The following is a 144,179-nucleotide window of genomic DNA, read 5'->3' as shown; positions in this document are numbered from 1 at the left end:
GAATCATGTATAAGTGCCCCCATTAGGGGGGTCGAAAAAACTGTGCAAGGAAATCTAAGAGATTTCCTTGCACCATTTATTTTTGGCACCTTTAACGCCTGCTCAGAGCAGATGTGAAAAGGGGGCATGCCTTGAATACAATGGCCCCCTATGTACTCTGCAGGAGTAGTGTCAACATTTTGGTGCTACTCCTGCAGAGTACATCAATAGTGTCAGGAATTCTGATGCTATTGTCCCCAACCCTGCACAATGGTGAGCCATATTTTAAATACGGTGCTCACATGGTGGCGGTAGGGGTGTGCTGCACTGGGTGCCGCTCCACTTTTCTTAAATCAGCCCCTTAGTTCTTGGTGAGACCTGAAGGCATTTGACCATAGGTCCCAAATCATTAGGGTAGAAACATAGTGCTACAGCTATAGACACATGTGGTTCTGAAGAGGGCACTTGAAATAACCTTTCGTCCTGTGATCCTAGATCAACGCTCACTGCACACCCTTCCTTGCCCACATACAAGGTGTCCTCTAGTAACTCCATTGTCTGATACAAATGATTGTGGGCCATGTAAGCATACCATTCAGACAGTGGCACTGTGAAACATGCTGCAGTACACTGTACTGGACCTGGTACTAATGTCAATTACACTAAATGAGTGACCAATTCACTACCAGTGTCAGGGCTGTACATAGACAGTTCTTCAAACATGCTGTTATCGAAATCTCCCTGGCATGAAGTCCATTGATCCAGTGTACACTGATGTACTGTTGGAGAGAGAGAGAGACAAGACAGAGGAGCACATAACACAGAATCCTCACTTAATTTACAAGTTGTCAGAGCTGTATTTGCCAATCCTAACCTGTCTTCAGGCACTTGTAAATAAATCCGACTTTGTGAAAAATATGATGTTGCATGCAATTTGCAGAAGAGGTCTCTCCCCAGCAAATTGGTGATACTGATGGAGCTGATGAGTTATCTATAGTCATCAACTGATATTGGTAGGGGTTCTGTTAATTCTTAATGGATCAGCATTCCATTCACAGCTACAGTGGTCATGGTTTCATCACTGCTAGGGCCTACCTTGCTTCTTACTACTCATAGGGTCCTGCTACTGTCAATCAATTAATCAGTCTCTTTTCCTCATATCTTAACTGAAACCTTGGGATTCTCCTCAGATGTGCCTGATACCTTCATCATAAAGCACTTCGGTAGTATTTCTGCAATTTGGGGCAACCTCTCTCTCTCTCCACGTTGTTCTATGCTGCTCCATGTGGTCCACAGAGAGGGTTCCTCATGGAGTGCTGTGCTGTTAGCTGGACCTCATTCCTGTCAACTCTGTCATTCCTGTTGTTTCTGTAATTTCTGTAAGCCCTGTCATTCCTCTAATTTTTGTTATTTCCCCATATTTCTTTCCTGTTATCTCTTCTTCTATCATTTTGACAATTCCGCCCCCAGTGTCTGTAGTTCCAGCAAACACAGCACTGATCCCCAATCTTGTCTTCTCTCTGGTACCCATATCTTTCGTCCTATTTACGCTGTGCCCTGAGATAGTACATTTTCTCTGGGCTCTCCTCTCTCTGTACTTTCTGCAGCATCATCCCTTTGTCAGTTTTATCTGTGTCCTTCCTTCCTAGAATATACCATTCCTTTCCATATTTATCAGAAGGGTGCACAACTTGTGATATCTTTTAATAGACCAAGCAGGGTGGCACAGTTTACAACTATGGGCCACATATGCGAACAAGCCTTTCATAGTGGTCTGTGTGGCTAATGCCTTATAGGCCTCTGTTGTCCGCGGTACCCCTGCACTTTTGTCCCATGCTTCATTGAATCTTAAATATAATCAGCCATTGACTCAAAGGCCTTTTCTAACATGACAGTAACCTGAGAAAAGTCACCATGTTTCACTGCTAAGCCATTAATTGTGTCCTTTATAGACACTAACTAATTAATCATCCTATCATCTGTGAGATCCGTATCATTAGTCAGTGTGGTCCAATCTCTTTCCAGTGGAATTTGGAACACACTTTTGACCAAAGACCACCTACTATTGCATCCTATTTTTAGTAGCATTTCTACATCTCTAGGAAGTGGGGTATAGGCAATGCATATTTTATGAAACCATTCATAATATTTCAAACTGGCTGTGAATGGGTCAGGCGGGTCTTTAGTCATCTGAGCCACCTCTAAGGGGGTCCATGACTTTGACATTGCTGTCACACCCAAAACTATTTTGGTGCATTTATTCTGGTGTTCAGTAGTATTTCATTCAAAAATGTGGTTTCACCCTTTCCTTTTAGGCCCCGTGGATATGGCTGTGTAAGTATCAGTTGTTCCCTCTTATCTATCTTATCATGAAGGTTATTAACTGAGCAATGTATTTCTTCCCTGTCAATGTTTACATCCTCCTGGAACTTATCTGCCTCCTTCCTCAGCTGAGCTAGCCTCACATGTTGCTTCTCATTTTCCTTCTCTTCATCACTCAACCGTATATATTCTCCCTCTAGCGAAAAGTTGAAGTGTGAACTGGTGTTTCAAAAGCACGAGTATTTCCCCTCCAAATGACAAGTGTCCATTCATGCCCAGAGTTCTGAAACCACTGCCAGATACCCTAGTTAAATTCTCTTCCAGGGATATATGCAAATAAGGGACATATCCGGCTGATGAATCGTAGGTCTGTGGAGGTGTGTTGTTCCTCTCACATTGTAAGTAGGGGACTGAAAAAGATGAATAAATAGAAGTTTTTTGAGGAGGGGCTGAAAAATGGGGTGCAGGAAAAGCACTCCCTGCAGAATGGATGCTCTGTCCTGGTGTCAGATGACTGTTCTCAGGTATTGATCCAGGTATTGAATTCACCATTCACTTTCAATCTCTGTCTTTTCCTTTCTTCCTCAGCTAACAACATCTCCTCTGATCAATGCCTTCCTAGCTACTTCCTCTCCATCTGTTCCTTCTCCTAGTTTGTCATAAAGGCCTTGTGGATCAGAGGCGATGAACAGTTTATTCAATTTATTTATGTCAATGTGAACTTGTCTGTGTGTCCAAACGCACAGAAAAGCAACAGCCCTTCTAGAAGTAGCATTTGGTATTGCCTAAACTCTGTCTTCCTTATCTGTTGTAAAGCCACAGTGTTTACACAGTGTTAGAAAATGTTGCTTAGTTTGTACACAGTTGCTTCATTCTAATAAACATTGGCTATATGGTGTGGGCCAACTCTTCCCTTGTTCTAGTTCCTTTTTGTTGGGTGTTGTGCACTCACTGTTCACAACTGATACTGCAGAACAGTCCCTGGACTCTGTGGGGCATTTCCCTGGCCTTTCTTCTTTGAAAGAAGAGTGCTCTTGTTCACAGTTGAAAGCCATTGCTGTAAACAATCACTTATATCAGGGTTCTGAAAAGTCAGTCCTGGAGAGCCGGTCCATGCCAGATTTGTAGCATATCCACATTTAGAAACAAGATGTTTCAGAATTCTAAATTTTTCAAAATGTGGATATGCTTAAAATCTGACATGGACCCGGCTCTCCAGGACTTTGTAGAACCCTGACTTATATAATGTGAGCCACATGATGGCTCACCCCGTAATTCTATCTCAAGAGAGCATAATCTAGACCATTTCTCATTCCCAGTCCATGTCCCTACCAGCATGCAAAACAGGCATATATACTCTAGATAAGTTGTCTCCTCACAACCTCAGCTGCAGGCCTATCTGATGGCTATTTAAAACCTATCTCTCCTGCCAGCTGTTTTAACATTTTTTTTAGTCATTTCTGCATACAAGGGCTAACTATTTCCCTGTTACCTTTAGAATTACCATTGCTCTTTGTGTCCTTTACTTACAAATTACACCCTGAAAGATGAACACAACAAATGTAATCCTACAAAAAAAATGTTACGAGAGAGAGAGAGAGAGAGAGAGAGAGAGACTCAGCAGCTGTTAACTCTGAGACAACACATAAAGAAGTTTATTTACCCAATGCAGTAATACATTACTTAATATATAATTTCAAAAAAAAACATTGCAAGGAAAGCACAGCTGCACATTACCATTAGTCAACATGTAATTCAAATACAGTTATTGATTAATAACCTATTTCCCTGTGCTATGGCACGAAGCACCAATCAGATGCCCCCTTCACCCTACTCAGGGTGGGTGCCCTGCTAATGTTCACAAATCTCCTCTGGCACAATGCTCTCCTACGTAGGTTATGATTTTCTGTAAAAATCAGCCACTGCCAATCAAATTATTGGTACAGAGCAACTCATAGTTTACTCCTCAGTCCCTGGTTCCCTGCCAGAGAGGAGGAAAGTAAAAAAAAAATGTTTTACTCTATGGGTTGCAGGGCCACAGCAGCAAGGTACTCATCACATACAGGTGTGACGCTCCACACATCCAAGTCACATGGCACCCATCTGTGAGGGAAAAGTTTTACAACCTCCCCGGAGCAATGAAAGAAAAGCACCAGACACCGCAGCTGCATGGGAACACACAAAATGTATTTGCAAGTATCAAGGTCTGTTGGCCTCAAGAGAGAGAAGGCAGCGGGCACAACAATGCTCTCAGTCCCCTTCTCACTGAGTTGCCAGAGTGCAACGTTTTTATACTATACAGCAAGCAGCAGCATCAGAAACCAAAAACATTGAGAACTGTAGGTGAAGCAAAATTGAGCACAAGGCACAGTGCCAAATATAACATATACAAAATGGTGCACAACCAACACATAAGAAACAGGAGTACAGTGTACCCAGCTTAAGGAAGCTATGACGTTGCTTGTGGATTGTTTGTCAGAGGCAGGAAGGCCCAGGGTCTTGGAGTGGTTTGTATGCACAGCTGTTGGAGTTGTCAGAGAGGTCAATGTTTGAACCTAAGTTTAGAGCTGGAATAGATTTGCGAAGCGGTGAGAGTGCTATTCCGAGAGTGCAGAGAAGTGGTCAGCAGCTGAGTGGGTTTGAGACAGTCTACATGACAATTGAAGTTTGTCATTTATTGCAGATATATATATATATATATATATATATATATATATATATATATATATATATATATATATGTGTGTGTGCTTTTTGTTTCTCCCAACAGTCTGGCCCCAGAGGATCAGGAGGACAGGAGAGATGTTAGGGAGCTCCCATTTGAACTAGCCAGACACAAAAGAGAGGCAGAGAAAGACAAAATTGCGATGGAGAAGAAGAAAATGATTTTAGCTAACAAGTTGAGCCAGAATTAGCTGGACTTAGAGAGCAGGTCCAGCATAGACGGTGGCAGCAGTTCTACAGTGCCCATTGAACGGAAGGTACTTATACCTAAGGACGTGGTGAAGGAGTTGAGGGGATGACATAGAGAGGTGGTTTAGGGGTTATGAAGTAACTTTGAGAATTAACAGCATCCCTGGGAGAGATTGTGGGGCAGTCCTGGGGAAGTACTTTTCAGTAGAGGGGGGGCCCCTTGTTGGCTTCAGAGCAAGGAGATCAAATGAGGTACCCCCTCATTAAATAAGCCCTAACCAGAACATATGGTCTCACCCCAGAAAGTTGCTGAGTGAAGTTCAGGGCAAGTAATAAACTTGGCTGTCAAACTTGAGTAGAGTATGTTGATTCATTTTTGCACAGCACTGGATGGTTGGTTGAAGGGCAGTGAGGTAACAGACTATCAGGGGCTGTACAATTTGACTGCATGGCAGCACTTGTCTAGTCGTTTTCCAGAGCTGCTTCAGCACTTGATTGACAGCAAGCTTACTGACCCCAGAAAACTTGCCAAGGAGGAGGACTGCTGGCTTAGTACCAGGGTCCAAAAGAAGTTGTATGTGGGAAACTCAGACAAGGGTGGGCATGGTACCCAAGAGAAGAAGGAGGGGGAAGTCAAGCAAGACACAGACAGATCCCAGGAAAGGCGGGGAGTTTCTTATGTCCCTCCTGACAAGAAGGAGGGAGGTTCTGGTGTGCAGTGGTCCAGGGCGCACCATTTTCAACTCCATTTTGTTGCGTAGGTTCTCATTAGCCTAATGAGGCTACTGGATGTGGGCAGCAGAATCTCATAGATTGTGGGCTACTAAGTACATATCCAAACATTGTGACACCTGTCGGCCTAATCAGGGTTTTCCAGCTAACTAGCGGTCTTTCACCTCTGCCCAAGAGCAGGGAAGATTGTAGCAGCCAGGCTCATGACAAGAAAGACTCATATTTGGTCCCCAGGTGCCAATAGAATCCATTCTGGGGAATGGGTTGCCCCCGGTGTCAGGGGAACTGGGAGGGGCAGCTGTCAAAGGCCCTCTAACAGTTCAGTTTTCTGGGGGTATCATTCCAAAGCGGAAGTTAGAGAACACCTGCAAGAGGGACAGGAGGAGGGAGAGCCTATCTGTGTCCTCTGCTCAACCTGAGGGTACAGACCCTAGGATGAGTGATCAGTCTCAGGATACCACCCCGAACTGGTGGGAGGTGAACTGGAAAGGGGGTGGAAGGCACCTGGGGATACTGGACCCCACTTTTCAAAACCAGAGGCTAGAGACCCTGGGATGGTCTGGGGCCTGGCTCTTGACACTGACAGCTGCTAGTGGCCTCTGTTGGTTGTTGTTATTGTGGTTAGAATTTTCCCTGGGTTGGGGGCTGAAGTCAAACACAAGGGGTGGAATGAGCCATGTCACATTGTTGGCCATAGTGGTACTGTCTGTCTACAGGGATGCATCTGTGTGCAATGTAAGGCTAAGTGCTGCACAGATGGAATCCACAGATGAGGAGAAGGGTTCCCTCCACTTGGGTTAGCTCAGTGGGCCTTGAGAGTGTAAACATAGAGATCCACCTTTGTTCAGAGAACTGTAGAATTGGCAAGAGCCCCTGCAGTAGTTGGCCATTTTCCAAGTTCTATTGCCCTAAGCAGATAAGTGCAACAAGGTATTGATTGGCCTACCCTGGCCTTAGATTGGGAGAGGGTTGTGTGGGAAATGTCCCTTTATGCAGGGATATCCCCAAACCTTTTGACTGTGTGCTGCATTTTGTTTTTGCTGGCTTTAGGACTCAGGGAATGTTACCATTGCTTATCCAGATGGCCCATCACCAGGCTGATGGGACTTCCTGAGCTAGAGTGTGGGAGGAGCTGACACTTGCACCTAAATAGGGCTGTGCCTGTCCTTACACAAAACAGTCTCTAACCCCATGGAGTGTGTCTGGGACCAGGGCACGGAGAGACAGGGTCTTGTGCACTACAAAGACTTCTCTGGGTATAAGTACTGGATCTTTGACACCACAGAATTAGAGTCCTTCTGCACTGAGGAAATTTTGCCAGGAAGAACAGATGGATGCTGTAGGACGGACTGACACTCTGCCTGTTGCTTTGCTATGCTGGCCTGCTGTTTGCTGCTTCTGTCCTGGGAGTGAAAGGACTGGACTTTACTATCTACAACCTGCTTCCAAAGATTCTCCAAGGGCTTGAACTGAGCTTGCCTCCCATTAAGAAGTCTCAGGGACATCAAAAACTTCACCTGACAGTTCCTGGGCTCTCTCACCCGACTTTGGTTCCACTGCAGCGACTGTAGCTCTGTGGTGTGATCGAGACACCACAAAGTTGACACCTTGCTTCATGACCTAACAAAGGTGAAATGAGAACCAAATTCATAGAGAGTCACGAGTGCGGAATAAGCATGTTACTTGGTGATCCACAATTTCTTGCCATGTTTTTTGAGTTACAAATACTTGGGGTACTAACCTAGGTGACTCACTATGAATTTGGTTCTTATTTATCCTTTGATGTAATCAATAGAGATAAATCTGTTTGTTCTAGAGCCGGACAGCGGTGGTAAGATGACAGTCCTGGTACCTTGGATTCCCAAGACTGGTACAGGTGCTCTGTATGATGGACCGAATTCCTTTATCACAGTGATCTTCTCACGAACCAGATCCCCAATTTAGGAATCCAGCCAGTCAAAGTTTTCGCTAAATCCCTTATTCCTAAAGTGGCAGCACTTGCAGATGATTTATCATCACGAAATTGCTGAAGCTCCTGTAAAACAGTGAGACGTTCATTTATGTCAAAAGGTGTTTCTGCTGCCACCATACCAGGGGCATCAAGATCTGGAACATACATAGGTATCCCAAAGAGAACCTTATATGGAGTGCATCTCCCCAAGGACCGTCTTGGAAGATTATTCAGTGCTCTCTGGACCCCATATAGGTGATGCAACCAACTGTGGCCTGAACCTAATACTCGAGCTGTTCAGGACTGCTTTAGATCACGATTCCGCCTCTCCACTACCGAATTTCCCTCTGGATGGTATGGTGAGGAGTAATAGAGTTCAACACCCATCGTCCCCATGGTGTCCCTTAATGCCTGAGAGGCAAATGCAGGGCCTTGGTCCGAATGGAATGCTGCAACTGCATATGTACCGATAAAGATCAGCAAGTCTTTTATAACAGTCCGAGCATCAGCCCATTGCTGTGGCCATACCCACAGGAATCTAGAACAAGAATCTACAGAGACTAGAATGTATTTGTATGCACCATCAGGCTGTAAGGGACCACAATGGTCCAGGTACACACACTGTAGTGGCCTATTGGACACTAAGAGGGATGTCTGCGGTGGGCGTTTAATATTAGAGCCCTTTATCTGCTGGCAAATGTCACAGCAAAGGACATACTATTTTGTTCGTCTGCAGAGGCCAGGCCACCAAAAGCATTTCTGTAAGAGTGTTATCGTGGCCGATATACCAGCATGTGCAGAAGCGACACCCTCATGCGCTGCTTTTACTAGATCTAATCTCTGGTCTTTGTTGGGGATCACTCGATCTGCAACCCCAGGAATTGTTGCGTAGGCAACATTCTGCGCACTGATATGGTAAGTATAGTTCGTAGGGTATCCCTTCGGAAGGGGCTTGCCTGCAGCCGAAGCTTTCACGGCAGTCAATGTTTCATTATCCAATCTCGTCTGTGAACAAGTCACTGCAGCCACAGAAGCCGTAGCTACTGCTGCCTTGGCTGCTTCATCAGCCAATGTATTACTGGTAATGTGTACTCCTACACGTTGGTGGCCCAATGTATATACTACATGGACACATGGTAGCTTATCCTTAAGATCAGCCACCCTCCCCCACAATATTTTGTGTTTAATGATGTTCCCTTTAGAATCTCTAAACCCGTTCAGCTTCCAATGATTAAGATAATCGTTGTATGACTGAACGCAGTAGTATGAGTCACAGACTATTAAAGTCAGGCTTCCTGGCTCAGTATGTTCGAGTGCTAGTGTTAGAGATTTAAGTTCAGCCAACTGGGCTGTGCAGTCCCCTAAGGTCTGCGTGTAGGTATTGTGAGGGTGGAAGACTCAATTTTCCATCACTCTGCTCACGGCTGCGCAAGCTGCTGAGTATTGATGTTTAATACCTACAGCCGGTTGTGCTGAACCATCAGTGTATATGACAGTATGGTATCTGTTTAGTGGCAAGATATTTAGAGGAGCGGGGTACTCTTGTTCATAATGGAGAAACTCTTGTGTCTGAAGTTTTGGATTAAAAATGTAATCGACATCAGTGGCGGTCAGAGACGTTGCCCATCGAAGCCAACGTGGATGTAATGCTTTAGCGTTAGGAACGCTTGCTTTGGTGACAGCCTCTAAGACCGGCACCGGGGAGACAACAATAATACGTTTCCCCTGGGCAAGTGGCCTCTCTTTTATGACGGCCATCTGAACTGCCATCAGAATCTTTTCTGTAGATGCAAAACACTTTTCTGCATTGGAGTATACATGTGATTTATATGCTATGGGTACTGTGTCACCCTCATTGAAGGTGACATAAGTAACTCCGATGGCACCAGCAATTATTCTGATGCCCCAATTTTTTTATTGTCACGTGTGTGCAAGTGTTTATCTTCTAGCATGTCCTGTGTGTGTGTTCAATTGTCCAGTGTCTGCTAGAAAAATGGGGCTGAACCAAGTCATAAAGTGGCTTGATACATTGTGCATAATCTGGAATGTATGTTCTGCCAAAGTTAAAGAAACCCAGTAAAGGCTGTCATTTCGTAAGTGTGTTAGGAGGGTGCAGTTGAGCAAATTTTTCTAGAAAGTGCGGGCCAGGCTCTTTCCCTCGTTTGATAGCTCATATCCCAGAAATAATACGCTGAGAAAAGCGATCTTGCTTTTCTTAAAGTTGAATTTGTATCCGAGGTCTGCAAATCCCAAAATGATCCGATCGACCCTTGCAAGATGAATGTCGAGGTCGCCGTCTGTGAGATATATGTCATCCACGTAGGATAACACCTCGGAATCAATATCATGTAATGTTGATGTTACACGGGCTGACAATAGCCCAGGGCTATTTTTATAGCCTTGAGGTAAACGACAAAAGCATTGCTGAGAGGCAAATGAGAATGCACTCAGGTCCAGACTTTCATGTGCTAAATTCTGGCAGAAAAAGCCTTTAGATATGTCTAATGTTGTTTTATATTTTTTACACACTATATTGCTTATTAGTGGTGTGCTGTGTGAATTTTGTATAGCATATGTGCGTGTATGACTATTTAAATGTCTATAATCAATGACTATTCTATATGAATGGTCCGGCTTTGCAACGGGGCATAACGGATTATTCATTGCAGATGTACAGGGCTCAATTACTCCCTGGTACTCAAGCTGGATGAGGATTTCCCTCACTGGAGCTTTCGCTTCATGTTTGACAGGATATTGTGGCTGCGGTTGGGGTGTAGACCTAACGGGAATAACATGGCAAGGAGAGTCCTTGTCCCAACCTACATGATTGCGATATAGCGCAGGTGTCTGCGCTAAAGCCCATTCAGCAGCATAGGCTTCTTTTTCTGCTTCCGGAACAAGATCGGAGAAAGAAGGCAAAGTGACATTTTCCCCATGCAGGAGCTTACGGACGTGTTCAGGTGGCCAATCTCTTTCGGCTAGTAGGATTTCACTAGTAAGTTCATCCCAAAATATCACACTAATGATGCGCTCCACGTCCACGTTGCTGTCGCATCCAGATGATCTTTCAGACTCTGGTGACATATCGTGACCTCGGCTGCGCTGTCTAACAGAGTCACTGCCCACGTCTTGCTCCTCAACAGTGTTCTCAAGCATACTGGCATTTTTTTCTGTCAGTGCTGCCACCATTTTCTTTTTAAACTGTGGCTTTTGCTGAGGAGTCTTTTCTTCTTTTTTAATAGTAGACTGCTGCGAGTCTTTCATTCCTTCACGTATTCAGGATGTCGATCTGGACAGCCCCCTCTCTCACTACGTTTATCCGGTGCATCCTGAAAGGAACGAGAGGGACGTGAATCAGTATATCTGTCAGGAGTTTTAATGTTCTCCCTATTTCTGAGATTGAATCTCCTTTCAGAGTTCTCTGGGTGTGGAGAATCAGCCCTCTTATTTCTTCTGTCTTTGAAATCTTTTTGTTTATCCCAGCGCTTCTTAGGGCCCTCTTGTGCCTGCTTAGTACCTTCCTTATGAGTGGTACCTTGTAACTCCAATTTCTTTGGCTTGGCTCCCAAACTATCCCACCCTATACTAGTATAGGTATCGGAAATAATTTTCGGTAACTGTCTCCCTTGTTCCTGGTGTTGAGTTTCCCGGAGGCACTGGCCTATCACCAGTGCTACCGCTTCCCCTTTAATATTTCATCCCCAAATCCAAGGCCGGTGCAGCCCCATGCTCATTTTGTATTTGCTTTGACACTTCCGGTAAATTGGCAAGTGTTTGGGTACCATGTGTGGTAGTGTATATCGCAGCGAAGACTGTACTCCATGTGGAGCAGTCATCCACTGAGGGAACCATCCCAAAGGGCAAGCACATAGTGAGGAGTCTATCCTTTTCCTGTGGTCCCGTATGGGGAAACACAGCTTCCAGCTGATTAGTTTTCTGGGCAATCCAGAACGGTATTTTTTCCCTTCCGCTGGAACTTTACCCATGATAGTGTGCACTGTTTGTGGATTAATCCCAGTAGCCAATTAATAACCACCAGGTGCTGGCGGTGCTGGACGCGCTGGTGTTGTGTTCAATGTTCGCATTACGAACTGAACTAATCGTCTATATAATGTCACTAATTCATTATATAAATTTCGCAGTTCTGCTATTGGCATATTTTGTATGCCTGGGTGAGGTGTGTATGTGGCAAACATAGGCCATGTTGGTCCATCATTACTTAAGGGACCTAGCCTCACTCTTTTTAATACATGTGGTAGGGCGCCTTCAAACCAGTTCTGATGCTTTTGGTATGTGAGCGATATTTCATGATACTGGTCTGCTTGGTACCGTAAAGGTACGTTTGCAATTTCATATGTGTGGAAGGTATGTGTTCTTTGGTCTACCTCAGAAAAAGTGACCGTACAGTAAAATGTTTCTGTTTGGTATGCCTCATTAGCTTCTATTATAAGAGTAACATCCCCGCCCGCTTCTGTAAGGCCATGCATTTTTAAATGTTGTGTTAGTGCATGTTTATCATTTTCAGGAATGTCTATGGCAGCAGCCATTTTTGTTTAGAAAAACGGGACAGCAAAATGGGGAGTATTAGTCCTTTTATAAGTTCAAGCTCAAACAACCTACAGCTTAATTAGGTGATACCTTTTCAGCTGAGAAGGATTTTCCCAAAGACCACGGACGTCTCCGTATAATGGTACTTAGGGTACCTGTTGTCTGTGAGACAGTGATAGTCGGGGTATCCATAAATTAGTGCCTAAACACCATCATTGGTGGCGCCATGTCATAGTTTGGACTCTTGCTTTAAGCAAGACTGCTGGTTAAAGGATGACAGTACTTTTGTTTGTAGGCGACTATGCCTATCCTGCAACTGTTGTCCCAACCTTACTGGCTCACTAGCAGCACCTCACCAGAAACATAATAGTAAAAGGTGATTTGTGGCAGCCTTTACGCATGGACTGGAGAATAAGACATCTCAGGGAGTGTTGTGGTTAAACGGAGATTACCCCTTTCTCACAGTTATATAATTTCTCGTACAAACACAGGCAATGACAATGATGCAGTAGAATTTCAATAGTTTTTATGTAACATAACTGCAGTTTGCGATAAGTTGCATGGCCTGCAATGATCAGGATAATGAATAATGCAAGAAACAGAATTCTGAAAACGAGAGTCATTATTACAAAGACCCCCACCATTTTGCAATGCATAGAAAAGGCATGTGCGATGTAATGTGCCCTAATACCCTAATGTGAGAGGCCTAACCTCCCACCTAAAGGAGAGCTGGGTTTGCTAAACCTAATCTGTCAATGCCATGTCCATGAGAGGAGCCCCAACCCTTGTTACCTTGGAATGAGGTCTCTATCTCAGACTCCGCAGGGACACGAAGACTGGGTCAGTGTCAAGATGACTGCAGCAACGGTATCAGCGATGGCGGCAATGCCCTCTGGTCGGAATCCCTCTGATTATCTGTCTAAAGTGCAATGTATTTATACAGATCTACCAGGACCCCTGACGTAGGTGTGTTCCCAAACAATAGATAACAGACATGCTTGGGACGGCAATTAATATAAACAATCCCTCAAAAGTATAGGGAGGGAAAATCCCGAAGTGTGAACACCTACTGTTTGTTTGTCTTTGATGCATGATCTTGACGCCTTAGTGTGGTGGCACCGATAATGCAAAGCATAACAAGTGGCCTAACTATAAACAAGGCAGCCATCTTAGAAGAATTCAATAATTCAATGGGCTAAGACAGAGCAAGCTAAGTAGGTTATAAGTCACTAGGTGACGGGGGCATGAGTCTGCAAGCCAGAGGCTAAGCTAACTCCTGTTATCCCATTAAAACGAACTAGGATTCACTACAGGGAGAGTTATTTATGTCAAAAGGATCCTCAAGTGCTGTAGGCTGTGTAATGGCTGACAAAAGTAATGACCCATGTGGCTGGGTTTCATCCTCCTCAATGTCACCTTGGGGATCAAGCCACGATAACTCCTAGCACTTTCCATTGAAAGTCTCCTTTCAGTCGGCTCTATCTCCTTGGAAATTACCCACGCCGCCATACCAGGAATGATGGGTGGGAGGTAATAGTACTTCCACCAGGAGTGCCCAGCCCCAACTTTTTTTTCTCCATTGAATTATATTATATGAAAAATGCCAAACTCTGATACCTTACAGGCCAAGAGGGGGATCCTACCCGCCATCTTCTGGCCGCTGACTTGGTTCAAATGGGTCCACCCTTGAACTAAGCTTCTAACGGGTTCACATGTCCTGCGCTACAGGACTATGGCATGCTTTTCTGCACAAGGCAACACCAATCAGGCAGCAAGAGATGGCAAGGGATGATGGGGATTGTAGCTCTCTCAGGGTGTCTCTACATGGCTCTCCTGGCTCTCCCCAGCAGCAGCAATGAGCGTTCCTATAATCCACCAAATGCTGCATAATTTGCAGATTGTAACAAAAATCTGCATTTGGATCAAAAGGACCAATAGTTACGAAAGCAGGGCCACATGTGCTGTTGCTCATTGGAAAGCCTTTGTGGAAGTTATCTGGTGAGATTTTAGTTATACTGGTACCGATAAGGTGAAACTTTCACTCGGATAGTATTAAGAGTATGTCTTCCATATTTAAATACTTTCGACGTTTCAGACTTTTGAGGAAACAGCCACCAATTTACCACCTCAGGGAACATAAGGTTGTTATCTCTTTCAAATGCACATTTCACCAAGCACAGGTCCATTCTGTTCTTCTGGAAAGGAGGATATTTAGGGCCAGATTTATACTTTTTGACGCAAACCTGCATTAGTGCAGGTTTGTGTCAAAAAGTATAGCACCGGCTAGTGCCATTCCAGGACACCAGCCAGGCGCTATGTTTAAGGAATGGCTCAAGCTGGCCCTAAGGCCCAGTTAGCATTAAATACATAACGCTAACCGGGTAGGGGAGGCATAGGGAGAACTGGAGTTTGCGCGGGAAAGAATGCCGCTAGTCAGGTTAGAGTAAAAAAAATGACCCTAACCTGACTAGCGTAATTTTTGTGACGCACAACCCCCCTGGACATGACTCCTGTCTTAGTAAAGACAGGAGTCACACCTTCCCAGCCCAATGGCTATGCCCAGGGGACTTATTGTGCCCAATGACCATTGTCATGCCCAAGTTAGCTCCCCTATGGCACTTAACATTTTTTTTTTAAATACCTACCTGGACTTACCTGGGATGGGTCCCCCATCCTTAGGTGTCCTCCAGGTGTGGGTGGGTGTGTCCCTGGGGACAGGAAAGGACACCTGTGGGCTGTTTCCATGATCTCTGACCATGGAAATGAGCCCACAGGTCCCCTAAGGCCTGCCCTGACCCAGGTGTTAAATAATGGTGCTAAGCAGGCTTAGCACCATTAATTAAGGCCCCCCTCCTCACGTGCGTGATTTTTGCACGGGAAGGTAAAAAAGGCACTAGGGCCTTTGAGTCATTTTTTGCCCGGGAGCATCTACCTTGCATCTCATTGACACAAGGTAGGTTTTCACTGTAAAAAAATAACGCTAACTCCATAACTTTGGTGCTAGACAGGTCTAGCGCCAAAGTATAAACATGGAGTTAGGTTTACGTTGAATTAGCATTTTAAAAAATGACGCTAATTCGACGCAAACAGAGTATAAGTATGGGACCTAGAATCTCACCTGTATTTTGTTTGTCAAATGTGATTTTAAAGGCTGCTTCTTTTACACTAGAAGTAAATAAGAATGCACTGAATATACAGTGATGCACATGTACTCTCTAAAATGGTGGTCTGTGTGTTTGAGCTTTACTTGTGCATTAGGTGTTGTACTCCAGATGTTATCAAGTGATTTATGAGCATGGTGTGGGATACCTGTCTGATTAGTGTTTTGTTTTATGTCCATACGGACCTTTTTACTGTGAGGTTGATGGGTGATTCTTTGTATGAATTTGGTGTGTGTATTGTTTGCTCATCCCAGTAGTTGCTCAACCCAGTAGTACGATAAAGGGTGTACAGTAGTGTTTATTATGCCCTTTAGGGTAATAAAGCACCGGGATGTTTTGGTTCAGTCCACGCGTGCGGATGTAGATAATGGGTGTACTTGATGTTTGCTGAGCACAGTAGGACAATACATGTTTCATGGTGAATTGTGGTTAGAGTTACTGCTCCGTAAATAGCATACAGTGTTAGATAGGCCCAGTGGAGCGACTTTGGACAGATAGACAGGTGTGATGTTTGACAGACCAGTGCGGAATCAAAGGGGTACAGTAATGCTGGCTATGTCCTGCGGAGAAATTAACAATGTATCTGGTAAGCAAGGACAGTCTAGTAGGGTGGTTAAGGACTTTAAATTTAAGAGGAGTTCTTCACTTAACCTTGGTTGTTTGAATCTGGCAAGTTGAAGCCGTATTTGTGCTTGACTGTGGTGAAAGAGTATAATGGTGTTTCACTAGTCCCAAATGATGCTATCAGCACTGTGTAATTATGTGTGCTTTTTGGTGGCATTTCAGGGGCTCCTGGGGGAAGTAATAATGTGTTCCCTGGGATGGAGTTAATGTGTACATAAAATCCATTGAGCGAAAGTATAGTTGTCAGTGATCTGGCATGCGTAACAAGGCAGTGTGGATTCTCTTTTATCCATTAAGAATCTTTCCCTTTGAAGTGAAAGTGCAAATCTTTTGATTTGTCTTGTGTTTGTGGTATCCTTTATATCCCCTTATTCATCAAGGAAGAGCTGGTTTCGCTGGTGACTATTGAGCCAGGCAGGCATTATCTAGGGGATGGAGAATATACACATCCTCCTGGTGGAGGCAGGCTTTTGTGCTACATGCTAGATTTGTTATAAGATAATTCTATGAATTCTCGGGTAGGTCGCTCCCCTGCTCACGCAGCGCCTCCAGTCCCTGACTGCCTTCCTCTCCTGTGAGTGTGCTCCCCCCTTCTTGCCCGTGTACCCCGAGTGCTTGTGCTTGTGCTGGTGCTGACTAAAAATCCCTTTTTTCTCCTTGTATCCCGTGCGTGTGCCCCCGAGTGACTGAAATTCCCTTTTCTCTCCTTGTATCCCGTGCGTGTGCCCCCGAGTGCCGTGCGCCGTCCTCCCCTCTCAGCCCCTCCTTTTTAGTAGATTTTAGTAGGCTCTTGTTCCCTTTTCGCCGTCTTGCCGCTTTTTCCCGCCGCTCCTACCGCGCTTTTCCCGCCGTTTTTCCCCGCTTCCAGCTCCCCTGCCCGCCCACCTCCCGCCTCCCAGCTGACCCCGCCTCCCCACCTACCCCTTAAATGGTGGCCGCGCGCAGCGGGCACGCCGCTGGCGCGCCGAAGGCGCGCCTAAGGCAAGCCCGTCTGCGCCCGTCCGCGCCTGGACCGCACCCAGCGCCCGAACCCCTGGCCCCTGCGCCCCCCGCTTGACCTATGACTCCGCCAACCTCAACCCCGGCCGCGCGCCGGGCTGCTACCGCGCCACCCCGAAACGAACCCACGGACCCTTCACCTGCAGCAACTGCCGCTTCACCTGCCTACGGACCCACACCGCCACCACCAAGAACGACGCCCCCGGAAGCAACCTCGAATGCATCCTGGTCAACACCCGCTCCGTCCACAGGCACGCCATCGAACTGTGGAACCTCATCAACTCAACGAACCCAGACATCGCCTTCCTCACCGAGACCTGGATGAACCCCTCCTCGGCACCCGACATCGCCATAGCCATCCCCGACGGCTACAAAATCATCCGGAGAGACCGCTTCAACCGCACCGGAGGAGGCATCGCCATCGCACACAAAAGCTCCATCAGTATCTCGACCCACACCGACAACTCACTTCCCGACGCCGAACACCTCCACTTCGCGATCCACATCGACCCCAAGACAACCCTAAGAGGCACCCTCATGTACAGACCACCAGGACCCCGCACCAAGTTCAGCGAAGACATCGCAGACTTCGTCAACCCCCACGCACTCTCATCCACCGACTACATCCTCCTAGGAGACCTCAACTTTCACCTGGAGAACCACACCGACAACAACACCACCGCCGTTCTAGACAACCTCGCCAACCTGGGACTGAAACAACTGGTCAACACCCCCACCCACTACGCAGGACACACGCTCGACCCCATCTTCTCCTCAAGCAAACACATCACCTTCAGCCACACCACCGAACTCACATGGTCGGACCACAGCTGCGTCCACTTCAGCTTCAAGAAAACCACCGTGCATCACCACACCCGGCAACCACCAAAAAGACACTGGAACCGAATCACCACAGAACAACGCGCAGCAACGCTCTCCCTGAACCAACCCACCAGCACCAGCAACCCCAACGAGGCCGCCAACAACCTCACCAACTGGATCTCCGACTGCGCCAACCTCGTGGCCCCTCTGAAGACCCAAACCAACACCAACAACCACAAGAAAAACTCCTGGTTCACCACCGAACTCAAAAACTCCAAGAAAGAATGCCGCCTCCGCGAGAAGACATGGCGCCTCAACCCGACAGAGGAAAACCTGACAGCTCTCAAGGACACCACCCGCCAACACCACCAACGCCTCCGCACCGCACGAAAAACAGCCTACCAGAACAGACTTGACAACAACGCCCACAACAGCAAGGAACTATTTGGCATCGTCAAAGAGCTCTCCAACCCGGACGCAGAAACCAACCCCATCCCTCCCTCACAGGACCTCTGCGACTCCCTCGCGACCTTCTTCCACCGTAAGATCGCCAACATCTACAACAGCTTCACGACCACCAACATGAACCCGCCCCCGGAAGCCGCAAACGACATCTGCACCATCCTCGCCTGGAACCCTACCACCACCGAGGAAACCACCCGCGTCATGAACTCGATCCACTCGGGATCACCCTCCGACCCCTGTCCTCACCACATTTACAACAAGGCCGACAACATCATCGCACCCCACCTCCGAGACGTCATCAACGCCTCCCTCACCACCGCTACCTTCCCTGAAAGCTGGAAACACGCAGAACTCAACGCCCTCTTAAAGAAACCTACAGCAGACCCCACCGAACTCAAAAACTTCCGGCATATCTCCCTCCTACCGTTCCCCGCCAAAGTGATTGAGAAAATCGTCAACGCTCAACTCACCGCCGCCCTGGAAACCTCCGACTCCCTCGACTCCACTCAGTTCGGATTCAGGGCCAACCACAGCACCGAAACCGCCCTCATCGCAGCCACGGACGACATCCGAGCCCTGACCGACAAGGGTGAAACCGTGGCCCTCATTCTCCTGGATCTCTCTGCAGCCTTCGACACGGTCTGCCACCGCACCCTGATAGACCGCCTCTGCAGCGCCGGCATCAGAGGCAAGGCCCTGGAATGGGTCATCTCCTTCCTCTCCGGAAGAACCCAGAGAGTCCGCCTCCCCCCCTTCAGATCCGCAGCCACGGAGATCATCTGCGGCGTACCCCAAGGATCCTCCCTCAGCCCCACCCTATTCAACGTCTACATGACCCCCCTGGCAAACATCGCACGCAAACACGGACTCGACATCATATCCTACGCCGACGACACCCAGCTCATCTTATCCCTCACCAACAACCCCACATCAGCAAGGACCAGACTGCACGACGGCATGAAGGAAGTAGCGACCTGGATGACAGACAGCCGACTGAAACTGAACACAGATAAAACGGAGGTCCTCATCCTCGGCCCTACCCCCTCCGCATGGGACGACTCCTGGTGGCCCCCCGCCCTAGGCAGCACTCCCCAACTGACCAACCACGCACGCAACCTCGGCTTCATCCTGGACTCCTCCCTCTCGATGACCAGACAGGTCAACTCGGTGACCTCAGCGTGCTTCAACACCCTCCGCATGCTCCGCAAGATCTTCCGCTGGATCCCCATCGACACCAGGAAGACCGTCACCCACGCCCTCGTCACCAGCCGCCTGGACTACGGGAACACTCTGTACGCCGGCATCACCACCAAGCTGCAGAGGAAACTTCAACGGATCCAGAACGCCGCAGCACGACTCATCCTGGACATACCTCGCCACCACCACATCTCCGGACACCTGAGAAAACTCCATTGGCTCCCGGTCAACAAGAGGATCACCTTCAGACTCCTCACCCACGCACACAAAGCCCTCTACAACCTCGGACCCAAACTCATCAACTCCCGCGTCTCCTTCTACACTCCTCCGCGCACTCTGCACTCCACCGGTCAGGCCTTGGCAGCCGTTCCCCGCATCCGCAAAACCACCGCCGGAGGAAAATCCTTCTCTTTTCTGGCAGCGAAGACCTGGAACTCCCTGCCCAGTCACCTTCGCGCCATACCCGAACACCTCCCCTTCAGAAGGCAGCTCAAGACCTGGCTCTTCGAGCACTGTCCCCCTCCCCCCCAGCGCCTTGAGACCCTTATGGGTGAGTAGCGCGCTTTATAAATGTGATTGATTGATTGATTGATTGATTATGAAGAACCTGTGGATTTCCTCACCCCCATAAAATCACCAGTTGTGGTACTTTGGATAGAGGAGTAACAATATAGTGAATACTATGTTATTGTGGTAGCTCACTACACATGTTGAAGATGGGGTGATTCCCAGTCCTAGAAGATGGCTTAAATTGATAGGATCTACTAAAAAAAGAACAAAGTGTCAAATAGAGAGAAATGGGGCAATTTTTTAAATTACATTGGCTGCCAACATGTCTGTGAACCTCCCATTCTAACTCCTGGGTTTTTGAGAATGGGAGAGGATTGTTTTGCTGCAATATAAGTGGGATCTTGATCTAAAATTCGCAGTATGAACCAGTGTCTCTTGCTTAATAATATGCTTCCCTCCAAAATTCAATTTTCATTTAATAAAACATCAACCTCAAGACCACCTTTGATTCTTTTGCCATGCCTACATTATGGGATTAACTTAATGCGCATAATGATTACATTATTTTGTGCTATTGAAATTTCAAAAAGTTTAGTTTCACTTAACAATATGGACTGCTCTGACTTCTTTGTAAAGACAAATATTAGGGAGAGATGTTTCACGTATAATACTGTGATCATAAACAAGCAGCAGTCTGCCCTTCTTGTTGGTGTCCAAGCATTTCTGCAACACTCACTCCTATTGATATTTGCCCACAATGCTGCACTGCTAACTCACAAACCACCATCCGGGAATTGAAGTCTTTGCAAGTTGTGCAAGCGTTTGGTTATTTTGTGATTAACATCTCGAATATTGTTTTGCCCTATCCACAGTTAGCTAGCAGCAAACAAAATGTGTCCTTTACACCCCAGCTAGAGCTAGATTATCAAGAAAAAATAAAGTTGAATGGGAGTTTAAGGAGGGTGGCTAATTTATTGATAGTAGCTTACTCATAAAAATAAAAAGCAGCACCAGTGTCACTTCATATCTCATCACCACCATTCTAAGTCAGTATAAGCTCCGACCTATTGCATACACTCTTTACAATGCCTCACACCTTTTAAAAATTAAGTTACATACTGCATAGCATATACCGCACCATCATGGAAAACAGACACACAATCAAAGCCATATGTCAAGAAACACATCTTAATACACAAACACACCCACCTCCAGATGTGCGTCCACCCATAATCAAAGAGCCATCTACCTACCATCAGATAGCAATGCACAACCACCTTTATAATTACATACCACCAGCACTGTACAAACACCTTTACATTTAAACACAATCACACAACCAACCATACAGCCATGTTAATCTACCCACATACATTAACATATGCCTTTACATTCACCATCATCCCCTCCTCCCTCCCCAACCCCCCCACACACACAAAATCTTACATCCAACACAGGCACAATCGTATGGCAACTCACCAACCTTCGTACACCCAAGCACAAACAATAGTAGATGCTCAAAATGACGATAATACAAACTTGCATCCAATATTATGTCACGCAAAAAGCATAAAAAAAACGTCCCGATCATAATTTAAAATGCTAAACTCTGCCCATACACAAACATTTTTTTTAAACACAGCACAGTTCCTCCTTTGTCAGAAATATCGGGGTGACACAGCCATTTTATACACACATATGACACATCATAAGAAACAACTCACAGCTAAATAGTGTGTCCTGCATTCCGATAGGCCCTGCCCACGTCGCGGCATATGAACATTATTTATTTTTTGCATTTGATCTTACTGATCGACCAAATTGTTTCTTTTTTTTAAGCACATGCTTAATGTAAAATGTGAATTGATTTTTACTCTAAATTGAAACTGTCTAAAAATAATAAATCTCTTTTATTGTTTCATACCCTGAAGATAAAACCCCGATGCCCGATCAGGTGCTGTTTCTTTGCAGTGAGTCGTGAGCATTTCATAATCATTAATTCTTTTTGTCTACAAACCATTCGTGAGAAGTGCTAATATGTAACATTGTCTCAAACTGTCCTAACACTTTATACTTCTGATGTATGTCTAAATTCCACCACCCAATTTGCAACCTCATATATCACCTAACTCGAAGCGAAAATTACTTTATGACACCATTTTTAATTACCTCCAATGAGGACAGAACAACCCAACCTTCACCGAGGTCACACTTCCATTGCCTACATCACCCCTAAACTTCCCTCAGCTTTTACCAGCCACTATTCTCTCTGTACCTTCACCCCTGTTACCCTTTTCTCCATCCTTGGATTCCATCAGCCATCGTCACCCTAAAAAACCCAAACAAACTGTGGCCCACATAGTCAGATGAAATCCTGCAACCCAAGAAGTGCTTGATTCTTATGAAGAGGCTCGCAATACACTGACCAGTGCTGTTGATTACCCCACGATAATGTACTCCAAAAAACAAATCTCCTTGCCCTAAATCCCCCAGAGATATTCCTGCACCGTTTGGCTTCTCATTTCTCCTCATACCATAACTGCCAAGGATTTTGTTTCCTCTGCAATGTGTTCAATGCATCTGATCTAGATCTTATCTTTCTCCAATCTTCTGAGTCTTCTCAATCTTTTTAGGAGTCCTGAGGGCCAAGAAGAGAACACATTCACTCACTTCAATAATTAATAGTGTAACCCACATGGTCACACATTAAATCTCAGGGACAAACTTAAAATTTAAATTAAAATTTATTACAGACTCAGGCCCTCATTCTGACCTTGGCGGGCGGCGGAGGCCGCCCGCCAAAGTCCCGCCGTCAGATTACCGTTCCGCGGTCGAAAGACCGCGGCGGTAATTCTGACTTTCCCGCTGGGCTGGCGGGCGGTCGCCTTCAGACCGCCCGCCAGCCCAGCGGGAAAGAGGCTTCCACGATGAAGCCGGCTCGGAATCGAGCCGGCGGAGTGGAAGCTGTGCGACGGGTGCAGTTGCACCCGTCGCGTATTTCACTGTCTGCGCAGCAGACAGTGAAATACATGTAGGGGCCCTCTTACGGGGGCCCCTGCAATGCCCATGCCAGTGGCATGGGCACTGCAGGGGCCCCCAGGGGCCCCGCGACCCCCCCTACCGCCATCCGGATCCCGGCGGTCCGACCGCCGGGATCTGGATGGCGGTAGGGGGGGTCGGAATCCCCGCGGCGGTGCAGCAAGCTGCGCCGCCGCGGAGGATTCAATGGGGCGGCGGTACACTGGCGGGACCCCGCCAGTGGTGCCGGTCCGACCGCGGCTTTACCGCCGCGGTCGGAATCCCCATTGGAGCACCGCCGGCCTGTCGGCGGTGCTCCCGCGGTCCTCCGCCCTGGCGGTCAAAGACCGCCAGGGTCAGAATGACCACCTCAGTGTTAAAGATACATAAATGAGTCTCAAAGCCATACTACATATGTAGAGAATCACCTAAAGAGAATCTAAAAGTCGAACAACATCAAATTTCACTAGCATGTAGAAGACTAATATCTCAATGGCAACAATGCAGTAAATAAGAAAAAGTGTATGGTGCTTTGAATTCAAGCTCAGATTTTCCTACCTAATCATTGGATCTAAATTCCTGACCATTCTAAAAACTAAGTATAAGTTCAGAGAAAAATGTAAGCATTTCAGAAACTTCGGTAGAAGTTCAGTCAAGAGAGAGATGTGAGTAGCGTAAAGCCACTCAATCTAACAAAAAAGGAGAGGTTTGCTCTAGTCAATGGGCAAATGGAGTCTGAATCTCAGTCTAACTAAACAACACTTTAATCAACTTCAAAACCTTCCAGTAGCTGACATCACAGCCATGGAAATTTCCACTAACAGGGCACTTTTGTGAATTATATTCAATTAGCCTTCCATCTCTCTCCGGTACACATATGCGTAATCTTGGATTACTGTCATATTCACAAATCCAAAAGGGGAGTTTGCTCTTACAGCTTCCTGCTACTAGTTCTCCTCCTTGGCAGCCCTTCATACTTAACAATGTGCTTCTCATTGCGATGGCCAGTACTGTCACACATGCAGAGGGAAGAAAAATAATATAATACACAAAGAAATCAAGCTTCTTGTCAAAATTAAACACAGAAATAGTGTAGGCCTTAACTCCAGCCTGGACAACAGAATTAAAGGTGCATTTTTGAGGTAGAAATTTGCGCATGAAATTCTCTAAAACACAAGAACTGAAGAGTAATTATAATATATGTCACTAATTAAGGTACTAAAGCATTAATACGTTTGGTTAACGTTGCATAAATGCAGTTTACATATAACATTTATATGTCATTCATAAATGCACTGTAATGTTGTGGTTTTTAATGTGCCACATTTACATGGACATAGTTTTGACACGATGTAGATATATATATAGAGAATTTGAGTGCTTCATTACCGTTCTACCGGTAACGAATAATGCCACAGCCAAGTTATGCTCTTTCACATCTCTTCTTCATCCTGCTTAACACTTTCTCTCATCTCTCTCTCTCGCTTCCCAGATGCAAACTACCCAGCATGACATCTTCAGCAAAGCCTCACAGAGTGGAAATGTCCCCATCTTCTATTCTGATGACTCTTTATGTGACCCTCTCTGACCCGTTCTTTTGTAACCTAGTTCAACCACTTGTTTTGTTAACTAGAGTTTGAGCTGGGGTCTTCTTACTTCACTCTTTGATATGTCTGTCATGGCTGAAACATACCTTGACTGCTTCCAATAGGGTCTATGCTGTTCCCTGCCAAAAACAACCATAGATCGCTCGCCACATCCATCTACTAACCAGTAGTCCAGTGCCTGTTAAACAGGCCCACTATACCTCTCTTGTCAGTCAACTGCAATCTTGTGTATGTAATTTCACTTTAGAGAAAGATCATTCTCACACTTCTCCAGTTGTCTTACCTCCATGCACTAAAAAATATCTCTTGTAAATGTATTCCATTGGACTACTCAACTGCCTCCAGCACAGAAGATCACACTACTGTGCTTTTGATCCCCACCTCCAAGAGCTTCTCATGCATAGGTTTTGGATATGCCTCTTCTTATATTTCTTATCACACTTTGTGTGTCTTTTGCTGCTACTCATTCTCTTTGTCTACCCCAAGGCTATGTTGTGGGACCCTTTTATAATCTTTCTTTGAGATATTATATCCTGCTTCTAATCATCTTGTGGTTTACATGCTGTTGACTCTCAAATGTTCATCTCTTTCCTTTCTTTCATGACGAAATGCCAATCTAAAGTCTCCAACTATCCACAGCCATCACAGTCTGGTTATTCCTCTATCCTCCATTGCTAAAACATAGCAATTGAGAACTTCTAGAACTGCTAAACCTCTAGAAAACATTTGTATATCATTTCCCTGCCTCAACTGCACCGCCATGCTGCGCTGAGGGGAAACTAAGGGGAAACCTCTTGAGGAGAGTTCACCACGTGATCACAGAGCACAGAGCAGAGCTGAACAGCCGCTGAGGCCCAAGCTTTTACAAATGCATGGAGAGGAGTGGAGAAGGTAAGGCCTTAGGGCTACGGAGTGCTGCTGGCAGGTGTAGAGGCAGCCAGCATTAGGTTGGTGCAGCGCATATCTGCAAACATAAGGATGCTCACCTGCTCTGTTTCCCCTACTCCATCACAGCCCCAACCCAACGAACTGCAGCATACACAAGGCAGCTATTTAAAACTGTTAAAACTGTTACACCTTTACAGCACCATTTAAAACCACAAGGGGTCACTCTGCTCAGCCCTTGCATAACGTCCACAGATAACTGCATACTGCTGCATACTGCTGCTGCACACTCCTGCTGCCATGTCCCTGCAAGCTGCAGTTAGAGATTTGTGTGGGAAAACACACAAGCCACATAACAGCGAAGCCACCAGTAATTGTAGCACTGCAAACATTAGTATCTTGAGGAGCCACCTACAAGGCCAACCAGGCAAATCAAGTTTATAATGCCAGTCTTGGACCCCACTAAGAGCACTCAGTGAGCCAAAGCATTTGCACCTACTCACCCCAAACAGGCTGAACAACTGTACCATAAAGAATTCAAGATGGACAAGGTGTAGTGGCGAGAGCTCCAAGATATAACTACTGTACTCATAGAAGTCCTTTGTTATTGGAAGTCTTAAGTACACTCTTAAGAACACACCCTCAAAGCATCTACAGCAAAAATGAGATCAGGTAAAACAAGAGGTCCTTTGTTAGCACATTGACAAAAAATGAAACACACTCCTCACAATGGTTTGACAAACACCAACAACTCTAACAAATAACTTTTGGCAGCCCCAGGAGTTGTCCGAACATATTCAACACCTTCAGCACAAGGGTTGAGATGCTGCACCTCAGTGAGGCTGGAGTTCTCTCCGTAACAAAGCTCAATAACTGTCCAAAACAGCAGTCTAAAACCCAAACTATCTCTCTCTCCGACCAAGCTTACCTACTCACTTCATTGCACAACACAGGCAGCAACCCTGGGGCTACTATAAACAAAGCAATGACCTCAACTAACTCTCTGAATTCACGAGGGTCCCAGGCCCATTAAATCCCTTACTTTACTCCAGCTGAGTGGGAAGTAATAGTTGTCTCGTATGTGGAGACTTCTCAGTGCCTCCAGAGGTCATGAAGCCCGGGCAACAGGGACTAGGTCAGCCTAACTCAGGTCATAAAGTGAACAAGGCCACAGACACTTGGCCCTCACTATTAGGAACCTTTCACGGTCAAGGCCCTCAATTACCAGTCTAGGAAAATGGACACCCAGATCAAGCCACTAAACACCCTGGCTATGTTTACCATGGGCAATGACACAAATTGCCTAATTTGCTCTTTAGATTGTCGATGAATTTATGAGTTTACCGAAAACAAAAAAATCAGCAGAATGTTCTACCAAAGACAGAATTAATATCCCTTGGTCACAAATCCAAGGACATAAAGTGTGCACTCAAGAGTGGCTCAGCCCCCCCCCCTTCATCACGAATATCTCTAAGCACTAATAACCAGGCCACAAGCCATGTGGTTACTGTCCCAGGCCTGGCATCAATGAAGGAAGGTGTGAGCTCGGAATGAGCAGCCTCCAAAGCAGCTGATCAATCTCTAGACAGAGCCACAGACAGACTTTGAAGGAAAAACCGCTACAAGGCACAGAATAAGTAGAGCCTTCCAAATGTGAGCAACAGCATTTACTCTTTCTTCTAAAGCTCTAAACCTAACCTGCGTCAAAGCAGTGGCACATAGTTCAGCACAATTCAATCTTAAAAAAGTAAGTTGATTTACTTGCCCAAATCCCACTCCAGCAGGGATCACCTACACACCAGCCCTTCAACTCTGTCAGGCAGGGCTGAAACAGACCATCAGCCCAGGTTGACCCAGCCAGGCACCCAAGCTATCACTAACACTGGAGCTCCCCCTCTCCCAATGCAAATATTATGAGCCCAAGTGAGCAAAATACTAAAGAGTTTAACTCTCTACACTGTAATCCACAATATCCGGAAGTACCAGCAGCTAATGAGAAATTAAATATGGGAAACAAATATTGCAAAACACAAAAATTAAGCATGCAAAACATTTACCACACAGTCATTACTACGCAAAAGTCTTTACCTCACTTGTCACTACGACGCCTATACCTTTACCGCGCATGTCATTACCACGCATGCCTTTAATAGACATTATTGGATAAGTATATAGGTATATTAATTTATAGAAACATATTATTTATTTAATAACTGAGTATTAATGGAAATAATTATATGTGTATAAGTAAAAGTATTATTCATATACATTATTTAAAAAAATGTAACATAAGCATTTAGGAGTGGGTTGCAAGGGACATAGGGTTTATGATATTTAAATATACAATTAATTATTTAAAATACATGTAGGTCTGTTATGCAAACATTTTCAGACAAGGTGCAAGGGAACTAGGGGTTTTGGGTGGAGAAGTGTATTAATACTCCGGTATTAATTTTCATATCTGAGTATTAATTGATAAAGATAATTTAACTACTCATTAATTTTGATAGGTAAAACATAGTGGAATTAATATTTAAAATATCTAAAATATTTTTAAAGAATACAATCATAAAAAATGTTTACAAACGAAAAACATGTTGTATAATTTTGATAACCTAATAGACAAATAATCACACTATTTTAATATTTAAAATATTTATTTGTAAATAGTTTAAAATTAGCAACAATATTTTAGTAAATAATACAAAACATATATAATTTTACAAAAATTTAACATCAATTTTAATCAACATAACATATTTTATTATAATGGTTAAGGTATTTTTCCCCACTTTCCTATTGACTTTAATTAGACAAATTGTCCTCTCTTCCTTTTTATCTCCAAATTTGATGTCTGCAGTTTTGTTTCTGTTTCTACAGTCAGTGGAGCATTGCAGTCAAGATCAAATGCAAGGAAGAGTTGCTGTCAGTTAGAATAATTTACTTCACATTTTTAAACATATAGGTGTATAAGGACCTGATTACGAGTTTGGCAGTCTATGCACTGCCATGGTGGTAACATTGGTTTGGCTGTCGGACTACTGTATGACGATGTTGGCGGGCCTATAGAGTGAAGACCACCTCTGTCCTGCCAGCATCTCCAGGCAGCACAAAACACCACAGTGGCCAAGCACGACAAAGAGGCCGGTGGAGCCATTTGACCATGGCGGTCCAAACACCACGTCCAAGGTGGGGGAACGGAGAGCATAAAGAAAAAAACTCACCTGCAGGCAGCGTTACATGACCTGTGTCTCAATGGAGCACATCACATACATCATGCTGCTCCTCATAGTAGCTGTCCAAAATCCACCACTTTGTACACAAACAACAGTAAGTACACACACACCTACCGGTGTCATTAACCTTAACATTAGATCGTTGTGCTGTCCTCCACATGATATGGGGCCCATGCCATGGGCACCAACTACACGTGTCATTGTGTCCACTGTTGGAGTCATTCACAAAGAATGACACCAATCACAGCCATTAAACACCCACTTTGGGCAGGTTCACTGACACTGCATCGACACACTCCATAATAGCACAAATCTGCCCATCTCAGGGACAGTGAAGTGTATAAAATATTGTGTCACACAACAGCAACAACACATCAAAATCACATCTACCTACACAACAGACACCCTCACATTGCACACATGCCATGCACTTTTATTAGATTGAATACACATATGTATTGATGTGTCATGAAACACAAAAACAACCCGCCCATGAAACTGCCCTGCAATGGACCCACACATCACCCACATTGCAACGCAATGGAAGGACAATGGGATGCACAATAGTTTGAGAGACAAATATCCAAAGCTCATTATGCAAAAAATACCTGCACGATAGGGATGGGGGCATCAGAAGCACTCATGGAAGGATGCTGCGCCGGGGCACATTACACTCTGCACATGTCCCCAAAACAACATTTGCACAGGAACTGGCCCTTCAGGTATTTCAGGGACAAACAATAGTAGAGCCAAGTGACATGCCTATCTGTATAATGTGGAAGTGCAAGTCAAGAAACAAATAGTACTGCAACAGCATGGGTGATACATCTGGAAGAAATAGCTGAAACATACACACATCAAAATGGACACATGCACAGTCAAATTCAAAGCATGTTAGCACAATTGAACACCCTCCATGTGTGGACAAGCAAAACTCAAGCTTCCACACATAAGACAAATGTACAGTCTATATCAGGGGGACAAGTCTAACAACATACTTGCTGACATTGGACAACACAAGATGAAATACTTACCATACCAAACATAACAAAATGCAATTACACCTATTTGGATTAGAACTCACATATCCACACTGTCAACATCTACCTTTGACTTGGGTGACACCAGCACTGCCCACAAAGTCAGATAATGCAAACAACAGCAAATGGATCAGCAATCAGGCTGAAACACACACAACTGTAGGCATACAACACAAGTTACTCAGGAACAACATAAAGGTAGAACAAGAATTGCAGGACAAATGTACCCAAAAAAACGAGAACATGGGTTTATTAACTCAAAATAAATAAGAGCAAAGGCCATTGGCCAGTCCATATAGATATGTCCATGCACATCACTGTGCCCATACTTGACTCCGATCATTGCCAGAGAACCTCCACAGGAAGGGGTACCAAGTGGGCAGGCAGACACCTCAGAAATCATTCTTGGGTGGGGTGGGGTCTGATTTTAGGGGCTCTTTTTCCTTTGGAGGGGAGGACTTCTTCTTTGGGAGAGGGGTATGGGGTTTGCGGGGGGGCAGGTGTAACAGAGAAGGACAAAGATGTGGAAGGGTTGGGTTGGGATGTGGGTGGGGGCCTCTTGGATTTGGGAGGGGGTTTGGAGGTAATAGAGGAAAGGGCAAGGTTGAAAAGGAAACTCTCTTTGGGAAAATGGGTAGGGTCATCAGAAGGGGTTGGGGATTTGGAGGTTGAGGGAGTGGTTGCCTTGTGTGTGGGTGTATATTCATTGGTTGTGTGAGGTATGCTTCTGTTTGGGTGGTGTCTGTTGAGTGTGTGAGTATGGGCATGTGCATGTCTTGGGGCTGGGAGGTGGAGGTGGTGGTGCTGGGTGAAGTGGGAGTGGTAGATGTGTGTGTGTCTGTTGGAGTGGTGTCTGCAGTTATGCTGGATGTTGTGGATGTTTGTGTGTCTCTTGGAGTGGTGTCTGCAGGTATGCAGGACGTGGTGGATGTTTGTGTGTCTGTTGGGGTGGTGCCTGTGGGCATAGTGGATGTGGTGCATGTGCTTGTGTGTGTTGTTCTGATGTCTGCAGGTATGATGGGTCTGCTAGATGTGTCACTAGCTGTTGTGGTGGTGTATTTGGGTATGCTGGATGTGGTGTGTGGGTAGGTGGGGTTGATGGGGTGGCTGGTGAAGTGGTGGAAGGTGTCATTTTTGTGAGAGTATGTTGAATGCCTGTGTGCCAGTGTATTTTGTGGTGTTTCTGTCGATGTGAGCTCCCTGGGTGTGTTGAGGAGGGTGCATGATGATTTGTCTGTGTCCTTGGGACAAGAAGGAGAATGGGGTATTTGGATTGGGAAGAGGGAGATGGAGGGGAAGGAATGTGGGTTGACTGGCTGCTGTAAGTGAGGTCAGAGCCTGAAAATATCTCTGTAGGCCAGACAAAGCACTATAAAGCCTTCAGGAAATCATTATCTCCTGAAGTTGGCTGGCCAACCCATGTATGACATTCACAATGGCAGTTTGCCCCACAGGGCTGCTCCTCAGGAGGTCAGTAGCCTCCTCACTCAGGGCAGCAGGGTTAACAGGGGTTGGGGTGGAGGTACCTGCGGCAAATAAGATGTCCACCCTCTTGGATGAGCTGGCATGCCCAACTAGGTGGGGAGCAACAAGGAGGGTGGAGTTCGAACTGAGGATGGTGGACAAAGATGGGACAGAAGTAGGTCCTGATGGGTCCACCACCACTAGGGAGTGTCCACTGGAGGTAGATCCTGATGATGATGACGTTGATCCTGTCTCCTCTGTGGCACTCCCCTCACCCTTAGGGCCACTGGGTCCCTCCATGTTGGTGGTGTCAAGACTGGAGGTATCATAGCCAGATGCTTCCCCACTTAGTTGTGCTATGTCTCCTTTGCTTGCCTGGGATGATGCTGCAAATACAAAGAGGAAAAGGGTCACTGCATGTTCCTGATCACACTTGAACAACAATTGTGATAAGCAAACATTACCATGATGTCAAATAGGTCCATGCAACAAACTACATCAAAGTGCCTACTACCTGTACCATACCATATGCATGCATGCCATCTGAATTGTCAACCGTTGCCCACAGGAAAATCAGGATCTCAGACAACTACAATTGCATGGCTGAAGTTGTGCAATCACAGTAACCATTGAACAAGTAGGAGACCATATCACCTTCAATGCTTTAGCCCATAGAGCATACCTCATTTACCTGTTGTCACACAAAAGTAGGCCAAGGCCAACTTCATTCCCATAGATCCCACACAAGGTCATTCAGACATCTATTTGCCACATACGCAATAACACAACAATAAGAAATGATGCTCCTAAAACCTGCCATGTTGATGACAACAGTACAGTAGCCTGAAGAAGGTGACATTGAAATACCCATGTCACACTGGAAACATATCAACAATGCACTCTTCACCATGTGGCATTTCTCCTAACAGAGTCATGGAGATAGCACTAATGTTGCTCAGATATGCTACACATTTGGCATGGATACGGACATTGTAGATAAAATGTCAGGAAGATATGTCTCTAAAATTACAACAAAATAAATCAGCAAGCCCCAACAAAACCACAACTAATGTCCAACACTCTTTACAATGACATACTCTGATTACATCAGTAGGCACCATCAGTGCTCTGTATGTTGGAAGGGCCCAAGGATTTATAATTACATGAAGAAAGCCCTCAACATGTTTTGCCAATGGGAAACTACATCACTGTCTCCATTGGGGTTCTGCAAACCAAATTATCTGTGAACGAATGGTTTTACCCAACCACATATGATTCAAACATAACTGCAAGGCACTCCATTATGAATACCCAGAGTCATCTAACAAACCTTCCCCATTGCACACATGCAGTGCACTTTTCCACATGATGCACATCAATGGCATGGAAAAGCACATTATGTGTAAAAAGTCTAGCCCTACCAGTCATGTCCCTCATTGCTACTGCAGTTGTATATGATAAATGACATGCTATGATAGGTGAGAGTATGTGTCAGCCAACAATCAACATGACACATTCCTGTGTGTGGCACCACATGAAATATAGCCGCATTGCAAATGCCTTATTCTAAACACAGGTCGTCATGCACATATACATGAGGAAATGCTGAAATAATCCCATGAACACAGGTAGACGATGCATGAAACATCAGTGTACACATTTTGTCAAAAGAGAAGGGGACACATGCTAACATGTAGGCACAAGGAATGTTGGCAACAGTGATGGCACATAAATCATGTTAAAGGACATTCCCCACATACCAAGGGAAAGTATTGATCTGTAGCTGACCCAAAGAACAGTGTATGCTCTGTGACAATCATGATGGCCAACTTCACATTACAGACAGTAGTGAGGCATCAGCACTTGTCACACACTGAAGACAAGTGACCTCTGGGGGGAAGATGCCAATGTAATCATTTGACCAGACATATGGCTGAGGACAGTGATCCATCATTTCTTTTCCTTTGGCCTGTAACACAGAGGGGTAGTGGTCTGTACCGTAGAATTTACACCCACAGCAACAACAAACATTACTTGATTGATCAATATACATAGCAGTGTGTTGTCCCTGGAGAGCAAATTGTTTGTGGATTGTACACAGTTGTGTCCTAGGCCCCTGGGCCAATAGGCAAGGCACACCAGTATGCATCACATTACATATCTACACAGTTACTCATCTACTGTGTCACACATGGCTCATCCTTAATCATCAGGGAGAGATGTCAGTACCTAACACATTAACTTGGCAATGTGACAGGCAGGAATATGCCCTGTACTCACCCCCTTGTTGCTGCCGTGCTTCCCTCAAACACCCATTAAGGTCTGGAAATACAACAGCCAGAATGGAGGCCAGAGGGGGGTCATGGTCCGATGTGTGCCCCACCCACATTGGTAGGACAGCCCCAGCTGGACCTCTGTGATCTTCCAGGCCCACGCCTCAGTTCCTCCCACCTCTTGCGACAGTGGGCAGCACATTCCGGGCAATGGCTCTCCATAACTCCTTCTTCCGATGGGAGTTTACCTGTAGGAATGCAAGAGACAAATCAAGCGATTACAATCACATGTTTTTGCCCAAATGGCTGTGTCACATACATGTCAGAAACACCAAGCAAAATGGTCAATTTGTCAAAACACCACAAGGATAAGGCACAGAAGCCAAAGAGTACAGGGACATGACTACACACTTTTCTGTCCATCTGCTGACTAACCCACTACCCTGCTCATGGCCTACAATGACTTAGCAAGCTTACTGACATCAGGTAGCCCATGCTCCAGCAACACGAACTGTGATGTGAGCCACAATGGAACACTGCACATCTCTGTGGCTTCCGAAGGGCAAACACCTTAGGCTTGACTGAATCAACACATCCACACTCTGCGAAATTGACTCACTGCATACAGTCCCTACAGGCAACTTCCATCGTACAGATTTCACCCTTGCCCCTGACCTACCAGCATTTTGTGAGGGCAGAAACATGTTGGTCATACGTATTTCTTTTTAGACTCCAAGAGACATTATCCTCTAATGAGCCTCTCCCCCCCTGTTCTTAGTCTTACCAGCATGCACCCCCATTAAAACTAGCAGTAGCAACTGGTGACATGTTTTGTAATTTTATTTTTCACCCTTTCTGGATCTCTGTAATTATCCAGTCAGTTTAATTTCAGCACTCCCTCTGGTTCTTTTAACCAAGAGGTTGAGTCCGCCCAAGTAGTATCATCTTACTTGGGTGGGGCTAGGTGGTGAAATGATGAAGCAAGACACTATTATGTGTGTGAGACCATCTAGTCCGTAAGGGAACTCCCCCCTCCCTCTGTAGGACAACATAGCTCCCCCTTGCTTGGACATTTTCCAACCATGATTTCCCCGCTTCAGGATCTAAAGCGACTTAACTAATACCGTTCACTGAGGGAAGACTGACCCAGTCCTACCCTCAGTTCCTACTACCCCACACCTTTAGTGATTATATAGATTTCTTTTGGGAGGTGGTGTGGGTTAGCAACACTCCCAGTGCTCTCCTTTTGTGTATTTTTTTTTCTTTTTTTCTGACATACGAAGTGGACATGGATTGTTTGAGGTAATGTAGGTCATAGAGTTTGCGTGTATGAGACCTGTGTCAAGACAGCTTGCACGGTGTTTGGGTGGAAGGTCAGAAGTGCCAATTGGACTTCTTGTGTGTGCCGTTGTTTGCCTGATGCATCATATATGCCCTCATGTGGGCATAAAATATGTAGTACGAGACCACAACCAAGTTATTGTTCCTCCACAGCGGCTAAACACTCTTTTGTATGACCTGTATATAGCTGTAGATGTGTTTCATTATTGTAGGCCACAGTACCTGTGCTACAACACTGGCATATGTTTGTGCCATACCACCAGATGCAAAATCATTGGATTTTAATGGACTTGGGATCAGGGACTGTTGTACTGCCATCTGTCTGTATCCTGATTATGTGATGTTGAATTACTTTGGTGTCGTATGTGATAAGGCCAAGCTGATGACTTTAGCCACAACACTGTTTGCCTATTCTACAGAACAATGTCTGAAAAATCCATTCCTTTTTGGTCTGGGGGTCGGTACCTGTCAATATGTTCATTTACTCAGCATGAGACAATCATTCATGATTTCCAATAGTACAAACACCTTGACAGACTATGAGCTGAACACTGTATATAAGTGTTTTATGTGTGAGGGTTGAAATCCAGAGCTGGATACTGTGTACATCCCATCTGGAAGAAGTGCCTTGGATCATTATTGTATGGTTCACATGGTCGGACATACCTACATGGCTAAATACGAAATCAAAATCAGCAGACAATGAGCCAGTGAACAGTGATTTTATTGGGCAGCTATGATTAACATAAAATATATGTGACATGATACAACAAAAATTCAAATGTGAATGGGTCAGTCATGGTGAATGAAATCATTGGAGCAGATGTCACACCAAGTTTAAAGTCCAGAGTACTTCTCCCATTGGAAGTTGTAGGTGGTTTAGGATCCGTCCAGAGTGAATGTGTAACACCCAAAGGAGGTCTTTAATGAAGAGTGTTATTACTGGCAGTGGTGGGTGTCTTGCCATCCACACCTCCTGGATTCTTTGCTGGATGTCCCCACTTGCGAGGGGGGGGGGGTTCTGCTGCTACAGAGGCAAGAGTGCCTGGGGCTTGTTGTTCCTTTGATAGAGCCTCCCTTCCAGTGGCTGACACCAATGTTGATGGGCCTGTTGTTGATGAGCCAAATGATGTCACTATGCATGTCTCTCTATAGCTGCTTGATTTCCCGGAGTTTGGTCAGCACCTGGCCCATCATGCCTTGGAACTCCTGATAGATCTCCACGATGTGACTGAAGGTCTCCTGTCCTAGAGCAGCCCCAATGGCCTCCCCTTGCTGGCCCATATCATCCCCCCAATGCACCCTACTGTCAAGGGCATGTGCCCTTGCCACAGGGTGCCCTCTACAACTTGTTCCTGGCCCCTCAGTGTCTGAAGAGTTGTGCTGCACCTCAGGATCCAAGTCTGGGAGGAATGAGATGATGGACTGTGCTAGGAACACAGGTTGGGGGACAAATGGTTGCCTGTAATGTTGAAGCAAGTGGGCTGGGAAATGACATTGTGAACACAATGAGACTCAATGTTGCCGTCGGACCAGGTTGCCCAGAGTGAGTAGACTTCAATTGAGAGTTAACAAAGAAGGGTAATTGTGTAGATGAACACTGGGTTGGTATTTGGAGTTACAGGCACAAGGCCTCCTAGGAGTTGTAGTCAGGTCCCTCCCTCTACTATACACACTATACAAATGTTATTCCTCCAGGTGAGTAAACTTTATTTTGGAGTTGACAAACAGATGTATTTTGGCAAGTGAACAATGGGCCGGTGTTTGGACTTGCAGAAACAAGGCCTCCCTGGAGTTGCAGTCATGTCACTCTCTCTACTACACACACTATACAAATGTTTTCCCCCAGGTGAGTAAACTTAATTTGGGAGTTGACAAACAAAGGTCTTTGAGCAAGTGAACCCTGGTCTGATGTTTGGAGTTAAAGACACAAGGCCTCCTGGGAGTTGCAGTCAGGTCACTCTCTCTACTAAACACACTGTACAAATCTTGGGTATTACATATCGGTATGAAGACTGCATTTAGGCTTGGGTGTACATTTAGTTGAGACATACCATGAGTCCTGGGATGTTTTTTTATATTGAAAGACTTACAGGCACCATTTGGACACATGGCATGTGATGGGACTTGGTAGCTGTGATGTTGTGTCCAGCAATACACATTGACAGTGTTAACACTCAGATACTCTGGGTATTGAATGTTGGTTGAGTATATGAACAAGACAATTTCAAAAGGTGAGCTGTGAGCATGCAGGACATTGCATTTTTGTGACATTTGTTGTGTTGTGACTTACTAAACTCCGCTTCCCTAGGTAGACTTGTCAAGCCCTGAGGATGCAGGATGGCCAAGACCTTCTCCTCCCAGGGAAAAAGTAATAGGAGACACTGAGAGGGCCATCACTAGTCTTTCTGTCCTGCAGCTGGTGCCTGGTGACCAGGGAATAGACCTTGCCCCTCAGATCTTTCCACCTCTTCCTAATGTCCTCCTTTGTGTGCAGGATGGTGCCCACAGCATTCAATCTGTCGACGATGCTGCTCCACATTCCCATTTTCCTACTGAGAGGAGTATGCTGGACTTGCGCTCCAAAACATTGTGGGGGTCATTACGACCTCAGCGGTCTTTTCGCAAGACCGCTGAGGTACCGCCGTGCTGAAGACCGCCAGTGGTGGCGGTCTTCCGCTCGGCGTATTATGACTGTTGGCAGCCCGCCGTCCTTGTTCCGACGGAGAGCCGCCAACAGCCATACTGGCGGGAGGTGGGGAAGTGGAGGTTGCTCCACCTCCACCGCCACGCCAACAGAACACCGCCCAGCGAATCACGTCCTGTGCTTCACCGTGGTGGTGTTCTGTTGGTGGTGTGGTGTCGGCTGAGCAGCCCCCATGGCTCCCGTCCCCTCCCGGAGGATCATCGGACCAGGTAAGTCGATCGTCCGTCAGGGGAGGGGGTTGGGGGGGTGTTGTGTGTTGTGTGGGTGCATGGGGGTGTGCGTGTGTGTATGTAGAGGGGGGGGTGAATGCATGTATGTCTGTGGGTATGTCTGTATGGATGTGTGCGTGTATGTTTGAATGTGGGTGTGCGTGTATGACTGTGTGTGTGGATGTAGGCATGTATGTCGACGTGTGTGCGTGTAAGTATGTAAGTATGTAGGTGGTGCCTGCGTGCGTGTTGTGTGGGTATGGGTGAAGTGATGTTGGGGGTTGGGGTGGGGAGGGAGTCCCTGCCACCTTTGGGGTGTGGCAGGGGTGGTGGGGGGGTAGGGGAGGGAGTCGGGGTGGGGGAGACCCCTATCAGTGCCAGGGAAGGGTTTTCCTGGCACTGACAGTGCTTACCGCCATGGGGAAGGACCGCCAGCCTGTTGGCGGTCTTACCGCCGGTTCTCCGCCTTCCGCCAGGGTTGTAATGACCCCCTGTGTCTTTACACAAATGATTACATCCACCATGAATCTTAACTCATATTCAGAAAAACAGGGATTTTTTTAATGTGACATAGTGGGAAAAAAACAAAACAGTGACATGGACTTACTTAACAGGGGAAGTTCAAAAGGGTGCCATTGGGCAAAAGTGTGTGCAGGGTGTTCCATGGGATGGTGAGAAAAAGGGGTGACTAATCTTTGCACTCAACAAAAAATGGCACTTGGGCTTCGTTGTCTTGCACTGGAAATGCAAAAGTTTGTGGTCTGTGAAGGGGTGTGGTTTATAGTGTTATTTGCAGGTGTGTCTACTGGACCAATGTGTGTCAACTGTGTTTTTTTAATTCAATGTGCACTTGTCTGTTACTTTACTGACCATGAACAGCCATGGTCCTGAGCGCCATTGGTTGACCGCCATGAAGGGACCGCCACAGCGACTGTGTGATTGTAATATGCTTAATGGTTGGCCACAGCACTCAAGGTTCTGGAGGTCAGACCAGCTATATCCATGCCGCTGCACCGCTGGTGGTCTGCCTTTTTTGCTAGGCAGTCGGCCGTCCTGCCTGTATAACTCATAATTGGGTGGTCTGGAAGACCGCTAGCGTGGAAGTCTTTTCAGGACCGCCAACATGGAGGTCTGGCATTCTGACCACCAAACTTGTAATGAGGCCCTAAGTTTATTGTAAGGAGGGAAGGGAAAGGAAGGCAGATGTTATACAGTATACAAATGTCTTCTTTTGCTATTATTATCACTTTAACTTCCCCATGCAAAACCACATCAGGATGATTTTTTCAAAGTAGGTTTAAAATGTTGCAAAAGAAATATTATTACTTTTTTAAACCTACACGAAATAAAATCAACATTTTAACTTTTGGGGGTTGTGTTTTTTTAAACCCTTTGGTGATTTGTGAGAAAAAGATCATGTCGTTGTTGGAGAAACTCTGGATTCATGCATGATTTACTATTGGACTTTTTCCTGGTAATTTCATTTTGGGGAATAGATTTTCTTTTTGTGATTAATTAAAACCTTTTTTTTTCAGGATTTAGATTTTTGGTACTGCTGTTTTATTTGAAAACCTTTTTTAGATTTCCAAAATTGGTGTGTTGGAGATGTTTTTGTTAATGAAAAGTTTATTCGGGAGTTGGCCTTTTCTTTGGATGTTGGTTGCCCTGCTTCGATTATTGGAGTACTGAAGACTCTTGGTGACGGGTGGTATGAGATATCACCAAGAGTTGAAGAAAGAAGACAACTGCAGGTGGGAACCCCCAAATTCCTTTAATTTGTTACAAAAAAGTAAACAAAATGTCAATTTAATTAGAAACTGTTGTCAAAACAGGTAAGTAATTTTACAGGTTGTTAGTATATATTGGAAGTGCAGGATTTATACCATATTTTCCAGGTTGTCTGAAGCTCCCATTAATGAAAATTGATGGAGTTTAGCCAATAGTCTCTCAGCCATTTCTTTTATTTTTTTTTTAACATGAGTATTCAGACTACCTGACAAAGATTGCGTTATTCTTATTTCTAGGAACTTTGTTCATTCTGCAAGTCACTGGGAAACCTTGGGTTCCTTCTGTGACCTGATCTGCTTAGATGGCCAATCAGAGTGTCTTTAAAAACAATTAGGAGTGGAGCCAATTTGTCTTCATTTTGAGTAAAATATTCAGATTCTGTAATTGATGTGTAGAACTCACCAACGCACTCCGGAGGTACAAAGCACAAAGCTGTTCGTTTTTTTAACTCATGCCACAATTTACTGCTTGACATATAATCCTCATCTAAGGATGTTTTTTTAATTTCTCGCCAATATGCCTGTGAAAGGGAAAAAGCCATCCTTGAATTTTGTTGCCAGGGTACATTTTGGTAATAGTTTTAATCATTGTTACCTCAAACTCTATTAACATTTTCCTAGTACTTTTATTCAAAGTTTTGATTTTTTATTGCTGATAAACATCCATTGTACATTGAAGATTGCTTGTCAGGGAGTAAGTTGAAAATTAATGGGACAGTAGTGTTTATGTTAGCATAAATAGTGTAAATATGGGTCAATGGCTGGGGTGTTGATTTAAAAGTCGCATCCATCATCCAGTTTTCACTACTTTCAAGGGTTACCAAGTTATGGGTTAAGCTAAAAATGTGTTTAATGTGTGTAGAAAGAAAGTTGTTAAATTTGGTTATGCATAGATTTTAACAGAATATTTATTTGAAACTGTATGTATCTTTTTATACACTGTTTTTCTGAGGTCTAGTGAACTTTTGTATTTCTATTGGATTTTCCTTTTTTTTTTATTATAGGGGCTGTTGAAAAAAAGTAAGTATTTGGTGGTGTCACATTAGTGATTTTACCTCCAAGTCATTGTCCACTACCTTCTTTTAGGTCAGTACCCAGAGGAATTAGAATAGTAATTTTACATCCCAGTCTATGTCAAGCACATCCCCTTAGGAAAGTCCCCAGGGTGTTAGAATATAAATGTTGCCCCAGTCACTATCCAGCACATTCCCTAGGGTAAGTACTCACTGGAGTTACAGTACTAATTTTGTCCCAGGACACTGTCCAGCACCTTCCCTGAGATAAGTACCTGACAGAGTTAGAAAGGTAATTTTGTCCCTCACTGTTGAGCACCTTCCCTGTGGTAAGTACGCAGCAGAGTTACAATAGTAGTTTTGTCCCCATTCACTACCCAGCACGTTCACTGAGGTAAGTACATGGTAGAGGTAGAACAGTCATTTTTTCCCCCAAGACAGTCTCCAGCACCTTCCTTGAGGTAAGTATCTGGCGAAGATAGAATAGTAATTTTGCTCTCAGTCACTGTCCTGCATCTTCCCTGAGGTAAGTACTCAGTAGAGTCAGAATAGTAATTTTGCTCCCAGACACTATCCAGCACCTTCCCTGAGGTAAGTACTTGCAGAGTTTTAATAGAAATTTCACCCCAGGCACTGTCCAGTGCGTTCCCTTAGGTAAGTATCCTGTGAAGTTAGAATTGAAATTTTGCCCCCGTCAATGTCCAGCACCTTGCCTGAAGTAAGTACCCGGCAAAGTTAAAACTGTTATTTAGCCCCCTGGCACTGTCCATCACCTTCCCTGAGGTAAGTTCCCAGACATTTAAATTGATAATTTAATACCCCCATCACTGTCCCTGAGGTAAGTTCGCAGCCAGAGTTAGATCAGCAGTTATGTATTCCAATCCCTGCCCAGCAACATTATTCATTTGGGTACATGTTTTTTAAAATTTAAAGGTTTAGTCCCATTTTTTTAATCGCAAAAAACTTTGTATGTTGACTTATATTGGTGGGACACCAGTAAATGTAGTATAATAGAAATATAGTGTGGACTATTCTGTACAATCTGTGCAATTTTTAAAAAATAAAAACAGATATTAATAATTGTATTTCGAAATGTGCTAGTTAATAATGATGGTGTTTAATGTAAGCCTTGTCTGGCTAGATGGTATTGTGAGAACAACAATCTGTCTTTCTTTCCTCCGCTCTCTGATGCATGTGGTCATGATCGAAGTCAGTGTACAACTGAGCACAAAATAGTGTATGGCGGAATTCATATTTTTCGTGGCATCCGATAAGTCCCAATAAAGTATGTGTTGCAATGTATTTTTGGTGGCTTACAATATAACTGAATGTATATTTAACTTGCTTGGTGAAAAAGATTTTTTTTTTACCTTAGTTACATTTCACAAGAGTTATCTTTGTTGGGGACAAATTACAAACATAAAGGTAAAATGTCAACGTATTTATTAAGATGTTCTCTTGCTTTTTTAATTCTTAGTTCACATAGAACATGTGTGACAAAATGTGACTACGCTTCCTTGTTTTTTGTACTGTTCCGGCATTTAATAGTAATTTTTTAACCACAAAATTATTTATTTTAATACATTACAATAACAAGTTGTAAAGGTATGAGTGGTAATGGTATGTCTGGTAATAGTATGCATGGTACTGGTATGCGGTGTTCCGTTATACAACCAGTAAAAACATTGCTGTACCCAAGCGACTGCAAAGAGCCAATCATCAAAGAACTTAAACCCATATCACGACCTTGGTGGAGAAGATTACTCTATCACAAAGGTATCACACATTTAATAGGATGTAATGGGGCTTGTAATACTGCGGGCAGGATTACCGTCATGTTCATGATGGAGTAATCCCCTCTGCCAAGGTCGTAATCATGCTCTAAATTCTTTATGTTGCCACTTACAGTACCAGAAAGTAACACCTACTAACTAAGAAATCAAAACGTTGTTCCTCTCAAACGTCCCCTCTACACTAATAGGTGTCACAAAGATCTCTTCAACCTTCATCCGAGCTCCATTCACTGGCAAAACATCGAAACCCCTCCAGGCAGAGAACGCCTTCAAACCACTGCCTGCCACGGAGGTGAGCATCGACCTGAATACCCTATTGTATCTTAAATATCAACCAAGAGGCCAATTTGACATTATACACCAAGGAAACATCTTCTGACTCCTTAGCTAAATTTCAGACACGTGTGGCCTCTCCACCAATGACATTGCATCTATGGAATTTATAGTTTCAACTCCAGGGCATCCAATTGAGATAACCAAGGTCTACTGGATGACAGCCGAAATAGCAAATAAGGTATTGTCAACAGCCAACATGCTCACAAGTTGGGGAATACAGGTGACCCTCATTGTGAGCCAACTTATGTCCTCACCAAGTATGCAACAAGACAGGTCTCCAGCAGACTACAAAACAACACATACTCAGTTTTAAGATGTGCCTCAGCAAGTCTGATAAGCAAGCTAACTTAAGTGATCACTTACACAACCAGGACCTGAAACTGTCTCCAGCTGCAGAAAATGGCTGAAGCTGAATTTCTGGCACCCTGAGCAAATCTAGAGCATGCCAGTGAATCAGGGTCACTCTCTAAATTGCCCCCGGCCTAAGAAATGAGTTCAGGATCTATTTGTGGAACAATAATGGCCTGCATAATAAACTTGACAACAACTTCCTTCCTTCCAGATCACTATGTTGCAAGAAACCTGGGCTGAGGAGGTGCCCACCATACCAGGGTCTATAAATGTTTCTATGCCCTCAACAAAAGAAGTGTCCTGTGGCTGTCAATAGTGGGGGACTAGCAACTTACATCCTGGCAGCCCTAAAAGGCGTGCACACAAGGAAAGCATCAGCATGGGGAGGTATACAAAAGGTTCAAACTATTCTTACCCAGGGCTCAAGATCACCTGCCCAGTCCTTTCTGAAGATTTGCATCCTGCCAAAAGCAAAAGCCAAGAAACAAACCATAAACTACCTAAATGATGACTTGAAACTGAATCTGCTAGGCTCACTGCAAGAAGGCGACTTCTTAACTACCCAGACAGTTTTTTGGCTAGTTCAAGCTCAATCGCAAAAACTTTCCTTTAAACAGGAAAGCAAAGGAAGAGCACTCATGAATGAGTTATAATGTCTCAACACAAGGGCAATCAATGGCCGGTTTCCAACAGACAACCCTCCTGCTGCCACCTTCTATAAATATAAAAGCAGCACCCTAATAGACTTTACTGTGCTCTCAGTTCCCTTGGTTCATCTTGTCACCAGCTTTCACATAAATTCCAAGGGAGAAAGTGACCACCTTCAACTGGAGCTGTGCCTCGCTATCATGCCTGATAATTGTCAAACAAACAAGGCTCCCAAAGGTACCACCTACAGAACAAATAATAAGAGACTAAAATGGAGGACAAGTTAATTTTCTGCTCTCTGAAACTACTAAAATATCATTCCTAGCTTTCTTGACTGAGTAGAGAGCCCCACTGTACTTAGGAGTTCCTCACCAGTCAATTTGCTGTGCAGAACTCTTCCTCCAAAAGACACCCAGAGAAATAAAGATGAATGATTAGCACAATTTAAAAGACCCGTAGTGCCTTACCAACTGAGCTCTCAGGGCCCTTCAAAAATCCCCGAATAACTACTTCCTGAAAAACACAATGTTAAAAGTCAGCCTACAGAAAGTACAGGTGGGACTGAAAAAGAAAAAGAAAGACTAAAAAGTGCACTCCTACACAATTTAAAAGCCAATAAACATGAGGGATTCTTGTGGACGGTGAATAGCCTAAACAATGTTTTGAAAACCACAAAAACAGCAAATATACAAGAAGAACACTGTTTCTAGTACCTCAGAAAGCACTTTGCCCAGTCTAACTCTTTTTCTGCTCATTCCCAAGCCACTGAAAACTTTAATGAGTCCAGAGTCATCCTAGCCCTTCCATCCATGACACTACAGGACCGTCTAAGTTTCTCTTCCATAATCAAGGCCAGCCACCCCATGAAATTTCAAGCACAACAATTGAACATCATATTTTGACAAACTGCCACGATAGGGCACCTGCCCAAACATCGTTCCATTAGCCATTTTTAGAGGGTAAACCAATCTGAAATCAGTGTTTGCTAACATTACAACTTTGAACATCACTCCAGCCCCTTGGAAAGGATCAAATATTTCTCCAATTATAGCACTACTGGACATCGAATCAAAATACTTTGCCAGCTAACCCTTTAAGGAATTAACAGTATGGGCTGCTGAAGAGCACTAAATACCCTTAAATCAAACAGGGTTCTCAAAAGGTGTGGGCACAGTATTGGACATACTAACCCCATTGCTACCATTCGACCAACACAAAATTAGTCGTCAGCCCCTTTACCACTGTTTCATTGAATACAAGGTTGCATTTGACTAAGTCGATCAGAGTAACCGTTGAGGAAAACAAGCAAGCTGGAACATACCTCACCTCTTGCTGTAAGCCCTGATGCCCCTGCACACAAACACCTGGTTAGAATTAAGCTGGGAGACAGCACCCATCTATCTAGAAAGATTAAAACCTACCAAGGCCTGAGACAAGGATACGTTTTAGCCTCCGTGCTTTTCAACTTGTATCTGGCTGACCTCCCATCTATCCTAAACTAAATTAGCATTAAAGCCCCAGATGTGGAGAGTACCCTTATGCAATGCCTAATGTATGCAGATGATCTATTCCTACTAAGCCGGACAAAAGTTGCTCTTCAGAGACTTTTGTATGCCACTGCTACATACTTCAGAAAGTCCTCCATGGAGATCGATCTGAGGAAAACAAAAATCATGATCATGGGCAAGGCTCCCCCTGACTCGCCAAGGAAGAAATCACATCTGAAGATAAATACCTTGGTCTGTTATTTGACAGAGAGGGCTGCTTCAAGCAGAACATGGAGCAAACGCAGTTGAAATCTAACTCTCTTTCAGCCGCTTTTAGAGCCAATTATTTGTGCATTCTCATGTACACCCCTATTGTAGATCATATAGGCCAAACTAGTTCCCACCATAGCCTACATCAATGAAACACCAAGAGGTAGTGATGCCCTCCATCTGGTCAAACTAAGTAGACTTTATAGGTGAGTTTTCTATCAGCCCAGCTGAGACTGGAATTCGTCCTCATCAAACAAACTCTGGCAAGGCAATGGGCATTCATACAACTTTGCTACAGACAAAAAAATTCTGCTTCTGTCACATTGAATCACAACCTCTGGAAAGGGATGGCAGGGACCCCTCTCCATTCAGGAACTACCTTTCTACATCCATAGGCTTAAATCAGCAATAGGATGAAGTAGATAGTTACTCCCAACTCAAGACCATCAGTAACAAAGCAACCAAGTGTACCTCCCTTCTGGCCGACAATGATGCCTTTTTCCAAGTGACAGCATGCCTGGTTAACCACAGCCACTTACAAAACTTTAGCACCACAGCCCATACCTAGGCAAAGGCACCAATCCCCATATCAAAGGATCTTTCCAGAAATACCATCTGGGCTGCCTACCATCGCTTCCACATCTACTACCTTGGACTTGCAACAACAGCAAGGAAACATGCCGACTATGTGGGCTAGCTCTGGAAACAATAGAGAGAGATATAAGTAGCTTTATTCTGCAAAATAATACCATCAAAGCAGATAAAAGGCATAATACATCTTATTGGAAAAGTCTTAAAATAAATGAATAAAACTGGTGACAGAAAAACAGTACATCAAGCACCTCAACCCTCATTTGGGATACATAAATTACGTTTAAACAGAGAAAAAATAATCAAATGCATAAAAATATCAATAAAATAAATACAATCCATGCCACATAAAGCTAATTTAAATCTCAGCACAAATGATTGGCATCAACTGCTATTACCAGCTCATAGCGAAGTAGGATTAAATTGGATGGCATATTCCTGGCTTCAAAGATTTATGTCTAATTGGCCATATGGGCTCCAGAAACTTCACCAATGGACATGCCACTTCGCCATGGGCATTTGATTTAAGAATCCTAAAAGCTACTGACCCTCTTGCAAAGCCCATGGATCTAAAAAATGGGATGAGACATTGTGCTCTTTGCTTTCGATACGCAGGGCAACAGAATAATACATGCGCTAAGTGCTCAACGACTCCACATCCCATTGGGCGTAAATCACTGTTAACACCTGAGATGGGCCATTTGCAAATAAACGAACAAAATGGCAGTGTTCCCAACCTGAATCTAATAAAAAGTGCTTGTGTAAAAGGAGAAACAATAATGTACATAAAATTCTCAAATTCGTAATGGCACTTCAAGGATCAAAAATTATTAGTTAAGCTGGGTGAGGGAACCTCTGCTAGTTTTTCCAGTTAGACTTTCAACCAGTATGCATCCTTCACAAGCTGGACAGCATTTTTTGGCAGTTGTGTGGGATCCAACCAAAAACTGCTCAATCCAACGGCGTAGAATGATTCTTTCACATATTTGCACCACCTAACCCTTTTCAGGGCTTGCGTGCTAACTAAAGTACTAAGCCCAGCTCTATATGGGCCAAAAATATCCGAGGACTATAGCCTGAGCCAATAAGTCAACGGCTGTAAGGCGGCAATATGTGAAATAGAATAAAGGTTTAAATCCAGCCGAATGGGCAAGGTTGGAGAGCTTGCAGGGATTTTTAATAGCATTTTCAAACAGGAGTTTTCAGCTTTCTCCAGATCGTTTAGATAGCAATAACCCCATAGCTCTGCGCCATATAGTGCTCCACCCCTGGCCTGGACTTTATATATTTCTAGTGGAGGGGTGATTGCAAAACTAGGGGATTTGGCAACATTTCTCAAAATGCATCCCGATTTCTGTTTTAAACTCATAACGGACTTAGCTAAATGTGCCTTCCATTTCTGAGAGTTCTCCAACCTAAAACCCAAATAGTCAAAATCAAGAACTCTTTCTAAGGCCTCTCTTTCCAGATATATTTTTTTTGTAGCCTTTTGTTTAGGGTCACCAAACACCATATACTTGGTTTTGGAAGAATTTATTTCCAAACCAAAGTCTTTACAAAAACATGTGAACTTATATAGCAATTTAGTTAGGCCAGAGGCAGTTTGCGATAATAACAAAGTATCATCAGCAAAGAGCAAACACGGTACCCTTTCTCGCACAACCTTGGGGCATCACTGTCGCAATCCATTAGATAGAGGATGCAAGCGTTGATAAATAGTAGAAATAGGGTAGGGGCCAACATGCATCCCTGTCTAACTCCTCTACTTTTTGGAATCTCGCCTGTTAGTTCTCCCTGCGTCCCCCATCTAATTCTAGCATAGCTCCCTGAATGCAACTCCTTGATCAGATTTAATTAGGGGCCTGGCACTCCAACTTTGTTCAAGACTCCCCACAGTTTCCTACGTGGGACCAAATCGAAGGCAGACTTAAGGTCGACAAAAGCGGCAAAGAGTTTCCTGGCCTCCACCTCCAATACCCTCCATTTGATCGTGAGGAAACGAAAAGCCTGGTCAACCGTGCTAATTTTCTGTCAAAAGCCAGCCTGTAAATGACTCAATACTTGATTGGCATCCATCCAGTCCTTTAATCTACCCAGTACCTGATGACAAAATGTTTTTTGTAGGTTGTCCAACAAACTAATGGGCCTATAATTACCCGGTAACCCCCTATTGCCTTTTTTATTAATAGGCACAATAATTGCTCCCTTCCAGGTTTAAGGGTAGTTGCCACTTTCTAAGATGACATTGGACAACCTATCTATGTAGGGACCCCAACAGACAGGATCAGATTTAAAGAGATCCACCGGAATACCATCCAGTCCGGGGGCTTTGCCTGGTTTTTGGGCCTTAAGAGCCATCTCAGTTTCCTTAAGGGAAAAGGGAATAAAGCTGGAAATAGGAGGCAATTACTCAATGAGATCATTTTCAAGGGCACAAGTGATAGTGGAATCACGGCTGTATAATTCAGTAAAATGAGCAGTCCAAACCTCAGAAAAAATATAACAATCAGGTCTTAAGTTGTCGCCGCGCATATTTCTAGCTACCAGAGACCCAAAGCGAAAAGAGTCTTTGTCCCTAGCCACCATCAATAATTTCTGCCATGATGTTTCCTCCCATAAGTGTTTACTGGACTTAATAACAGATATATATTCTCGCCTAGCATGCATTATCTCAGTTCTGTCTTTCGATTTGATAGCTCGTAAGAGTTTACTCTTAGCATCTTTACATGGCTTGCCAAACCACCTTAAGTTCAATTCTTTTCCCAGTTTTTTGTTCCCACCACCGGATTTAATGAGTAGTATGCTTACCGCCGCAAATAAGTCCCCATGCAAATCCAACACTTCGTTTGGGGAGTTCAGAGAAGAGATAGTGGGCAATTGATAACTTGAAATTAATTTGCAAAATGTCCCACATAGTTTGGATGAACCTCTAAAAGAGTCCCATTTCAGGGTACATTTGTTGGAAGATATTTCTAGGGGGAGAGAAACTACATGAGATGGTCAAACAGAATTTCCCAAAAGAAGTTGCCTATCACAAGTTATAATAAGAGGGGCATGGTCGCTATTATGTTGGTCACCCACATTGAGGTCTAAAACAGTATACCACAGCCTCACATCAATAAGTATGAGGTCAAGGATACTGCTATAGGACTCTCTGAAATACGTGGATTTGGCAGGGGTGTTGGGTGGAAAATGGCCGTTTTCTGGACGAAGACCATAAGTTAGCATAAGGTCGAAGATTTGCAAAGCCCTGGCATTGGATTTTGTATGTTTTCTCTCGGCTACATATGGGGGAATATTCCATACACTATCCTCTATCTGGGTAGCTTCTGTGAATGCAGGATTGGGTTCCAGCATTACAATAAAATCGCCAGCAATAATAATACAGTGAGTCATGCTGTAGTCTGACAAAAAAGCGTTCAGAGTCTGAATAGTTTTAGATGGTTGGTCATGGTGGTCAGGTCTATTATATACATTGACAAAAAGCAAGGGTAAATCTTGCTTTGTCTGGCTAGACAGAGCTAATATATCTGGTGAGTCCACATAAAGTTCTCTAACTTCACCCACATCCGATATTCTTAGCCGTGTGGTAAGCCCTCCTACTGCTCTTCCCGCAGAGGACCGTCTGGCTACCTTGCAAAAATAAGTAAACCCATGTCTATGTATATTTGTAATAGCCCAGGTTTCTTGAAACAGACATATACTAAATTTAGCTAGAAACAGCCCCCAGTCAGCATCAACTATTTTGTTTCTAATCCCAGCCACATTCCATGTTAACAAAATTTAAGGTCAGTAACTTATGGACCCTAGGATTTTCCTGGGGGATATCAGGTAAGCTCACCCCATCTTGGGGCTGTGAGAGTGGTGTTTTAGATATAATATCTTCAGGGGGCAACGCTGAAATCCCCCGTAAAAGGGGATCTGTAAGCCGACCATTAGCTGTGGTTACAATGGATTTAGGGAGCGATAAGCTTCTGTCTTTTAGGCTTGTCCTAGCATGTAGTCAGTCAATGTCAGATAAAACCTCTGGGGGGTCAAGAACAGCCGGGCAAGAACGATGCTCTATAAAGTCGAATTTCCTAGTTTGTGTTTCAGCAGATGAGCACCCTTCCATAGGTACACAACTTTGGATTTTAGGCTTTTCTAATAAATCAACACCCACATTGGAAGGCCTATTACTAGCACATAAAGGGCCTGGAAACAATAACTCACCAAATCTGTATATGTAAAGCGACTTTAGAGGGCCATAAAGAGATTTTTTAGTCAACATTTAACATTAAAGAGCTGTGCAGTTGATTGCAGTCATCACCTGCTTCGACTCTTCTGACATTGAGTTAAGCGGCAGACTGGTTAAATACCTGAGAAGAGTTGAACAGAAAACCCACAGATCTGTAGCAGTATTAACTCCTAATGTGAATCCTGGGCTTAGAGACTTCTTTTCATAAAAAGAACACTTTTGCTTACACTGAAGTCACGAACGCCCTTAAAATATCATTTTTATCAATTATATAATTCAGATCGCATGTTTAGTTCCTTCTATTTGGCATATATACTTTGTCTATCGATTTTTATCGCTTGGTATGCAACTGACTGTGGCAACAGTTTTAATTAACTGTGCTTTTAATAAAATATTCAGCTATTTAACCATGCCTAAACTGCTCCCACCTCGGTACCCATCTCCATCACTTCACATCCGCACATGCGAACATCTTAAAAATGCAGGGGTCCAAGTAAGCTCCAACATAAGTGATGTGTGATTCAGCACAGACTTCACAAAAGCCCTCAAGTATAAACTGCTTAAAATTTGAAAAAATTATCTACTGCTGCCAAACCCAAATTATAAAATCTGTGATTAATCCACGAGTCTTCAGCAAAATGAAAGACGACAGTAGTTTACTAAACGGTCTGCCTAATATATATTTATTCTCAATTACAAATTGTCCTCTTTGCCACATAGACCCTCTTTATCCGGCCCCAGTAATCACCAGTTTAATCTTACAAGCAGATACCAAGCAGGTTGACTATCAGTAATCCATAATGTAAGTGTACTTTTTTTAGCGTATTTGATAAAGCCACCAATAAATCAACTGCACTCTTCTGTAATTCAACTGCTCAACACCTACAATCAATCAATTTGAAACAAGACATACTTTATAGACCTTCTTGCAGTCTGTCAATTGTCCAGACCTCCCTGATGAAACCATATCAAAGGCACCAATTTACTTATTGAGATCAAACAATTATCAAAGTCCACCTCCTTGCTTTAGAAACACCAAATAATTTATAGTCATATTTATTTTCAGGTGTCATTGTACCGAGACATAAATAGGTATAATACTTGTGAATGTTAATGTCAGCTTTTATATTCAAACAGCATTATCAACATTGCATTGCAAAATCTTACTACCGTCAAACCATTGAAATCAAAACCTAACCAAATAGAGACGTCTCTATTAAGTATACTTTTTGTTAGAAGAGATACACAAAAATAAATTAATGCAAATAGACACTTTGTCTAAAAAGTGATCCCAATTTCTTTATATAAATATATATATATGTATATATATATAGAAAGAGAGAGAGAGAGAGAGAAAGAGACAGAGAGAGAGAGAAAGAACATACTTCTTTTTATTCTCTCTCTGATTGGGGCCTTTCTTTCAATGATTACTTTAAAATTAGCATGTATTCTTATTTCTTCTCTGTTTATATTTGTATGTTTTTATCTCATATCCTAAAATTCTGAGAATTTCACTTACAGTATTTGTGATTTGAATCATACAATATCTAAATAATGTTCTGCTCTCTAATTTACTTTTGTTCTTTGGAAATTGGGTGCACCAATAATGACAGCAGTATATCAGACGTTGCTGCACCATTGATGTTAGCAGTGGCAACAGTCTCCATATCTTGTTATTTACATCCTAAGCACCACCGCATATCTGCTTTTCTGCTTCTATGTGTGCCACAGTTTTTCTCCATTTTATGTAATCAGAATTGATACACCTACATTCCAAACCCTTTTTTGACTTTTAAATGAACCCTTCATCGTACTGCCAGGAGCATAGCTTAGGGGGGCATTAGGAGTTTGGCAGATGGAAACATCTGTCTGCCAAACTCCAGTTGAGGAGACCACCACGATGCTGGCGGTCTTCCCACCGACCCCACTACAGCTTTCCCACTGTGCTGACTGGTGGAAGTGGGAAAGTTGCATAGCAGATAGTGTGCATTTCAAGGGTGCTGGGGTGGGGGAATCCCTGCACTGTCCATGCCATTAGCATGGGCAGTACAGGGCACCCCCTGTGGCCCCCTTCACTTGTTCTCTGCCAGCCTTTTCATGGCGGGTGAACTTCCATGTAAAGGCCGGAGAAGAACAAGGTTGAAATCAGCACGGCAGCGCTGACTTCAGCGCCGCAGTGGCTGATTACAACCACGACCACCGTCGTTCTGTCGGTATCACTGATGCTGGTGGAGACGGCGGTCCCCTGGCGGTCGGACCACCAAGGTCATAATGTGTCAGTCAGACCACCACAGCTGTGGTGCTTCAACCGCCACCGCAAGTCTGGCAGTCTTGAGACCGCCAGACTCGTAATCAGGCCCTTAGTCTGTGAGATTCAGGTGGTGTGAATCTCACCTTTTCCAACTAAGGCCTAATTACCAAGGTCTTTGCCAGTCAGCCCAGTGGAAAAGTTGCAATGGGGTCAGTGGGGAGACCACCAGCACCATCTCCTCCTCATCAGGAGATTGGCAGATGGATGATTCTGTCCGCCAAACTCCTAATGACCCCCTAAGTAAGTGGTAAAAAACAACCTAGGTGTAGCAGACCCGATTCTGGGCCACCTGACCCAACTACCAAGCCAAGAATGCATTTATTTTGGGGTGGAGAGGTCACACCCTAAACACCCACCCTCATAGCTACGTCCCTGCCTTTTGCCTGTAGTCTTCTATATCTTACATACATATGACATTTTGCTCTTATTTGCAATGAATTTTGTTGCTACTTTCTCTTAGTCCTCTTCTACTTGTTTCATATTTTTTGCATTGTGTTGCACTCCCCTCGGGGGTTCCACGCTATAGTATTTTTGTTAGTTTCACTGTTGCTTACACCATAATCGGCTGCTTTTCACCTTAGGAACAAACAAGTACATCAATTCCTCTGCCTTGACATAATTCAGAGATAAAAATAAAACTATGAACTAGGGCCCATATTTATACTTTTTTTGGGCCGCATTTGTGTCATTTTTTGAGGCAAAAGTATCTCACACTTACAAAATGCGATTACACTGTGTAAGCTTGCACTGCTTTTCCCTTTAAAAAATTACGCGAATGCGGTGCCAAACAATTATAAATGTGTTAGACGTGGACTCCTACGACAAGTTAATTAACAAGGGGTCGCGCTGAACTTTGCCGGGAACCGAGGAGGAGGTGGGCAGCAGCTGTGTGCTGCCTTCAATCAGGGCAGGAGCCCTTTAAAACCACGTAAGCGCTCCCGCTCCGCGGGTCGCGCTGAACTTTGCCGGGAACCGAGGAGGAGGTGGGCAGCAGCTGTGTGCTGCCTTCAATCAGGGCAGGAGCCCTTTAAAACCACGTAAGCGCTCCCGCTCCGCGGGACGCGCGCGGGCGGCGCCCGGGCGAAGCCCGGGCCAAAGGCGGGCCCGTCCTTGCCCGTCATTGCCAGGAAGAGGCAGGGCAGGGCCACCCCCCTGATATTTACCTTAAACTGTGGTCCCAGATAACCACTCTCCATTTGACTGCCCGAAGGACAAACTCAAGCCTATTTACACTGCGTTGGGGTAGCTTTCCCCCAAAGCTCTAGGCCTCTACCTAGCTAGTGGTCAATTACCATTATTAATCTGCCTTTGCTCGCCCCGCTGTGATCCTACTTGAATCTCCCACTAAATTTAAGGCCCTTGGTTTTTAGTAAAATGGGCCGACGACGTGGGGGGGGTTGGACGGGAAATTGCACTCTAACAAAACCCTGGACGGCTTTTTACAAAAGGCCGTTGGGGAACTTGAAAGAGAAATAGAATTAGTGCAACGTCGCCTTGCTGCCCCTCCTTCTGCATCCATTAGTTCAGCCCATGATAGCCCAGTCTCACAGCCCCACCCGCGACTAGAGCTCCAGTCTGTCCCGATTATCCCTTCCCCTTCTTCGTCCAAAATTCCTCAAGAGATCCAAGATGATACTCCAATTGCACCTGCCATTTGTGCTGTACCAACTTTGTTGGTCCAGTGTCCCCCAATAGAAGGTTCCCTTACTTTAACTGAATCTAATACCAAAGGGAAAAGGAAGCGTAGGGAACCTGTCCTCATAAATAAACGATCTAGAACCTTGAGTCCCTCTAACTTGGTCCAACCTTCTATTAATGATATGGCATCAATCTCCTTACACAATACCAATAACTCCCATGCAAATGAGTTTATTAGGGATCTCATAAGAGATGAGCTCTCTAAACTACTTCTTCCTATCTCCAACCGTCTTCAAATAATTGAGGACAAACTTGAAAGTCTTACGAGCAGTCAGCTACCAACAATTTCTTTACCTGTAGAAATTCAACCTAATCATGACTCTATTGTTGCCAATAGTCACATTGGCCAAATACCCAAAACTTTTCCTCCTATTCTAAATCACGACTGGCCTAGTTCTGCTAAAACCCCCAGTATCCTGACGACCAAGCCCCATATGGCCTTAGCTCCCTTATCAAAAGGAATCGCCTCATGGAATAATCCAGCAACTAATTCGGGAGACGGCACCCCTATTAGGGAATTCTCACAATCAGCATACCAGAAGAAGGTTAAGAGTAGGGACTCCCAAGAACCTAAAGTGCTCCATTTACCACCTGAATCATGCCCTTATGTTCTTATTATATCAAATGTTCCTGAACTCAAACCTCATTTTTCCGAATCCTTCATCAAACTCAAAAACAAGGTTATCCACTGGTTGCATGTGAATGCGGGGTTTGCTTTTTCCATGTCATCTTCAATATTGATGGTGAGAAGGGTAGGGTGGGTGGGCCCCCCTCTAGCGAAGATCGGTTTTGGGGATTGTATCGTTATTAATTTTGATTCCCCCGATCTTGTCCAACGACTTTCTTTAAATGCTAACAGACTTTATCCTACAACTGGCAAAACTTCTCTTTGCAGGTTACAAGTGTTTTATCCACCTTCTATGTCGTCCTGGAGTACTCAATCACCATCATCATACGGGGCCGGCTCGGTTACCCACACACTGCCTACCCCCGTAATTGGTCCTAGACGTCCTCTATCCTCTCTCTCTGAGGCAGATTGACTAGGAGATGCCTTTCAGGATGTGGTATTGTCTAATTGCGAAGCTGAGTCTATTCGCCCTATTGGTCTTAACAGCTTGGCCGATTTTGTTGTCCCGGGTTCACCCAAAAGTTTATCATGTCAAGCAACTGAGGAATGCATTACCAATCTGTCAAACGCTCCCTATACCTTGGGTCACATCTGCATGGTCAACACACCAAATCCAAACACTATTGGGGTTACATCCAGCGAGGTTTTAAAGACACTGAGCGAGAAATCTTCAGGTCTTAATCCTCCCGAGGGAAGCACCATGGTCTTTAACAGTCCCCCCCCTAGTATTCTATATTCCCAGAATAAAGTTGGGTCCTCATGCTCAGAGGATCTCAATAAGGTGCTCAGCTGGAATATAGCTGGATTGGAAAGCAAATTACATAGCCCAGGTTGGGGTAACCTTATTGATGATCACTTGATTTGTCTTTTTCAAGAAACATGGGCATTAGAACCCAAATATAGACTCGGTTTCAAAAGCTTTTGGGTTCCGGCACGTAAGTCATCTTCTGGGAGACCTTCGGGAGGGTTGCTCGTGTGGCTAAATACTTCTCTCAGGTGCAAGATAGAAGAATTAGACACTGGTTGCCCGGACCTGCAAGCCCTATTGTTAATGATTTCTGAAGAAAAACCCCTCCTTTTAATTAATATCTATAATAGGAATGTGAGTCCCCACTTTGAGTCTGACGTTCTGTCGAATTTGGACTATGTTCTTAAAAGTAATCCCTCCTCTTTTGTCTTAATTGGAGGAGATTTTAATGTTACCTTTGAACCTAATCCTTTAGTCCAAGGAATTTGTAAAGAAGAGGATGCCCATTGGGGCATCCCCCAGTTAGTCTCCAACAAAAAACCAAGATTGAACAAATCTGCACGCTTTTTAGCTGACATTGCACTAGCTCATGGCCTCCGAGCCTGTAATGGCCGCTCAAACTCAGATGCTATTTTGCGACCTACTTTTAGGCGCGGAGAACATAGCAGTCGCATCGACTACATATTTCTTGATATCCGTCTTTGGCGTTACATGGTAGATATGAGGGTAGATGAGCAGCCCGTGAGCGACCACGATCCTCTGATTCTATCAACCAGAGGTCTTTTTCCTTCGTTTATAGTGCCTCACTCTAGGTCCAATAATTCCCAACTGGCCCTAACAAATAATAGATGCAATCTTAAATGGGAATCTGTTATCTCCTCCCCTAAACATTTAGCATCTATTTACAGCTTGCTTGCAAATCATATGGAGTGTATGATCTGGTTAGATGAGTCTGAGGAGGGCGATAGCCTTCTTACAGCCCACACTGATCTCTTCCAATCTTTAAAACAACTTTTCACAAAAGAGACTGTTAACAACTCCAATAAAAAATACAATGCCCCTTGGTTCAATAACTCTTGCAGAATAGCACAACTAGCTCTCCTGGATGCAATTAAAGAAGGCCATGCTGCGACGTTGAGAATAGCCAGGGGCACTTATAAGAAGGAATGCTCAAAGGCACGCAGAAGCTGGGGGGAGGCCAGATGGGCCACTATTCTGGATTCAGCCTTATCTAATAATACTTCCAGATTTTGGAAACTAATAGCTGATAATGACAGTGACTCCCCAGCCGCGCCTGGCTCTACAATTCTCTCAGCAACTTGGGTAGAGCATTTTGGGCAACTTTATGGAGGTCCACCAGAAGTTTCTCTGTGGCCCCCCAATGATTTAACAAACCAAGAGCTCATTCCAATTTCTTTTTCTCTATCCGAAACTAGAGCTGCAATAGACTCCCTGAAATGGGGGAAGGCTCCTGGCCCAGATAAAATCCCAGGTGATCTATATAAATCTAGACCTGATATATGGGCTCCCTACCTCAATTTTATCTGCAATGCTATTGCAGCAGGCGCTCCAGTTCCATCTTCTTGGAAAGGGGCTGAAATTGTACCGATCTTTAAAAAAGGAAATCCAAACATTCCGGCTAACTACCGTCCAATTAGTCTCCTCGATAACTTCCAAAAAATGTATGCGAAACATCTTCTGTCCCACCTTGAGGAATGGATTATTGAGTCTGAAGCCCTTTCTGATTTACAAGCGGGTTTCAGACCCGCAGTGAGCACAGTTGACCAAGCTCTAAGATTTATGTCAATAAAATGGAAGAATGTTGGCCTGGGGGGGGGGTAACCTTTATGTGGTCTTTATAGACCTAAGAGCCGCATTTGACCTGATCCCCAGGAATCTGCTGTGGTCAACATTATCAAACATGGGAGTGCCAATTGGCCTCCTGAAACTTATAGCTCAGTTGCACCAAAATACCTTTGCCCAAATCAGGTGTGGACAGGGGGGCGAGCTGACTGACCCTGTAGCTATCAAAAAAGGAGTTAGACAAGGTTGTGTTTTGGCACCTACTCTTTTTCTGCTCTACATTAATAATTGCATCCACTACCTAGAGAACTGCATAAATGATTCTCCGAAACTGGGTGGGAAAAAAATCCCCTGCCTGCTATATGCAGATGATACGATCCTACTATCAAAATCGCCAATGGGAATTCAACACCTGATCAACCAGTTCTGTGCTTACTGTAGTGACTATGGTTTAGATGTTAATATTAAGAAAACTAAATTTATGATATTCACTACCTCTAAAAAACGATTGCGTACTAATATCGAGATGAATTCGACCCCATTGGAGAAAGTCGAAGAGTTTGATTATTTGGGTTTCAGATTATCTACATCAGGCAAATGGAAGGCAGCTATTGACAAAGGGGCTCTGATCATAAGCCAAAGAGGTGGGGCCTTAGTCCGCAGATCTAGAAAGGCTCCGAGCCCCCCTCTGAACATTCTCGCGGAGATTTATAATGTTCAAATCAGAGCAGCAGCCCTATATGGAGCGGAACTTTGGGGGTCCCATAAAAACCTGGACATTCTGCAAACCAAGGAAAATATTTTCCTTAGGCAGGTGTCCAGGCTAGGTACGGGTACACCAATGACCCCCTTAAGGCTTGACCTTGGTTTAAATGGCATCAAAACCATAGCGGCCTTAAGACCCCTTTCCTACTGGATTCGTCTATGGAAATCTGCTGAACTAGAACCATATAGGCTGGCTATAAGAGAGTTGATAGCCGCCCCCAAGGCATTGGAGAGAATCCCTTGGCTGAAAGAGATGAAAATTGCCTGGGACAAAATGGGTCTTTCCCATTATTGGAATCACCCGGATCAAATCCCTGATAAGGCTAGGAGATTTGTTACAAGCAGATATTGGGAGAAAGTTAACGAAGATTCCCTGCACCAAAAGAGGGCGGGTAGGTTAACAATGGATTTTCTTCAAATTAAGCATGAACCCTGGGCTGAGAATTTCCTGAACCTCCCTATCCCTCCGCATGCCCACGCTCTATACCTGCAGTTAAGATATGGTACATTGCCTACCAATGGTTTCACGGCCCACTGGCCATCTAACATTGCTACAAATGATAGGTGTATCTTCTGTCAACATTGTAAAGAAACATCAGAGCATGTATTATTCTTCTGCCCTTTGTATAAGACACCAAGAAAGAGGTGGATTATTCCCCTCTGTAAAAATATGTCATTTCAGGATAGAGTGACCGCCATTAGAATCTGTACGCATGATTTCTCTCCCAGGGTAGCCATTCCAGTTACCAAATACTTATCGGAGGCCTGGTACATCCGTCGCAAGTTCATTGCACCTAAAGGCTCCTGAGTCATCTCTATACTAGTCTTTAGAAGGATTTTAATCTTCTCTTTTATCCTCTTTGTATTGTTTTTAGTAGGAAATTTCCATTACGAATTTGTTGCCTTTTTTATGACTATCAAGACTGCACAAGCTTATATAGCCTTCCCATATAGTTTTTCTGTTGTTTTTTGATTGGTACTCTGATAATGTTTCCTTTCAGTCCAATTAGACTATTTTCTGTCTTTTTTGTCTTCTGGTTGTGCACACTGGTCCTCCAGACAAAAAGTTTTATATTTTAGTTTTTAGCTCTCTCCCCTTTTTTTACTATATCTATTTATGTCCTATTTTATTGTATTTATACACATAATGAAATGCTTTGTTCTGTTGTTCTTATTGTTACAATGTTTTGATGTCTATTGGCTTTATATTGTTACCATGTTTTTATCACATTCTTTTTCTTATGTATGATTGTTATTATTATCTCAAATGGACTAGACTTCTAGACCGAATTAATTTAATAAATAAATAAATAAGTTAATTAACAACCTTTTTAGCTATAAACAAATGTTTGAACGGTGCAAAAAAGGACCAACCCCCTTTTACAATTTTTTTTAATTTACTTTCACGGTGGGCGACTGTCCAAATTTTTTGCATAAAATGGAAAATAGGACCAACAGAATTTGCTACCTCTTTTATGTGTTTCAATTATCAGAATTGGAACAAATATGTGTTTTCACTTTTAAAACAAGAAAGATAAAACTGCATGGGAAATTATTTTTGTGACTTTTGTTATTACAAATACTGCACACATAAATTCCAAAATAGCTTTGATTATTGTTCATGGGTCATGTTTTTTATAACACCTTACTGTGTTACACATTTTCAAAAACGTTTCGCGATCTGCTTGCTAAAGTTTTTGTCAGGGACTCAAGCAAGATGGTGCAGGTTAGCAGTAATGTCGTCAGTCCAAACAGTGTTGTTAATAGTGGTGACAGTAGGCACTCTTGTCTGCTACCGTGATTCACACTTCATTGACATCAGATAATAATTCAATTCTTGAATTGTGCTAATGGCTCCTTATAATAGACAGATTCCAGCTGGTCTAAACACTGCATTCTGTGGTGTACGGTACAAATAATTCCATCACAGCGGGGTGTCTAATGGAAGCGTTGCTTAGTCAGACATCTCAGAAATATTGTACAAGAGGTGCTAAAGGTTTTAACTTTATTCATTGCATTATGACATTGTCTGGTAGTGGTCGATCAATGTGGCTCATCAATAGTTGAATTTTTGTGGTTGGAATTTCTTCATAATTTTGGAGAGTAGTTTTAGCATGGAAAGTGGACGATATGACAGTCTATTGAATAGAATCTTCCCAGGGTTCAGAACCATTTCTAAAATGCCTGTTGTTGGGATGGGAATGTCCCTTACACGAGGAACAGTCACATTGCGCTGCCCAGAGTGCCTAATTGTGAGTGTCTGGTATTTTGTTTTTTGATTTTGGTCCGAGTCCTACACTAATTTAGTGTGTGTGATGAGGCCTTGACCTGTTCTTCGACATGAGTGAGCCCCTTGATTTGCCTTGGAGATGGAGGGATGCACAACGTGTGCTCTCATTTGTTGTACAATGGACTACCGTCCCTGTCATTAGTTTACCATGTAGTGCAGTGGTGACAGTGCACAGAGATTTGTGGATAAACAGTTGTTACAAGATCTTCTTATCTAATTCACTGGAGTTGAGGCCTACTGGCCCACTCTTGCAAAGTTCTGCTGACTTGCTAATCCATGTCCTTATGCTAGCATTTCAGTGTATATTTGCTTGCATGTATGTGTGTGGGATGTGTGGGGTCATATGGAATGTATAAGTGACCCAGTTTGATGGAGGCTTGTGGGTTCAGTTATGAAGCCCCTGGCCTGGTCATGCATACAATATAAACCGGAGGTTGTTTTCCCAGACCATGAAAATGTATTGCTGAGTGACATTCTTGAAGCTGGAGAGAGGAGATCTAGACAACGAAGTAGGAGCTTCGCTTGAAATTTGATTAGTCTTTATTACTTCAAGCAGCTACTGATTAGTCTTCTTAAGAGCTGCCATTTGGTAGATGGTAGGGGTAAGTGGGACTGCAGTGTCTCTGTTGCTCAGAGTTTGAATGGTTCTTTAGGTGAGGGGAGCCTTTTGTCTGGGTTCCTGGCCATTGCTAAGTGTGACTGTTGACAGTCAGGTGCAGAATACTTACGCCTATTTGTGTTTAAGTTGTGGATGCTCCAATACGAAGAGGGCCCTGCAATGAGGGACCTCGCTCTACACAACACTGAGTCAGAAAAACAGCCTGAAACGGACACATGAAAAAATACCTGATGGAAACCGGTTCTGCAAGCGCAGGCAGGCAATACTCAGGTCTGCTCAACCTGTATAGCAGTTGGAGCTGCTGATCCACCTGTCGTTTCAGTTCCACGTTGTCTAAGACCCTGGAAAGCGTTTTCCACAGAGTACCCAGAGGACTGCTGTACAGCCAGAGCTATTGGCTGTTGACAGCCAGGTTCTCAGAAATGAGGGGACATCACGTTTAGCATGACCTGGAAGGACTAACTGTCTGCTTATATTGAAGTGCCTGGAATCTGAGCAGCCTAAAAAAAATGGGAAGAATCAAGCCAACGCTGCATGAGGAGCTGACTACCAGGACAAACAGAAGCAGCTGACCCCATAGCTGAGGTCTGTTTGCCAGAAACTTATGAGAGATAGATTGGCCTACTCCAATTTGGATTGTGGCCTCTGTCAAGCAGCTAACCCTTGGCAACATCCCCATTTGCATGTAAAGAGATTGTGCTGCTGTAACCCTGAAGCAGCTAGCCTGTAACACTATCCAGAAGTGTGCCTGAATTGACTATGCAGTTGCAACTTTGAAAATAACAATCCATGGCACTGACCAAATGTGTGCTCAAATGGACTGCATCACCATGTACTGAGATTATTTATTGTGCCTTGAAGCAGTGTACTATCTACAAGCCAGAAGATTGAGCAAGAAGACTGCTTTAATATGCTCTTTTTTTCTGAGCTAGGGAGCCATCTTCTGCTCTAAGGGTAATCAATATTGAGCTGCTGATGGAGTCTTGAAGTACCCATGCCAGGAGCCTTCTGGAGTTTTCTCCCCCTTGGTGCTATTGAGCTGTGTTTACAAGGTGTCTAGGAAGTGTAACTTATTTTCTTCTTCAGTATGCTCATTCCTCGTCTCTACAGGATGCTCCTCAGTGATCCATCTATCTAGTGCTGCAATACCAGTCCTAATGGGGGCACCATACACAGCATCATAGAGCAATCTCAGTGTTAGCTTCAGGTCAGTATTTTAGCCAGTAATCACATGCATGCCGTTAAGTAGGTGGAGGGTATATGATCACAGCATTCACCTTCTGTAATGAACAACTGGAGGGTGATCTGGTAAGATGTTCAATGCATATGCTACAACCACAGAAAATGCACCTTCAAAAAGGAGGATGCCCCAAAGCATGAGGTCATGGATGCACTTGTGATGGCGTGAAGACAGGGCTGGTCCACCTAATCATCAGCATTTTCATAAAGTCCTTAAACATTGAAATAGTGTAATTATGTATGTGTATCCTCCCATCCTAATGAAATACTGTCACCTGATGAAATGCTGTCATCATGACACACTGTGCGTGGGTGCAGGCACACCAGGATTGAGATCAGAATCTTCAGGAAGGAGAAGGCAAAACAACTGGCCTACCTGTGCTAAGCACTGATGATTTTTAAACCTCAAGTAGTGTGTTGGCCTGTGACTGCTTCTATAAACAACACCTCTAAACATAACACAACTTGCTCTTTCACCTGTCCACCTCCCAACTAATGTACCCCACCACTTATTTCCCCTTTCTGTCCTACTAAATCTTCATTGTCCCAAACTACTTTCCAGCCCTTCACACCCCATAATGCCTTCCTTTCTGTTACCTCTACTGATGTATGTCAAGACATCACTCACCCGAAGCTTAGGATCTGCAGGAGCAAAGACGGTCCAACAAATCCCTCCATGGGCAACCCTAAACATGCAAATTCAATGACTGTTGGTGATTGTGTCCAATGCTAATAGGGGTTGGGAAATGAAAGGGATGGAAAGGAAGATAGACAAAACCTTCCAGTTTGTTTCATAGCTGGCAGCATAGTTGGCATCCGACCGCCTGAGTCTTGCAGATGTTGGTGTCCTAAAGAAGAACAGACTCACAATTAGTATCATCACAGCAAGGCAATATAGCTATCATAAGCACTATTATTGCACAACTTTGTCTCCTCCCCAGTGGCGGGCTCACCTGTTGCTATATAATCCTGCGACTACAATCTATTAACTTGTCAAGTTCCTGTCACATGATGACAGCAGTTCTGTTCTAACGATCTTCAGTTGTCCATCTTTGTGTACTGCAGCTCAAGCTCTTTCCTAATTCAGTCTTGCAAGCACAAATTAAAATACTTAGATTTTCTCTTAATTCAAAATAGTCTTTCTTTTGCCTGCCTTGTCACTGTTTGAACCTCAGGTTCAGTGGAGTGAGCTTTTTGTATTCATTGACTCTTTCTCTGTTCTTTTTGTTACCGGGCAGTGGGTCGAAGGCAGCAGGTCACCGGGTCACCAGGTGATGGGGTGAAGGCGACAGCTCATCATGGTGACGGGGTTGAGGCAGCAGCTCTAGAAACCAAGGTGGAGCCCGGGGTGCAGATTTGCAGCAGAGGTAATTGGGAAAATCCAAGCAGGAAGCAGAATGCAGGACTTGTTGAGGTTGGACCTTGAAGCCAAGCGTGGCTTTTAGGAAGGGTGTGGTATTTATACAATACTAAACCCAAGATGCCTGTAAGATTATGTGCGAATTGCCAGATCTCACCGGATTTGGGCAATTTGCACAAGGGATACAGAAGGATGGCCCAGGGCCTAGTAAGTGTATTGCCCAAAGTGTGAGCATGAATATAAACAGTTCCAAAAAGGGTTCTACACCATGGGATTACTAAGGAAGAAGTGGGAGGCCCAGGGGGTCATATGGCAAATTGTGTGGAAAGAAGCAGATAAGGTGTAGGGTTTTGTTATTTGGTTATACAAATTATGGTATTGTGCCAAAGGAACCCACTGCCCATTAACCATACAGTAAATGAGAATTCAGACAGTTCGGTAGATTGGCTGAAGAGTTTTTCCCAGGACAAAAAGGGTTAACTTCCCACCAAAGGGGGGGCGTGGCCAAGATGGCGACCGGAGCGGCAGCATAAACTGCAGCTCCGATCCCTGGCCCGGTAAAGCATCCTGTTGGAGGCGCTCGGGCCCCCCCCAGAGTGGGTCCGACTGCCGTTAAGGGGGCTGCCCGGGGGCGGCATCGTTGAACGCGACCGGAGACGCGATACCGTCGCACGGCTGGCATTCGGCCGGGTTGAGGCCGTGATTGTGCTGCGGACAACGCGCTTGCGGCGAGCGCTACACGGAGTCACTCGCGACCCGCTCTCAGAACACGGGTTTGCGATCTGCTGAGGCGACACAGCACCATCGTTTTTACCCGGTGGTGAGAGACGCCGGGGTGCGCCATCTGGCCACGAGCACTCTGGAGGGGCGGTGCCGTCCAGGCCACCTCCGACACGGCACCATCTTATCGAGATAAGCCTTGCCGTAGCAGGCTTGCCTGTTTTACACCAAGTGAATGGGGCTCCCCGCACTGTGGCTCTCTGGCTGATCTGCGACAACACACCGTTCCGCGGCCGACCTGGAGGTCGGACCGCACGAGACACGCCTCCTGTTGGTGTGGCCTGGGGATCGCGCCGCATGCACGGAGGGCGCCAGCGGGAACTCTACACAGAACTATGTGCTGATGTGACGCGCCGGCCCGTGAGGAACATCTTGCAAGGGCGGCGCCGGCTGGAGTCTATGCACTGCGGCGAAGCCCCTAGCGGGCCGAGACCTGTCGAGGTAGGCCCCCCCGCACCATAATTACCGAGGTGAGCAACCGGTGTGGATGACTATGTCCTGGCTTCCTCCGCTTACCCACAGCTACATGGCGCCCCGCGCTCCGGCTACTGATTAGTCCATCGCATCAACAAGCCCATCAAACGGCGGCCAATACTCAACACCTCTGCATCCTTTGTAAATAGCAGCGCCTAACTCTGTCATAAAAGGCCCACTGGCGCGTGGGTGGCGCTGCGCAACTGCGCGTCACATCAGGGCGCGCACCCCGAAAACTCACTCTGCGTTGTTGCTGTGTGGCGGCATCGACCTGTGGCATCCCTGCTCCCAGCACGGAACAGCCCACGAAAACAGGTACACAAACTAACCGGCTCCAGTGTCGCAGGCCACGTTGGATGACTAATTGTGGCCAACTAAATGCACTGATTCAATGCAGATTGCTACACCAGCACAGGGGGCCACAGCCGCAGCCCCTACTGTACGGATCCTTGTCCTGCACTGGCCCGTGCTCCACCTCTAGGAGATCGAGGTATCAGGAAGTCAGCTATCTGGGAGTGGGGAAAACACATAACGGACCTGGCTGACTATAAGGGGAGTGCCTATTGATGACAGTTATCGTGTGGTAGGGCGCACACGTATGAATCATCCCTCTTGGGACACTAGTTACCATGTGCTGCTGCAACTTCCGTCACAATGCACAGCGTATTGCTCCCTATCCCACCAGTCTTATAAAGTCATATCAGCACTGTCATTATTAAGTGTCACAAGTGATAGCAAAAGTACCAGGCCCTTATCTATCTAAAGCCTTGCTTGATCCTGGCCTTGCTCCTCCTCAATGCCTAGGTTGAACTGGCAGGTCACTTGACTAGGTCGTACATACTGCTTCGCGTTTTCTCAGCACGCTAACGCCTAAGAGCTCCTGTACTTGCCAAATGGTCAAACCAAAAACCCCACGTGCACCGCTGGGCAAGATGGAACACACCACCTCATCCTCCTCAGAGCCCTATGCCACCACACAAGTGGCACTTCAGAAGCTAGAATTGACCCTACAATCGCACACATCACAATTTGAAAAGATACTACAAGCCATTCTAGACACTAAAACTACTCTAGAAGCTAAAATAGGTTCGGTAACAGAAGATCTTAACATACTTTGCACTGACCAACACGCACTAGCTGATAGGGTATCGGAACTTGAAAGGGATACTGTGGCCCTCCCCCGCTCGGTGAAAGATCTCCAATCGCAACTAGTTCACTTATCGACAGAGGTGGACTCTTTAAAACGCAGAGCTGAGGATGCAGAAGGTAGATCCCGTCGCAACAATATCCGTATGGTGGGATTTCCCGAGCGTGCCGAGGGCCTCAGTGCTGAACTATTTATAGAGAAATGGCTTACTGATACTATTCTGAAGGATAACATCCCGAAGTTCTTTTCTGTTGAAAGAGCACACAGGATCCCCGCCAGGCCTCCCCCTCCTGGCTTACAACCACGCCCGCTTATAGTAAGACTCCTCAATTATCGTGACAGAGATCTTATCCTACAGCTATTCCGCAAATCTGGTCCGGTAAGCTTCGAAGATGGTGTGATTACAGCCTACCCAGATTTTACAGCAGAAGTACAGAAGAAACGCAACTCTTTCTACCATATTAAGGCGTGTCTCCGTAAACATAACATTAAGTATGCGCTGTTGTTCCCTGCCAGACTCCGGATACAGGATGACACTCGTACACTCTTTTTTACTTCTCCAGAGGACGCCTGGACCTGGCTACATGCCAAGGGGCTAGCCGATCCGTTAGACACAAATGATCTGGGAGCCGATAGACCCTCCTCCACGTCGGGTCGTAGACAGCGCAAAAAACAGGGCGCGAGGCCCTCGCCTGAACAAGCGCAAACTGAACGCTCCCGTCTCCTGCGAGCCACATCCAGATTTGTTAACGCGTCACCTACTGCCTCCTCTACACAAGCGGATGTTGAGCAGGAACAAGATGCAAATTCTGATTCAGCTGAATCCACACGTGGCCCTACCCTCACACCACGCACAGCAGATGATATCTGCTAAGCAGCTGGGCCCTACTGGTTCTTACAAATCGGGGACAGCATCACAATACTATTACACCTCCTTCTGAGTGCCATCGGCATCTACCTGCTACGCCGCGTGATTCGATTGTGCCCCTGGGCGGCACACTCTTCACCACAAGTGAACAGGGCAGGGTAAACCCTAGACTCTGTATCAATGCTTCCCGACACCCCCCTGCTCCATATGGACCATTCTCTCATGCCAGCAATTGCTGGAATTGATTTCTATTTTTCAATTCAGTTGTTATTGCGTGTTGTTTTAGAGTGTACCCTTTTATTTAGTCGTTGGTTTTATCACATGTTAGTTAATTGCAAATGCAGCAGCAAATGTACATGTCATGATTATCATAGCAATAGGACTACAGCTCGCAATGTCGCAGGAACAAGTTACCCAATCTTAGAGTGCGCACGTCACAATGTTTTTATGTCATGGTCAGCAGACACTCATTCCCTTGGACATACGAAAACCACAAAAATATCATGGCCACTCAAACACATCAGAGTATAGCAAAATACAAGGTGCTCACATGGAATATTAGAGGTATGGCAACTCCACGGAAGCGACAGAGGGTTTATGCCTTTCTCAAGAGACATCAGATACATATAGCATTATTGCAAGAAACACATCTCTCTAAAACTACGCTAGAAAACACACGCTCAAAATGGAAGGGGCAATTGCATGGCACAACTTCTTCATCATTTGCCTGTGGGGTAGCGATTTGGATCGCCCCCGGGGTTCCATTCACTGTGTCTCGCACACAATGTGACTCAAATGGTCGCCACGTGATAGTCGAGGGCATACTAGATGGATCCCCTTTAGCCCTAGTTGCACTGTACTCCCCAAATGCAGACCAACGCGATTTCCTATCTACACTTTCAACCGGCAACCTTAACGACCCTACGTTGGAATGCGTTTGGGGAGGAGACTTTAACAGTGTCTTAGACACTCAAATGGACCGCTCCTTCCCCCGCTTACCTCAGCTCCTTCCAATCGTGCCTCTCAAGCACTAGCAAGTTGGGCTTTAAACAACGGCCTGAGTGAAGTATGGAGGACGGCCCATCCCGCCCAACGGGAATACTCTTATTATTCCCCTGTACATAAGTTGTATACCAGAATGGATATGGTCTTTGTATCTGCAACAGTGATTCAGAAGGTGTGCGGATCTGAATACTTAGCGCGCACTATGTCAGATCATAATCCTTTATGTGTAACGATAGCTTGGGGACACATGCACACTCGCATACCAACGTGGCGTTTACAGCCGGAAGCCCTTTTAGATCCCCCCTTTCAAACAGATATAGCTAAAAAATTAGCTGATTATTTCCTGCTAAATAAAAACTCGTCATCATCCCGCTCTATAGAGTGGGATGCCCATAAAGTGTTGATACGGGGACACTGCCTTGCAGCCACGGTAGGGGTGAGAAAAGTACTCACTAAAGAGCTACAAACACTAGAGGTAAAAATCCGCAATGCGGAGGCTGCGGCTGTCAGGGACGAGTCCATGCTAACAACACTGAATTCGCTTAGGGCCGCCCATAACGAAGCAGATACTAGGCTAGGCAAACATGACTACAGACATTATATAACAAGACAGCACGCTGAAGGAGACAGATCCGGTAGACTATTAGCCTAGCTGACTCGACAGCCCTCACAGCCAACGCCTATCGGCGCGATACGCTTAAACCCCGACGCTATCGTTAACACCCAGTCTGGCATCAATGAAGCCTTTTTCATATATTATCGTACACTTTATACGTCCCCTCCCCCTCCGCCGGAATCACACCTAACTGATATACTACAACTTGTCTCTCAAAACCAACTTATCCTCGATAACACTCATATTCTGGATGGCCCCATTACCGTTGAAGAACTGCGCTCAGCTTTGGCACAAATGGCGCGCAGTAAAACCTCTGGATCGGATGGACTTCCGGTGGAATATTTTAACTCTCATGCGAGTCATCTCCTGCCCCCGCTCGTAGAAGTGTTTAATGAGGCGTACCATAATTTGCAAATGCCAGACTCTATGCGCGAAGCTTTAATAGTGGTCCTTCCAAAAGCTGGTCGAGACCCCCTTGATGTTAAATCATACAGACCGCTCTCCCTCCTCCCGACAAGACGGAAGTCCTCATCCTCGGGCGCACTCCCTCGGCCTGGAACGACTCATGGTGGCCCTCCGTCCTCGGACCCCCGCCCACCCCTGCCAGCCACGCAAGAAACCTCGGCTTCATCCTGGACTCCGCCCTCACCATGTCCAAACAGGTCAGCGCCGTCTCCGTCGCCTGTTTCAACACCCTTCGAATGCTCCGCAGAATCTTCAAGTGGATTCCAACAGAAACCAGAAAGACGGTGACCCAGGCCCTCGTCAGCAGCAGACTTGACTACGGCAACGCACTCTACACAGGCATCCCAACCAAAGACATCAAACGACTCCAACGTATCCAAAATGCCTCCGCCCGACTGATCCTCGACATACCCCGCCGAAGTCACATCTCCCCTCACCTAAAGGAACTCCACTGGCTCCCGGTAGACAAGAGGATCACCTTTAAACTCCTGACCCACGCTCACAAGGCACTTCACAACACCGGACCCTCCTACCTCAACACCAGACTTAACTTCTAAACTCCAACACGTCAACTCCGATCCGCCAACCTCGCCCTCGCCATCGTACCCCGAATCCAGCGCAAGACATCCGGCGGCAGATCCTTCTCCTTCCTCGCCGCCAAGACCTGGAACTCTCTCCCCACATCTCTTCGCCAGACCCAGGACCTCCTCGCATTCAGAAGGCTCCTCAAGACCTGGCTCTTCGACCGCTAAATCAGCAGCGCTCCCCCCCCCCCCAGCGCCTCGAAACCCTGACGGGTACATAGCGCGCTTTATAAATACTATGATTGATTGATTGATTGAAATACAGACTGCAAATTACTAGGGAAAATATTAGCGAATAGGCTCCTCCCCTACCTACCGAGTCTGATACATCAAGACCAGTCCGGCTTTATTCCCGGTAGGAGCACCTTCCTAAATATTAGGAGACTGCTTCATATAATGCAGAACAACACAAACACCGAAGCGGTCGCCCTCTCCCTAGATATTGAAAAAGCGTTTGACACACTAAGCTGGAATTATCTTATTTGCACACTCAGGGCGTTCGGCTTCGGACCTGGCTTCATAAACTGGATCAAGACGTTGTACTCTAAGCCCACAGCACGTGTAAAAAATGGTCGCATTATCTCCGTAGCATTTTCCATAAGCAGAGGCACCAGACAGGGTTGCCCATTGTCCCCCTTGCTGTTTGCCATTGCTATGGAGCCACTGGCAATCAAACTACACAGTTTCGCGCATGTGTGGGGCATCCCGGAATCTAACACCTATCATATCATATCTCTATATGCAGATGATGCCCTGATTTATCTGCGTAATCATTCTACCTCCATGTCAGAGGTGCTGAAATTGCTGGACTCTTTTGCCCTCGCCTCTGGACTTCACGTCAACTGGTCCAAATCCAGTATCTTCCCTCTTATCTCCATTCCGGCTGACGCACATACAACACTTCCACAATATAAACTACCGTGGTCATATACAACCATTAAGTACCTCGGGGTGCAGATTTACCACTCTGTTATAGATCTAAAAGAGGGCAACATTGACAGAGTAGTGAGATCCACTCGCAGCTCGATACCATTCTGGAGTTCACTCCCCTTATCCCCGTTGGGCCGGGTAGCAATTGCCAAGATGCTTATCCTCCCGAGGTTCCGATATTACTTTACTGCCCTGCCAGTGTGCCTACTACGCTCCTTCTTTAGTAAATTACATTCAATATTAACCGACCTACTCTGGGGCAAAGATAGACATAGAGTAGCGTTGACCATAACACAACATCCGCAGGAAATGGGCGGGCTGGGCATGCCTAACCTTGAAAGATACTACGCGGCCGCTCAATTGTCATGGCTGACTGGATGGCTGCATGATGCCCCTTCCGCTGAGGGCGTACTGCTGCAGTCATGTATGGCCCCAAAGGGGCTGCTGCTCACATTGTTATCCACCCCTCACTCCCTACCCTCGAAACACATACTGATGGAAGCAGCTCGCTTTTGCTGGTATAGATATATCCATGGCAAGTCCCCCTCCCCCCCTTATTCAACCTTGATACCGCTGTTTCAATTGCCGGGCACCCAAATTATTTCAATACATCATAACACACGGGACATAAATACACTGAAGGTAGGCGATCTATACTCCCATTCCGCGCTGTACTCCTTTACGGAACTGGTGTCTGCCGGGGTGATGCACAATGGGGCCTTTTTGACATACAGCGCCATTAAAAGGCTGCTAAACAAGATCTGGGGCCTCGGCAATAATATACCCCCTGAGTCCCCATTGCTCACCACTATCCTTACAATAGGTAGCGCAAAAGGCACCATAACTAAAATATACAAAATACTATTAGCAGCAGTTTGCACTACCCTGCCGCACGCTAAAGCACGCTGGGACATGGTCCTTCCTACGCCATTACCACAAAAAACCTGGATCGCAGCTCTTGCAACGATCAAATCAATATCCCGAAATCCTCGCTTACGCTACACCCAATTCAATAATATTCACCATGCTTATTTATCCCCAGCCCGCATTCTAAGAATATACCCGAACACAACTCCATCGTGCCCAAGATGTGCTACCCCGGCAGCCGACTTTTACCACATGGTTTGGAGCTGTCACTCAATAAACTCAGCCTGGCACCGAGTTACAAACGTTACAGCAGACATCTCATCCCTCGCATTATCCCCCACACCAGAGTCCTGCTTATTGGGCATACGTCACCGCACTAAGGGAGATAAACAGGCACACAGATTCATAGACTTAGCGTTTGTTGTCTTCAAACGTCTGATTGCAACACATTGGAAGGCTCCACATGTTCCATCCCACTCGGTTTGGCTGCGCGACCTACATAGTCGCTCACAGGCCGAGGCGCAGACACTCAACCTATTGCAACGTAAAGGTCTCATTGAAGTGGGCCCTGAAGTCTGGAATACCTTTGTGGTGGCAATAGAAGCGCGTGATGACTTGCACCCCCCGTGAATAGTGCACCATACACAAATTTTACAGCAAGGTGGATACGATCAGCAGAATATTTGAACTGCCTCAATCTCAATTATAGACATTGCTGACACTCTCATTCTAATCCTCATAGTATTAACCTAACAAACCTGGCTGTTTCCACTGCGTACAAGACTTTACGCAGGTCAAACCCAGTTCGATCAATGCCAATTAGGCTCAGCATCCCACTGAACCCCACAAAACATAATCCTTGCCCCCACCTCTGTCCTTCGCTCTTCACACACTTACATATATCAGCTGCATTCCTTCCTCTAACCCCTCCCTACCTCGGCTTGAGGTAGCAAATATTATCAATGACATTGGTCGTGCTTAGCTGCATTGTTATTCGGCAAGTAGTTGTAGCACAGTATTTAAGCTGTATGTTTCCTTTCTTCCTGCTCTGTTAGCAATATCTTATGTTTGTTTATAATTTGATTTTTCTCTCTCTCTTTCATACCAGTTAATATGCAACAAGGCCATGCAAGATTATTTATGCAAGTAAATAATTCGATAAATTGTAAACAGCCAATGTACTGGTATGTGAATGTTATGTTTAATAAACAGATTTTTAAAAAAAAAACTTCCCACCAAAGGACCGTTGTTTTGTTTACTCATTCAATACCCAGGTCCATGGGTTGGGGGCACAACTCATTTCCTTTAATAATAATTAACCATACAGGGCACAGGAGAAGCTGGGCTTCACAATGTGATGCATGCCCGTCCTATCTGCTCGGATAGCATTGCACCAGTCCCACACATATTTTCACCTCTAATGTGTATGTGACACAGTATATTCACAGTACAGATCATTTAAACAGTACAGTTGGTATGTGGAATGTCACTTACATGTTTAGATCCAATTATGTTTACTTTGATACACCATCTGTTAAACTGTTTATCCAAACTGGGGCTGTATTACACAGTGTGCCCAGTGATAGCAAAGGGATTCTGTGCCGCTTTTTATGGGCCCCCGGAGCACAATGATATTACTGAAGGGGCCGCAAATGCTTGAGCATCCCCTTATGTAATGTTGATAGCACTGGGGCACATGTAGTGTCAGTGCTATCTCCAGAGGTCGATTCCTCTGAAGATATGCAAATGAGAGAATCAGTTTGCCTTATTATGGATGTGGGCGCAGAGACAAACATGCCTTAGGATATGCACTGAAAGTGTTCCACAAAAAGGTGGGGTACTGTCAGTGTGCCCTCTGAGGGCAGCCCTCTGAAGGAGTTAAAGAAGACTCCCATAGACTCCCCAATAATCTCTCTGCAGGTGGGTGCACTGCACATGCCTGCAAATGGATCTCTCCCCCCTTATTAAAGTGCAGGCAGCTTACTGTCTGCACTGTAAAATGCAGAGCCGCTCTGTATTTCACTGACTGTGCTGTCCTCAGGACAGGTGCAATTTTATGTATGGCCTGGGGGCAGCACATTCATTGTAATAGGACACACTGTCCCTGCTTATAATCAGTGCACTTATTTAAAGGTGTGCCATGGTACAAGCAAAGACAGTGTGCCCTATCTCTAATATGGACCCAGATGATAACTGTGCAATGGTATGTTTGTTCTGATAGTTATTAAGTGGATTAGGAGTACAAAATGAGCAGACTATAAGGTGGGCATTGACACTAAAGATCATCATGCCCAACTCCTTGGTAAGAGGCATGAACAATGACGATGCTCATATATGGGTATGGATGAAAAGTATGTTCTACAATAGACCAGGCAAAAAGCTTGAAGCGCTAGCTTTACCATTAATTCCGGTTTTATAGCTGCATTCCGTACTGTGGGAATTTGAAGCAGGGACATGCAACAGACAGGGACATTAGGCGTTAATGTCAGTTGTGTTGAGCTACATTAAGGGTAATAAATGCTAAATGCCTGATGGTTCTCAGAAGTCCCTGTGCGAACACTCATTAATGCTTCTATTTTTTAATGATAGTCCTCATTACTCTGAGTGCTGGTCTTTCTCTTTACAACCTTTACATCATGAAGTTCGCCTTGCTACACAGAGAGTAATTACTTAGACTGGCCTTTAGTAAACTGTGAATAAGAAGTCCCATCCTCCCCACGGGCGCCATAAAAAGGGACTCGTACAGCGATACCTGTGGGCAAACATATTTTGGGCAGTGGGTTATGAAGAGAAAGATCAGTACTCTGAGTAATAAGATTTACTGTAAGTAACTGAGGTATTCCTTGTCCCAATCTTTAAATCTTGAGAATGTACCAAAGCAGAGAATTTTGGCTATAGGGCACCCTTCAACCCCCCACTGCAGATGAATCACACCCATCCATATTTAAATAGTCAACCACCCCATTAGTACACTAAAAACAGGGTGGGGGCAAGAATGTGGCCTTGCCTTACTCCATATTTGATCCTGAAGGGCTCTGTCAGTTTTCCATTGACTCCTCAGCTGTCTTGGGCATCATTTTCAATAGGTAGTCGCACCAGGATATCTAATAAATTTGAGGGAATGCTCATTGCCTCCAGGACCCTCCACAACTTGCCTCTGAGGACCAAATTGAAGGTGGCATGTCAATCAACAAAGGTAACATACAAATTGCCCCTGTTGATTACTGACATTTCCCCAAAAATACATGTAAAATGGAAGTCCTGGTCAATAGTGCTACCGTTACTTCTAAAGCCTGCCTGGAAGTCAGATAACACCTCATTCCCAAGAATCCAGTCTTGTAGGAGGGCAAGCACTTGTTTGCAAAACATCTTTTTTGAAGAATCTAACAAACTAATAGGCCTGTATTTCCCAGGATCATTATCATGGACCCTCTTAAAGACTGAAATTATCTCAACGATTTCTAGGAAGGAGGAATCTCCATACCTTACAAGATTGAAGTAGATAAGAAGTTGCCATAAACAAATCATTTGTAATCTTGTCAGGCCCAGCCACTTGAGACATGAAGTGTGAATTAATGGCTGCAAATGTTTTACTTAAGCCAAATGCCTTATGTTTATTGCTATCAGCCTTGATATTTTAGGATTGAAGTTCCCTAATGTGCGAGTAAAGCTCTTTATGATTTTCCTGCAATGTAGATATTCTAAGCTCGGGGCGAGGGCATTTAAGTTGTCAACTGCCACCTTAACTTTCCTGAGGACAGATTTCAAGACTGAAGATGCTTGACGACCCAGTCCCATCTAATAGCTTTGCCATTCTTGGTTTTAGAAAGGTCTTTGACATCTTGTCTAACTATAACTGGAGGTTTCTCTACCAACCTGCCCACTAATGTCAAGCACAAACCATTGTGGTCACTCTCTGTCGTATTCACTACTACCATGTCCATCAGAGAGGGCCAAAGACTTAGATCAATTAAAAAGTAATCAATTTGACTTGAGTGACCCGGTTTATTGAATGTTAGCTTACCATCCCTGTCTGAGGGTGTCCTGCCATTAGCTGCTCTGAAATCACTTTTAAGCATTAGCGCTAACAGTTGCGTTACTCTAGGAGACCATTTCACAGTGGGAAGATTGGTCTGTGGAATCTTCCACTGGCTATCCTGACCCACAAACAAATCGGGGAGTTACTAACATAGGTTAATAGGTTGCATTTAGATCTCCATCTGCTATCAAGTAGGTTTTCTGGGTAACTCAAGAAGAGTGTTCTCCAGTACGTTTATTGCCATTGACTCTGCTTTATGAGTTACCAACCAATAATAGACATTACAAATTTTCAAGGGCATTCCTTCTGGAAGGACCAAACTAATTGCTAATGGGTTGAGCGAGTCAATGAGAGTATGACAAGCTATGCTTTGGAGTGAAGTCTTGACTCAGATCATTATTTCCCCTAAAGGTCTACCCCTGCCTGAATGAATCACTTTTATACAAAAAATGTATACCCATTCCTGAAAATGGGAGTAGAACACCAAGTCTCCTGGACTAGTCAGAAGTTGTGGGCATCTATAAACTGACCCAAATCTCATTCTAAAGCAAAGGTCTTCAAACTGTGTTGATGTTGACACCCCCCATCAGAATATTTTAGATGCAAAGACCCCCTCCTGACAAAAATGTCAAAAACTTGGCACTCCACATCATCGACAACCACAAATGCCCCTAAATTTCCACAGCAAATCATTTTTACAGTAGGTAAATAGTATTGAACAGTGTTTAAAACTAAATGTTAGCGGGTGACTGTGGTACAGTGTCAGAGGCTTACCACACAGCTTAAAGAAAAAGTCTCCAAAAAGAATTACCCAAAAATGCACAATGGTACTTTATTTTTCACAAACAAAACATGACTTGACAAATATTATTTAGATGATAACACCTTTTTAAACTAATGTGATTGGTGCACCTGTTTTTCTCAAGAGAGACAACCAATCTGTGGTTGCACCAAATTAATTGTAGTTAAACACCCAAATATAGTTATAAGCAAAAAAAAGGTGACCAGTCCAGCTTTGAAAAGGACCTTCTACTGCATGGCAATATGTGTCTCTGTGTTTTAGTAACTTTTTAATCGTATGAGCTATAAACAATTTTTAAAAAAATCAGACTATGAGGCAGATGATGGATTACGTGGCAAAAATCGATGCAGTCGCATAATCACATCATTCCAGTTGTCTTGGGTATAATAGATGTAATGCATGGACTGCAACTTTAGTGCACAGCATCTGAAGAGAACCATACTATATTTCATGGGATGCTGACAACTTCAACATCATTCATCTTAATTAAAACATACCATTTACAATCATTAAGGATGAACTGTAAGGCCCAAGGAGGATGCTTTCTTTAATTCTAGGGGAGGAAGTGAACCCTTAATCTTCATTCACGCTGTTTTTCTAGAAAGATTTTTAACATTATGAAAACAGATGCTTCTATTTTAGCAAAAACTGACTCCGGGTTATATTAGTTTGCTGCTGTTGTTGTCTTAAATTTTTAGGTTTTTCACGGCCAGGTAGCTACATATAAAATAACGCTTAAATAAAAAATAAATTTAAAAAGTTGTTACTCTGTGGGAAATGCACTTTTGTATATTAATGAAACCTCTATTAGTTAATGCACTTCAGAGGTCTGTGTGTAACCAGAGAGACACATAATTAAATTTTGGTTGGTGCAGTGGAGAATACTGATGTGTATTTTTAGTTCTACGAAGCCACAGCCTGTGACAGTAAACTGAATATGTAAGTAATTATTTTATATTTGCATTACGCACAGTATAAAATAGATTACTACAAAATGTGCAAAAGTTTTACGATAATATAAGCTTCAAAATATAGATTTTAATGATACCCAGACCGTATGTAATACAATGTTTTTTACATAACTGTCCCTTTAAACCTCCTCAGGGGTAGTAAAAACAATGTAAATACAATTACAATGAAAAGCACACACTTCACAGTTCAGGGGATAACTGTTTTCACTACCACTCAAAAAGAATAAATCTTTCTCATCACAAAGCTTCCAGTGATTTGATCAATTAAAGCCAGTACAGGGTCCCAAGCATTCTTTACATTTGCAGATTACCCTTTCTTTGTAGGGCATATTTTCATTTCATTCAAGCAAGCTGGAATCCTGGCAAGAACGCTTATTTTGCTGTCTGCCTCTCCCTCAGTTCCACAGAGCAGGAGACTCACTGAATAACAATTCAGCTGAAGTGTTTTAAACTATCAGAATTAACAGTCCCAGGACAGTTGTCTTTTTCCAAAATGAAGACGTTTTAGATTCAAGTCAGAAGTGACGCAGGGGAATGTCCACCCCCTCCCGTGACTCCACGGACTCCCAGAGGGTCGTGCCCCACAGATTGAAGACCTCTGTTCTAAGGGCATATTACTAATCTCTGATACATTCCAGGACAAAAATTAAATATGGTTCAGGAGACCTTCAAGAATCCCCTAAGCTTGGATCATCATCCAGTTGAATATTACAAATGGCTTCTGGTATGTGCCTCCGATTGGCTCTTCCTATTCTTTATTCCTTAATGGGGGATACCCTCACAACATCATTCAAGTTACCAGATCCTTCTTCAGGTAGGTCCATGTGTGTGGTTAGAACCCTTAAGCTCTTGGTCCAATGGTTCCCCCCCACAACAACTCTTTCCTAACATAGATCTTGGTAAACTTTGTACTCCCAGTCAAGTTGTTCCATTAGACTTCCTTGGTTCAGGATTTCCCTGCTCTTTAGCAACAACACCATTAGCTCAGGTAAGATGGACTTCAGAATCACCTTGGGGTCTGTACTTGCTCTAAATTTGAGTACTGGCATTACAGGATGTCGGTAAATCAATACCCAATAAATCATCCACCAGCTCTTTGACTACCATCACCGTGTCACAGGGGTCTCCTGCTGAAACAATCCTCTCTGCTCTAGTAATGTCAATTCTAATGATTGAATAACAGTGCCTAACCTCCCGTAACCAAACCGTGACTTTATTGATTAGGGAGTCCTGTTTCCTCTGGCACTGCCAGCCAGCTTTTGGACCTTAATTAGATAAACAGCTGTGCTGTTTATAATTTCCAGAATACAGGACTAGATCCCTTTGTGGACAATCCTCCTGGCATAGGGAAGATGGGGATGTTGTAATCAGTGACTCACAGAGTCACACCATCTCTGCCTAGATCCATCACTTCCCTGATCCAGACTCCTATCTGGACCATTCCTCATATTCTCTCTTATCAAGTTTTTAGGGTAAACACCCCTCCTTTTTTATCTCTTCCGGGGGGGGAGGGTATTGCAAGGGCATAAGTGGAGTTGGGGGATTAAAGATTTGTGCACAATAAGGGTCGGGGGATTGGGAACTCTGGTGCCAATAAAGAATTCTGATACATCATTTCACTTGGCCCCACACCAGACTCCCCAAGGGTTCTCTCTTTGTGTCTAGCAGTATTCTGGACTAGTATTCCACCAAACCTAGGCCCATATTTATACTTTTTTGGTGCCGCAGTTGCGTCATTTTTTACGCAAAAGCGGCGCAAACTTACAAAATACAATTGCATTTTGTAAGTTTGTGCCGCTTTTGCATCAAAAAGCGGCGCAAATGCAGCGCTAAAAAAGTGGGCCCTAGTTTCTAAACTTGCAACAGGGTTTTATGGGCAGAGACTTCCTCCCTCAACCCACAAATGTTGTCCATTAAGCTCTCCAGCATCCACAAAACCCCAAGTTTATCTCCATTGTTCGTGTCCATCCCTCTCCTCTCATTTGGCACTTCCTCTATATACTCGTGAATAACGTTTTTGGCATTCTATTGTTGCATTAACCTATTTGGCAGATGAGCCTAAGTGGTAAGGTTGTGCACAGGAGACATGAACATTTCTAATTGGTGACACAATAGTGGCTGAGTTGTTACTTTGCCAAACATTTGCAGAATAAACTTTTAACTTTTATTGATAGATGGAGAGTGTGGTGGTCATGAAACTGTAGGGGCCAGAGGGGAGATGGTATTAAGAGTCTCTTCGCATTCTATCAGCAGGTTATCTACCCTATCTATTACACAATTACCACTTGCTGTTTTTCAGTTTTTTTTTTAGCTTTGGCGGGCCAGTTGCTCCCTCATGTGCCTTTCTTTTACCCATACTTAAGCTAAATTTGTCATGGTATGAGGGAACAGAACACCAGACCTCGTCAACAAGTTAACACTTAGATGTGACTTCAACAAGTTATAAAGATAATGAAGGCCTTACAGGTCTATAAGGGTCCATACATGATACAGAGCAACAACCCAACCATTCCCTCTAAGACCACAACAATGGGCAAACAAATAGAAAGACAGCAAAATAGTTAGTAGCACCTTAAGGCCACCAAAAGTGGCATGGAAAGGAGAAATCTAATAAAGTATGGTACATTAGCCACTATGAGGAAAAAATCTATCCAGTACCTTGCAATAACCGTTAGAGAGGTGGCCCAGCCTGGCCTCCTCTAGGCTTTAACAGGCACAAAGCCCACTCTTGGCCTAGTGTTGTCCCGGGCCACTCCCAAGCACATCAAGTGTGCATCCCGAGGGGCAGGAAGGTGTCCAATGTGCTTTATAACGTTCCCTGGAATAGCCCCTTCTCAACCAAGGGCAGTCTGAGCTCTGTAGGCCAATCCAAAGCAGTCAATGATGTAGTGGTATCCCACGGGGTGTAAAAGTGCAACACACTTTATAGCGCTCCCTGGAGTAGCCCCTCCTCAATCTAGGACAGTCTGGACTCTGTAGTCCTCTCAGAGGTTGGCAATGAGGTCATGGAATTCACAAATAACAACACCAGGGGGAAGAAGGTCTAGAGGAGCTGTCAAACTCCTAAGCTATCGCCATTAGGAATCCTTGAGGGAAGAAGGTTCAGAGGAACTGTGGCATTCAAACCCGCAAGCCAGGGACATCACACCAACCACTATACAGAAAGCATCCCATTAAACATATCAAGAAGCCGACTCTGGAATACCTATATAGAGCAGCTATCCCATACCCAGATAACCAGGTGCACACACACACACACACACACCCAACTGAATTACACTGTATAAATGCATGCAAAGATAAGTCCACAAGCAGAATAAGTGAGCAAACATCAGTTTTGTTTGGAGAAAGTTATGTTTTAGATCTATTTGGAAAGGTAATTGGTTAACTTATGAGCAGTACAAGGGCAGCTAGTGATGATATGACCCACGCTGGCTGCTTGCCTCATTAGCCAATGAGGACCAGGAATACACAAAATAAATCTGTTGTTGAACCTTTGGGGGTTCACTTACATCTGGAACCCATAGTCCAGGAAAAGAACTAACACACAGAGGTGGAGTGTTAACAGGCAAGCCCCCAATTAGTCAGGCTTACAACTGCCATTAATAAGAGGGAACCATTGCTTATGTCCTCGCACCATACAATAAGTACTCCCAGGGTATTGGCATGAAGCCCCTATGGGCTCTTTCTTGTGGTTGCTTTTTTACATTAAAGTCATCTGGAACACCCTGTAACTCCACCTGCAATGCAGAGCAAGAGAAAATAAAACATCACAACACTTGTATTACATCAGTAATCACAAACATGTCCCCAAGGATAAATGGTAGGGTGGGTTTCACTGAAGAGAATCACCAAACGAGAATGACCCTTAGAGCCATGGCGTAACTCCAAACAAAGAAGGCCTCTGCTCTTGGAAGTGACATAATGAAAGTGGTGTACCACTGCCCTTTCCATGCCATAAGGGAGTGAAGCAAATGTTGGAGATGTCCAGTCTGGCAGGGCAATGCTGCACTAAGCTGCGGCCTGCCCATGTTGTCATCCTGCGTGTGACACAGGCAGCCACTGTCTTGGAGCAGGAGACCTCATTCACTCAGACATTAGAAGTGCCAATGAACAAATAAGCAGTGCAGGGAACCTGAATATATCATTTGCCATCAAAAAAGCAGAAAACGAGCCTTCAGCAGGGAGACTGAGTTGACTAGTCAAAACACAATAGATGGAATGTGAAGAACTTCAGTGCTTCCTTGACTGACACAAAATATGGGAAAGAGCAAGCGGCATAATGCCATTGCTAGCAGATGGGTCAGAAGTACGCTTACTTAAGCACCTTTAATTTTCTTCATGTCTCTAAACTATGAGACATTCTTTGACTGTATATAATAGTATACCCAATTACCCTGGAGTTTTCTTTTATGACACCTCAGACCACTTGCTTTAGTTTGCCAATTATGTGGTTCAGGGCTTCTTGCTTACATTTGGGTGCACTATACTTAATGGTACAAAACCACCTCATCACTTGTTTACCTCTTTCACATTGGCGTATGTTAGAAATTGGGTTTCTGGATGGCACACTATAAATTAGCACGTGCTCACACTCCGGTAGACTGCACAAAACATGCAGGCTTAACTTAGGGGCAATGTGTAAAGTATTGGTGTAGTACTTAAAACAGTAAAACAGTGAAAACAACACACAAAAATAATCCACTCCAGTTTAGAAAAACAGAGTTTATTTTAATGAACAAAACAAGAGCAAAATGACAAAAATCTAATCAATAGAAGTTGAGGTATAAATTATAAAGAAATATAGTGCTTAGAAATTTAAAGCGCAGCCTGGGGCTATCTAGTTGTGGTAAACCGAGTCAAATCTGAAAAGTCAAGCCCCCCACAATAAGGTGCAGGTGAGATACAGGGACTAATTTTATTGCAATGAAAAGGTACCTTTTCGAAGAAGGATGCATCGACATTGAAGGCATGATGTGAGGTGCAGAGGAGGTGATGCGCAGATACATCAGTTCTGATCCATGCAGTCAATGATGCCTCACCAGTGTACACTTGGCGATAACGGTGATGCGTTATCGTGGAGTCGAGCAGCCAGCGATGTGAAGGCAATGTGTTAGGCTGAGGATGATGCATTAGGTCCAAGCCACACAGTTGGTTCTGCGGTGTCCTCATCCTCAGCGGCTGTGGCGATGTATCGGCATCGAGTAGAGATGTGGCAGTTCCGTTCAGTGCAGTGATGGCAATGCATGGGTTTTTGTGGAAATAACTACAGAAACCACTTCTAAGGTCCTAGGATGTGATTGACACTACTTGGCAGGGCAGGACTCACAGTTGGTAGAGTCCAGAAGCTGCATTAGAGTTGAGTGTAGTCTTTGAAGTCCCTGACTGTTCAGCACAGGAGGCAAGCCAGCAAGCCCTTGGAGTCACTTTGGCTCTGGGGGTGAAGAAATATTGGTCCTGTCCTTCTCACTCCCAGACAAGGAAGGCAGCAGGCAGCAGAGCAGGAGTTTAGCAAATTCCAGCAGAATTACAGTCCCTCCAGCAGCACAGCAGCTATTCTTCCTGGCAGAATATCCACAGGTCCAGAAGTTAAAAAGAGTCTTAATCAATAGGAATCAGTGGATGCATTGTGTTAGCACAAAGTACCTGGTTCGCATTAAAGGTAAAGCTGTAGGAGAGGCGATGCGTCAGAAAAGCAACCGATGCGTTGATTCCTTACTCGCAAGTGAGGCAGTGCTACGATTCTTTTCCCACCAGGTAGGTGATGGGTCAATTTTTTCCCCTGAAAGAGAATGATGCAATAATTTCCAGACATGCAGCCTCAGGTCCTTGCTGTGTTTTGAAGATTTGATAACCAGGGTCGATGATTGGAAAATTCTACCGCACTGTGCGAAGGGTCCGCTTTAAGAACAGGTGCTGCATTGAATTTTCAACTGTGATACAGGGGCTGCATTGAATTTTCAGCCTCGGGATAGGAGCTGCATTGTTTTTTCGCCCGTGCACACAGCAGTGTGTGTTTTTTCCCAGCAGGTTACCAGCTTCCTTTTCTAAGGACCAGATTTGGCACCACTTAGCAAGTCATGACTCTGAACAGGCACTGACAAATGAAGTCTTTGATGTCCCTGAGACTTCACAACAGGAGGCAAGCTCAGTTCAAGCCCTTGGAGAACCTAGGAAAGCAGGAGGTAGAAAGCAAAGTCCAGTCCTTTCACTCCCAGGGCAGAAGGAGCAGCAGCAGGCCAGCACAGCAAAGCAACAGGCCGAGTGTCAGGTCCTCCACAAGCATCCAGCTCTTCTCCTTGGCAAAATGTCTTTAGCCCAGAAGTGTTCTGACATTGTGGGGTCAGCATTCCAATACTTATACTCATTTGAAATGGGCAAACTTCAAAGGAAAGTCTTGGTAGTGCACAAGACCCTGATTCTCCCTGTCCTGGCCTCAGACACTCTCCAGGGGGTTGGAGGCGGTATTGTGTAAGGGCAGGCATAGCCCTATTCAGGTGCAAGTGTCATTTCCACCTTCCACTCTAGCCCAGGAAGACCCATCAGGATATGTAGGGCACACTTCAGCTCCCTTTGTGTAATTGTCTAGAGTGAATTCTCAACTATCCCACTGTTAGTCTGACCCAGACGTGTATTCCACAGCCAGGCATAGGCATATAATGGTTAAGCAAGAAAATGCCCATTTTCTAAAAGTGGCATTTTCAAACTTACAATCTAAAAACCAACTTTATCAAAAGATGTATTTTTAAATTGTGAGTTTAGAGATTCAAAACTCCAAATCTCTATCTGCTCCCAATGCGGAATTACACTTAAAGGATATTGTAAGGCAATCCCCATGTTATCCCACAGGAGAGATAGGCCTTGACATAGTGAAAAACAAATTTATCAGTATTTCACTATCAGGACATGTAAAACACACTAGTATGTGTCCTACCTTTTATATAGACTGTACCCTGCCCACGGGGCTGCCTTGGGCCTATCGTAGGGGTGACTTACACATAGTAAAAGGGAAGGTTTGGGTCTGGCAAGTGGGTGCACTTGCCAGGTCGAATTGGCAGTGTAAAACTACACACATGCACTGCAGTGGCAGGTCTGAGACATGTTTGCAAGGCTATTTGAGTGGGTGGAACAATCATTGCTAACGCCCACTACTAGCATTTGATTTAGAGGCCCTGGGCACCTCTAGTGCACTTTACTAGGGACTTACTAGTAAATCAAATATAGAAATTATGGCAAAAACCAATCACCAATCCAACTTCGGCAGAGAGCACTTGCGCTTTAGCACTGGTCAGCAGTGGTAAAGTGCCCAGAGTCCTAAAGCCAGCAAAAAACGAAATTCACCACAGGATAAAAAAAAAAACAGGAGGTCAGATATCAAATAGACAAGCAGAAACCCTCGAGAAAGGGACATTTCCAACAGGCAGTATAAAGCTGCACACACAAGCTCTAAATGGCAATCCTGATTAATTTTTAAAGGGCTACTAAAGTGGGTGGCACAATCAGTGTTGCATGCAGTAGCTTTTAATTAACAGGTCCTGAGCACAGGTAGTGCACTTTACCAGGGTCTTATAAGTAAATTGAATATGCCAGTTGTTAATAAACCAATGTTAAAAAATTTTAAGCAGCAAGCACATGCACTTTAGCACTGGTTAACAGTGGAAAAGTGCTCAGAGTCCTAAAACCAACAAAAACAGCAAAAAGTACAGAGACAGGGCAAAAGGTTTTAGGATGACCCTAACGAAAGGGCAAGGTCCAACACTGTGCCAATAGGGAGAAGTTGTTATGTTATGATATACTTTTTACTGTCATATACGTTTTAACTGAACAGTCGCGTGAGAATTAAGGCTAAATGGCCTCAGCGAAACACATGCCAGCTGTATTCTTGTTGCCACCACAAGTAGCATACATGCTGTGTGAAATATTGATTAACATGCAAACGTTATACCATTAAGAAAAAGAACTCTAACGCAGTCAACTGTATATGGGCTCACTTCATTGACGTGAGCTGTAATGAGCAGATTATCTTCCACACGTTGTCCAGACTGTCCAAAAATCTGAACCAAGGAAAAACTGGAGCCACCAAGCCAAGTACTGGAGACCTACAGCCATTGTGTCACAGTACGGGACACAAAAAGGCAGCTAAGACACACAAGCTGCAAGATCAGAAAGAAGAAACACATTGGACACGAACAATTGTGTCCAGTTGTGGTGAACACCGGAGGAACTGGCCCCCAAGTGATCAGAGATCATATAACTCTCAACGTTAAGCACTCGATACACCATATTATGATTGCATGGTGCACAAACAAGGACATGAGTATATCTCTTGGAGGAACACTGATTCAAGAAAGCAAGAACACGAAACAAATAGAGCTGTACAACTAGTCCATTGTCCCCCCTCCATCGCCAAAAAGGCTGTATCATGAGAACAAAAGTCTGCTCACTTTTTTCCTCAGGGGAAACATCTGGAAGACGGCAGGAGTGTGAAACTATAAGCTTTAAACTGATGTGAGAGATAATTGAAATACACTGTTAATGAACTAAACTTCAATCTAACGGTGCCCTGGTACCTCTTCTTCTTTAGGTGCCAAAGGCAGCGTCCATTGAGGCCAGGCCTGACTGAACTCTTTCCAAACTTGGCCCATCTCTCCATTTGAAACAAATACAATCAGTATGGTCCTGGACAATAATATATTACAGCCTGACTTGTGTGTATCCGCACAGCCGCCCAGGCAATATGGTTACAGGGAAAATATTTCTAAAAAGCACTGGAAAACCAGCAACGAACACACACATCTTCAAACTCCAGTTATTGAAAGAATTCATCCTGAAGTGCTTCAGAATAGTATGTTCTGTGTAGCGCTTTATACCAGGGTTCTGGTCTTCCAGAGCACTGATATTCAACCTCATGGTATTTACGTTTCCACCACTGAAAGTATCCAAAGCAGAAAAGGTATAATCGGAATTAGAACTTTTGACCTGCTCTTTGTAGCATCTGTCAGTCTTAAAACAGAGATCAGTTAAACAGATTAAGAGACAGAAACCATGCTTATTTGTCTGAGTTTCTTTTAATTTCTCCTTGTTTAATTGTTGTATTGAAAAGTATCTCTCGGAGCTGAACCTCTGTCTCAAAGATGTTCGTCAAAGTTGCGTGCAAAGGAATGCAACTAGACCAAGTGAACTGTGTATGGAGCAGCAGGCTTGCTGCGCTGCTGGAAAGGATGACAGCGTAGGACCCCCATCCTGCTCCACAGCAAAAGATGAGAATAGCAGCACTAAGAAACCACAGGTTAAAGAATAGGGTTTGCAGGCGTTATCAATGCCCCCTTCAAGACCTTGAGAAGACGCCACAATGCAGACGTCAGGCTAGGTGATAGTCCACAACCAAATGGGCTGAGAGCCAGCAAACCACCCTGTTTTTTGAGGAGGCGAAGATTAGTTTTGCCAGCAGAACAGGAGCCTCCAACAAACCAGACCCATGAACTAAACTTCACCGGGGCATGCTTCTTAGACCCTCACTTCGTCACTGGCAGGCCGAGAGCCTGAGTATTTGGTTAAACCCACATAACTGCTGGATGACAGCCTCAGAGAGGAATGTCTGGAAGTGCAAAGGAGATAATGAAGTCCGCTGGGGCGGGACCTTTCAACCAAACACCTACTCACCCCCAGATGGACAGAAGTGTACCTGCTCCCACTAAAGAAAAATTGTCGGGCAGTAAAGGGAAGGTATAGGGACACTAAGAGGCATATTTAAGAGCTCCTAGCGCACAGGAGCGTGGCATTAAGGCACTTTTTGTGGCTTGACACCACCTTATAAATACAGCCCCTTCACATGCAGCACTTTGCGTGGAAGGGGTGTGCAATGGGTGCTGCTGTGGGCGTGCCACAGCAACACCCATTGCATTTTGACGCTGCCTCAGAGTTACAAGTTATCATAAACCTAAAACAGACCCAAAATCTAATGCCAGAGGTGGCGCTAGAGTGACACAACGAGGAGAAATGAAAGCATTTCTCCTCGTTCTTTGCTCTTTCTATGTGTGTGCTGCACACATAGAAAGAGCAAATCACCATTTAAGATTGTTTTTGTGCAGGAAGGTGTTCCTTCCTGCACAAAGACAATCTCCTCCTCAACGCAGCAGGTGCAGGGGGAAACACAGGGGTGCGCGTATTCTAGTAAATACGTTTCAAAAATGGCGGTCCACGATGCTGCCAATTTTGGCACAGCACCGTACATCTGGCCTTAATTTAAAAAAAAATTGAAATAGCAAAAGAGAGAACACTTTCTGTAGGGAAAGGAGGTCACACAGCTTTTGTGAGACTAGAGAAACAGGAGGTATGCAAGGAGGGAGTGGAGCTAAGGATAGGTACAGAGTACTATTGTAGGAATTTAACTTTAGTTACTGCTGGGATAGACAAGTAATTTCTGTGTAACAAGTCAAATCTTATGATGTAAGAGCTAGGTCGAGGAAGACAAACGTGGAGGCCAATTTCATTTTTCCCTCATTCTGCTCACGTGCACAATCATTATAGGACTGGGCATAGAAAATTGCAACCCTCATTAGGGAATGATAAACTCTAGAAATCCATGAGCAAAGGGCAATAATGCTAAAATAATTGGCTCTGATGTTGAACAGATGCCACATGAAGTGATATTTATTATCTGCAACCCCAGTCCCCTTTTTATCTCTGCTGTTGCATAAGTACCTACAACGCTCTATCCACAGTCTTCTAATTTTAAGGCTAACTATGCTGAGCTATTTCTGTCCTCAAATCTTCATGTGACTCACAATTAATTAATGCATGATTACACATAATTCATGCATTTTGAAAGTGCTGAAAAGTTCGTTTCTAACCTCATAATGTGTTTTTCTCGATCACAAACCTGCTAGTTGCAGTAATTATCTAACTCTGAATGTGGCAGGTCTGTGGGGTTTCTGTATAAAATTGACAGCAATGAAGTTTCCTTGCATAAGCCATTTTAAGAATTATGCTAGACACCATGAGATTTAAATCTTGAACAATATATATTCCTTATTCCATTGAGTTGCCACTATTTAGAGTTTTTGTATTACAGTCACCCTTTTCCTCACTTTATATATCATGCAATTCATGATTTTTACTGAGATGTCGGCCTGCAGCTTTCCTATATTATGTGTCACATGAAAGATTTATTTTACTCCGTCCCTTCTTATTTTGAAAAATAAATAAAAATAATTTTACATCTTTCTCCCTATATTAAACCCTGCAGTCATTTAATTAGTTGTTTCTTTTTCACTATATTTTCTAATGTTTCCTACATATTTCTGCTCAAATACGCACAGTGTTATGAAAGTCGTGGTTCCGATATACTGATACCTGGAATTGTTGCTTATATTTCTAAGTATACTTACATTATCACAGAAACATAGGGATGGCAAAGCATGTTTCCATAACTTGGAATATATGTAAATGGAAGATTATTATCTGCCTGTCGGAAACAATTGCCTTGCGTCGCTGCCGGCACAATTACAAAGCACTCCAGCATTTGGATTTATAGGCCCTCATAATGAACACAGCGGTCTGTTCCGCGCCGCCGGCGGTGGTGGTAAAAACCGCCAACAGAGGAGCGGGCTGGACTGCCAAATAATGAACCAGATGAAAGACAGGCATCCCGAAAACCACCCACCGCCAGCAGAGGAGTGCTGCCGACGACGGCAGAGTACGCCCACAGGCCGACAGAAAGGCCAAACCCGCCCATCAAATAATGAACCACCAGTCCGCCGCCAGTTCTGGGGCGGGAACCACCGCCACTCAAAGAGAGGTGGAAATGAACCAAATATAAGGAAACACTCACCGGAGGCCCACACAATGCACTGAAGCAGACATGGATAGAGAGCTGCAGATCATGCCAGCCCTGCTCCTTGCCATATACCTCCACGACCGAGACCGCCGACGAAGACGACGATGGTAAGTACCGCGACCTACGAAACAAGGGAGGAAAGGGCACATTCACATACCCACCCACTCCACCCACCCTGCAACGCCCCCCCCAACCGTTCACAGCAGCACAAGTCATACACCCCGCAGCAAGAGGTACTTACCCAACACAAGGCAAATCCAACTTGGACATAGTACCTACAAATGCCCCACACCCATAAACAATGAAACAAAAGACCAGGGTTCAACTGTGTACCGCCAAAGCACAGGCCACACAGATATCTTTAATGAAAGCTTACAGAGCCAAACATTCCAAACAGGGCCAATGGCCAGTCGGCACGGCTACAATTGCCATGGGCCACAACGGACCCAACCTGACTCCCCAAAAGTGCACAGTACTCCACCTAATGGGGGAACAAAGGGGCATCCAGGCACCTCACAGAACGGGGGCAAGGGGTGGTGGGGGTGGGGATTTGCAACGGGGTGGGCCTTGGACTTTCATTTGGAAGGTGGAGGGGGGTGGGCTTGTCCTTTGAAGGAGGGGGGTGTTTTGAGCAGGAGGAGCCAGATGGACTAGGCTCAGCCCAGGCCTTTTTTTCCTTAGGAAAGGGGCACGGGAATGTGAAGGGCGGACAGGGATGGGCTGTGAAGTGGAAGGAGTGGAAAGGGCAAGGAGGTGAGTACGCTTGGGGACAAGACGGGGTGGGCCAGTGAGTTGAAAGAGGTCAGCACAGGAGAGGAAAAGTTTCTTCGGAGCATTTGGGGTGGTCCTGGATGAGGGTGTGGGAGTGGAGACAGAGGCAGTGGATGTATGTGGTGTAGGGGTGCATGTAGTGGTGCAGGTGACTGGACAGTATGCTGTGGTGTGGTGGATGTGTGATGGGTGGGTGTCTTGGTGTGTCTGTGTGTTTTTGGAGGAGGGGGTGGACACAGTGGGAAAAGACAGGCAGCTAGTGTGGATGTATGTTGTGTGGGTGTCTACAAGTCTGGTGAGTGTGCTGCATGTGTCAACTATAGTAGTTGTGGTGAGTGCAGCTGTGATGCATGGGGTGCATGTATGGATGTCTGCTATTGTGGTGAGTGCAGTAAGAGGAGCAGCAACAGTGACTGAAGGTGCAGTGCATGAGGGTGTGGATGTAGAGGGGACAGACAAGGAGGCGGAAGAGGTGGGCACACTGGGGGAAGAGGATGTTGTTGTGTGCGCATGTGTCTGTTGGCTGTGTGAATGCTTGTGGTGGGAGGTGTAGTGCTTGTGTTTAGAAGTGTGCTTCTTGTGTGCTGATGTGCTTGACTGCGTGTCTGAATGTGTGCCTTAGACGGGTGACGTGAGTGGGGAGCTGGACGGGGTAGAGGAGGTTGGAGGGGGGACGGAATGGCCAGGGAAACTGGCTTTCGTCCAAGAGGAGGCCAGAGCCATCCAGATAGGTATTTGTCTACTGCACCTCTGATGCTAGCCCCTGGATGGCATTGACAATTGTTGTCTGCCCTACAGAGATGGTTCTTATGAGGTCAATAGCCTTCTCTGTGAGGACAGCAGGACTAACTGGGCAGGGGAGGAGGTGCCTGGGGCAAAGGAGATGCCCACCTTTCTGGGTGAGCAGGCATGGGCAACTCAGTGGGGAGCAGAAGGGAAGGCAGTGATGGATTGGGGGGTGGCGGAAGATGTCACTGTAGTGGGGTGGCCACTAGGGTCTGCCACCAGTGGGGAGCCCCCATCCGAGGAGGTCTCGGAGTCACTGCCTCCTGTGGTAGTTGCCTCCGCCATGGAACTCCCCTCCCACCCACTGGTCCCCTGGGCGTCGGATGTCTCTGCCTCCGAGGATCCGTGGGCTGCTGCTTCCCCACTTGCCGGATCCTCAGATCCCTCGCCAGATTTTGCTGCTGTACCAAACCAATACAAGAGAACAGGGATGGGGAGACAAAACAGGAGAGACAATTGTAAATAGCTGAATGGAGGTACATAATGGCCAGACATATACCCACCCAGAAGACACACCCAACAGGCAGCACTGTTCACTATGCCCATGGCCATGCTCCTGACTACTCAACAGAATACTGCTCTACACCCATCCCCTGGACTACCTAAGGAAGCGACGTGCAGGAGACCTGACAAAGACACCCCTACACCCTTTGGAGACCATAAAATAGATGGACACCAGTCAGAGTCCCTGCCTCTAAGCATCATGAACCCTAATGCACACACAGACATCCTTCCAGACTGAAGTTTGTGAAATGAGTACTCACCCCCTTGTGACTGCTGTGCAGCCTTCAAGCGCCAATCCAGGTCTGGGTACGCCACCACCAGGATACATCGCATGAGGAGGGTCAGTGCCCGACGGGCACCCCTTCCATGTTGGGAGGACTTCCCCAGCTGGGCTTCACAGATCTTACACGCCCAGCCCCGCAGGTCCTCCCACCTCTTTCCGCAGTCAGTGCTCCGCCAGTTGTAGACCCCCAGGGTCCACACATCCTTGGCGATGGTATGTCAAGGTGCTCTCTTCTGGTGGGCGCTGACCTAAAAGGGTGACACAGATATGGAACACAGAGGTCAGAACTTGCAAGATAGGTACAGCTGGCTAATTGTCCACTATGGGACGGACAGTACTCTCAGACTTACTGGCCATACGCACACAGCATGCCATGCACCACGGCCCATGCAGGCTCAGAGGTGCACACATATGTCCATTCAACACCATCCATTATACCCAATAGTGCCCCCCAAACCCAGACTCACCTGTACCTCTGGCCGTCCATAGATTTTTTGCATACAGGGGCAGAACCCCGTCCACTAGCCTCTCCAGTTCCTCCTGGGTGAAGGCCGGGGCCCTTTCCCCTGCAACGCAAGCCACATCTATTGCCAGAGGCAAGCCATAGCAGTGCACACAGTGGAGTACGTGTCCGCACGAGATCAGGGAGTCAAGTGAATAATCGATGAGGAAATGGTGTACGTAGCGTGGCGGTGTACACCGTCACCACCGGCGGCGATCATGATACGCTAGGTTTCCCCATTGCCATCCATGTTAACCAATGACGGTGCCAACGGCGGTAAACACCGCCTTACGCTGTGACGTCAACCGCTATCGGTATGAGGTCACTTCCACAACAAAGGGCCTGGATTACAGTGGGCAGACATTTTGGCAGTAACTACGCATCTATAAATAAAACGTTGCACAATACAGGCCCTACTAGCCACATGAAGCACCTAAGCATGTGTCCATTCCGTAATATACCACACATGAAATACTCTGTTCCCTCACTGTGATGTAGATGTAGATCTGTCAGGAAGCAGTTAATGTTGAGTCACTACAATGAACTATGCAGTGCACACATGATGAAAATGTGTGCCTATGTATGTGTCTTCATCACACCTTTTTGATACCCCTCGTAGGTACCGACCCTTGTGGCGAGGAAGGGCACCATCGGTGTACAGACCACTTGTAGATATGAGGACCATGGTGCAGTGTCAGATCATAATCAATTACAGACTCACACGTGCAACAATTCAGGAACTTTGTGCTTTACTTCATCCTGCACTAACTCCGGGAAATCGTAATCAGCATGCCATCCCTACTGAAGTGCAGGTGCTCTCCGCACTCCATTTCCTGGCCAAGGGCTCATTTCAAGTGACAGTGGGCATGGGTGCTGGATTTTCACAGCCAATGTTCAGCATGGTACTGACACGATTTCTGAATGCATTTGTATGACACCTACAGTCCTATGTGAGGTTTCCCCAAAGTACTGACCTCCCTGTCATCAAGTCGGAATTCTATGCCTTTGCCAACATACCCCATGTTATAGGTGCCATCGATGGCACCCACATACCGATCATCCCCCCAAGAGTGAGTGAACAGGTGTACAGAAACAGAAAGAACTTTCACTCCATGAACATCCAATTGGTATGTACTGCAGACCAGTACATCTCACATGTGAATGCCATGTTCCCAGGATCAGTCCATGATTCCTTTGTGTTGAGGAACAGTAGTGTGCCACAGGAACAACTCCAAGAGGACAGAGGGTGGATCATAGGTAAGTGTGTCTGTCACTAACTGACACATAGCAGACAGCCAGGCTCTCTGACTAAGGGGCTTAACAATGACGACTCTGTATTGCACCTTTTTATAGGTGATTCTGGCTATCCAAACTTGCGTTGGCTCCTGACACCAGTGAGGAATCCCAGGACGGATGCAGAGAGGAATTACAATGAGGCCCATGGACATACTAGGAGGGTGATAGAGCAAACTATAGGTCTCCTGAAGGCTAGATTTCATTGTCTACATATCTCTGGGGGTTCCCTGGCCTATAGGCCTGAAAAGGTGTGCAGAATAGTGGTGGCCTGCTGCATGCTGCACAACGTGGCAGTGAGACATTCTATCCCCCTCTTGGAGATGGAGGGTGCTGTATGTCCTGACCAGCTACCTCAGAGAGGTGAGGAGACTGATGGTGATGATGAGGAAGGGGAAAATTGTCAATTCCAGGACCCAACTGATGCAACTCTACTTCCAGTAACTGTGTGGGACTTTGGCCTGACATTGGGGTTTGTGACCCATACTGGCAGTGTGCTCAGTCATATAGGGGGTTTGATAATGATAGGTGAAACATGGTCCACTTCTGCATGGTACAGATTGAAATTTTCTGCATTTACTTCTTGCCAACATTTAGGCACACAGGACTCCCTTCATGCACAGATTTCACAATAAAGTAGTTATCAGCCAGTTGCATCCATACTTCACTTTGTTCACAATTTAACACAGGGGACAGTGTTACAGGTGTGATATGTGTTTTATTGGTTGAAGGGAGTGAATAGTGCTATTAACAGTGATGGCAAGTTGTAAGGGGTGGGTGTCCTCAAGCCCAACATCGTGGCAGCCTTGTTGGTACTAATGATGGGACCCTCTTTCATTACATTAGTTCATGTTACCTCTTAGCAATGTGTGGTGGCTGATTGAGTGGGATTATTGCTGAGTTACTTCTTGAAGGGGGCCTTGTTCTTTGCTGGGGTTCCAGTGCCATATCTTGGCCTGAGGGTCAGTTTTGGGCACCTGCTTTTGATCTTCAGGGTATGACATGGTGGGCCTTGGGTTTCCTGTGAGGGTAGTTCCTGGGATATTTCTGCTGATGGCGTAATCTCATGATGGGTGTGCGGTGCTGTAGTGGGGGCCTTTTGTCCTGTGTGGGTGTCAGACTGGTTTTGACCCAGATGCAGCAGTGCTCCTGCTGTAGTGGCCATTGTGGCGTTGTGCTGTTTCCACTGCTCCATGGTCTGTTGGTGGTGTTCATGCTGCATCCTCTGAGTGTGCTCCAGAGTGGACACAATCTGTGCCAACCTGTCATGGGTATGCTGGCAGGCCCCCAATAGCTCTGATATCACATCCTGGGCTGCTGCATCCATCCTGTGGCCTCCCCCCTGGCCCACTGCTACTCTTGCACTTGCCCTAGCACCCTGTGCCTGTGTCCCCTGCACAGGTCTGGCAGTACCACTTGTACTGGGGCCCTCGCCTTCCTGCATGTTGGGAGTGGGAGTCTGTGGCCTCTGTACCTGTGTTCCACCAGTCTGTGGCCTGGATACACTGGTGTGGGGATGCTTACCCTGGCCTGCTGGTTTTGACTGGGTGGTCATGGTGACAGTGGTTTCCTGGGTGGGGCTGCTGCATGGTGACAGTCTAGGACTGTGTGAGGGACCTGCCTGCTCATCAGTGTCCACGGATCCTTCACCAGTGTCCTGTGAGGTGCCTCTGTCTCCCTGGGGGGCACTCCTTGTTCTGTCCATTAGGGTTGCATGGGTGGTGGTACCTGTTGGTGGACATAGACATGTCTGTTACAGCTGCATGAACGTTTGAAGTTAACAGGACTGGGATATTTTGTGCTGGGGTTACTTTCAGTGGCCTTACACAGTGCCTTTGTGAGGTTGACACAGCATTTAGCATTGACTGTGGGGTTGCATTGTGGTGGGGGGTGTTGTTCCATTGTGGGTACTTGCAGGGGTAGCTGACTGTGCACAGGGGGAGGGATGTGGGCCTGTTAGTTGGTTTGTGGTCATGCAGGGGGGGTGGATTTAGTGGCTGATGCCTGGATGGGGTGTTGGTCCTGGTGGGTGTGGATGGGGTGGGGTGGTCCATGCATTACGGGTATGGTGTATATGGGGTATATGTTGATGACTTACCCGAGTCCATTCCTCCAGTGAGTCCAGTGAGTCCCTCAGGGTGCAGGATGGCCAGTACCTTTTCCTCCCAGTCTGTGTATTCTGGTGGTGTTGGTGGCGGTCCTCACCCAGTCTTCTGGACTGCAATGTGGTGCCTTGATGCCATGCCCCTGACCTTCCCCTGCAGGTCATTCCATCTCTTCCGGATGTCGTCCCTGGTGCGTGGATGGTGTCCCACTGCATTGACCCTGTTCACAATGATCTGCCATAGCTCCATCTTCCTTGCGATGGGTGTGTGCTGCACCTCGAATATTTGTGGCTCCACCTTCAGGATCTCGTCCAGCATGGTCCTTAACTCCCTTTCGGTGAAGCGTGCATGTTTGGGGGTGACATCGTGAGTGTGGTGAATGGTGTCGGGCTGGGAACGCAGTGATGGTGCTCTTCTGTGGGTCGGTGTGCGTCTCCTGTATGCTGGCGTTTGATGTCTGCCTCTGGTGCTCTCCGTCTTCTTGGCCTGGTTTCTTTGCAATGGATTGTGGGGTATGTCTGGGGGTGTTTTATGGGGTTATGACACTGGGTGTCAGGTGTGTGGGTTACACTCTTATCTAATTTGTGGACTTCTTGCTGTTAAGTCTACTTGCCACCCGTGGAGGTCGGAGCCACAAATGGTCGTTCGGCCTCCACTGTCTGCCAAAGTCTGCATCATTATTTGGAGGGGGGGATGTACGTGTGCTTGCGGTGGCGGGGTGGAGTGGTCCGGGATTCCCGCCGAAAGGGTCATGGCGGGGAGTGGTGATCTGGTGATTTTTGACAGGGTTGGGATTTTCGTTCATTATGTGGCGGGTTTCCATTCACCGCCAACGGCAGAATTCTGTTCACCGCCGCTACGGCGGTCGGCGGTGTTTCCCGCCGTGTTCATAATGACCACCATAGTTTGGAAACATAACATGTATCACACGTGGAATATCAATATAACTCATGGAGACTGGCTTGTTTATCATTGTAGGTCCACAAGTCTGTCTTTCCCTCTATCTTTTGCAGTGTGACTTTATTTTTTATTTTCTCATTGTTATCTAAGTAACCTCAGTAAACAGACTAATTCCATGGACAGATCAGCAGTAAAGTCTCCAATGTGATAAAATACTATGGTGGTCATTATGACCCTGGCGGTATTATAACCGCAGGGCCAAAATGAGGGGAGCACCGCCAACAGGCTGGCGGTGCCTCCCGGCGTATTTTGACCGCAGCAGTAGCTCCGCGGTCGCACCGCCGGGGCCGGCGGTTTACCGCCACAATGGCCCCGGCGGATGTAATCCACCAGCGCTGCCCAGGGTATTATGAGTCCCGACCTGGCATGGGCAGTGCAGGGGCCCCCTGAGAGGGCCCCATGCTGCTTTTCACTGTCTGCTGTGCAGACAGTGAAAAGCTCGACGGGTGCAACTGCACCCGTCGCATGGCCGCAACACCGCCGGCTCCATTTGGAGTCGGCTCCTATGTTGCGGCTGTGATCCCCGCTGGGCCAGCGGGCGGAAACCAGGTTTCCGCCCGCCGGCCCAGGGGGGATCTCCAAATGGCCGCGGCGGGGGTGCGGCCGCATTGGCGGTCGCATTGGCGGCCACATGACAGTCAGACCTTGGCGGGCGGCATCGTAATGACCCCCTATATGTTTGCTTAGTTGTATTTGATTGGCGATGAAGACAGACTTGTAGGGTCAAGTAAACAAGTTTTTGTCATTGTCAATTGTAAATGTTATTGAATGTAAAGGCATTTGCTAGACATGGTGCCACTTTTAAAAATGTACCGCCCAAAACACCCACTGTCTTCTATACCCACTTCCCATGCTGGATTTGTTTTACATGGTTTTCTTTTACTGCAATACTGGAACACAGATAATTCCTGCTTTAACGTTGCCTTCCCTTGTCTTAGGTTGCACCCTTTCCAAACCCTGGCATCATTGTGTGTTGCAGGAATATAGAACCAAAGAGCTTGGATGCCGTTTACTGGTGTGACAGATGTATCATCTGCTGACCGCCCCACCCCCACTTGCTCCTTGTGGCTTCTGGCACTGGCTTTGTAACCCCCTGGCCTCTATGTTTGCAGGGTAGCACAAGGCTTAGATGATGAAAATAGCATTGAACTCTGTTTTCCTCTTTTATTAATCTCAATACTTTCTTGATTTTTTTCCCCAAATAAAACAGAAAATGAACAGTAGTCAGGTTAACAGTACATACACATAACATATTGACGATACCAGATATGATAAGCAGAACAATAACAAAAGAGTAGCAAAAAAAAATCTCAAGTACCACATTTTCATAAATGAGTAATCCATTGTCCCAACAATATATAAATGTATGCAAAAAGATTTGAAACAAAGCAAAAAAAAATAAAAAAAAAGGAGATTTATATTACAATAAACTTGTGCGACACAAAGCCCTGGGGCTAGATAAGATCCCTTGGGATCTTTTAATAATGAGATTGACTTGTGGACCTCCTATTTTACTGTCCTTTTCAATGCCATACTGAAAGGGGTCCCTATTCCTCAGACTTTGGCTGGAGCCAAGATTGTCCCTGTTTTCAAGAAGGGTTCGCAAGATCTTCCTTAAAACTATAGGCCGATAAGCTTAATTGACTGCACCCAAAAAGTGTTTGCGAGGGTTATTTTGAGTAGGCTCCAAGATTTGATGAGTACCGCAGATATACTGACTCCATTGCAAGCAGGTTTTAGAGAGCTTATTAGTATACGTGACCAGGTCAACCGCCTCCAGCTATTATATTGGAAGATTGTACAGCTTAGGGCAGGCGTCTATATGTGGTGTTTGTTCATCTTCGGTCAGTTTTTGATCTCGTCCCTTGATCCACGTTGTAACAAAATCTAGCTGCAATGGGGGTTTTGCTCTATCTCCTGAACTTTATCATAAGGCTCCATGACAGCAATTTTTCTCAAGTTAGTTGTGGCCAGATGGGAGAATTGACAAATAGATCCTTGGTCAATAGGGGAGTTAAGCAGGGGTGCGTCCTCGCACCCACTCTATTCTCACTTTTTATAAATGACTTGGTGACGTTTGTGGACCAAAGCGAGTCTGAAGCAGTCCTCTTGGCAAACATCAGGGTTTCTTCCCCGATGTTTTCAGATGACAAATACCTCCTCTCAAAATCCCCTATGCAAAAAATCCTTGATAGGTTTGATACTTTTTGTCGGGTAAGGGGCCTTAGCAAACAAGTATATGGTTGTCAATCCCTAACATTCCACTCACCCAAACCCCGCATTGAGAGGGAACCCCCTGGAGTGAGTTCACACTTTTGAATTCGTCATAGTGACCAAGCACTTTAATTGGCAGACCCATATTGCAAGGTGTGGATTAAAATTGGATCAAACTACTGGGAGGTTATTAAAGATGTGTAAGCCTTCCTAATATCGCCCTATTTTGCCAGCTTTACAGGCCAATAGCTACCAGGCATTAGGTTCTGCCTTGTATGGAGCTAAACTCTGGGGGCATAGGGAAGCATCACCCTTTGCTACTACAGAGAACTGCTTTATGCAGAAACTGGTCCACCAACAAGTACACCATTGCTTATCTTGTGGATGGATTTGGGGTTCAAAAATTTCTCTGACATTGTAAGGTTATGGCCTCTTCTATTTTGGAGGAGGGTTTGGGCAACCCCGGAATGGAACTCCTATCAGCAGCGACTGGCAGAGTTCTTGCGTCTGCCATGAGCGGGTGACATTCCGTGGGTTAAGCATGTGAGGTCAACATTTGTGAATATTGGTCTTGAGCATGTGTGGGCCCCCTCACAAGAGGAATGTGGAATCTAGAAAGATCAAGTAAAGACGGCCTATTGGTCATTCCAAATGGACCTACTTCAAAGTCAGTCCAACCAGTTCTCTTTGACGCTGGCTTTCTTCATGCTGAATGATGTCTTTGCACTAGAGCTGTTTCTGGATGAACTAAAGCCTAGGACCAAAAGAAATCTCTACTTACAATTTAGACATAGGTAACTTCTACTTGCCTCATTCACAGCCAGGTGGGGTCAACCGTCTAACCCAACTCATGGCCACTGCCCATTTTGCACTTCAAGGCCTGAAACAATAGAACATGTATTGTTTTTCTGCCCTACTTATCAGAGTATTAGAATTAAATGGGTTGTCCCATTATGTTGCAGGCTCTAGGTAAGAGAATTTAAAGTAACCCTGACAATTATACAGTCTGACACCAGGCGAGTTGTGTTTTTTGCGGTCTTGAGGTTTCTGATGGCCATGTGTAGGATTAGGCATAGAGCACTTTAAAATAATGCTGCACAGTACCTTATATGGCAGCAATGCAATTGATTACAATTGGCATTAACCATTTTATTTTTATTGTATTGCTAATTTTATTGTTGCATAATGTGATCTTAACTAATATTTTTACATAGTATGAGTCATGTCCAATTTTCTGTCTATGCCTATGCTTGTTTTTCTGATCTTTAATGGTAATATATGCACAATAAAGATAATTGTTGAAATTATTTAAATGTTATCTGACATCAGACTCCTGCAGTAGATTTCAATGTTCTGCTGAAGGTTCCCCACACACATGGGAAATGGCTGGGTCTCCCTTTTATTTTTTGCAGAGAGTAGTTTGTATTTAGAATAGTTTTAGTGAAGGGCACAGTATTTTAGATATTTTTGCAATGAAGCTCTAAGTTCATTTACTGGTTGTCAGATGCTGGCATGATGCGCACAAGCAGATCTGCCTTTTAAGACATACCACTTGCATGATGGAGCTTGGAAATATGCCTTAAGTGGTAAAAGCAAAACTACGTATCCCACAATCCAAAGTGCTGGCAGCAACAAAAAAAAAGTCAGGACTGTCTGGCAGGTGCCTCACATGACATGCAGCCACTTGACAGCTATGCTTTGAAACCTGGCCTAACAAAGGAGATTGATTTTGCAGCATTTTCAGTCAAGGCAGATGAGGTCGATAGCTAGTTTTCTGGATAACATGATTGTTAGATACAATTCTTTATGTTTTCTTTCCGGTATGTTTTATATCTCAATATATTGGTGCTTGACATAGGGAAGTTTGTCCCAATGCTCACCACTGAACCTGGTTAGATTGTGTGATGTTTGAGACATTTGAGTTCATAAGAACCCTTTTTCGTAGGGAGCGTATCAGTGTGAGCCCCGGCTGAGTGCATAACCTGGTATGAATAAGTTAGAATTCTGGCCTGGACAAATCTACCTTTAATTTTTCGACACAATGATTGCCTTTGATTATGATATGACAAGTGATGCAAGTTAGAAAACGTTGGCCCAGTCCTGAGAATTAATTAAAAAAGATAATGCATTCCAGGAATGTAATCATGGGTCACTTCAATTGGACTAACTGACACTGTTGCAGTAGTTTTCTTAATAATATTGCCATTTGTAGGTCCTATATTGCACGAAACAAACTAAATATAGCACTTTGTAATATTTGAAATTGCCTTTAGTAATTTCCGGGGGCTTTGTCTTTTAGAGTGAGGAGAGCATATTGTACATAGGCATACATTCCATCGAGTTAAACTCTATACGTCTGGTGAACTTGGCCATGATTAAATTTTCTAAACAACCTGACCTAATTGCCTCAGACTTTGAAGCACTGAAATAAACACTGTGTTCATTTTACAGTCATTATTATTATTGTATCCCCATATCACATTTATTACATCGCACTTACACATTCGCACTCATTGATACTGCTGTTAAAAAGGAAGTTCAAATAGTGGAAAATTTCATGAAATGATATGAGAGGTCAGGTTGAATAATGGTTATTAACCCCTTAGCTGCTGGGCCTTTTCCCCCCCAGTGCTGAGCCCTTTTTTGGCTATTTGGGGTAGTTCGCGCTTAGGGCTTCATAACTTTTTGTCCACATAAGCTAACCACGCCAAATTTGCGTCCTTTTTTTCCAACATCCTAGGGATTCTAATGGTACCCAGAGTTTGTGGTTTACCCTGGAGGAGACCAAGAAAATAGCCAAAATACAGTGAAAATTTAGTTTTTTCCAAAAAAATGGGAAAAAAGGGCCGCCGAAGAAGGCTTGTGGTTTTTTCCCTGAAAATGCCATCAACAAAGGGTTTCTGGTGCTGAAATCACTATCTCCCCACCTTTCAGGAACGGGCAGACTTGAATCAGAAAACCACATTTTCCAACACAAATTTGGCATTTTACTGGGACATACCCCATTTTTACTATTTTTGGTGCTTTCAACCTCCTTCCAGTTAGTGACAGGAATGGGTGTGAAACCAATGCTGGATCCCGGAAAGCTAAACATTTCTGAAAACTAGACAAAATTCTGAATTCAGCAAGGGGTCATTTGTGTAGATCCTACAAGGTTTTCCTACAGAAAATAACAGCTGAAATAAAAAAATATTGAAATTGAGCTGAAAACAACAGCCATTTTTCTTTATGTTTTACTCTGTAACTTTTTCCTGCGATGTCAGATTTCTGAAAGCAATATACCGTTTTGTCTGCTGGACTCTTCTGGTTGCGGGGATATAAAGGGCTTATAGGTTCATCAAGAACCCTAGGTACCCAGAGCCAATAAATGAGGTGCACCCTGCAGTTGGTTTTCATTCTATACTGGGTATACAGCAATTCATTTGCTGAAATATGAGGAGTGAAAAAGAGGTATCAAGAAAACCTTTGCATTTCCAAAATGGGATCAAGATAAGGTTTTGAGGAGCAGTGGTTATTTGCACATCTTTGAATTCCGAGGTGCCCATACTAGCATGTGAATTGCAGGGCATTTCTCAAATAGACGTCTTTTTTACACACTCTCTTATATTTGGAAGGAAAAAATGTAGAGAAAGATAAGGGGCAATAACACTTGTTTTGCTATTCTATGTTCCCCCAAGTCTCCCGAAAAAAATGATACCTCACTTGTGTGGGTAGGCTTAGCGCCCGCGACAGGAAATGCCCCAAAACACAACGTGGACACATCCCATTTTTTCACAAAATACAGAGCTGTTTTTTTGCAAAGTGCCTACCTGTGGATTATGGCCTCTAGCTCAGCCGGCACATAGGGAAACCTACCAAACCTGTACATTTTTGAAAACTAGAGACCTAGGGGAATCCAAGATGGGGTGACTCGCGGGGCTCTGACCAGGTTCTGTTACCCAGAATCCTTTGCAAACCTCAAAAAGTGGCTAAAAAAACAAGTTTTCCTCACATTTCGGTGACAGAAAGTTCTGGAATCTGAGAGGAGCCTCAAATTTCCTTCCACCCAGCGTCCCCCCAAGTCTCCCAATAAAAATGATACCTCACTTGTGTGGGTAGGCCTAGCGCCCGCGACAGGAAATGCCCCAAAACACAACGTGGACACATCACAGAAAACAGAGCTGTTTTTTGCAAAGTGCCTACCTGTAGATTTTGGCCTCTAGCTCAGCCGGCACCTAGGGAAACCTACCAAACCGATGCATTTTTGAAAACTAGAGACCTAGGGGAATCCAAGGTGGGGTGACTTGTGGGGCTCTGACCAGGTTCTGTTACCCAGAATCCTTTGCAAACCTCAAAATTTGGCTAAAAAAACAAGTTTTCCTCACATTTCGGTGACAGAAAGTTCTGGAATCGGAGAGGAGCCTCAAATTTCCTTCCACCCAGCGTCCCCCCAAGTCTCCCGATAAAAATGATACCTCACTTGTGTGGGTAGGCCTAGCGCCCGCGACAGGAAATGCCCCAAAACACAACGTGGACACATCACAGAAAACAGAGCTGTTTTTTGCAAAGTGCCTACCTGTAGATTTTGGCCTCTAGCTCAGCCGGCACCTAGGGAAACCTACCAAACCTGTACATTTTCGAAAACTAGAGACCTAGGGGAATCCAAGATGGGGTGACTCGCGGGGCTCTGACCAGGTTCTGTTACCCAGAATCCTTTGCAAACCTCAAAAAGTGGCTAAAAAAACAAGTTTTCCTCACATTTCGGTGACAGAAAGTTCTTGAATCGGAGAGGAGCCTCAAATTTCCTTCCACCCAGCGTCCCCCCAAGTCTCCCGATAAAAATGATACCTCACTTGTGTGGGTAGGCCTAGCGCACGCGACAGGAAATGCCCCAAAACACAACGTGGACACATCACAGAAAACAGAGCTGTTTTTTGCAAAGTGCCTACCTGTAGATTTTGGCCTCTAGCTCAGCCGGCACCTAGGGAAACCTACCAAACCTGTACATTTCTGAAAACTAGAGACCTAGGGGAATCCAAGATGGGGTGACTCGCGGGGCTCGGACCAGGTTCTGTTACCCAGAATCCTTTGCAAACCTCAAAAAGTGGCTAAAAAAACAAGTTTTCCTCACATTTCGGTGACAGAAAGTTCTGGAATCGGAGAGGAGCCTCAAATTTCCTTCCACCCAGCGTCCCCCCAAGTCTCCCGATAAAAATGATACCTCACTTGTGTGGGTAGGCCTAGCGCCCGCGACAGGAAATGCCCCAAAACACAACGTGGACACATCACAGAAAACAGAGCTGTTTTTTGCAAAGTGCCTACCTGTAGATTTTGGCCTCTAGCTCAGCCGGCACCTAGGGAAACCTACCAAACCTGTGCATTTCTGAAAACTAGAGACCTAGGGGAATCCAAGGAGGGGTGACTTGCGGGGCTCGGACCAGGTTCTGTTACCCAGAATCCTTTGCAAACCTCAAAAAGTGGCTAAAAAAACAAGTTTTCCTCACATTTCGGTGACAGAAAGTTCTGGAATCTGAGAGGAGCCACAAATTTCCTTCCACCCAGCATTCCCCCAAGCCTCCCGATAAAAATGATACCTCACTTGTGTGGTTAGGCCTGGTGCCTGCGACAGGAATAGATCACACAACGGTCAATGTTGGTCCTTACGTGAGGCAGCTGTTGACCCTGGGGTGATCCATTCCTGACACAGACACTAGGTGTAGGCACTCAAGTGGGGTAGTGTTTTTATCAGGACAGGTGAGGAGTCACTGGGTGGTAGGAATATTGTGGATCCCAGCATATTCCTGTAGTTTGTGTGACAGAAATGCGAGAAAAATTTAGTTTTTTTTCAACATTTCAGCTTTGCAGGGTATTCTGGGTAAGAAAACTTTGGGGAAGCCACACAAGTCACACCTCTGTGGACTCCCCCGAATGTCTAGTTTCCAGAAATGTTTGGGTTTAGTGTGTTTCTCTATATGGCCGCCGAATCCAGGACCAAAAACACAGGTGCCTGCCTTACAAAACCAGTTTGTTTTGCCATGGATAATTTTGATGTCTCCACAATATGATTTGGGTGGTGGAATTTGGGGCTGAACTAAATTGGGGAGCTCCCAAGAGAGCACTCTCTCTCTGCTTGCCGCCGCATTCACATGCTCTCTGGGTTGACCTAACCCACTATTACCCAGTTGCACAAACAGCTTGCGAAGGGACAGCAGGACTGTCCTCATCACCTCCCTCATAATGTACTGGAAGAGGAGTTATCGAATGGGACTCCTCTGACTGAAAAATCACTCCCAGAGTCTGCGCCATTGTCCTATCCCTCAGATGCTGTCTCAGTATCTGATGTCTCAGTCTCTGATCCTATGTCAGAGCGGTCCTCTATAACCCGAGTGTAGGCAGCAGTCATCCATCAAGATGCCATCTCTGCTATTGGCTAAACTGTTGCTCTAAAACACTAGCCTACGTAGACAGTCACAAAATCGATGGTGTGTGAGATACGTGCAACAGTAGAGGCCACCTTACCTGCGCTTCTTCCCTCAATCAGCACGTACTTTCAAGACACTCAAAAAACACCTTGTCACATACCATTCGTCACAGTCTTTAGCACCTCCTGCGCCCAGTCCAACAATCATTATTGGTGCTCCCACTCCCTCCTCCTCGGATTCCCTCATTACCACCCAGCAAAAGTGCCCTTCATCTCTCCATAGACTTTGCTAATGTACTCAGCTATTTACATAAAATACAGATTTGCTCTTTGCAGTAGGCATATAAACTTTCTGCGCTTCTTTATGGCACTAAAACTGCCACTAGACAAGTCGGACCCTTTTCCCCCCAGGGAAACCACACACATATTGACAAAAGTGATATATATATGACAGCCAATCACCTGAAACTCAACTCAAGCAAAACCGAAATAATCCTCTTTGGCCCACACAAAAACACCTGGGACCCCTCATGGTGGCCCACCACGCTAGGCCCTGCACCCACCCCCGCCAACCACGCACGCAACCTCAGCATCATCCTAGACTCCTCCCTCTCGATGACCCAACAAATCAACGCTCTCACCTCCTCATGCTTCAACACACTCCGTATACTGAAAAACATTCAAATGGATCCCCACAGAGACCAGAAAAACTGTCACTCACGCACACATCAGCAGCAGGCTTGATTACGGAAACGCCCTCTACGCCGGCACCACTCTAAAACTCAAGCGCAAACTACACGCATCTAGAACTCAGCAGCACGACTCATCCTCGACCTCCGCCGACACGAACACATCTCTCCACACCTCAAATCCCTCCACTGGCTCCCCATTGACAAAAGGATCACCTTCAAGATCCTCATCCTCGCACACAAATCACTCCACAACACAGGCCCTGCCTACCTCAACGAGAGTCACCTTCCACACCCCCACACGAAATGTCCGCTCAGCTGACCTCTCTCTCGCCTCTGTCCCCCGCATCAAACACACCACCACCGGGGGCAGATCCTTCTCCTACCTTGAACCCAAAACCTGGAACGCCCTCACAACCCACCTTCGCAAGACCCAAAACCTACTTCTTTTCAGGAAGGGCATCAAAACCTGGCTTTTCGAACAGTGAACCTCCCAGCCCCTTTCCCTCCCCCCGCCCCCCCCAAGCGCCTTGAGACCCTCACAGGTGAGTAGCACACTTTATAAATCTCTTTGGTATATATAGATCTACCTCTATATATATATATATATCTATGTACATGGATATATCTATAGATATATCCATGTACATAGATATATCTATCTACATAGATATATAAATATAGATCTATATATAGATCTATTTTTTTTAGTTGTTGTATGGTTTCCTTGGGGGCCAAAATGGCCCCCAGGGAAACCCTACAACATCTAAAAAAAAAATTGCCCCCACAGGGGGTCACCCTGCCCACGGGCGACCCCCTGTCATTTTTTTTTTTTTTAATTATTTAAAAAAAAAAAAAAAAACAATCCCCTGGGGGGGGGGGCGCGATCGCGCCCCCCCCCCCCCCCCCCCAGGGGGCACCTACCTTTTTTTTTGTTTTTTATTAATTATGCCCCGGGGGGGGGGGGCGGCCCGTTTTCCGAGGGGGCCGCCCCCCCAAAGTGAAATCCCTGGCGTCTAGTGGTGTTTCCTGGCCCCCGATCGCACAGCTGCGATCGGGGGCCAGAAACAGTTTGAGAAGGCCTCGTAAGAAAGGGGAGAGTCTCCCCTTTCTTACGAGGCCTTTTCAAAGTGTTTCCTGGCCCCCCGATCGCAGCTGTGCTGCGATCGGGGGGCCAGGAAACCTGAAAGCACAGTTGCGACCGGGGGGCCAGGAAACACTTTCAGGAAGGCCTCGTAAGAAAGGGGAGTGTCTCCCCTTTCTTACGAGGCCTTCCTGAAAGTGTTTCCTGGCCCCCGATCGCAGCTGTGCTGCGATCGGGGGCCAGGAAACACTTTCAGGAAGGCCTCGTAAGAAAGGGGAGACACTCCCCTTTCTTACGAGGCCTTCCCGAACGTGAGAAAGGCCGTTTTCCCCATCAAAGCAGGAAGCGGCCGCAAGGCTGCTTCCTGCTTTGATGGGGAAAACACCTTTGCAACGTCAGCGCGCCACGAGGCGCGCTGACGTCACAAAGGGACGGGTGGGGGGGCGGGGGGAGACACGGAAGCTTCCGTGTCTCCCGGGGGGGGTTTAAAAAAAAAAATAAATCCTCGGGTGCGACGCACCCGAGGATTTATTGATACCCTTCCTGGTGTCGGCCACTGGTCGTGACCCGCACCAGGGAGGGTGTGTGGGCGTCGGCCAGTGGCCGACGCCCGCACCTAACAGGTTAAAATAATGAACTATAATTTAACTAAATGAATACTTATAATTGTTAATTCATACCTATGTTAAACCCTTGGGTTATTGAAGTCATTGTCTTTAAGACTTATTTTGCAAAATACCCAGTTTTATTTATATATATATATATATATCTGGGGTGGGTGGCGAGCTCTGCTCTGCTGGCAGAGCTAACAGAGTCTCTGGCACTCCAAAAATTCCACTAGCCCCGCCAGTGGAGCGGAGCTCGCCGAGTACACACAGCATCCCAGTCATGGGCCACACAGCACAAGCACAGACTGACTGCTCTTGTGCTGGTCATCCCATAACTGGGCTGGAATGCGCACTCTTGTCCGACGTTGATGGAGCTGTTCGCCTGCATCTCCGGAATGGAAAAGGGGGCAGAGGGAGACAGAGATCTAGGCCACGGCGCTGGCAAAAAGGACCCCCTGGGGCAACCCAGGCAAGTCCTCGATTCTTCTTATGTGCACACTGGTGCACAAAAGGCCTGAAATGGCAGCTTTCACTGCCTAAGGCCCTCTTGATCGATATCGTAAGCGCTAAGCATGGTCGGGCCTGGGTTCTTCCGAGATTAGGCACAGTCGGGAGAGGGTGCCACTCTGTGGGACAGAGAACTCTGAGGTATTTCACAGAGTTTTTTTATCAGCTTCGAGAGGAACTCCATGACCAGCGCTCAGGCCAAATATATATATATTTATATATATATGTGTGTGTGTGTATATGAGTGTATATATATATATATATATATATATATATATATATATATATATATATATATATATATATATATTGTTTTTACAGAGACATTGTAGTTAGGTTCTGAATTTATTGGCACAAAACCTGAGAAATTCAGCAGTCATAGTCAGAGTTATTTCAAATAATGATAACTTGCGGCCCCACCATGCACAGTTTTTTCTTCAATATTTGACTTCTAATGTTTCACTGATATTTTATTGGCATTATGAAAGTTGTCATGTGTGCTGTAATATCTAGGGTAATTAGCAGCACATGGCAAGGACGCAAGTCATGGTTACCTTAAGCCACAAGTTTAGTTGCTTGAAATAACTCTAACTGTAACTACTGGTTTTGTGCAAGTAAATTCAGAACCTAACTATAACATCCCTGTAAACTTTTGTTTTTTCAGTGAATTTCTATTTTTTTTTTAAAGTAAAGTAATTTTCATTACTGTAATAGTTCAACCACTGCTGTGCAAAGCCTTTGGCCATGCGCAGCAGGGGTTGCTTGCAGGGCCTAGCATACATCCAGGTCCTGCAGCCAACCCCCTATAACCACCCTACCATGGGCAGCACATCCCCTTTGGCTGCGCACAGAGATAGTTGACTTCAGGGCCTGTCTCCCTGGCTGTAAGAATAGGTGTGAGAGGGTGTTTCTGGGTGTGAGAGTGTCTGTGAGAGTCTCTGTCTGGGTGTGAGAGTGGTGGGAGAGGGTCTATATAGATGTGACAGGAGTGTCTGATCGCGCTCCAAAAGATGAAAGATGTATTCACCTCTATGAAGGACTTCAGATAGTTTTTAATTATGAAATCACATAGTAAGCACACTTAATATCGATTAAGCCATTGCTGGAAAACATTGTGGGAAATATGGAGGTTTGGGGGACAGACGTTTTAACACATTTTTCCAACTTAATAAATTACATTACTTTACATAAGCAGCTTGAGCATAGTATAACTGGAGTTAAAAAAGCTCAGCTTCCTACCTTGAACCTGAACATAGAAATAATTAAGTTAGTAAGGCAACAATTGGACTACAAGACTAAGGAAATGAATAGGAAAATACCAAAACTTAAGAGAAGAAGATTGCGGCTGAAACTGGCGATCCGAAGAAAAGAAGAGGATCATAAGTGTATCACATTGAGGGAAGCAGCCGTAAAGAGAAACCCCAGAAAATGTTTAGCTATCATCTCAGAGGGGTACGGAAACTGTAAAGCCTTACTCGCCCCCCTGATAGCAGAAGAAGATTGGAAGTTGTATATTCAAGACCGTTACGCTGAAAACCAGCGCTCTGACCCTGGGAGAAAGGTGATAGTGTGATACGGAGGGGGAGAAATGGATAATACGGGCGCTCCTACTGTTGCTGAATTAGAGGGGATTATAACTTCAATGTGCTCTTCGGGTGCTGTGGGCCCCAACGAGGTTCCAATGACTCTAATTAAAAGAGAGCCTTTGCTTTGGGTAAAACTACTTCACCTAGTATTTGGCTCCTGTTATGCCCAAGGCAATATCCCGGAATCATGGACGGGTAGTATAATACTTCCTCTACATAAAAAGGGAGACAGAACAGTACCACCAAATTACAGACAAATTGCCTTATTAGATGCAACCCGAAAGGTATTTGCGAAAAGTATTCTAATGCAATTAACTGATTGGGTTGAGGAAAATGGTATTCTTCCAATGGAACAGGCAGCCTTCAGAAAGGCCCATAACAACTTAGATAATATCCTTATAATGCAAACTAAAATTGCTAAATATGTCCAGACTAGGGGAGGAGTATTGTATGCAGCATTTATCGATTACTCCACAGCATTTGACAGAGTGGATAGAGAAATACTGTGGAAGAAACTCCAAGATTTAGGGGTCCCACCTTGTCTCCTGCGATTGGTGATTGCCCTGCACTCATCGACCTGGTGTAAAATCCTAATGGGCGGAGAGCAGGGATTGTCTTCAAAGGTTTCAACCAAAAATGGCCTGAAACAGGGTTGTTTGCTGGCCCCATTGCTTTTTTCCCTTTATATTCATGATCTTCCTATAAGCCTTAGGAGCACTTTTGGCTATGCCCCTGTGGTGGAGGGCTGGACAATCTTATGCTTATTATATGCGGATGACATAGTTGTGTATGATCTTACCCCAAAGACCTAAATCAACGCCTGGCCACCCTAAATTTTTATTTGGGGAAGCACAACTTAAGAATCATTACAGCAAAGTCTCATGTGGTATGCTTCTCTGGGGAAAAAGCAGAAGGAAAACCTCTTCCCCTTGCGTTCTGGGTCTACACAAGTTGGAACAGCAAGATTCATACCAGTTTTTGGGTAAGATCTTTTCGGCTTCAATAAATGAGCAAGAGCATATTTGCCATAGTACTAATAAGGCTATTTCACATGCCCAAGGTTTGGTGGCTTTTTGTAATGTAAATGGTAAACGTCACTTCTTACACTTATTGTCTGCCTACCAGGTTGAGATTCCAGCGACTCTCTTATATGCGATTGAATATATAGACATAAATAAATGGGATTTTCTTGACAAGACAGAAGGCCATATTCTAAGACGCATGGCCTCCTGTAATCATTCGGTCTCAGGACCAGCCTTACGACTTGAATGTGGCATTAAGAATATCTTTGTGCAAGACCTTAAGCATGTGATAAGAAGGGCACATTTCCTTATTCATAGCAGGAATTTACTTTGAGAAACCTGGACTACAATGAAATCTTTAACAATTTGAGAGAAAAATTCAGGTTTTTCAGAAACTACATCAAGGCTATTCGGCTCTTAGAGCTGGACTCAGACCTCTGTCCTTCGATACCCCATGTATTTCTAAAAAAAAACTCTGAAGGAAGTAACATGGTCCAAAGGTATTTTGATGGACCTGGATGCATGTCGTCATAGAAGAGGTCTCGAGAAGTTAACCAATTCTGTAACTATGAAAGTGGTGCAACCTTATTTGACCTGGAATCTATCACATGGGGTGAGGCGATTTTGTATTCTGATTAGACTTAATTGAATACCCCTGAGATATCTTACTTCCAAGTGGGATGGCTCTACTAACTCCTGTGATTTGTGTCAAGGTGGGGTACAGAATTTCAATCACAGTTTATTTGTCTATCCTGCTCTAGCCGCAGAAAGGAAAATATGGTTGAAACCCCTCTTTCTGCGGCTAAATATTAGATGTTATAGAGAGGCCCTAGATTTATGTTATACCCCCCCCCCATTATTTTGTTACAGAATTTTTAAAAAATGTCAAACTTTTTTGCAGATATTCTGATTCTTTGTGTTTTAAAAGTGTACTATTTTATTATGTATGTATATGTTTTGTCTCTCCTTAGAAAAATGTATCATTGTATGATGAATTAATATGGCGCTGTATCATTACTCATGTGGAACTCTTAGGAGTTCCAAATCATGATAATAAAACATAGAACATTGAAGCACACTTGCTTGGCCTTCGCCAAGCCCAGGAGTTACGATCATTTGTCCTTTCCAAAAGTGGAGTTGCAACTGGGGCATCGGCTAGCTTTAAATTTGTAAGTGCTTCCTATTTACATTAAAGTTTTGTGAAATGAGCATCATGGCCAGAACTGAAGCTCATCTGCTTATGTATCCAACAAGAGTCAATGGTTTTGCCCAAAATGACTGTCCAACTGGAGCACTTGCTACTGGTTATTTAGTAAGTGCTAACTTGATGAGTGACTGGTTAGTGTTCCCCAGCTAGTTTCAAACCCCGGGGACCCCATTCCCCTCAGGCCCACTACAATTTAATGCGGGGGTGCAATCCTCACTGCCCAGGCTGATCTTGGCCCCCTGGACCCTATCACCCAGGCATCAGTCTTATAAAATATATTTATTTTGGGGGGAGGAGGACCCCATCCCCTGGAGCCTGGCTATATCTCCTGGTTGCCCTCCAGGGCACCTAGTGTGTAATGGGACCGCAGGGGGAGCCTCAAGGCTCCTGCTGTTCCAGCCGGCTCCTCACCTCCTGCGGGAGCCGGCATTGCTGTCACAGACAGGTAGATCCCTGTCTGTGAAAGGAATAGATTCCTCTGTTTCCCTGCCCAGCAAGGGAGAGCTGTTTGGCAGCTCCTGCTTGTTGGAACTGGAGTGTTTTCTGTGACTTGGTGGGAGTTGTCAAATCTCCAGGCATGTGAAAGCAAACAGTTATGTCCCAGAGCTGGACACCCCGGGAAATAGCAAGAGCTGGCCCCAGGGGGGTGGCAGGATCCAGGGCCATTTTTGGCTTCTTGAGGGGGGTCCCACTGTTGGAATTTAGTTGTGGGGATGTGGTGGTCCCCAGGGCTGGTGGTTTGTGAAAGACCCCCTATATTAAATTATTTCAGCACTAGGGAGGTGGTGGTCCCCGGGCTGTATGTCGGCTGCCTAGGCCCCCATAAATTGTATAAATTGCCCAAGGGAGGTGGCTGTTCCCAGGGTGCGGGTGCCTGTGCAGCCCCTCGTATATCATAGTGAATGTCCTGGGGAGGTGGTGGTCCCTGGGGCAGCAGGGGGCCATGCGGGGCCCCCGAATCAATTTAATAACTTTACCCAAGGGAGGTGGCAGTCCCAGGGGCTGTGGGGGGGGTGCGTAGGCCTCCCTGCATTGATTTTTAAGAAACATTGCCCAATGTAGTGGTGGTCCCCAGGCCGCACTGGAACCACCCACATACACATTGGTCAATGCATCAGGGAGGTGGCAGTCACTCGGGCACGGGCAGGCCCAGCGAGTACGCCCACATACATATTGGTCAGTTCCCCAAGTAGGTGGCGGTCCCCAGTGCTGCAGGAGGGCTGCAGGGGCCCCTCAAATTGATTTAACAACTTTGCACCTGTCAATGCCCTGGGGCCTGGCCTTCCTGGGGGCAAACTAAATGAAGAGCGCAGGAGACCATGCTTTTTTTAAAACAAAAATCTCATAAAAATCTGTAGGGGTGTCAGTGGGGAACCCCAGCACCAAGGTTAGGATGTCAGGGTGTCCCTACCCTTGCTCCTTTTCTTCTTTTAATCCTTTTTCTGGTACTAATCTGAAGCCCAGTCCCAAAATGTCTGCCAACACTTGCTTGTTGAAGCGTTTGCAGCCGATCAGATATCAGCATTGGGACAGTTGGATCCGCAGAGGATCTGTGTCCCTAGATATATATATTTTTTACCTTTAATACCCAGAAATTACTGAACAAATTTACATCAACTCACAAAAAGCATGCTTTCTGGACCAAGAGCTTGCTTCCTCTCAAATTTGGTGTAACTCAGTACAGAGATTCGGGCTGTAGTCATTTTCAAAATTCCAATAGGAGAATTCAGAGGGAAAATGTGTTTTGAATCATCCTGTTTTTCTTGGCCCCGCTCGACAGATCACCCCCAAACTTTCAACACTACAGCTGAACTAACTGAAGTATAAGTTTTGAAAATTTCATGAACATTCATGAAGCGGCACTAAAGTTATTGGCAAAACAATAAATGTTCTTCCTATGAAAACTAGGTCCTAACTATAACTATTTACTGGTGACGGCAAGTACGTAATCCTCTCCACTCTTTTGCATTGCCAGTCAACTTCAAACCGCCAGTGGTGCCTCCAACGGCGCCATGGTGCTGTGCCTCTATGTTTCTCCAGTCTTCCCTTCTTCACGAAAGATAACAAGCACTCCATAAATGTGCTTGGCAGAATTTTTTATTCAAAAAGATGGGTAAACAGACCACGTTTCAGCAGTAATACCTTTTTCAACCTGAAAAACATCACCATTGTACCCCACATTCTATCCAATCCCGTATTACCTCACACCCATTGTGCAATATGAAAAGTGAAAAAATAGATAGTTATTAGATTTAACTAGGGCCCTAGCAGGATTACATAAGGAAGTTCTTTCCTTAAAGCAAAAGAACCTACAGCGATATAAACCACAAGACACCCCCTGGGGAGTAGTCAAACTAAAACAAAGATCTCCAGTACTACAGGCCCCTCAGTTTGACCTGTCTAATCATGTTCCTAGACCCGATTCAGGCCTAACGACTTCCACCATACAACCCATGCAGTTAATGGTCACAACACCAACCCCGGTGCCCTTAGCTCCTCCAGATAGGTTTTTTGGAGATAGTGCCAAGTTCAGCATTTTTTTTAACCAGTGCCAGCTACAGTTTTTGTGTCGGGCAGCTGCATTCCCCAATGATTCTGCAAATGTAGCTTTTATTATCTCTTATTTGGGAGGCAATGTAGCTAAATGGTCTATTATGCTGGTGGAGCGCAATTACCCTATACTGTGTGATTGCAACCAGTTCAAGGAAGCCTCGTGGAAACTGTTCGCCAAACACCTCTTCATGCAAGCCAGTGACAATGAGTTGCTGAATTTGCGCCAGGGAAACAAGGATATACTGTCCTATATCACCTCTTTCAATCGATTGGTGGCAGAGTCTGAGTGGCTCGAGGACAAGAGGACCTCCATCTTCTATCATGACCTATGGGACGATCTCAAGGATGCTCTTGCCCAAATTGTGGAACCTCCTACGGAGTGTTCCGAGTTCATTGACCTGGTGGTATGATTGGATGACCGCTTGAGTGAACGTAAGGGAGAAAAATTCCAGGGTGACACACGCTTAGTGGTGCTCAAAACTGAGAAAAAGGAGTCCACCATTCTCACTCATGATATACCTGAGCCCATGCAAATTGGCAGTGTGTGGGGCCCACTATCTAAGGAAGAGAAAGAACGTAGGAAAAAATGTAAACTGTGTTTATACTGCGGTAAGGCAGGGCATTTTGCTCAGGAATGTCCTAACAAGCCTACAGCTCCAAAGAAAGCCATCGGAGCAGTAACAGGGCCTGAATTCGCTCTTCCTGACCAGGTGTAAAACTAACTGGCTCGATAACTTCTGAGATCATTTTATCGAGAGTGTCTTTAAATGTGGTCTCACATCTTCTGGCTAATAACACCAGTCCAGTACAGCGACATCTAACTCTTATTGTGACGTTAGTGTTGTCCCCTCAGGTTCGTAAGGTCATTCCCATATTGCTTGACTCTGGGGCTACCAGAAACTTTTTAGACTTGGGTTTGGCTAAAACCCTAAATATTACGACTGTCAGAAAAGACGTCCCTGAACCAGTCAGAGCCGTGGATGGCTCAGAATTGTCCTTCGGGCTTATTGTTTAACAAACAACACCCTTGTCCATGCTTTGTGCAAACAACCATACAGAACAAATTCAGTTTGACCTCATAGATACCCCAGTATTTGGAACCATTTTGGGGATACCCTGGTTTCAGTTACAGAATCCCAAAATTGACTGGGCAGCAAGGATAGTGACATTAGACTCTAAACATTTCTGGCTCTCCTGTTACCAAGACAAGCCATTACTAGTGACACCCTTGCATTGTGGGTCCACACATTGTATGGCTATCAAGCAAGATGACACTCTGGCCATTCCTGCACCGTATAAAGACTTCCATGATGTCTTTAGTGAACGGAAGGCCACCTAGCTGCCACCACATAGGTCATACGATTGTCGTATAGACTTGATTCCAGGGGCAACGCTACCATGTAGTAGGGTGTATGCTCTTTCTGAGCCTGAGAATTGATACCTGCAAGACTACCTGGATGATCTATTGGCTAAGGGTTTCATTCGTCATTCAGCATCACCAGTATCATCGTCTTTGTTCTTCATGCCCAGGAAGAATCGCGAGCTGCGCTCCTGTATAGATTATCGCACAGTGAACAAAGTGACCATAAAAAATCGGTATCCACTTATGTTGATCCCGGTACCTTTAGATCAGGTACGTCATTCGACCATTTATACTAAACTCGACCTCCGGGGCGCCTACCACTTGATCCGAGTGATGAAGGGGGATGAGTGGAAGACAGCGTTTCGAACTAAATTCGGACTCTTCGAGTAAACAGTGATGCCCTTCGGGTTGTGTAATGCTCCTGCACCTTTTTAATTTTTCATCAATGAAGTGCTGCAGGAGTTTCTGGATATCTGTGTAGTGGTATACATAGACGACATTTTGATCTATTTGTCTTCCACTGAGTAACATGTAGGGCATGTAAAAGCGGTTTTACAATGGCTTTGTGAGCATCATCTCTTCGCCAAGCTGGAAAAATGTGTTTTTCACGGTACGACTGTAGAATTCCTGGGATATGTGATCACTCCCAATGGAATTTCCATGGATAGGTCCAAGGTGCAGGCCATCTTGGATTGGGAAGCCCTAAGATCCATCAAGGAAGTGCAACAGTTTTTGGGCTTTGCAAATTTTTATCAGAGATTTATACCCCACTTTTCTACTATGGTAACTCCCATAACTCGTCTCCTATGAAAAGGGGTTAAGTTCCTCTGGGATGCAGAAGCTGAGAAAGCCTTCCAACATCTTAAAAACACATTCACTGAAGCACCCATTCTCCATCACCCCGACCCGGCTCAGCCATTTTTCATGGAAGCAGACGCTTCCCAAATGGCAGTGGGTGGTGTCTTGTCCCAATGAGATCCTGAGTCAGGGCATTTCCATCCAGTAGCTTACTTCTCAAAGAAATTGCTACCCACAGAGCAATATTACACGATGGCGAAGCGGGAACTTCTGGCCATAAAGCTTGCCTTCCAGGAATGGCATCACCACCTACTAGGAGCTAGACATACCGTGACTATTTACATAGATCACCATAATTTACAGTTTTTATCAAGCGACCAAGGCCCTGACACCTCATCAATTACGCTGGCTTCTATTCGTTAACGAGTTTGACTTCGTAATTGCCTATAGGCCCGGTAATACACAACAAAAGGCAGAAACGTTGTCTAGGATGGGTTTCTCCTCTGATGTTGCTCTAGAACAGGTCAGAAGCATTATACCCCCAGAAAAAATCATGGCTGTGTGCACTACCCAAGAGTTCCTTGAGAAAATACGGGTAGCCCAACACAAGGTTCCCTGTTCAACTGATGTGTATGAAAAAGAGGGTTTACTATACCATGCTGATCAGTTGTACGTCCCTACCAAAGAATTACAGGACACAGTGTAACATTGGGGATATGATCCTCTCCTCGCAGGTCACCCAGGTGATAAAATGATGTTAGATCTCTGTCAAAGATGGTTTTGGTGGCCCACACTTGTGCAGGGTGTCAGAAGCTACATCCAGACTTGTTCCACCTGTGTTTGGGCTAAAACCCCACATACTCCAGTCACAGGATTGTTACTTCCAATGCCAATTCAGGTGGCACCATGGCATACCATACGTATGGATTTTATTTCTGATCTCCCAGCTTCCAATGGACACACTGTCATATGGGTGGTTGTAGATTACCTAACTTAAATGGCTCATTTAGTTCCATTAAAATCCAAGCTCTCTGATTTGTTTGTCCAGCACATTGTACGGCTTCATGGGTTACCCACCACAATTGTTTCTGATCGTGACCCCAAATTATATCACGGTCTTGGCGTAGCTTTTGTTCCTCTGTCGGTATGGATTTCTGCTTGTCCTCTGCATATCATCCACAAACGGATGGGCAGACAGAACGTCCCAACCAATCGCTGGAGCAAATCCTGAGATGTTACATTAACACATGGTCTACTGAGTGGGATAAGGCTTTACCTCTTGTTGAATTTGTATATGAAAACAGTGTCCACGTGGCTATAGGGGAATCCCCATTTTACTGTTTGTTTGGTCCGCACCGAAGAATGCTGCCTATAACTGGGTCCCAAACATTTACAAGAGTACTATCAGTACAGATACACCATAAAGAGTTACAGGAGATTCAAAAACAAGTACAACACCATTTAAAACTCTACCAAGCTCAAGAAACAAACAAGCAGAAAAAAGAAGGAGACCTGCTCCCTCTTATCAGATAGGAGATCAGGTGTGGCTCTCATAAAAAAATCTCCATCTTGCAGGATCCAGAAAATTAAACCCCCAATTTCTAGGCCCCTTTCCTATTTCAAAAATCATCAATCCTGTGGTAGTAGAACTGACATTGCCAGATGATTTCAAGGTACACCACGTGTTTCATGTGTCGTCACTCCGTCCCTGTCTCCCTGATACCCGTGATGCCCCACCACCTCTCACGGTAAAAGTACAGGGGCAATGGGAATTTGTAGTGGCCAAAATTCTTGACTCCAGGTGCGTCCGTGGTGTTCTACACTATTTATTGGCTTGGAAAGGCTACGGGCCTGAGGACAATTCCTGGGAACCCGCATCCACAGTTCATGCTCCACATCTTACAAAAAAATTCCATCTCCTGCACCCTTTCAAGCCCCACCCTTTGAGAGGGTCCCTGGTGGGGAGGACTGTCAGGAATCCCGAAGGGGCCTTCTGCGTTATCTGTCAGCATCCCCAGGGATTAGGGTTAAATCATATCTCTGTTCTTGGTTAAAGAACCTTCATGTTTCTAAGTAAACATAATGTGCTGTGTTACACAATTGGTTTTTATCAAGGCCTGTTTTACCAATGCTTGTTTGCTAATGTGAGCAGGTGTAGGCATGTGCTTCTAATTGGGTGTGGTGTAGACATGTGCTTCTAATTGGGTGTGGTGACTCATCAACATGTGGAAACTCAACTGATTTCCTGATTGCCCATAAATAGCAGAGTGAAGAATGCCTCCCTGCTTGGGTTTGTTTTGCTTCCTGATCTCAGCATCTGATTTCGCAGTCCAGCCCCTGTTGTCATCCTCGTATTCAGGCCTTTTGAGGCAATTATTTTCTTCATTCCTGCACCAGCTGACACCAGGCATTCCTCCAGCACTCCGGAAAAGACTGCAGCTAAGTGACTAGTATTCTCTAGGGAGTTTGTTCTTTGAGCGCTGCGCTTTCCTAGAACAGCTGGTGTATTTCAGACCTCGGATTTTGGCAGAGTGCTTATCTTGAAGAGACAAATGCATTTCTGTACATTCTGCATTATTATTGTAGTTACTTGCCTAAATGTGCTTCAGGAAATCTGCTTGTGCTCAAGTACTACAAAACGTGACAGTGCAATTTTAAAAGAGCATTTCCGTGACTTTCCTTTCTCTAATAGCATAACTCTTGGATTCAAATTGTGTCATTCTTGCCTGTGTTTCAGGTTTAAGGAATTTGCTTTTGAAGGGTTTTTCATACACACAGTGAAACCAAACCAAACTGTGCTACCCTAACTGTTTAAACCCAGAGTAGACAGTTGAATTTCTTGGATTGTTTTTGTTCCTTTTTGTTTAAGCCTATGCATGCAGGAAAGTTATGTGTGATATAATTAATACCCTTGTTTGTCTTTCTTGTGCATGATAAGTGCAACCATAGTTCTAATTGTAGTGTGCAACAGTGAATCTCTGTGAAGTCAGCCCTAGTGTCACAGTACGTATTGTTATGGTACTCAGTTTAGGTTTTTGGTAATGCAGAGTTAGTAATTGTGCCAACAGTTATTATTATCCAAGAACAGTGCTGGAGCATCCCGGTGTTCTTCTACCACTCCATTCCATTTCAGAAAGACAGATTCAGTTTCAAGGAAGAAGTTGAGTACACTAACTCTTCTATCACTCTGTCAACAACGACCTCCCCCCCGAAGATACAGGGTGCCTGGCTAGACTGGCAAGATGTGGCAGTGTTTTGTCTCTTTCTCTTCCACTCCCCCTTTCCTTTTGGGACACCTGACGGGGTTTCTGTGTCCACGAGGAAGTGTCGAGAGGTGTTCCAGGAGGTCGGGCATACCATCGACCCTGCAGACATCCTGCTTTTCAGGTGAGTGGCCCCATCTCGACAATACTGACATGGTGCTTCTTCAAGACTGTTCCAGTGAATTAGCTGGTGGAAACCAAGCTGTGTCAGCTGTAGGCATAAACAAACAAAGCTGCAAACTTATTGTCCAATTGCCTTGCCAACGTGTGCAAAATCACTACAAGAAATCAACATTTCCCAGTCTCCCAGAAAGGTTCAAAGTGGCTGAAGACATGGATGTTCTTCTACCCGATGCTGTGGTCACAAAGCTGATTTAACTGAATTTATCATATTGCTTATTCATTGCGGACTGAAGGAAGAAGAAAAGCCAGTTCCTCAGCGAGCTGGAATTCATGCTCTGATCTCTCAGAATATGGTCTCACTGAAGAAGGTTGGATTTTTACCAGTAATACCATCTCCATTCTCAAACTTCGCAACATTATACACAGCTCTAAAAAATTTCCAAAATGTGCGTGCTCAGATTGAAGACCAGCTTACCCTGCCAATTTTCTGTGATGAAGGTGTTTTCCATATTTCAGTGACTTACGTATTTCTGCTTTCCGTATTTCTATGAGCAATCCAGTGGAATTTGATGATCTTTATCCCATGATGGGTGTTTCCCACATGACAAAATTTGCATTGTGGTGTGCAGGAAGTTATCTCAGCGGATGTGGCACAAACAATGCACTTATTGAGGCTGAAATATTTGGAAGCAAAACTGTCCAGTCAGTATGTAGCAGAACTCATTATATTAATTTGTTACAAGGTATGCTCATCATATCTGAGGCTATAAAAACATTGCTTTGGAATGCAAGTATTACAAATTAGGTTTTGTATATCTTATCTCAGAAGTGAACAAGGCACAGGTTGCACTTCACCCAGAAGACATATTGCAAAGCCAGGCAATGTTCAATACACTCAGTTCAAAATCAGAAAACCTGAAAACCAATCTCCTAGAGTTTGTCAAAGCATGTAAAGAAAAATCAGAACTTAGCTGTACTTGCAGACTGTGGAGTCACTGATTACTGTGTTTTTTGCGAATTGAATTGCATAAACTACCTGAGATGTGGGTCCTGGTATTTGGAAAGAGTGAAGAAGCTAGAGGTGGAAAAAACATACATCTACAGATAATTAATCCAAAGACATTTTGTGGTGAAAGTCAGAGAGGGAAGGTTCAATGCTGTGGATCCAGATATGAAACTGGAACAGACGATCCAGAGATCACATCAGATCTCCAAGGGAATTGTTGGTCCTACACGTAAAAGTGAATGTGTTGCTCAATAGCAGCTAGTTTACCAAGAAGTCCTTTCTATTTGCAATGTTTTCAGAGAGATTCAAAATTCAAAATTAATGGGCCCTCATAAAACATTTCCTCATCACAAACCTGTGGGAAAGAAGGGGAACATTTTAATAAACATGTTGACAGCCTTCTTCATTTCACGCAGCAGCAAAGAAACCCCTTTGAAATGACTGAGCTGGTGCAACTACACAACCTTGTGACCAAAAAATATGTGAATAGCGATCTAAAGACATGTCTACTAGATGTCCTGGAATATGGATTGTAGCTATACGCAGAACTAAAGCAGGAGAGATTAGTATTGATTTGTACTGAAAGATAAAAAGCTGTTAGACATAATCACTAAAGCTAAACGTCCGTTTTTTAATTGCCATAGTAAGAGTTTCATCTAACCAGCCACTACAAAACAGGCTACAAAAAAAAGTTCGCAAGCAATTGGAGAGATGAATGTAGCAATAGAAAGGGGTGAATTTATCAAGGACATTCTGTCAAATTATATTCTTCCAATAAACGCAATAGTTGTTGGAGTTGCTGCAACCAAACCAGTGAAGCACAAACTCGTACAAAAGCTCGAAAGAAAAACTTTCACCTTAAGAATTTCAATTCAAAAAGGTGTCCTCATTAAAAACTGCTGTTGTTGTGGACTATATGCCACAATTGCGAATCGTCAAGATTTCTTTCATGCAAGACTTCGGAGAGGTCGTTCAGAATCAGATGAATGTCTAAAAGTGGAACAATTGACCTTGCCTGCATCAAAAATTCAACACCTGTGCAAATTGATAAATTCTGATCATGAACATCAAATAAGATGAACTTTGAGATGTTAATTGGTCAGAACATTGCTGATGCTTCAGTGAACACTGAATTTTCAATTATTGCAAGTGGACTGATTGTCAATGAGGAGGTGGGGCCCGCAGTGACATATTCAAAAGTTACTGGCCATATTGTTCAAGATCTTAACAGCAAATTGAAGGAAGCAGACCTTTGTGTTGTGCCACATGTTGATTGGGCTGTTCGAAATAGTTCCAATTGAGTCCTTGTAATGTCAAATGACACAGATGTTATTATTGTGCTACTTAGATTTGTTACAATGTTCATAAGTCAAGGATTGTCATAGTTATGGATATGTTATGGAACAGACGAGAAAAGTCACTTAATCTGCTTCTTGTTATGAACAAGAAACCTGACCCAGAGATGCCCAGTGTTCTTATCAAGGCTCATATTCTTATTGGTGATAACACTATGAGCAAAATTGGAACAAACTGTGGCGCTTTAACTGCTTTACCTGTGAAGTTTCTAAAAGGATTTGCTGAGGCAGAAGAAGAATGTTACTTTAAAGACATAGAAATATATCTTGTACATGTGTGGAATATGAGTTCTGACTGTCACACGTTTGATGATCTTCGATACAATAAGTTCAAGAGATCAGTCCCGCTAAGTGACCTTCCACCAATGTCATATTCTGTGCATGGACACATTAAAAGAGCGTTCTACTTGATCAGAAGATGTATAAATGTTTTGGAACACACATTTGTACAGAAAGATTTGTGTGAATTTGGCTGGGAAGATATTGATAGGGTGCTAAAACCTATGAAATTTCTAAAGCCTCTACCCACAGAACGTACATGTACATATACTTGCAAAACCTATGCTACAAAAAGATGTCCCTGTAGATATGCTCTTCTAATATGTCCAACATTCTACAAATGTACCACAATCAAAACAAATATATAAAGTGAACTATGAAAATGTGTCTCAAACAGGAATGATAAAAAAAATTGCTTTCATATTCAGATCATAAACATTGTTTGGTGTATACATAAAAGGATTAAAAAACAGTCTTATTTGATTCATTTCTATAAATGTCTCTTCTTCCTCTATTATACACGCCATTTTGGAAAATGGCAGAAAGGTTGCTTTGAGGTGTTATTTTCTGTCTCTATAAGAGTACTTGACCCCCAAAACCTACGTTTTGACACCAAAATATAGTATAGCAGTCTCATGGTTCCTGAAATACTACATCATCATTGCAACATATCTGCCATTTTCAAAAATGATGTCCAGAAAAATTTGGCCCAGACCAGCAATGTCTACCCAAGCTAAATTACTTCTCTAATGATCCAAAAACACACATCAAAGATGAAAAGCTCTGGACAACATTTATTTACAGCGGTATATCTGTTAGGGTTTGTGCACAGCAAAGAGCATGTCCCCTCTCACTGCACTAGTGGGTTCTGTAATAGCTCCCTTTTAAACTTACTATTGAAAGCCTTTCTTGTTATCTCACCTTCCCCCCCCTAGGCTTCTGTGTATGTTGTTTAATGTGCTGTTTTGTTTACACATTGGGCCTTGCTTTTACCAAGGCTTCTTTAAAACACTCCTCCCTAGGCCATGTGTTAATTCAACTCATTTGCATAATAACTGAAACTCTGCACACCTTTCAAGAACATGTGCAGCATGTGAGGACCACACCCAGCTCTTCAAACCACACCCAGCTCTGCACACCTTTCAAGAACATGTGCAGCATGTGAGGACCACACCCAGCCCTTCAAACCACACCCAGCTCTTCAAACCACACCCAGCCCTGTCTATAAAAGGCAGCCCCTGAGCCTCACCCAGTGCTTGTGCTCGTCTACCTCCCGCTTACCTGAGAACAGATCCCTCGGCGCTGACACTCCTGACTTTCATTGGCTTCAATGGGCGCAGCTGCTGGCTCCCTTCTTCTGGTTTCCGGTTCCTCCTTGCCTCAGCCTCTCTCCTACGAGCAACCTGCAAAAGAGAAAGAAGACAAGGTTAGACTGATCGATATCTCTTGCCAGCAACAAGTAAGTGCAAAACTTTTTATTACCTGAAAGAACTTTGACAACAATTTCTGGATTCATGTATAGATAATTGGAAACAAGATACCTTCCACGAACATTGTGATTCAAACCCTTTGTTACAAGAATACTTTGCGGAACTTTGTAAACAAACATTGTTTTTTTTTTATGGAACTTTTAAGAATCGAACAGTGGAAACCATTAACAGCAAGGCAAACAGTAAATCAAGGACTTGCACAAATTACATGCTGTATTTTGATGTAAAAGTACAGTATTTGTTTTATAAAAGATTCTGGAAATATGGGAAAAGTGAGTCTGCTATTGGGAATTTAGGCTTTAGTTATATTATGATGAATGTTTGATATTGGTAATTCTGATAACGGTATTTGTTTAATGTTTTAGAAGCTTTACAGTAATAGAAAACACATCCCAGAGCAGTAACACATTCCAAACCTGGAAACTAGAGACCAGGATCCAAGAGGTACTTTTAGAAGAGAATTTCTAATAAATAAAGAGATAGTCAGGAACCCATTTAAGAATAGGTTGCACTTATCTGTTCTTTATTTATGTTTCATTAGGCACCAGTTTCTACAGAAGTCAGAAAGGGCCGCAGATTTGTGCAGCACTTCAACAGTGGAAACGCAAGAACGGTGTTGTCTCTTTTTTTTATTTTATCCACTTCCCCCCTTCCCTTGAGCTTCTGTTCTTAGTGCACTGTTTTAAAAACTAGTGTGCTGGAACAAGCAGTTTCAGGGTGGGGTCGGATTGTCTTCAACCTCCATCAGAACTGAACAAGAACTCAGGTGAGCTGGGCTTTGACAGAAGCACAAGCCTTAAAAAATTTCAGTTCTGGTGGACGATGAATACCGGGGAAGAAATAGAGGGCATTGACGTCACGGATATGGCGCAGGCCCTAAATGAGGACTTTGCTCATAATGAATCAGTGTCTGGCATCTTGCAACATATGCAAGAGGAAATAGAGAGATTAAAGATGGAGAATACCTCTTTAAAACAGGATTTAAGCAGGTATAAATTTAGGGGATCTCAGTGGAACACAGCTTTTACGCCTTTGTTTAAAACCTCCTCAGAGACAGGGGCGCCATCGAAACATACAACTTTGCCTCCCCCAGTTGAGGTTACTGTTAATGTTCCTAATGCTGTGCCCTTACCAGCACCTGAACGTTTTCATGGAGATAGTAACAAATTCCATGTTTTTATCCATCAATGTCAATTACACTTCGTTTGTAAGCCACAACAGTTCCCTACTGATGATACGAAAGTGGCATTCGTCTTGTCTTATTTGGGTGGCACAGCAGCCAATTGGTCAATTCCTTTTGTGGATAGAGATGATCCCATCCTCCATAATTGGAATCAATTTAAACGTACCATGACCAGCCTTTTTGCAAAACACACTTTCATGCAGGCAAGTGATAATGAGCTTTTAAATCTTAAACAAGGTAACAAGGATTTATTGACCTATCTCACTAGTTTTAATCGTTTACTCACCGAGACACAGTGGCCAGAAGAAAAGCGTGTCTCCCTTTTTTATAAAGGTTTGAGAGACGAGTTAAAAGACGCGCTGGCTCATATCGTTAATTTGCCAGAAGACTATTCGGACTTTGTAGATTTAGTTGTGAAATTAGAACATAGATTAGGAGAAAGAAAGGGAGATAAATACAAACTGGAATCACGGTTAACTTTTATTAGACACGAGAAGAAAGACACAGATAATAAACTCCCTGAACCAGAGCTTATGCAAATATGGACACTCAGAGGTCCACTCACATCAGAGGAAAAAGAAAAAAGGAGAAAACTTCAATTATGTTTATATTGTGGCAGGGCAGGTCACTTTGCCAGAGAATGTCCAGTAAAGCCTAAAACTCCACGAAAGGGTGCTGTTTCCTCCACCTCCTCAACTGAATCAGGGAAACGATTAAGCTCGACAAGGGGAGAGGTTACTTGTTCGAGAAAACATCTCAATCAAACCTCTAATGCTGCAGCCTTCAGGGAACTGCACATACCTAGACATTTCATAATTCAGGTCGTTTTAATTGTTACTACCCAAGTGAGGCATTCTCTCCATGTCCTACTGGACTCAGGCGCAACAGGAAATTTTGTGGATAATAAGTTAGCTGAAAACTTAGGACTTCCTATGTGCCTAAAGCCTTTTCCAGAAGCAGTATGTGCAGTGGATGGGTCAGAATTGACCTCTGGATTAATCACAAAACAAACAAGTCCACTTGTTATGGTCTGTCAGAACGGGCACACAGAGGTGATTAGCTTTGATCTGATAGATACTCCTAATTTTGGTTTGATTCTCGGGGTACCCTGGTTAACAACTCATAACCCAAAAATTGATTTGGTGAATAGAACTGTTACTTTGGATTCCTCTTTCTGTAGAACCAATTGCTATCAAGAAGCAGGTACAGAACAGAGCACAGTATTACACTGTGCTAGTCTTACACAAGATGAACCAAGTCTCCCTCCTGAATATTGTGACTTTAAAGACGTCTTTGATCCAATAAAGGCTAGTGTGTTGCCCCCACATCGGTCTTATGACTGTCGTATAGATCTTATCCCAGGGGCCCCTTTACCTAATAACAGAGTATATGCTTTGACTGACGAAGAAACCAAATACTTAAGAACCTACCTAGATGACCTACGACAGTCTGGGTTCATCCGTCATTCCACATCTCCGGTGTCATCTCCACTCTTTTTTATCCCGAAGCCGGATAAATCCCTGCGCGCGTGTATCGATTATAGAGGACTAAATAAGGCTACAATAAAGAATAAATATCCTCTTCCTCTAATACCTGTGTTGTTGGATCAATTAAGACATTCTACTGTATACACTAAACTAGATCTGCGGGGAGCTTACCACCTGGTCCGAGTAAAAGAGGGGGATGAGTGGAAGACAACTTTCAAGACAAAGTTTGGTTTATTTGAGTACACAGTAATGCCCTTTGGGTTATGTAATGCCCCTGTGGCCTTTCAGTTCTTTATAAATGAGGTCCTACACGAATTCCTGGACGTTTGTGTCATAGTATACATAGACGACATCCTCATTTACTCTAAGAACTCAGAAGAACATACCCAACATGTTCGTGCAGTATTATCAAAGTTAAAAGAAAATCATCTTTTTGCTAAGTTAGAAAAGTGTACTTTTAATGTCAGCAAGGTGGACTTTTTAGGATACTGCCTGTCACCTCAAGGAATAACTATGGATGTAAAGAAAATCAGTGCTATTGCTGATTGGCCAGAACCATCCTCTGTAAAAGATATTCATAAATTTCTGGGTTTCGCCAATTTTTATAGGAGGTTTATTGCACATTTTGCAGACATTGCGGCCCCAATAACTACCTTGTTGCGGAAAGGGCAACGATTTCTTTGGACTGATGAGGCGGCACACGCCTTTCAACTCCTAAAACAAAAATTCACTTCAGCCCCAATTCTGAAACATCCTGATCCTGACTTGCCCTTTTTTGTTGAAGCGGATGCTTCACAAGTAGCTTTAGGAGGAGTTCTCTCTCAACGAGATGCAGTAGATGGCCAGTTACATCCTATAGCCTTCTATTCCAAAAAGTTATTACCAGCTGAACAAAATTACACTGTGGCTGAAAGGGAACTACTAGCTATCAAAGTAGCCTTTTCAGAATGGAGGCACCATTTAATGGGAGCCAAGTACCCAATTACAATCTTTTCTGACCATAGGAACCTACAGTTTTTTGGATCACTTAAAGCACTAACACCACGTCAGATGCGCTGGTTAATTTTTTTTAGCACATTTGACTTTGTAATAACCTATAGACCAGGTGCACAACAAATTCAATCTGATGTGTTATCTAGATACGGACATACCTCAGACATGAAACAAGATAAAATAGGAGAACCCATTATTCCTCCCCAAAAGTTTTTGGCACCAGTACAACAGAAGGATTTCATCACAGATCTATATAATGCACACATGCAAATAGCACCTCAGGATTGGTTAAAGGATTCCCATAACACAATACAACGAGGTTTATTGTATCACGACAACATGCTGTTAGTGCCCACCTCTGAATTACAAACACAGGTGATAATTTGGCATCACGCCTCACCGTTGGCAGGTCATCCTGGTTGGGTAAAAACCCTGGAAAATGTGCAAAAACACTTTTGGTGGGACACTATAAGAAAGGACATTAAGCAATTTGTCACTACCTGTCCAATTTGTGCAAGACATAAATCTTCTCATAAGGCCCCTGACGGCTTGTTAATACCAATGCCAACACCCAAACAACCTTGGCATACTGTGAGCGTAGACTTTATTGTAGGTTTACCACCTGTAAAATCTTTCACAACAATGTTGGTTATAGTGGATTTTTTATCTAAAATGGCACATTTTGTACCATTACGGAAATTACCCACGGCGGCAGAATTTGCCGATATTTTTATAAGGGAAATTGTGCGTTTACATGGTTTGCCAAGCAAAGTGGTATCAGACCGAGGGAGCCAGTTCAACTCTAGATTTTGGAAAAAATTATGCGGGTCATTCTGACCCTGGCAGCCGGTGACCGCCAGGGTCACCGACCACGGGAGCACCGCCAACAGGCTGGCGGTGCTCCCGAGGGCATTCTGACCGCGGCGGTTCAGCCGCGGTCAGAAAGGGTAAACCGGCGGTCTCCCGCCGGTTTACCGCTGCCCCAATGAATCCTCCATGGCGGCGGAGCGCGCTCCGCCGCCATGGGGATTCAGACACCCCCTACCGCCATCCTGTTCATGGCGGGAAACCCGCCATGAACAGGATGGCGGTAGGGGGTGCCGCGGGGCCCCTGGGGGCCCCTGCAGTGCCCATGCCAATGGCATGGGCACTGCAGGGGCCCCCGTAAGAGGGCCCCGCAAAGTATTTCAGTGTCTGCTTTGCAGACACTGAAATACGCGACGGGTGCAACTGCACCCGTCGCACCCCTGCAACTACGCCGGCTCAATTCTGAGCCGGCGTCCTCGTTGCAGGGGCATTTCTGCTGGGCCGGCGGGCGCTCTTTTGGAGAGCGCCCGCCGGCCCAGCGGAAATGTCTGAATGGCCGCCGCGGTCTTTTGACCGCGGTGCGGTCATTCGGCGGCGGAACCTTGGCGGACGGCCTCCGCCGTCCGCCAAGGTCTGAATCAGGCCCTATGTGAAAAACTGAAAATAGATGTGGCATTATCCACTGCTTTCCACCCAGAGACAGATGGACAGACTGAACGACTGAACCAAACCTTACTTCAAACGCTACGTTGTTTATTGGCTGATTATTCTAGTGAATGGTTGGAAGCTCTCCCTGTAGCGGAGTTTGTTTATAATAATACTGAGCATTCAGCTCTACTTTGCTCACCATTCTATTTCTTGCAGGGGTATCATCCAAGAGCTATACCCATTTTATTAGAAGATTCCCTGTTACCTACAGTAACGGATAGACTAACGAGGTTAGGTGACATACAAGACAAAGCCAGGAAACATTTATTAAAGTACAAGGAAAGCATGAAAAGACAAGCAGACAAACACAGATCTGAGGCCCCAATGTATAAAATTGGTGACAAGGTATGGCTCTCCACAAGGAACCTAAACATAGAGGGATCCCGAAAGCTGCAACCACGTTTCATTGGACCCTTTAGTATAACTGCCATAGTAAACCCGGTAACAGTAAAATTAGATTTACCAAAAGAGTATCCAGTACATACTACATTCCATGTGTCCTTGCTTAAGCCGTACAACCCAAAAACCCGACCTGAACCACCACCTCCACCCATAACAATTAAGGGAAATCTAGAATATGAAGTGAAAAGCATAAAAGACTCAAAAAGAATTAGTGGACGTCTGTTTTATTTAGTAGAATGGAAAGGATATGATGAATCTGAGAATTCATGGGAACCAGCATCATATGTACATGCCCCACAGCTGATTAGACGGTTTTATTTAAAAAATCCAGGAAAACCCCGTCCTGTAGGAGGGCCTTTGAGGGGGGCAACTGTTAGGGTTTGTGCACAGCAAAGAGCATGTCCCCTCTCACTGCACTAGTGGGTTCTGTAATAGCTCCCTTTTAAACTTACTATTGAAAGCCTTTCTTGTTATCTCACCTTCCCCCCCCTAGGCTTCTGTGTATGTTGTTTAATGTGCTGTTTTGTTTACACATTGGGCCTTGCTTTTACCAAGGCTTCTTTAAAACACTCCTCCCTAGGCCATGTGTTAATTCAACTCATTTGCATAATAACTGAAACTCTGCACACCTTTCAAGAACATGTGCAGCATGTGAGGACCACACCCAGCTCTTCAAACCACACCCAGCTCTGCACACCTTTCAAGAACATGTGAAGCATGTGAGGACCACACCCAGCCCTTCAAACCACACCCAGCTCTTCAAACCACACCCAGCCCTGTCTATAAAAGGCAGCCCCCGAGCCTCACCCAGTGCTTGTGCTCGTCTACCTCCTGCTTACCTGAGAACAGATCCCTCGGCGCTGACACTCCTGACTTTCATTGGCTTCAATGGGCGCAGCTGCTGGCTCCCTTCTTCTGGTTTCCGGTTCCTCCTTGCCTCAGCCTCTCTCCTACGAGCAAACTGCAAAAGAGAAAGAAGACAAGGTTAGACTGATCGATATCTCTTGCCAGCAACAAGTAAGTGCAAAACTTTTTATTACCTGAAAGAACTTTGACAACAATTTCTGGATTCGTGTATAGATAATTGGAAACAAGATACCTTCCACGAACATTGTGATTCAAACCCTTTGTTACAAGAATACTTTGCGGAACTTTGTAAACAAACATTGTTTTTTTTTAATGGAACTTTTAAGAATCGAACAGTGGAAACCATTAACAGCAAGGCAAACAGTAAATCAAGGACTTGCACAAATTACATGCTGTATTTTGATGTAAAAGTACAGTATTTGTTTTATAAAAGATTCTGGAAATATGGGAAAAGTGAGTCTGCTATTGGGAATTTAGGCTTTAGTTATATTATGATGAATGTTTGATATTGGTAATTCTGATAACGGTATTTGTTTAATGTTTTAGAAGCTTTACAGTAATAGAAAACACATCCCAGAGCAGTAACACATTCCAAACCTGGAAACTAGAGACCAGGATCCAAGAGGTACTTTTAGAAGAGAATTTCTAATAAATAAAGAGATAGTCAGGAACCCATTTAGGAATAGGTTGCACTTATCTGTTCTTTATTTATGTTTCATTAGGCACCAGTTTCTACAGAAGTCAGAAAGGGCCGCAGATTTGAGCAGCACTTCAACAGTGGAAACGCAAGAACGGTGTTGTCTCTTTTTTTTATTTTATCCACTTCCCCCCTTCCCTTGAGCTTCTGTTCTTAGTGCACTGTTTTAAAAACTAGTGTGCTGGAACAAGCAGTTTCAGGGTGGGGTCGGATTGTCTTCAACCTCCATCAGAACTGAACAAGAACTCAGATGAGCTGGGCTTTGACAATATCAGGGGGGAAGGATTATAATCCCAGCAAGATGACAGACAGCATATTACCAGCTCATTCATAAACCTTTATTCATTTGCTGGTTGCAACCCTTTCACAACTCTCCACCTTTTGGAATTGCAGTGAGTCTCCCCTGAAATGTATTTCAAACAAAAGGGAATAAGCAAGTTTTGTGCTATACCATCTTACCTGCAAATGAGTGCTACTTTGAAGTTGCACATTTTGTTTTCTCTTACTCTGCTCCCATTGCTCTACGTTTGTCCATTGGACCAAACATGACATGTCACTGTTTAAGACTGAAAGAAGTTAGGTGGTATGGAGTGACTTATGACTCCAGCAGAAACAAAGTATGTATCAACAAAAAAAGAAAATTGGAGCATTGCTTTGATAAGCTTGCCAAGACATTGAACATCTTGAGATCTTTCAGCAGGCAGACTATGACGGTTGTGGCACTCAGATAATGTTCTGATGGTTTGACCAACCTGTCTAACTAAACGGTGTTGAAAATGCTAATTGTTAATCATGCCAACAGTGATCAACCATTTAAGTTGCAAAATAACAGCACTGAAAGCACCTTGAAATATTACCTTACATTAGCACCATCTGTGCAGGGTCTGCATTTTGGGTGTGTGATTTATATCCTATCTGCCACTCTAGTGAATAGGTATTAACAGTTTATGTCAAAATTATTTTCTGTAAATCAAGTCAATGCTCTGAAGAGCTCCCTGAAATGTGATTAAAGAGAAGGCCTCAGAAAAAAAGCTCACCCACCATCCAAGCTACCCACAATTATAGACATTTAACAGTGAGGAATAGCATAAGCAGCTTGCAGGAATAGGGCCAATGTCAAGATGTGAAATGTTTCAGAGCTTCCACACAGCTCACTATGCAACCCACACAGAGGTTAAACAATTCCAGTAATTTGGGTCACTTATAGGAGATAGGCTTGAGCATCAGGCAGAGAAAACTGTGTACAGTGATTATGTAATCACAGCCATACATTTTACAAGACTGAACAATGAACCAAAAAAGTACACACCAAGTTAAGTAAAATGTACACATTTTAGAATAAAAAGAAAAAACTATTTGAGACAATTGAGAAAAAGAGAAAACCAGCTTTTTCACACCACTAATCATCTAAAATGTAGTAGTTATTGTGATTATCCTCTGGACGGGTGCAAGACAATGATAATTTCCTTTAGTCATTTTGATCCATATACATTCACAGAGGCTGAGTGTGGCCAACTTAGTTATCTCAACCTTGCAGATGTTGGTTTGTGAGCTTCATGCTGGTGTTATGAAAATAGGCATTCAAGCTGTACATGTAGTTCTCAAATACATTTAATTGCAAATTATGTCTGTACTAATCTTTTTGACTTTGGGTTACTTCAGTAAATCAATCATTCAATTTCTAAAAAGCAGCTAATCACCCAGAAGGGTATTCAGGCAGATGTCCGTAGTTGCAGGAGGAGGTGCTTCCATGTCTTCGCTGAGAGGTAGAAGAAGGAGTGTCCTCTGAGTTCTGCTCCTGTGGATGCAGGGGATGTGGGTGAGCAAGAGGGAGGCAGAGTGTACCTGTCTAGATAGTTGGTTGAAGCTCAGGTGGTGGTTGATATAGGTGGCTCCCTGTTTGTGTAGTGCCTTGTATGTGTGGATCTCCAGCTTGAATTGGCATTACTGCTGTATAGTGAGCCATCAGAGTTTTCTGAGGTGAGGGGTGATGTGGGTTCATCAAGGGTGGTTCAGGATCAGCCTGGCTGTTGTGGTCTAAAGTCTCTGTAGAAGGCATGTAGTGATCCCTGCACAGAGAGTATTGTCATAGTCCAGTTGGCTTGTGATTATGGCCTGTGTGACACTGCATCTTGTGTCCTGAGAAAGTAATTTGAATTTTTTTTGTAGCATGCCCAGTGTGAGGAAGCAGGCAGAGGAGACTGCTTTGATCTGGGACTTAATGGTCAGCTTACTGTCCAGGATGATGGCGAGTTATCTGGAGTGGTCAGTCGGCGTGGGTGATGGCCCTAGTTTTCAGGGCAACCAGGAGTCATTCCAAGGAGTGGTGATATTGCTTAGGACTAGTACTTTTCTTTTGTCCGTGTTGAGCTCCAGACAGTTGAGATGCTCATCATGCACCTGTGAAAGTAGAATCTGGTAGTGGTAAGGTCTTTGGAGAGTAATAGGATGAGTTGGGTGTTGTCTGCATAGACATGATGTGAGATCTGTGGGATTTAACATAGTTGGCCAAGGGGGTCATGTAGGTATTGAAGAGGGTGGGGCTGAGGGATGAGCCTTGGGTACACCTAGGTTGATGCTCTTGGGTTTGAGGTGAACGGTGGTAAGCAGATCTTCTGTGTTCTTCCAGTGAGGAAAGAGGTGATTCATCTGAGTGCATCCTCTTGGATTCCAATTAGATGCAGCCTTGTGAGCAGTGTATGGTGGTATATAGAGTTCAATGCAACCAAGAGGTAGAGGAGGATCAGTACTGCCATCTCTCCCCAGTCAACTACTACTTGTGTTTTAGGAACTGCTCGCACAGCAGGCAAGGTTTTCCATAGTTTTTCCAACAAACCACCAGTGAACTTCTGTTCTTTGAACTAGTGACTAGGTGCCTCTAAGGCTCCACATGTCCTAAGCATTAGTTAATCAGAGCCCCTTCAATTCAAAGATACATATCAGGCAGTTTCTGTTGCCAGCTATATCAGATACTTGCGTAAGAAGATTTATGCATCTGTGTCACTTGCAATAAGGAAACTGACCTCCCTCGATTTTTAGTTAAGTCCTTGATAGAGTGATTCAAGACACACATAGGTCACCATTTTATAACATTCCTTCAACATGTACATCTCTGCCAAAGAATAGGGCTCCACTCACATTTCCTTTTGGCAGAGCCATTAACACTTATTCATTCATGTACCTTGCCCAGCAGGTTGCGAGAAATGCCCTTTAATAGACGTAAGCAGCATTCGGTTGGAGGGGTCATTGACATAAGATAAGTGTCTCTACTCCCACAGCAGAAGATATTATTAAGCAATTGAGCCACTTAAGTTGGACTCAGGTAGACAACGTTTCATATTTAAAGAGTATAAAAATTAAAGTAGTTAGTCCAACCCCAACCTTTGAGGACACATTCAGGACGGAACCCGATTAATTAACTTTCACCAAAGAGGTACTAGTGAGTGTGACTAATTTGTATATCTTTGTGTAAAAGTCAATCTTGCAAATATGCAATTGTTTGCACAGTTATTGTTCTCCATGCATTCCAGTTTTTTTAATTACACAGCGTCAAAACAATATGTACCAGTACAGGGAGTGCAGAATTATTAGGCAAGTTGTATTTTTGAGGATTAATTTTATTATTGAACAACAACCATGTTCTCAATGAACCCAAAAAACTCATTAATATCAAAGCTGAATATTTTTGGAAGTAGTTTTTAGTTTGTTTTTAGTTTTAGCCATGTTAGGGGGATATCTGTGTGTGCAGGTGACTATTACTGTGCATAATTATTAGGCAACTTAACAAAAAAAAAATATATACCCATTTCAATTATTTATTATTACCAGTGAAACCAATATAACATCTCAACATTCACAAATATACATTTCTGACATTCAAAAACAAAACAAAAACAAATCAGTGACCAATATAGCCACCTTTCTTTGCAAGGACACTCAAAAGCCTGCCATCCATGGATGCTGTCAGTGTTTTGATCTGTTCACCATCAACATTGCGTGCAGCAGCAACCACAGCCTCCCAGACACTGTTCAGAGAGGTGTACTGTTTTCCCTCCTTGTAAATCTCACATTTGATGATGGACCACAGGTTCTCAATGGGGTTCAGATCAGGTGAACAAGGAGGCCATGTCATTAGATTTCCTTCTTTTATACCCTTTCTTGCCAGCCACGCTGTGGAGTACTTGGACGCGTGTGATGGAGCATTGTCCTGCATGAAAATCATGTTTTTCTTGAAGGATGCAGACTTCTTCCTGTACCACTGCTTGAAGAAGGTGTCTTCCAGGAACTGGCAGTAGGACTGGGAGTTGAGCTTGACTCCATCCTCAACCCGAAAAGGCCCCACAAGCTCATCTTTGATGATACCAGCCCAAACCAGTACTCCACCTCCACCTTGCTGGCGTCTGAGTCGGACTGGAGCTCTCTGCCCTTTACCAATCCAGCCACGGGCCCATCCATCTGGCCCATCAAGAGTCACTCTCATTTCATCAGTCCATAAAACCTTAGAAAAATCAGTCTTGAGATATTTCTTGGCCCAGTCTTGACGTTTCAGCTTGTGTGTCTTGTTCAGTGGTGGTCGTCTTTCAGCCTTTCTTACCTTGGCCATGTCTCTGAGTATTGCACACCTTGTGCTTTTGGGCACTCCAGTGATGTTGCAGCTCTGAAATATGGCCAAACTGGTGGCAAGTGGCATCGTGGCAGCTGCACGCTTGACTTTTCTCAGTTCATGGGCAGTTATTTTGCGCCTTGGTTTTTCCACACGCTTCTTGCGACCCTGTTGACTATTTTGAATGAAACGCTTGATTGTTCGATGATCACGCTTCAGAAGCTTTGCAATTTTAAGAGTGCTGCATCCCTCTGCAAGATATCTCACTATTTTTGACTTTTCTGAGCCTGTCAAGTCCTTCTTTTGACCCATTTTGCCAAAGGAAAGGAAGTTGCCTAATAATTATGCACACCTGATATAGGGTGTTGATGTCATTAGACCACACCCCTTCTCATTACAGAGATGCACATCACCTAATATGCTTAATTGGTAGTAGGCTTTCGAGCCTATACAGCTTGGAGTAAGACAACATGCATAAAGAGGATGATGTGGTCAAAATACTCATTTGCCTAATAATTCTGCACTCCCTGTATAAGCCAGGACTCAATTCCACCTCCACCATGTCTTACATGAAGAAAGTAATTAATATCAATATACATAGACAGCTAGCCTACTCCCACAATTTGTAATCTGGCAGATTTGAGGTAGTAGTGTAATCCATGATAAGAGCGTACATGACAGAGTCCTGATAGGAAGTCACAGTAACAAAAAAATGTATTAGTCCAAATACAAGAAAAACATTTTGGCATAGACTTACCATATTTGTGTTATTGAGGTTTTCTTAGTTTGGCTACTTCCAAGTTTCAGTAAACAAAAGGTTGACGCTTTTTTTCAGGGGATAGTCACAGGGAGATAGCACTCTTTCATGTACAAGTTGAAATAACATGCATAATTTCATGTAGAGTAATCATGTGTAATAACCTAGAGATTCCAGACGATTATAACTACCAGAGAATTAATTCAGCATTTATCAAAATGTATACAAGGATGCATGTTGAAATAGCACTAAATGCAACAGAACAGGAATAGCAGCACAGGCAGACGTGTACACTTGCTAAATTTCCTCTTGGGTTAGGATTTTCCCCCAACTTACTTCAAGCAAAATGCACCCACATGTCGAAAATGACTCTTAATGCAAAACAACACAATCAGCAGAATAAGCAGCCGCTCACACTCACAATGTTGTTTCTGTGCTGATTCCCCCTCAAATTACTCTTAATTACACGAGTCGCATAATCATGTAACTATCCGTTATTCCGAATTAAAGAATAAGGTGGAAATACCAAAATTATTCCAATCACTCCTGTAATTAACATTACTCCCAGGCCTAGTTGAAACTACATTAATCCACCAAGTTGTCTTTCTGTTGCATATTTTGATCTGTTTTAAGATATGTCCATCGAACATTTGCTCACCTAGACTACATTAATGATCTAAATGATCAATGTAGATGGAGTATGCAAATGAGAAATGACAAGAAGCTTAGTGCATTGTCAACAGACCACAGAAAAAAACGTGTCCTGCTACACAAGGACTTCCAGAGGAAGATCCCACTCCAGATGCTAGAGTTTGCACTTGAATAGAACAGAGAAAACTCAAGATCTTAGATGTACAGCTTCTTGCATAACTGAAAAGTTAGATAGGTTCCTATTGTTTAGAGGCACATCCACAAAAGAGGCACTGGGCCGTCAGGTAAGGTACACTACAAGACAGTTTATAAATCTTGCTCCACAAGGTAAACTGTGGCAGGTTCAGAAGCATTTTCCATGTAAATACCTACAATGTATAGCAGTACACTTTTTTGTGTATTTGAACACAGAAGCGCACCCTTTGTGATCTGAGTGAACAGTGTCTACTTGCAACTCTTTCATTGTTTTAAAGGCCCACTAAATGTTTGAAGAACATAACAAGGGTAGTCAATTTCATTAACTGTACTCATCTAAGTGCCTCCATAAAAGATACCTGCCCTGTTCCCTACCTCTATGTGCACAGTTCTCTTAATTGAAAGTAATCCAGTACAGGTTCAGTTACTAGATTTTCATCAGAGGGGGCAGCTGAGAGTCTTTGGGACCTATCTTATTCTTGTTCTAATTGCCCTTTCTCAAAAGAGGAAATACTTTTTTTTGTGGAACTACATTTTACAACTTCCTCAGGTGGTAATCCAAAATTGGCAATTCCATAATGCGAACATGTGGCACATGGCAGGAATTTTCACCTATACACAAGATGCATCCCCATACCAATCATACAGAGCAGTCCTGGCGGTCTCCCCACAGGCCCCATTATAACTTTCCCACTGGGGTGACCGGGGTCCTGCTGGTCAGCCCAGTGGGAAAGGTGAGGCAGCATTATGCCTGGCTCATAATTGAGCCAGCAGCCATGCTGAAGCCTGCAGGCAGTGCGCATTTGAAGAGTGCTGGGCCGGGGGACCCCTCCACTGCTCATACCATGGCCATGAGCAGTGGAGGGGCCTCCCTGTGGCCTGCGTGCACTTGTTCCCCACCAGCCCTTTCTTTATGGTGAAACTGCCATGGAAAGGCAGGCAGAGAATAAAGTTGTAATCAGCAAGGTGATGTTGAGTTCAGTGCCACACTGGCTGATTACAAACAGTACCACCGTCAGCCCATCAGGATTTTGGATCCTGGCAGGGACGAAGGTATTTTGCCAGATCTGCCTGCCAAAGCTGTAATGTGGGGTCAGACCACCACAGCAGAGGTGGTCTGACCACCACTGCGAGTCTGGCGGTATTGTGACCGTCACACTGGATATCGCCCCCAAAATCTGGATAATCTTTAGCCAAATGAGATAACACTCTCTGATGATTTATAAGATTAATAAATCCCTTTACATTCCATGAAATGTAAAAGACAAAAATATAAAAAAACTTAGGAGGACTATTCGAACAAATATATAGTTTACAGAACAGAAATTTAACAACACGCGGATCCAAAAAACTACCCTGTGAAAGAGAATACATATTCACTGGAGTACAGGAAAGGACAAGGGAGGAAAAAAACACAAAAAAGGAAACATGAGAAAAAAACAAAAGAAGACAGTACATGTCAAAACCTGATGACAGAAAACACATACCTTACAATGTAAGAACAAGGAAATTGAGGGGGTGACAACACAGATGAAGATGTCACATCTGACAAGAGCCACACACCGACAATGAAATGAAACAGAGGAAGACAAGGGGAAATCAAATAAACCTTGTATGCTTCTAAGGCCGAGGTCTCCAAACTTTTTAATGCCGCGCCACCCCAGTTGAAAAATACAAATCATTGGGCCCTCCCTCAGAATTTTTCAGAAACATTTTATAAAGATGGCAATGTTTAAATAAGTCTAGACGTATTTAAACATTGCAGTTAAGTACTGTTTCCTTTTTTTAAACGCAATAGCATGTTTCTACTTAAAGCAAAACACTGTCATCTGTGTAATGCTTCTTTTGGCCAGAGTCTGGCGCCCCCCCTGCGATAACTTAAGGCCCCCCTAGGGGGGCCCGGCCCACAGTTTGAAGACCACTGTTCTAAGGGAAGAGAGAAAAAAATAAAAAGTACATGAGCAGGCAGGCGGTATCAGGTAAAACATCTTGACAAGAGAAACAATATTAAGAAATTGAATAAGCATTGTATAAGTCTTTAACGGGTAGATGGCCCCGCTGTATTCATGACATCAATCTTGGGAAAGTCTATGAATTTTCTGAGAGCAGACAGATCCTCAAATGTACAGGTTTATTTTTTTTATGTGTCCTTGAAGAAACATGGATGAAAGAGACTATAACAGGCCCCCAAAATAAGCAATACAGGATGGAGGCTGAGAAAGCCTTACTCTCTATTAGCTATTGCATTTTAAACATCAGGTGTGAAAAAAAGCTTTGTGCCAAACGACACAACCTGTTTCTCAAATTTCGCCAAATTGAGCACCTTCAGGAGGTTCGTAAACTCCAAAAAGATAATAATCATTCCCTGAGGCTTAGTAGAAGGAGCAGAAGTAAAGTGATGTTGATCCAGACTGTGTGCTTGTTGTATATTCAAAGTTGTGGAGGGAGGGAGGTCCTCTAGTTGTGTTAAAAAAATGCAAAGAAGGATATTGGAACACCCCCTTCTATTTCCTCTGGAAGACCATAAATGTGCAGGTTATTGCTTCTGTTCCTGTTCTCTAAATGTTCTGAGTTCATTTTCAACTGAAGAACCTCTTTTTCTAACATGATTTTATTCATTTTGTTGTGTAAATCACTGACTCATTGTTCCGCTTCAAGCACTCTCCTTTCCATAACGGACCACTTGTCTTCTAAACTTTGATTTTGTTTGTTTGTTTCTTCAACAAATAGATGAAGGGCCTAATTTCCTGTAGTGAGATCTCCATTGAGATAGGAGAGAGTGTTTTCTCAGGAGAGGGATCCTGTTTGAGTCTTTTATTTGTAGAAATTGATGTGTGATGCTTCCCTGGGGTGGTACTGGTAGCAGATGAATGAGGAGTAGAAGAATGTGCCATGGGACTAGAAGGTATAGAGTCATCCATGAAAAGTTCACTGGAGGGCCGGCACAGCACATTAATATTAGATGCTTGTGCTTTGGCTTAGAAATGAAGCTTTTTTTAATCTGCCTATACAACCACAACCGCAAGAGGTTCAAGGAGGAATATAGTGGAAGATGTTTAAGTATTGTGAGGAGGAACAACAGAAGAATAATGCTTGTCACATGAGTGTCAACTGGGGTGCAATCCTCTTGGAGAAGTAAGGAGTATCTGCGAGCTGGCACGCTCAAGAGGAGGCACCAAGGTTTCAACAAGAATGCATGGCAAGAGTCACTCACTGTTCTCTGGCTTCCAGTAGGCAAGTCCTAATTTCCCAGAATATGCTGCATCAGAAGTGTCATGCTAAGAGAAATTCCAGAGTCAATGAATGAGCGAAGAGAGTAAACAAAATGGTGGTTGCGACATGAGGTAAGGCTTTATCAGCATTCACAGAGATCTTGAAGTGCTGCCAAGGAAACAGCAACATGCCGCTCAGTGCCTTGAAGTTTCAGGAAGATAACTTCATGTTTTCCCAAGTTCAAACTGCGGTAGAACCATAGCAGTGCTGGTGCACGGTGCTCTGGCCACACCTCCCCGGGGCTTTCATTTTCATGGGCGAGTGAAAAGCAATCTGTCCATTCTGTAATCTCTCTTTGGGCTTCAAACCACGCCCATGTCACGTCAGTCACTTACATTGGTTCGCGGGCTTGCCTTTTAAAATTAGCTTGCTTTCATTTGTGAAAGGCATGCATACGTCATGCCTTTTCCGGTGTGTAGCCCACCTACACAGCATCAGTAAACTACTAAAAACATGCGAGGCTCGATGTTTTCAGCCTGGGGTCTGGGCTACTTTATCTGTTTATTTTTCATGCAGCTCAATCGCGCTGCATTTTACATAGTGCGATCGCGCTGCGTTTTTTCTCTTTACAATGCTAATATCTCTAACTTGAGAAAATGCAAGACCCGTTGCATTGAAAATGCTTGTTTTATTATGTAGTTACTGGAACAGAATAATGACAGGGTTCAACCTACGCCATAAATGGTATGAAAGACAAACCAAAATAGGAAGGGTCACATAGGAGATAAGCGCTCACAGGAAATCTCCACAAAGTTAAATGACACACATTGCAGGCACGGTGCTCATGGCAAGAGGATCTTCCTATCTCCTCTGGTGTTTCCTGGGAAACTAATAACAATAAGAACAAAATGTCACGGCACTCGTGTATCAATTCTCAATATTTAAGTAGATGTTTCGTAGTCCATGTTAAATATTTGATGCCAAAGTAGTATGATGAATTACTCTGACGGACAGGAATTCGTGAAAAAATAGAACACAATTTATTCTTTCAGAAGAGCAGATCATATCGAAATGAAAAATGTTCATGGATTCAGTATTCATGAATCAACAACAGCCAAACGCCAACACGTGTTTCGTCCAATAAGATAATAATCTCAAAGACTTCATCAGGGCTGAAATAAATGAAACAATAACTACAGCTGTAGTAAACACAATCCAATTTCCTTTGATTATCAGACAAATGAGATGACAATTAATTAACAAAAGACGATCTAAGCCCTTCAGCCCGTGACAATTGTGTAAATGAACCCATACAAGGTTATTAAGTCGAAAGTCAGAACATCAAACAATTACAAATGAAACAGGATAGGAGGTCTCCATGATAAATTTCAATTAGTCATGCAGGCAACATCCACATAAAATGCAGTATTAGTTGCTCTCCTAATCAGAGTGTTGTGAAGGCACAAATGCGCATGTCCACCAAGCCATTCAGCCCATATAACTTAACACGTGCAAACATCCCTAAATATTAGAAAAGGAAGTGCAGAACACCAACAAGTGCCAATCAAAATCCCACTAGTAAGGTGAGATAATCAAAGAATTTAAAACCCTAAACCCATACAAGATGAAACAGATCAAAATGCCTACCTTATACAAAGTAATTACAAAGCCGGTAAGTCCAATCTTTAAATTAAAAAGAGTGTCTATAAATAATAACAAAGCCCAATAAAATTCCAGCTATCCTTACATATAATCAGAAAACATAAACTCATTAAGTGATCTAATTATAATAGGTACTCAATACCCAAACTGACCTCGTTGTATCCAGATGTCATATTATAACGTATAATGAGGTATTGCACAAGTAACCTGAATGGAAAATAAACATAATGTGCTGTCAAATATCAAAGAAATCAACACCATGTATCATATAAGAAATGTAGCCCCCAGAATGGTCATCCTTATCTGAATAGATATAAGTATGCCCATAAAGTATTTCCTGCAACTCACCTATCAGGTGGAAAATGTGTAAAGCGTAACCCGCGTTCAGATTCTCACACGGAGTTACGTGGTATCGGCAAGTAGGATTAAACGCCAAATACCCCGAGGCCGCCATATTTAAAGCGTCACCCCGACGTACTAATAGTAAAAATAGAAAACGGACACGCCCGCATTGCGGGCGCCATCTTTAAATGGTGAAAAGGTAAAATACCGAACAAAGGACATAACAGAGATTTGTGAATATCGGCAGCACATAATGGAGGTAACTCCAACCGATTAAGAACACTGGCTAAATTAGATCATGGAAAATCACTGCCCAGCTCAACCAAACGACTATTATAGAACAACATGGGCTAGCAAAAGGAGAGAGGAATATATTAAACGGTGAAAAGGTAATCATACCGAAAAAAAGGGGGGGGGGGCAAACCAGTAATTTATAAATGTCGGCAACATATATTGGAATATAATTGTAACGAATTAAGGCCAATAGCTAAAGTAGAACATGGCACATCTATGCCCATCACAACAATTCGACCAGTACAGAGACAACATAAGATAACAGAAAGAGAGAGGAATATCTTAACAATGTTCTCAACTGTTAAATGACATGTGAAAATTAAAATAAGATCAAACGTAAGCAAATAACAAAAACAGGGTATCCTGAAAAAGGAAACATACAATTAAATGCGTGTTCATAGCATATATTGGAGTATACCGTAATGTTGCAGCCTAGAAATGTACAAGAAAAATAAACATAACGTGAACACCAAAGATCTCTTACGATCAACATAGATATATAAATCCATAAGTTGACATTCTCACATGGTTAGCAATATACATAAATCTAGCATCTACATAGGTCTTCTATTTATCACCCAAATAATATTCCATCTCAAAATTAGTATTAAGACCCTCCTCCACCGCTCTAAGTTTCAGAATCCAATAACATTCCTTTTTTCTAAGGGCCAACTCTCTGTTACCCCCTCTGGGGTCTCTACCTATATGGTCAAATCCAAAAAATTCGAAACCACAAACGCGATCTTGTTTGAGACATTGCCTCATGTGACTCACTATAGGGTATCTAATATCCTCCTGTCTTAGTGCTCTAAAGTGTTCACTCACCCTCACCTTAAGTGGCCTGATAGTACTGCCTATATAGTATAGGCCGCATTTGCAAGTAATCATATAGATTACAAAATTGCTGTCACATGTAATGTTATGGTTGATGTTAAAGTGTGCTCCGGTAGAACTCTTAAAAGTGGAAATTCCTGATTTGGCCCATCTACACATACCGCAGTGTCCACATTTAAAGAAACCCTTATTTGGGTATAAATGGCACTAGTGTTATCTGCAAACACGGCATGTCTCATTTACATATTGTACATACATACTCATGCTATTGGGATTAAATCTAAACTTTCGTGAAATAAATTAAGAGACCAGTTAATCCCTTTCAGTTTGCAATGTTTTATTGTTGTATCAGCATTATCTACTAAGGCG

Source organism: Pleurodeles waltl, chromosome 12 (assembly GCF_031143425.1).
Source record: "Pleurodeles waltl isolate 20211129_DDA chromosome 12, aPleWal1.hap1.20221129, whole genome shotgun sequence".
Classification (NCBI taxonomy): Eukaryota; Metazoa; Chordata; class Amphibia; order Caudata; family Salamandridae; genus Pleurodeles; species Pleurodeles waltl.
Note: the sequence above shows the minus strand (reverse complement) of the source record.